General features: G+C 46.8%; 1 protein-coding gene across 1 annotated transcript; it reads left to right on the top strand.

Moving 5' to 3' along the window:
• The first annotated feature begins 8,244 nt into the window (after positions 1-8,244).
• LOC147112834 (interferon gamma receptor 1-like) lies at positions 8,245-120,286 on the top strand. Its single transcript, XM_085997509.1, has 7 exons — positions 8,245-8,616; positions 91,274-91,403; positions 91,504-91,685; positions 101,319-101,482; positions 108,838-109,000; positions 110,386-110,492; positions 119,674-120,286. Exons 1-7 carry the CDS (start codon positions 8,520-8,522, stop codon positions 119,902-119,904), a joined length of 1,074 nt encoding a protein of 357 aa, XP_085853635.1. The 5' UTR covers positions 8,245-8,519; the 3' UTR covers positions 119,905-120,286.
• Positions 120,287-144,179: the final 23,893 nt, after the last annotated feature.

Genomic DNA, 144,179 nt, shown 5'->3' on the forward strand with positions numbered 1-144,179 from the left:
GATTGTCCTATGATTTTCTAAATGTCCTGCTGTTACCTCCTTAATAATGGATTCCAGCATTTTCCCAATGACAGATGTTAGACTAACTGGCCTATAGTTTCCTGCTTTCTGTCTCCCTCCTTTCTTGAATAGTGGCATTACATTTGCGGTTTTCCAATCCGCTGGGACCTCTCCAGAATCCAGGGAATTTTGGTAGATTAGAACCAATGCATCCACTATCTCTGCAGCCACTTCTTTTAAGGCCCTAGGATACAGGCCATCAGGTCCAGAGGACTTGTCGGCCTTTAGCCCCATTAGTTTGCTTAGTACTTTTTCATTAGTGATAGAGGTTGTTTTAAGTTCTTCCCTCCCTACAGCCCCTTGATTATCTATTATTATTGGGATATTTTTAGTGTCTTCTACCATGAAGACCGGTCCAAAATAATTGCTTAGAGTCTTTGCCAATACTCTATTTCCCATTATTAATTCCCTAGTCTCATCCTCTAAGGGACCAATGTTTACTTTAGCTACTCTATGCCTTTTTATATACCTGTAAAAGCTCTTACTGTCTGTTTTTATATTATTTGCTAGTTTACTTTCATACTCTATCTTCTCGCTCTTTATAATTCTTTTAGTCATCCTTTGCTGGTTTCTAAAAAATTCCCAATCCTCTGGTCTACCACTAATCTTCGCAACATTGTATGCCTTTTCTTTCAATTTGATACCATCCTTAACTTCCTTAGTTAGCCACGGATGGTGCATCCTTCTCATAGAGCCTTTCTTTCTCACTGGATTATACCTTTGCTGAGATTTATGAAATATTTCCTTAAATGTCTGCCACTGCTGATCTACCGTCTTATCCTTTAATCTATTTTCCCAGTCCACTTTAGCCAACTCTGTCCTCATACCCTTGTAATTGCCTTTATTTAAGTTTAGGACACTAGTTTCAGACCCAAGTTTCTCACCCTCAAACTGAATTTGAAATTCTACCATGCTATGATCACTCTTTCCTAGGGGATCCTTTACTATGAGATCATTAATTCTTCTTCTTCTTAGGCAGTCCCTCAGAACCGAAGATGACTTGCTTCCACATTAAAAATGAGTTCTCAGGTGACTGATGAGTTCAATGCAGGACCTACAGTCTCTGTCACAGGTGGGGCAGACGGTGGTTGAAGGGGCAGGTGGGTGGAGTGCTTGGGTTGACGTGCGCTCCTTCCGCTGTTTGCGCTTGGCTTCCGCTTGCTCTCGGCGAAGAGACTCGAGGTATTCGGCGCCTTCCCAGGTGCTTCTCCTCCACTTTGTACGGTCTTGGGCCAGGGATTCCCAGGTGTTGGTGGGAATGTTGCACTTTTTCAAGGAGGCTTAGAGGGTGTCCTTGAAGCGTTTCCTCTGCCCACCTGGGGCTCTCTTGCCGTGTCGGAGCTCCGAGTAGAGCGCTTGTTTTGGGAGTCTCGTATCGGGCATGCGGACGATGTGACCCGTCCATCGGAGCTGATCGAGCATGGTCAAAGCTTCGATGCTGGGGATGTTGGCCTGAGTGAGAACTCTGACGTTGGTGCGCCTATCCTGCCAATGGATTTGCAGGATCTTGCGGGATCATTAATTAATCCTGTCTCATTACACATTACCAGATCTAAAATAGCCTGTTCCCTGGTTGGTTCCACAATGTATTGTTCTAAGAAACCATGCCGAATACACTCTATGAACTCGTCCTCAAGGCTACCCTTGCCAATTTCATTTGTCCAATCTATATGATGATTAAAATCACCCACGATTATTGCAGTACCTTTCTTACAAGCCCCCATTATTTCTTGATTTAAACGCTTTCCTACAGTATAGCTACTGTTAGGGGGCCTATATACTACTCCCACCAGTGACTTCTTATCCTTACTATTTCTTATGACCACCCAAACTGATTCTACATCTTGAGCTTCTGAGCCAATATCATTCCTCACCACTGCAGTGATCTCATCCTTTATTAACAGAGCTACCCCACCTCCTTTTCCTTTCTGCGTATCCTTCCAAAATGTCAAATACCCCTGAATATTCAGTTCACAGGCTTGGTCACCTTGCAACCACGTCTCTGTAAGGATGTCAGGAAATCTGTACAAGCAGAGATGCATACTGATTTTGGAAAAATGAATCACAATTCTGTACGGGCTTGTACAAACCTCTTGGGAAACTCGGACGACTCTATCGCTTCACACACTTCCTGTCACACTGGTGTTAACTGTGAATCTAAGCTCAACTGCTTCTTACTTTGATGTTCAGAGTTGAAGTATCCTCTTTAAAATGGCACGATTCCAATGTCACTAGTTCAGAATCAATTAACTGGAGGTGGTTCTGTATTTGAATAGGTTTGCTGACTAGTAACTTGCTGATTTGTTCATTTAAAATGTGATACAATTTACAAGACATTCCAAATGATAATATAAATCCAACTTTAAAATTAATGATTTTTACTTGATACAGAAATTTCTCTTAGCTTCCTATGGGTGCATAGGTTAAAGGAACAATTAACACAGCTCAAGTCTAATTAGTCCACATATAAATATATAAACCTTCCCTATAGACATTCACTAATAGAAGGCTCTTGTTTCCGTGCCATCCAATTCAAAGTCCTCAAGCTGCCCGTGCCACATAACTGTTGGCTAACATAATTATGAAAGAATCACGCAAACATCTTACAAGCATTGGTTTTGTACAATTCGATGCCCCAAGGAAAATCCAATACACATTAAAAGCTGCTAAACAATCTGATAACCTTTCACAGTGACAGTTTCATTAATTTGTAATAGATAGTTCACCACAACAAAATGATTTATACAAATAATGTAAATATGAAAAACAGTAGTCACAGAGTGGGAGGCGAAGGCTTGTTTCTGTGATTCCCCTCTTGATGAGTCACAGGTTCCAGAATGCTGTTGTGAGGAGGCAGCAAGTGGAGGCTAGGTGATCTGTCAGAGAAAAAGTCACCCAAGGTCATTCTCAGAAAGCAGCCTTGATGGAGGCCTAGCAGTCGACTTCCTTCCTGGCCTCTTATTTGGTGTGTAATGCAGAAAGATGCAGATGGGAATAGGAGAAAAATTAAACTCACTTTGATACAGTTTTATGGTACAGCTACAGAATACATGTTGGATTCAATGGTGTCATTCTACAATGCTCACCTTAAATACAAATAAAGTGTTAATGCTTTTGACAAGGTACCACACAGGAGACTATTGGAGAAGATTCAGGGATATGGAGAAGATCTATTATTAGGGATGGAGAAGGTCTATTACAGGAAACTTTCGTTTAACTATCTACCGGCAAAATTCAGGAGCCGTTTCCTATAAGTTTTTTTACTTCTCGTTGCTTTTTTTTCCAGTCAGGCTCTGCAAGGTCTAGCTGAAGCTGTTGCTTAGCTACAGAGACGCTTTTAAGCTGCGGCCGACTGTTTTGAAGCTGTTGCTAAGCAACAGGGTTTGTTGATTCACACGGAGCTCAAAAGCTCCGTATGTTTTAACATTAGCGCTGGTTTCTACGGCAGTTTTGATGGTACGGCACCAGCTCGGTCCCGTCAGTGCCGGATACCAGAAAGTTTCCTGTATTAGGGACGTGGTAATGAGGCACTTAGAAAATCATAATATGATTGGGCAGAATCAACACAGATTTTTGAAAAGGAAATCATGTTTGACAAATCTGTTAGAGTTTTTTGAGGTTGCAACTAGAAGGGTAGATAAGGGGGAACCAGTGAATGTAGTGTATTTGGATTTTCAAAAAGCATTCGATAAGGTGTCACACAAGAGGTTATCACACAAAATTAGGGCTCATGAGATTGAGGGTAATATATTAGCATGGATTGAGGATTGGTTAACAGACAGAAAACAGAGAGTAGGAATAAACGGGTCATTTTCAGGTTGGCAGGCTGTAACTAGTGGGGTACCGCAAGGATCAGTGCTGGAGCCTCAGCTATTTCTAATCTATATCAATGACTTAGATGAGGGGACCAAGTGTAATGTATCCAAGTTTGCTGGTGATACAAAGATAGGTGGAAAAGTAAGTTGTGAAGAGGATGCAAAGAGACTGCAAAGGGAGATAGACAGGTTAAGTGATGTGCAAGAACATGGCAGATGGAGTATAATGTGAGAAATGTGAAGTTATCCACTTTGGTAGGAAGAATAGAAAAGCAGAATATTTTTTAAATGGTGAGAGATTGGGAAATGTTGGTGTTCAGAGGGACCTGGTTGTCCTTGTACACGAAGCACAGAAAATTAACATGCAGGTACAGCAAGCAATTAGGAAAGCAAATGGTATGTTAGCCTTTATTACAAAAGGATTGGAGCGTAAGAGTAAAGAAGTCTTACTGCAATTATATAGGGCTTTGGTGAGACCACACCTGGGGTACTGTGTACACTTGATGCTATACACCCTGGCTGCCACATGATGCGCCAGGTTGGCACCACCCCACACCAGCACCAAAAAGCATCCCTACAATCCCCAAGCCATTCCTTTCACACTCACCACCATTGCGGAGGTTAGCGTTACATATCACCATTCACTGCAATTTACTAAGCCACTTCTAAAGGTGCATGCAAATCTGTCCAAGAACGAAAAGTGTTGAAAATAAAGGTTTTAATGTTTGTCAGCACATTAACAGAAACTTTACATGAACATTGGATAAAACACCCAAGTGGCTACCCTTGTTTGTTGTTAGTTGGTATGAGTGCACTAGGATGAGGGTGCGTGTGAGGGGTGGATAGTGAGATGGGGATGTGATAATGTAGATAGAAAGGGATGGGTGGAGGTGCAAGGAAAGTTGCTGTAAGGATGTGCAAGAGTAGGGTAGGGAAGGCAGAGTGATGGGGATGTGATGAGAGGCACAGGAGGATGAAGGTAAGTGTGGCTTTGTACTCATGTTTTGTGAACTAATGAGATCATTGAAAGGTTTGTGCCACTGCAGCCAGGTCCTCCTGACGACATCCCTGCTTGTGACCTCCCGTGCAATGTGCAACCAGGTTGTTTTGGTCTCCTGGGGAGGTCTCTTCCTCCCATGGGAAGAGGACCTCCCTGCGTGCTCTGACTTCCTCCATAAGTAGAGGGGTCAATAACCAGGGGCCATAGTTTCAAGCTAAGGGGCAGGAGGTTTAGAGGGGATTTGAGGAAAAACTTTTTCACCCAGAGGGTGGTTGGAATCTGGAACTCACTGCCTGAAAGGGTGGTAGAGGCAAGAACCCTTACAACATTCAAGAAGCATTCAGATGAGCACTTGAAACGCCATAGCATACAAGGCTATGGACCAAGTGCTGGAAAATGGGATTAGAATAGACAGGACTTGATGGCCGGTGCAGACACGATGGGCCGAAGGGCCTCTTTCTGTGCTGTATAACTCTATGACTATGACTCTATAAGCATATAGAGGGTGTCATGGGAGAACCTGGGTGCAGCCCTCTGCCTCTGTGTAGTCATTGTCAGTGTTTGCAGCACCTCAATGCTGTAGAAGACTGACAGCACAAATGTCAAAAAACAAAGTTGACCATGGTCCCTTTAAGGAAATCGGCTGATGACACGTCATAAATGACGTCACTAGACCCACTTCCTCTAATTGGGCCGGGAAACACGCTGGGCGGGCTTAACAAGCCCTATTAACGTAAATTCATTTCCAGAGCGGGACGGAGCCACCAGCGGGGCTGTGACCTGCCATCGACATCGCCTGCACCGGACCTGCCGAGGTGAGGAAAATCCAGCCCATAGAGATTCAGGGCTCCTGATGCCTTGACCACTGTTAACAATGTTGTCCCGATAATGCAAGTTGTCTGCAGGTCAAGTTCCAGCGCAAGCCCATCACTGCCTCCTTTGTGAAGGTATGCCTGCAAAAGTAGTTTTTCCAAGGACATTGCCAGTAAGTGTGTCAGGAACTGTAGACACAGCTGCGTGGCTAAGGGCAGGTGCAGATAGTCTGCCTCTAGTGCAAGCAAACCTACCTTGCATGCTTCCTTTTATCCTCTTCTTCCTTCTCCAAAAAACACAAGAAGAAATGAATCCTATAGGAATTGCCATATCTAGATTTTTAGTTGTAGAAATCAAAAACCTTGCTGCAAAAGGTCTAACCAAACAATTTAAAAGAAGAGAAATGCAGCAACAAAAAAAATTGCTATCGCGGTTCTCAAAATTCCAAAATTGAAGTCCAAAATTAAATATGCTGCCATGAAAAAATCCAGTAGGTCTTCCTTAAGAACTGACATTAAAAGCCCACAATATGTCTGACTTTCTTTGCCCAACTTATACGGGCAAGTTGAACACAACACATTCCCATCGGAACATTGGGGAATCAGACTATTGCTCATTAAAATGCACTTTCCATTGATTTTAGTATTTAAATGAAGATCTTACCAGCTGGAAGATTGTGTAATGTGTGAAATGGATGGGAATCTTGTGAAAGGTTCTTCTCAACCAATTTCCCAAACCTGCTAGCCAGAAAATATGTCCTCAAGTGCAGCATGCTCTATGCACATTCATAGCTAATACATGTTACTTTAAGGCTATTACCCATGGAATGATGGATCCCTGAAACTCAGTAATAAGCTCAATAAGGAGGGGGGGGGGGGGTGGTGTTATATATTCCTCGGGGGATTGTTTTGCTTCCATGAGATTTTTAATGATAATTCAGTTTCTGTGTTGGTGCATGGCATTTATGCAAAAATTGTAATATAACTGTGGTTTTAAGTGGCTGATTTGAGGGTGCTTTGAGGTTTGACAGATAGTATGAGAATATCTCCAGGAGGTGTCTCTTTGGTTTCACACCCACTGTAGTTTAACGGTAAGAAGCATGAAACCAACTTTCTAAGTTTTAAAAACAAGGCTGGACCACCTTTAAGTTAGAACAGCTGATTTTCCTTTTCATACTGCCCAATTATCAGATTGAACTGGGGAGGGTGGGAACAGAAAACAGGGTGGGGACTTTAGTTAAACTGGATCCCTGCTCATTTCTGCATCCTGAGAATTTTCTGGCATCACTTCCGCTGAATGCCAGAATCAGCCACCCAAATGGTGGCAAACATATTTAAATGAGGCAGTGATGATGTGGCAAAGTCATACATTAATCACAGCTGTATAAAATGGATGTCCAACATTATTAGGCACTAAGGAAAAGCCAAAAATCCCTAGTGTGTATGTATGGCTGCTGTTTCTTTCCATTGTGCTTCCCCTTGTGCACGTGTGTGATGTGTGCCCTCTTAAACCTAAACTCATATTACTCCTTGATGCTCCATAAATAGCAGGAGTCCATGAGCTGGCTGGCTATTGTTTTCCTCCAGAAGCCTCATGGTACTGAGATGAAATGGTGCCAATCAGATTGGTGAAGCCATTAGGGATGGCTGTCTGCAACCAGTCACCAAGCCCACTGAAGCCTGAAGAGACAGGCCACTTCACTCTGGCACCCAAAGCCTCTATGGCAGCCATCTGGCCATCCATACCAGAAGCTAAGACTGTCCTTAGCCACTTCTATCATGGAGGCCTGCACTGCAGATCAGACTGGAGCTCCAGACACTCCAAGAGGGACTGCAGGGCTGTTAGTGAGCTGCCTTCCGTGCAAGGGTTAATCTGTCGTGTTTCTGAATTTGCATTTTGCTTGTGCGGTAGGTGAAAGCATTTATTGTCACATGTTTATTTAAAGAACCTTATTGCCCTTGAATTAGAATATAGTACAAGTCATTGATAACTTGATCAGCACCCCATCCACCACTTTAAACATTCACTCCCTCCACCACTGGCGCACCGTGGCTGCAGCAACTCGCTAAGGCTTCTTCGACAGCACCTCCCAAACCCGCGACCTCTACCATCTAGAAGGACAAGGGCAGCAGGCGCATCAGAACACCACCACCTCCAAGTTCCCCTCCAAGCCACACACCAGCCTGACTTGGAAATATATTGGCGTTCCTTCATCATCACAGGATCAAAATCCCTAGCTAACAGCACTGTGGGAGTACCTTCACCACACGGACTGCAGCGGGTCAAGAAGTTGGCTCACCACCACCTTCTCGAGGGTAATTAGGGATGGGCAACCTTGCCAGCGATGCCCACATCCCATGAATGAATAAACAGACAAACTGGTGCATGGGCTTTCTCTCCATTATAAGGAGGCTGAGTTGCATCATGAATGCGGCCCTGGGAGTTGGGCTTGAGGTTTATTGATGACTCTGCCTCAGGGGTCTTTTAAGCCCACACATCCCACTCCACAGCTCGGCGGGCGACATGGAACCAGCCCAGTCCTGTACTCCTAAAAGTTGGACACCCCTGGGGAGGGGAACGTCCACTTTTAGTTAATCGTAACATGAAACCTGATTTCCCAATCAAACAACTGTGCAGTGGGTTTGTTTCGCTTCTCTTTAGTCTGTTGCGGAGAGAAACCCCCGGACACATCAGCAATAAAACCCGAGCCAAGCTGAACCGGGAAATCACTGTGTGGAAACTGTGAGGTAGTGAAAACGAAACTTGCCCTTACATGGGCGCCTATATTGCACCGAGAACGTATAACGTCTCTTTGAAGTCGACTGGACGCGATGTTTCGGAGTGGACTTCTGAGCTTTACCTTGTGCCTGTGTTGTGTGCCCCGGGACAGTCTGGCGGTCTCGACTCTTCCTCGGAAGAGCAACTCAAGTAAGCGATTGAGCGAGAACGACCTGAGTGCAAGATAGTGAGATGCGTGTCTTGACTTGTTTGGGTTCAGGATTTTTACCCTGTTCAGTATGTGAGGGGTTGGGTGGTCCTGTGCTTTGATTGACTTAACTTCTGGGATAATAATCAGCTAACATTTAAAAAGGAAACAGACGGCCTCTTTTACATGTTGGGTCAGAATGTGAACATCCGTTTTATTTTCAAAGTCAGTGTGACTTGTCCTGGGACGGTCGGTGACTCTGACCGGTGACTATTTAACCATCAAGACGATTTTTTTTTCGCTCCATGCTGCCTGGCCTGCTGAGTGTTTCCAGCATTTTCTGTTATAACACGAGTTCATATTTCAGTAACAGCCCAGACGTCATATAGTCTCGGTGCACTGCACTGCACTGCACTCTGCCAACGTGAGATTTACTGTGACTGGCGTCCAGTTAAATGATGTGCAATTTATTCATGCATAAACCAATCAGAAAGAGGGTTTCGTGTAAATTGACTGCATGTCAGAGTTTCATTGAAATGAATGGAAAGGGGATTTTTTTTTACATTGCAGTTTGATCTCAATTTGACTGCTCGGAGGGTAAGATACTTCAATAATCGTCCAGTTAAATGATGTGTAATTTATTCATGCATAAACCAATCAGAGAGAGGGTTTTGTGTAAATTGACTGCATGTCAGAGTTTCATTGAAATGAATGGAACGGGGATTTTTTTTAGAAGTCGGTTTGAACATAAGAACATCAGAACATAAGAAATAGGAGCAGGAGTAGGCCAATTGGCCCTTCGAGCCTGCTCCGCCATTCAATAAGATCATGGTTGATCTTCTACCTCAATTCCACTTTCCTGCACTATCCCCATATCCCTTGATTCTGTTAATATTCAAATATCTATCGATCTCTGTCTTGAATATACTCAACGACTGAGCCTCCACAGCCCTCTGGGGTAGAGAATTCCAAAGATTCACCACCCTCTGAGTGAAGAAATTTCTCCTCATCTCGGTCCTAAATGGCCGACCCCTTATTCTGACACTGTGACCCCTGGTTCTAGGCTCCCCAGCCAGGGGAAACATCCTCCCTGCATCTACCCTATCAAACCCTGTAAGAATTTTGTATGTTTCAATGAGATCACCTCTCCTATCCTCTCGAGAATGTAGGCCTAGTCTGCTCAATCTCCCCTCATAGGACAATCCCCCCATCCCAGGAACCAGTCTGGTGAACCTTTGTTGCACTCCCTCTATGGCAAGTATATTCTTTCTTAGGTAAGCAGACCAAAACTGTACACAATACTCCAGGTGTGGTGTCACCAGGCCCCTATATAATTGCAGTAAGACGTCTTTACTCTTATACTCAAATCCTCTTGTAATAAAGGCCAATATACCATTTGCTTTCCTAAATGCTTGCTGTACCTGCATATTAACTTTCAGTGATTTGTGTACAAGGACATCCAGGTCTCTTACCATTTAAAAAATACTCTGCTTTTCTATTTTTCCTACCAAAGTGGGTAACTTCACATTTCTCCACATTATATTCACATTTCTCCACATTATATTCCATTTGCCATCTTCTTGCCCATTCACTTAACCTGTCTATATCCGCTTGGAGACTCCTTGCATCCTCATCACAACTTACATTCTCACCCAGCTTTGTGTCATCAGCAAACTTGGATATATTACATTAGGTCCCCTCATCCAAAATCATTGATGTAGATTGTGAATAGCTGAGACCCAAGCACTGATCCTTGCGGTATCCCACTAGTTACTGCCTGCCAACCGGAAAATAACCCGTTTATTCCTACTCTCTGTTTTCTGTCCGTTAAACAATCCTCAATCCATGCTAGTGTATTACCTCCAATGCCATGAGCCCTAATTTTGTTTAATAACCTCTTGTGTGGCACCTTATCGAATGCCTTCTGAAAATCCAAATACACCACATCCACTGGTTCCCCCTTATCTATTCTGCTCGTTACAACCTCAAAAACTCTTAACAGATTCGTCAGACATGATTTCCCTTTCATAAATCCGTGTTGACTCTGCCCAATCCTATTTTTATTTTCTAACTTCCCTGTTACCACGTTCTTAATAAAATAGATTCTAGCATTTTCCCTACTACAGATGTCAGGCTACCTGGTCTGTAGATCCTCATTTTCTCTCTCCCTCCTTTCTTAAATAGTGAGGTTACATTTGCTACCTTCCAATCCGCGGAAACCGTACTCGAATCTATGGAATTTTGGAAAATGACAACCAATGCATCCACTATCTCTATAGCCACCTCTTTCAAAACCCTAGGATATAGGCCCTCAGGTCCAGGGGATTTATTGGCTTTCAGTCCCATTAATTTCTCCAGTACTATTTTTTTACTAATACTAATTTCTTTCAGTTCCTCATTCTCGCTAGAGCCTTGGTTCTCCACTATTTCCGAAAAGTTTTTTTGTGTCTTCTTCCATGAAGAGAGAAACAAAGTACAGGAAACTCTTTGGTATCCGGCACCGATGGGACCGGGATGGTGCCGGTTGATTAAAAATTCCGGATAACAAAGAAGGGACATGGAGTGACGATGGCCCAAGGTACAAGAGCCCCGTAACACAGCCAGAAGTGCTGGAGCCCCGTAACACAGCCAGAAGTGCTGGAGCCCCGTTCCACAGACACAAGTGCTGGAGTCCTGTTCCACAGACACAGGTACAGGGGACCAGGTTACACAACCAGAGGTGCAGGAGCCATGATTACATGGCAAAAGGTACGAGAACCACGGTTACACAGCCACAAATATACAGTATACGGAAGCCTCAAAACCTACTCCAGAATTTTGCCGGTTATTAGAGAATTCTGGATAATTAGGTGCCGTTTAAGTGAGAGTTTCCTGTATTTGTTTAATTTCTCTACCATGTCCTTATTCCCCATTATAATTTCTCTGGTCTCAGCCTGTAAGGGATCCACATTTACTTTCGCTAATCTTTTCCTTTTTACATACCTAAAAAAGTTTTTACAGTCTGTTTTTATGTCTCTCGCTAGTTTACTCTCATATTCTATTTTCCCTTTCTTTATCAATTTCTTGGTCCTCCTTTGCTGAATTCTAAAATACTCCCAATCCTCAGGCTTACTACTCTTTTTGGCAACATTATCAGCCTCTTCCTTTGACCGAGTACGATAGAAACATAGAAGATAGGAGCAGGAGTAGGCCATTCGGCCCTTCGAGCCTGCTCCGCCATTCAATGAGATCATGGCTGATCATCCAAATTCAGTACCCTGTCCCTGCCTTCTCCCCATATCCCTTGATCCCTTTAGCCTTCAGAAATATATCCAACTCTTTCTTGAATATATTTAATGAACTGACCTCCACTGCCCTCTGTGGCAGAGAATGCCACAGGTTCACCACTCTCTGGGTGAAGAAATTCCTCCTCATTTCAGTCCTAAATGGCTTACCCCTTATCCTTAGACTATGACCCCTGGTTCTGGACTCCCCGGCCATCAGAAACATCCTTCCTGCATCTAGTCTGTCCAGGCCTGACAGAATTTTATAGGTTTCGATGAGATCCCCTCTCAATCTTCTAAACTCCAGTGAATTTAAGCCCAATCGACACAATCTCTCCTCATATGTCATTCCTGCCATCCCAGGTATCAGCCTGGTGAATCTTCGCTGCACTCCTTCCATGGCAAGAACGTCCTTCCTCAGGTAAGGCGACCAAAACTGCACACAATACTCAAGGTGCGGTCTCACCAAGGCCCTGTACAACTGTAGCAAGACATCCTTGTTCCTGTACTCGAACCCTCTTGCTACGAAGGCCAACATACCATTTGCCTTCTTAACCGCCTGCTGCACCTGCATGCTTACCTTCAGCGACTGGTGCACAAGAACACCCAGGTCTCTTTGCACCTCCCCTTCTCCCAATCTATTGCCATTCAAATAATAATCTGGCATCCTGTTTTTGCCACCAAAGTGGATAACCTCACATTTATCCACATTATAGTGCATTTGCCATGTTTCTGCCCAATCACCCAACCTGTCCAAATCGTACTGGAGTTTCACGACATCCTCCTCACAGCATACCCTCCCACCCAGCATTGTGTCGTCTGCAAATTTGGAGATATTACATCCAATTCCCTCGTCCAGATCATTAATATATATTGTGAACAGCTGGGGTCCTAGGACCGATCCTTGCGGTACCCCACTAGCCACTGCCTGCCACTCGGAAAATGACCCGTTTATTCCAACTCTTTGCTTTCTGTCCGCCAACCAGTTCTCTATCCAAGTCAATACCTTGCCCCCAATCCCATGTGCCTTAATTTTGCACACTAATCTCTTATGTGGGACCTTATCGAAAGCCTTCTGAAAGTCCAAATACACCACATCCACTGGTTCTCCCTTATCTATTTTACCAGTTACATCCTCAAAAAATTCCAGTAGATTAGTCAAGCATGATTTACCTTTCGTAAATCCATGTTGACTTTGTCCGATCCTGTCACTGCTTTCCAAGTGCTCTGCTATTACATCTTTTATAATGGACTCTAGCATTTTCCCCACTACCGATGTCAGGCTTACCGGTCTATAATTCCCTGCTTTTTCTCTACCACCTTTTTTGAATAGTGGGGTAACATTAGCTACCCTCCAATCCATGGGTACTGTTCCAGAGTCTGTCGAGTTCTGGAAGATGACCAGCAATGCATCTACTATTTCTAGGGCCACTTCCTTAAGTACCCTGGGATGTAGATTATCAGGCCCTGGGGATTTATCGGCCTTCAGTCCCATCAATTTTCCTAACACCATTTCCCTACAAATACTGATTTCTTTCAGTTCCACCCTTTCATCGGACCCTATGTTCCCCGGCATCTCTGGGAGGTTATTTGTGTCCTCCTTTGTGAAGACAGAACCAAAATATGTATTTAGTTGGTCTGCCATTTCTTTGTTCCCCATTATAAATTCCCCTGATTCTGACTGCAAGGGACCTATGCTTGACTTCACCAATCTTTTTCTCTTCACATATCTATAAAAGCTTTTACAGTCAGTTTTTATGTTCCCTGCAAGCTTACTCTCATATTCTATTTTCCCTTTCTTAATTAATCCCTTTGTCCTCCTTTGTTGAATCCTAAACTGCTCCCAATCCTCAGGATTATTGCTTTTTCTGGCCGATTTTATATGTCCTCTCTTTGGATCTTATGCTATCCCTAATTTCCCTTGTTAGCCACGGTTGAGTCACCTTTTTTGTTTTATTTTTATGCCAAACTGGGATGAACAAATTCTGTAGTTCATCCATGCGGTCTTTGAATGTTTGCCATTGCCTATCCACCGTCAACCCTTTGAGTGCCATTCCCCAATCAATCCTACCCAACTTGCTCCTCAGACCATCGTAGTTTCCTTTATTTAAATTGAGGACCCTAGTCTCTGATTCAACTACTTCATTCTCCATCTTAATGAAGAATTCGATCATATTATGATCGCTCCGACCCAAGGGGCGTCGTACAACAAGATTGCTAATTAATCCTTTCTCGTTACATGATACCCAGTCTAAGATGGCCTGATCTCTGCTTGGTTCCTCGACATATTGGTCCAGGAAACCATCCCGTAAACACTCCAGGAATTCCTCCTCCACAGTATTGTTACTAATTTGGTTGGCCCAATCTATATGTAGATTAAAGTCACCCATGATGACTGCTGTGCCCTTGTTGCACGCTTCTTTAATTTCCCTTTTAATGCCATCCCCAACCTCTGCCTTACTGTTTGGAGGTCTATATACCACTCCCACTAACGTTTTTTTCCCCTTAGTATTCCTCAATTCTACCCATATAGATTCCACATCATCAGAGCTAATATCCTTCATTACAATTGTGTTAATCCCTTCTTTAACCAGTAATGCTACCCCACCTCCCTTTCCTTTTTGCCTATCTTTCCTGAATATCGAATACCTCTGAATGTTGAGTTCCCAGTCTTGGCCATCCTTGAGCCACGTTTCCGTAATCCCAAACAAATCATATTCGTTTACCTCTATTTGCACAGCCAATTCATCCACCTTATTACAAATGCTCCTTGCATTAAGACACAAAGCCTTCAGGCTTGTTTTTTTAACGCTCTTAGACCTATTAGAATTATTATTTACTGTGGCCATGTTTGATTTAAACCGTTGATTTCTCTGACTGCCACTTTTGTTTTTCTCCTTCCTATCTTTTGCTTTTATCCTTGTTTCCCTTTCCTCTGTCTCCCTGCTCAGGTTCCCAACCCCCTGCCATTTTAGTTTAAACCCTCCCCCACAGCACTTCTTTAACTTCTCTTGTTAGCTGCAGTTGGACCGCTTTTCCTGTGGGGTTTTTGTGCCTTAAAGGAATGTATACTTGTTGTAAATTATGTATTAATTCTTTAAATGCTAGCCATTGCTTGTTATACCATTACTTGTAGCCATTATACCTTTTAATGTAGTTTCCCAATCTACTGTAGCCAATTCGCCCCTCATACCTATGTAGTTTGCTTTGTTTAGATTTAAGACTCTAGTTTACCTGGTGACTGGGCTTGCTGGAATTTTTCCACAGATTCCTACAGTTACTGGTACCTGTTAGAGAGCATATTGCAGCTGCTCGTACTGGTACAGGAGCAGATATTACATTTACTGCCACTGGAATAGGGCACTTCTTACAATGGCAGCATTTGTGATACCTGCCCCAATACTGGACTTATTACAAGTACTAGCATAGGGCATGTATTACTGGTGCTTTATTGGCATTGGAGCAGGTTCTACATATACTGCCACAGTAGTGAGGTGCATAATACAGGTACTGATGTGGGGCAGGTATTCTATGTTCGAAGATTGGACATTCTCCCTGTGTCTGCGTGGGTTTCCTCCGGGTGCTCCGGTTTCCTCCCACAGTCCAAAGATGTGCAGGTTAGGTTGATTTGGCTATGATAAATTGACCCTTAGTGTTAGGGGATTAAATACGTGGGGTTACGGGGATAGGGTGGGATGTGTGTCGGTGCAGGCTCGATGGGCCGAAATGGCCTCTATCTGCACTGTGGGGTTTCTGTGATTCTGTGATTCTGTGAAGAGCAAGGACAGGTATTGCATTTGTACCAGGAACATTAGAGGCATTTACAGGTACAGGTTAAATGTAAGTTGACAGTAGCCCTGATGTTTCAGATGCCTGCACTATTGCAAGTTTTGCAGCAGGTACTATTGGTAGCTATTCTGATTTAAGTGCCAGCCTTGGCTCAGCAGTAGCACTCTCAACTTTGAGTGTAGAAGATTGTGGGTTCATAGCCCCACTCCAGAGACTTAAGCATATAATCCAGGCTGACACTTCAGTACAGTACTGAGGGAGTACTGCATTGTCGGAGGTCCCGCCTTTTGGACGAGGTGTTAAACTGAGGCCCCTTCTGCCCTCTCAGGTGGACGTAAAATGTCCCATAGCACTATTCAAAGAAGAGCAGGGGCGTTCTCCCGATGTCCTGGCTTCTTGCCATTTAGAAAATACTTTGATCTTTCTTAGGTCCAAACCTCACACTTCCCCACATTAGACTCCATCTGCCATAGTTTTGCCCACTCACTTCATTTATCAATGTCCCTTTGCAACTTTCTTCTCCCATTTACACTGCTTACTGTGCTACCTAATTTAGTGTCATCAGCAAACTTGGATATGTCACTCTCTATTCCTTCATCCAAGTCATTTATAAATATAGTGAAAAGCTGTGGCCCCAGTACAGATCCCTGGGGGACACCACGAGTCACATCCTGCCAATTTAAGTACATCCCTACTCTCGGTCTTCTACCTCCTAACCAATTCCCTACCCATGTCAATAGGTTACCTCCAATTCCATGCACTCTCATTTTTGTTAACCGTCTCCTGGGTTGAGGCAGGAATGTAGAAAAAACAATGTTGTAAAAGGGGAATAAGGTAAATGTTGTGATCGATTGGATGTGGGATTTGAAGCTGAACTTAAGGTTGAGCTCAGTGTCAGTATGATGCAGCCATTCATCTTATGATGGCAGTAGTTATAAACAGATAATATTTATAATATTTTTGAAAAGTTTGCATTTTTTTCTCTAAAGCTCCCATCGTGTACTGTGCACGCTTTGTTTCTGAACTTGTCAGAACTGATTAGGGGAATAAATAAAATAGGCAATAGTTATTTACAGAAAAGAATGAGGTGAAGGATATCTGTGATTTGTTTCACAAAATGGATGAGGGGTGCTTGTTCCATGATTCATTCTGAAACCAAAAATAAAGTTTAGTGTTATTGCGAGCAACAGCTTGAAACAATGGGAGTGTAGAAGGATGTGCCCGGTGCAGCACCCAGGATACTTTAGAATGAGGCACCAAGTTTGTGTTCTTTGAACATATCTCTTGATCAAACTTGATTATCATTCAAATTCTGACTGTCTCTATTGTATTTTCACTCACTGTGATTGGAGATAAAATAATGGCAGAGAGTTACAACACTGTAGCTCAACTGAGGCTGAGATGAAAAATTCAACAAGATTATAGTTTCAACTTTTTAATGGTCTGAGCCAAGCTCTCCAGAAGATACTAGTGCCCACTACATAGAAATGGTGGTGGAATAGGTTAGTAAGCTGTTCTTTAACCTCTGGGAAATGCATCCGCTTGGGATAACACTTGCTCAAAAAATTCTAGTTGGTATAGTCACACAACACAACTGCCCTGAATTTGGCTTCTATTGGAAATCTCACTCTGAGCCCACATGGATGGTTGATATGGGGCTGGAAATGTCACACTGTTGCAATTAGCAGGGTGATGTTTTAGGTTTGGGACAATGATGAGAGAACTTTAACCTGTAGCCGGCTGTGCTATATCTGACTTGACAGTGCTTGTTGCTGACACTAGGCACCTGAATTGGAAAGTGATTTGTTCCCCAAAATCTTGATAAGCACAAAAAAATAATGCACATTTTTTTTAATGCTTGTCAAGGAATTAGAAGTACTTAACTTCCACTAGTGGAGGGAGAGCTCCTATTTAAATGAACCAATTCCGGTTACAGCATTTTACTCAGTTCTGCTGTCTTCAGGTTTTGTATTGCACATGGATGTTTAAAATGGAAGTTTGTACCAGTTGTAGAATTGTTCACTGTTTTCATGTGTGTTCCAAAGATCCAGCACATTCCTAAGTGAGGATCACAGAATGCATGACTCCCTGATGTAATTGCAACAAACTAATTGAGACTACATTATAGGAAAACATGTATTATATGAAAAATGTAAGATAGCTTGGAATACAAACAAATCTTGATCCATTTATAGTTTCTAGAAGTCTGTTAAGCACTTGGGACATCCTGAGGATGTAATAAGATTCTGTGTAAATGCAAGTTCTTTCTTACCAATGCTGGCCACTGTCCTCGTTTTAGTGAAATGATTGCTATGCAAATTAGGTACAAGTGGAGACAGTCAGTCCTGGTTGGCCTCACAGCAGCAGGAATTCAGAAACTTGCAGTACACCCAGTCACTCTGCTCATTTGCATGAGCAGTTTCTGATGGATGTCAATGTGAAAGCAGCAGCACAACTCGGGGTGAGCTTCTGATCTGATTCCTAAGACCACTGACACTTGGAGTTGTTAAACCAACTCTGTCACTAGTAGATAGTCTTTCAGAACTTGATCATCACACAGGCTTCACTATTTTCCTTCTGGGAGGATGCACAAATGCTTTTTAAAAATTCATTCACGGGATGTGGGAGTCATTGGCGAGGCCAGCATTTATTACCCATCCCTAATTGCCCTTGAGAAGGTGGTGGTGAGCGGCCATCTTAAACCGCTGCAGTCCGTGTGGTGATAGTACTCCCACAGTGCTGTTAGGGAGGGAGTTCCAGGATTTTGGCCCAGTGACAATGATGGAACGGCGATATATTTCCAAGTCATGATGGTGTGTGACTTGGAGGGGAACTTGGAGGTGGTGGTGTTCCCAATACTGGAGCCATAGGGATGATTATTAACAGTAGATGAATCAATAAAAGGTGTTGCAATTACATGTCTGCTATTTAATTCTGCACATTCAACATTAACCCTTTACATCCTATAACATTACATGTCAATCTCTAATGAGATCTTTTGTCGAGAAGAGAAAATCGACTTGACTTGCGGTCTCCTGCTTGTTCCCTGAGGGTTTTCCATGTGTCTACTCGTATATACACTGAGAAGGAAATGCAAGCAGAAAATGCTGGAAATACTCAGCAGATCAGGCAGCATCCGTGGAGAGAGAAACAGAGTTAACATTTCAGGTAGACGACCTTCTGTCAAGGGTCATCGACCTGAAACGGTAACTCTGTTTCTCTCTACAGATGCTGCCTGGCCTGCTGAGTATTTCCAGCATTTTCTGTTTTTATTTTAATTTCAGATTTCCAGTATCTGCAATATTTTGCTTTTGGAAAAGGAAATGCAGTTTTCTCATGATTTGAGCTTGGACTGCACAGAATGGCGCAGTGACCAATATGTCCTGCAGATGGCAGCATTACACTACACAAGAACATTTAATCTTCTCCTTTCAAAATTGTCTCTCTGCTATTTTATTAGAGGCACTAATCAGTCTGGTTTAATAAACAAATTAATCTCTGTTGAGATAACAAAGAGCAAGTGATGCATGATATATTAAGTGTTTATACAACATCGCTAACAATAATTTCTAGTCAGTGGTGGAATCGCATCAAAGTATATAAATTATTAAATGATATAGCTAAACTGAGCCCAGAATATTAGTTCAAAGTATGCCAAAAAATTAGTACCAGAGGACTGGTAATTAGTGAAAAATATATTTCGAACAGATATTAGGAAAACTACTCGGAGTGTGAAATGTTCAGAATAATCTACCAGGCAAGATAATAGAAGCAAAAATATTGGGGTCATTTAAAATAGTTAGATGCCATGATGGGAGAGTTAATGTACTGGAGGAATGAACTTTAATAGGCCAATTATTTTCTTCCCATCCCTGCCTATTTTTAAGACTTAAAAATCTGTTAAAATAAATAAAGGCCATTTAAAAAATCCAGGCCTAGACACTGGATAAGGCCCGAAAATGGGCGCGGGCAACGCAAAGCACCTGTTCGAAGTGGTGCAGGCAGCGTGAAAAATTTGTGCTGCCTGCCCATTATAATGATTGCAGCGCTGATCTCAGCGCTAAATGCGCTGCTGATTGGCTTAGCGCTGAACAGGGCAATATCGGGTGCAGTTTACTGGCCAATAAAGTTTGGCCCAGGCTCTCTGCACTACTTAAAGGGGCGGTGCTTTGTTGCAGAAGCACCTCATTGTCATTGTGGGGAAAGGCATGGCCCAATAGCCAAGAGAAAGGACGAGGAGATTTCCGACGTGACACTGGAGGCTTTGGTCCTGATGGTTCAAAGATGCCGTCAGTTCCTCTACCCACAGGAGGCCTTCAAGGCAGAGCAGCAGAAGGCTTTGAGAGAAAATTGCTGACGCTGTCAGTGCAACGAGTGCTGTCCTCAGGACCTGGATCCAGTGCCGCAAAAAGTTTAATGACCTCACACGAGTGGTCAAGGTGAGTGAATGCATCATCAAAGGCCATATTCCACCATCTGCACCACAAGCCTCACACACTGCTCAATGCACCACACCTCCATCACTCACCTACCAACAATCTCCAGCAATCACCACTCATACCTCACAATCATAGCTTCACCTCACCCTTACAACTGCTGCATGACTCACACCCACATCTCACATCTTGCGCACACTGCCAGTTATTGAACCATGGCAGGCACATCACCCAAGCACATTGCATCACACTCACTGACAAACTTCCCCTTTCTCTTCCAGGCAAAATAACTGCTGGGAGCAGCGGCAGATCGGTGGTGGGGAAGCCCGTCTGCAGAACCTGATGGAGCTGGAGGAAGCTGGGCTGGAGATCGTTGGAGGGGCTGTCAGTCTGAAAGCATTGCTGATGATGACGGTATGCTCATACCTAATCCTTCTCACATCCCACTTCCCCCTCATCCAGAAAGCTCTTCTTACTTACAAGCTGCTGATGGTGTATGCATGGATACAGATGTTTAGTGTAAGGCCCATGCTCTCACACACTTCGGTGTAGGTGTTGACAATGGTTTGGAGTTCAGCCTCAGAGTGAACGCAGACGCAAGCATCGTCTGCATACTGTAATTCGAAGACAGAGGATGGGATGACATTGGATCTGGACTGGAGGTGACGGACGTTGAACAGTTTCCCATTTGTTCTGTAGATTAGCTCCACTCCAGCGGGGAGCTTACTGAGGGTGAGATGGAGCATTGCAGCCAGGAAAATCGAGAAGAGCGTTGGTGCGATGACACAGCCTTGCTTGACCCCGGTCCATACGTGAATTGGGTCTGTGGTGGATCAGTTGGTCAGGATCACGGCTTGCATGACGTCGTGAAGCAGGCGGAGGATGGTGACAAACTTTTGAGGGCAGCCGAATTTGAGGAGGACACTCCATAATCCCTCACGGTTGAACAAAATCCACGACGAGGCCTTGGACAATGTGGACCACTTTCCATACCTCGGGAGCTTACTGTTAACAAGGGCAGACGTCGGTGATGAAGTCCAACACCGCCTTCAGTGTGCCAGTGTAGCCTTCGATCGCCTGAGGAAGAGAGTGTTTGAAGACCAGGACCTCAAACCCAGCACCACTGGTCTACAGAGCAGTAGTGATACCTGCCCTCCTGTATGCTTCAAAGACATGGACCATGTACAGTGGGCACCTCAAAGCACTGGAAAGGTACCACCAACACTGCCTCCGCAAGATCCTGCAAATCCATTGGCAGGATAGGCGCACCAACGTCAGTGTTCTCGCTCAGGCCAACATCCCCAGCATCGAAGCTTTGACCACGCAAGATCAGGTCCGATGGACAGGCCACATCGTCCACATGCCCGATACGAGACTCCCAAAACAAGTGCTCTACTTGGAGCTCCGACACGGCAAGAGAGTCCCAGGTGGGCAGAGGAAACGCTTTAAGGATACCCTCAAAGCCTCCTTGAAAAAGTGCAACATCCCCAACAACACCTGAGAATCCCTGGCCCAAGACCGCACAAAGTGGAGGAGAAGCATCCGGGAAGGCGCCGAACACCTCAAGTCGCTTCGCCAGGAGCAAGCGGAAGCCAAGCGCAAGGAACGCAAGCAGCGCAAGGAACGCACGTCAACCCAAGCACCTCACCCACCTGCCCCTTCAACCACCGTCTGCCCCATCTGTGACAGAGACTGTAGGTCCCACATGGGACTCATCAGTCACCTGAGAACTCATTTTTAGTGTGGGAGCAAGTCATCCTCGGTTCCGAGGGACTGCCTAAGAATGCATGGATATCTTGCAAGTTCGCGCACAAGTTCTGCTGCATAGGAGAAATGATGACCTCGATGAAGCAGCCTTCAGAAGAAGGATGATAGGCATGCACACAGAAATGATAGGTGCAATGGGAAGCCTGCCAGAGAGCCTCTTGTCAGTGTCAAGGAGCATGGAGGAACCCGGCTCCAACATTGCACGGGGCTTTGCGCAGATCTTGGAGCCCATGATTTCCATGATGGGTAACTCCGCAAGAGACCTTCTGGACCCAGCCATGATGCTGCGTGTGATGGGCGATTACGCATCTTCCACAGGTGGAAGCGACCCAATGTTTCAGTGTTGCAGTGGAATCTCAGACTGCTGCCATCATGGCTGGGTTTACAAGTGTGGAAAGGGGCTTGCAGGGTCTCACAGCAATCTGTTCCCCAATGGCTAGGAATGCTGAGGCACCGCCACGGGGGAGTGGCAATGGCTCTGTGGAGCAAGAACTTGCTGGCCTCACTCAGGATTTGTACTCCCACCAACGCCACTCCACCATTGACCTTGCTGCTGCCTGTCATCCAGCCAGCCCAGACTGCTGCCGCCCATGCCCAGGTAGTGCAGTCTACAGCCGGGCCTTCTTGGCCCAGGGCTGCTCGAGGTCGTCCAGCAAGGCCATCTGCAGTCTCCCCCACTGAGTCAGCAGCCTTCCACCAGCCATGCTGAAGCCACTGGGGGAGCACTTCGCAGGAGCACTAGAGTAGGAAAAGCAACACGAAAGACTGACACTAGGGCGAAAAACTCAGTTGCTTTGCGCCTTGTTAGTGCCCTAAGAGGGCACTAACAGGGCACAAAGCAACTAGTGCCCGGGCGCGGCGCTGCCAATGACTCCCATGAAATTCAGCGGGAGGTTAGCGGCGCGCTAACTGTTAGTCAGCAATGATGTCATCGCCGTGTGCAGCACCCCGCTCGCGATCTTTGGTAGCGCCCCCTGACTTAACTGCGGCCGGGGCGGCGCTATTTAAAGGCGAGGTGCCGGGCAGCCCTTTTTGTTGCTGGCCGCCTGCCAGCACCTGCCTCCGCTCCCGTCCCCGGCCTCCTGACCAGCCCCCCCGCGGAGTGCCATCTGCGCTCCATGAGCCTGGCTCTTCTGCCGGCACTCCGATCCCCGGTGGCCCAGGTGGGCCCCGGGTCATGCTGCGCAAGGCCCCTCCCCTTTAAGAAGGGGAGGAAGGCCACGTAGTGCCGCGATATTCCCTCGCAGCGCCCCAAAAGGGAGGAGGGGCGCTTCCAGTAGTGCCCCGCTTCCCTCTTGGGGTGCTCCCACTCAATTTCGGCCGTGGGGGTGCTAATTTTTTGGGGGGCGGCGAAGTTAGCGCCCCAAAGGGGGTGCGACTCAATTTCTCCCCCTAAGGGAATGCACAAGGGTGATTGGTTGACGTTGTTGTTTTGATTTGGATTTGATAAATTTATAAATTATGTTTGGAATGTTTGTTTTGTGGTGGCTCTTATTCCAGCTTTGTGCCCAGGAGGATGCTGTGACGTTCCGTGTCAGAGGGATGGTAAGATGGGGAAGTGGTGAGCAACGGGGATCTGGGGTTTCATTCATTGAAACCGGAGTCTGATGAGGCGCTCACGTTCAGCCCGTTCGAAATGGGGACCTGCTGCCTGCCTTCTCCCTTACTCCTCCTCCAGAGGTGGTCCTGAAAGTCGTGGTGGCAAGGGCTGCGCCCTCATGATGACCAAGTTGTGGAGCATGCAGCAGAGCACCACAAAATGGGACACCTGCTCCGGCAAGTACCGGAGGGCTCCTCCCAAGCGGTCAAGGCAGCGGAACCGTTGCTTTAACACCCTGATGGTCTGCTCGATGAGGTTCCTCATGGCAGCATGGCTGTCGTTATATGATTGTTGGCCACGAGTGGTGGGGTTGCAGAGGGAGTCATCAGCCAGGTGCAGAGCGGATAGCCCTTGTCTCTGAGCAGCCAACCTTGTGTTTGACGTGGTGGCTGAAAGATTTCTAGCACACCGGACTGGCGCAGGATGAAGGCATCATGACTGCTGCCAGGATACCGTGCATTCACTATCATAATGTGCTGGGTGTGGTCGCACACCAACTGCACATTAAGAGATTGGTAGCCTTTGCAGTTACCAAAGATCTCAGGACTGGTATGCGGCACGTGCAAAGCCACGATGGTGCCCTGCAGCATGGGGAAGCCTGCTGTTCTGGTAAAGCCACACTCCGCCATTGCCCTTGCTGCTGCCTGTCATCCAGCCAGCCCAGACTGCTGCCGCCCATGCCGAGGCAGTGCCGTCTACAGCCGGTCCTTCTTAGCTTCTCTCTATTCAGAAAGAAAACAATTAAGTCCCTTCTCCTGGAGTGGAGAGCCTCTGTGACCTCTCAGATGCAGCAATGGATGGCAAACTGGGAGATATTTGCTATGTCACCTGCTCCAGACTAGAAGGATCCGGCGGCAAAAAGATAGAGGGCCACGGTGTGGGCCACTTGCAGCGCTGTCATCGCCCTGCTCTGAGGCTGCAGGTCTGGTTGCAGGAGTTGGCAGAGTTCTGTGACCACCTCCTTGGTGAAGAGGAGCCTCCTAATACACTGCTCCTCGCTTAAGTGCAGGTCAGAGAAGTGCTCTCGGAAGACCATGGTGGGTAAGGCCTCCTGCTGAGAGCCCTCCTGCCCCTCCTGAGAGGGGGGTATCTCCTGCAGCGACGTGCTTCCATGCACTGGCGCCTTCTGCCCTGTGCACCATCAGGTGGGTGAGCAGGAGGATTGGGGCTCCTGCTGCTGAGCTGCCTGGTTCTGCTGCTGCCGTGGCTGCTCCTCATCCAAATCTGAGGTCCATGGTGAAAGGAAATAAATGGTTCACATACTGCTGGCAGATACCTCCGTTGGGGAAGCGCTCAGTCCAAGCGGGGAGAGGGTCTTCCAAGGAGGTCCCACAGTTGAGAGATAGAAGCTGCAGCACCTCTGACTTCGGTAGGCCTGCTGAAAGTGCTGAAAGACCTGTGGAACAAAAGTTCTGCCACCTGCAACTGCTCCCTGATGAAAGCTCCGTTTTAATGGTGGAGCTGCAGCTGTGAGGAGGCCACCCACTTGTCAACCCGCCAGGATTAGCTGGCGTGGTTTAGGAGGGTCGTGCAACAAGCACAAAATGTGGCAAAATAACAAAGGCCTGTCAAAATAGGATTATAGAGGCCCTTAACGACTATTTAATGGTCTTAATTACCTCTCCCGACTTATGAAGGCGAGACCGAATCGCACCCATCAAACACGCCTCTGGCAAAATTGCGCGGAGGCGGATTCCGAACCCGCTCTTACTTTTTGTGATTTTGCCAACTGTCCCGCCTCCAAACCCACCTCCTTGGGGCTGGGAAAAACCCCCATGGACTTTGGATCTTCACTTTCATTTTTTAGTTTAAAAAAAAGCTAAGATCCAAAATCAAAGTGATTTGGAACTTGAGTTCGATGAAGATCTCATTCTTGCATGGGGTGGGAAGCAGGGGGTCCCAACCATGACCTATCTGGCTTTGCATTTCCAAATGTGCTAATGTTTTAATTATTTTTTGAAATATTCACAGAATTGGTTTTATTTGGCATTTTAAAACAGTTTGCGTTTTCTCAGATTCAGTTTTATTTTAATCTGGACAAAATGTGAGATTAATTAGTATTTTTTATGATGCCGTTGTGGTAAATATTGCACTAACATTGTTTTACTAGCATGGATGATGTATGTAATCTTTTTAACCATAAATGTTCTAACTAATAAAATGTCAGCAGATTTTTTAAATTTTAATTTGTATAAGTGAGTTGCAATGACTGTTGAAGCCAGCAGGAAACCAATTGTTACTTCACATTTGTAAGAAGTCTGCCAACCATATTTCTTAATTCACACTTTCTTTGTGGTGGCAGTGGTGCTAGCCTGAGCAGCATCAGGCTGATCGACCACTCACAAGTGTAAACCCACTTCCGTCAGTAAGGTATGTTAACAAACAGCTAGCAGGAAGGTTGACACTCACTCACAGGTACCGAAAGTCTGTGGTTGAAGCTGCTTTGCTGAACGTTTACTCTCGATTGTGGTTAAAAGAAGCAAACCGTGTATCTGCATAATCTCCGAAGAACACAATAGAAGAAGTGAAATCGAAATCGTGTTTTTTTTTCTCACAATGACATTGGCTGCGAAGTCGGATAAGCGGCGGAAACCGCTGCGAAATGGGCGTTGCGAGGGGAGCGTGTGCCGGTAGACGCCGGCCTGGGTCTCACTCATGCGCTTACGGGCGCTGATTGAGTGTCTCAGTGAAGCTGGCTGGTTGAGGCCTCAGCAAAATCTGCCGGCCCCGTCACCGATCGCTCCATGGTGGGGTGAGGTCACTCATAGCTGCTCTCGCTCAATTTAAATGTAAGAGAAAATATACTGCCTTTTATTTAGTTAGGCCGCTGTAGTCCCGGAAAAATAAAGCGGTGCTTAATGCTCGGGCCAGTTTATGCTGAATTTGGGAGCGTGGTCCTAAAATGGCCGTTGGGGATCTGATTTGCATATTCAAGGGCCCCAAACGCCTGATTCTGATCAGCGTCCTGGAGACGATAGCAAAATACTGCAGATGCTGGAAATCCGAAATAACAACAGAAAATGCTGGAAAAACTCAGCAGGCCAGGCAACATCGGTGGAGAGAAATTAGAGTCAATGTTTTGGTTCAAAACCCTTTATCAAGACTAAAGAGGCACAGGGAATGAAATAGATTAAGAGGCCGGGCTGCGAGAGAACAAAAGAGAAGAGACATTAAGAGGCATTCAAAACGAGACGAGATGGTGATAGGACTAGTGGAGACAAAAGACAGCTCTAGATTAGGTGTGAAATGCGCTGGCAGAATGGGAGACAGCTGCCATGTGGGAGAGAAAAAAAAGGAAGGGGGGGGGAAACCAAAACAAAGGTGTGGATGAAAAATATAAGTAAAAATGAAATAGGGGCCAAGGTTATGATCTGAAATTGTTGAACTCGATATTGAGTCCTGGAGACTTGGAAGTTTGTCAACTTTCACTTTTGCAGCCGTCGCACTTCGTGGGGAGGCCGGGCCCAAGCGATCGCGCCCGCAAATTGGTCACCAATGCTAATTGTCATCCAAAAACGGGCCCAACGGGCAGCTATTTCTCCCCCATTGTCTTCATAAAATGTGTTTGTAACCAAACCAGGAAAGGTTGTGGAGAAACACAAGAGGTGATGGCGCAAATTGCATCAAATGTACCATAGCATCATTCAAGCAAGATTTCTTCACAGTGACAACTTTCAAACTACCTTTGTCATTATTATCATGAGTGTAGGTTATATAAGGTGGTATTAACTTATTTCAGCCAAAAAAACTTTTTGTTGTAAAAAAGATTCCATGAAATGGCAGGCTTAGGATTCTTTTTTCAGTAGGAAAAGTCACGCCTGTGTGTTCACTGTACATAACAGCTGTACAAAGCCCTGTGTACAGTTCTGGGCACTGCACCTTAGAAAGGATATATTGGGCTTGGAAGGAGTGCAGCACAGATTCACATGAACTTGACCAGGGCTCCAAGGGTTAAATTATGAGGTGAGATTTCATAAACTAGGTGCGTATTCCCTGGAATGTAGAAGGGTTTTTAGGATTTTGAAAGGAATTGATAGGGTAGATAGAGAGAGACATTTTCCGCTGGTAGGGGAGTCTAGGACAAGGGGACATAACTTTAAAACCAGAGCCAGGCCTGTTGTGTATGTAACCGTTTACCTTTAAGGGAACTATAGAATGTAACCGTTCGCCTTTAAGAGCACTACTTTAGGGTGGCACTATCTATTGGCTCATGTATACTGTAATACCGATAGTGACCACACCAGTATATAAGGGTTGTGATACGTTAACTAGGGCAGAAATCGCCCAGACCTCTGAATAGTAAAGACCTGTTTTGTTTGTACTTCTAAAGTCTCTGAAGTTATTTACTGCACAACCTACAGACTTTACAGTGGCGACGAGTCCGATCGTACCCTGCGGCAAGACTAACCAGTAGCAGAGAGCTTCAAAAAGAAAACACGAGGCCCCATCTACTAAAAGTATAGTACTTACTGGAAGCTGGAAGATTAACAGCAAAGCTGCGGCAGCAACAGGCACAGATTACCCTGCTACCACATCTTGAGCGAGCCAATCAGCCTAAAACAAGGCGGCCGAAGAGACTGTGAGTAGTTAAAACAAATAAATTTAAAAAAAAACGGGGTAGAAGTATTTGGAGGAGAAGGGCAAAGCATTCGGGTCCAACGGCGTCGGGTGACAGCCGGACCGCGGGCAATGTGAGAAGCCATGCAGCAACCGCTGCCACGAAGCGCTGAGCCTGCGAGTAGGCGCGGGAGTGTCAGAGCCGAGAGCCGCGCGAGCGGGGGAGCCAGAGCCGAGCGGGAGGCGTTGCAAGCCAGCGATCGCATCTCCAGATAAGGGCCGGCAGCCGCTTCGCGATCCAGCGATCGCATTATAGATAAGGGCCGCACTCGGGCTGGCAGACGGCGTCGGGGGACCGGGTGAAGACCGCCAAGCGCGGGAAAACCGCCATTGAAGTGGGCGGGGAGAGCGAGAAGCGCGGGAAAGCCGCCATTTTTGGGGGAAAACCGCTGAAGAAGAAGGAAGAAGCGGGAAACCGCCATCTTGGAAATTATTAAGAATTTCAGAAAAGTAATAAGATTTTTCAGAAAGGCTGGTGTGTTCTCAAGAAGAGAGAAGAAAATTAATAATAAGTAAAGTAATACTTGTACTGTTCTCAAAAAGAGAAGAAGATGCCTAAGCGAGGAAATATTAATGACTTTAATGCAGAAATAGAAGACTGGGCCACGTATGTGGAACGCATAGAAATATATTGCGTAGCCAACGAAATTGAGGATGACAACAAGGCAATAACTTTGTTAAATTTGATGGGAGCAAAAACATACGGGCTTTTGAAACATCTAATAGCACCAGTTAAACCAGTGGACCAGACCTTTGAAGAGATCGTAACAGTGTTGAAGGATCACTTGAACCCCACACCGTTGATGCTGGCTGAACGATTTAAATTTTACGCCAGAACCCAGAGGCAAGATGAAAGCAATGCGGAATACTTAGTCGAACTGCGTAAGCTAGCGAAATACTGCCAGTTTGGAGGGAATTTGACAGAGGCGCTGCGGGACAAGTTCGTATGCGGCTTGGCCAAAGAAGGAACGCAGAAGCGACTCCTGGAGGAAAACGACCTCACACTGGACAGGGCTGTCCTCATAGCTTCATCGCATGAAGCCGCAGTGAAAGGAACGGCGGAAATGCAGCTAAAGGCGGCGGCACTCGGGGTGGACCAAATGACTGCAAGCATTTCCAAATGCTACCGTTGTGGAAAGACAACGCACGACCAGAATCAGTGCTGGTTTAAGAATCAAGAGTGCAGGAAATGTGGCAAACTGGGTCACATCGCGAAGGTATGCAGGTCCAGAAAGAAGACCAACAAACAAAGGAAGCCACCACCACAAGAAAAGTACAACAAGGTGCATCAGGTGGCTGAAAAGAGTTCAGACGAACAAAATTCAGACTCAGACCCAAACAGCCAGGAGTTGGATAGTCTGAGAATCCACAATGTGGGTAAAGTAACTGATCTACAGACGATCTGGGTCACACTAAAAATAGCTGGAGTCCAAGTACGAATGGAGCTGGACACGGGATCAGCTGTATCAGTCATCAACCAAAAGGACTACCACCGACTATTCTCTCACATACCCTTAAGAAATACCAAGTTCGTATTACAGACATACACGGGGCATCGCGTATACCCCATGGGGAAAATAAGAGTCAAGGTGAGAGATAGGGGTAAAGTACACCCAAGAATGAATTTGTACGTACTACCTGAGGGAGGACCACCACTTCTAGGACGGGAGTGGATCAAGAAAATAGACATGGAATGGCACTACCGACAAGCAATGACGAGTGAGGACTCGGTGCAGACAAGCAGCTCAGACTCTGAGCCGGAAGACGATAAGTCCAGCTTATGTATGAAAAACAAGGTTAACATTAACTCACAGACTAAGGTTGGAAAATCGATGGCGTGCATAAAGACAGAGAATTCTGAGTCTGTTCAAGCTACAGACATATGCATTACGGAGGAACACCGGGCTCGAACTCAACGCTATTTCAAAGTACAACAACAATTAGAACAATTAAGTTACCGCCTCGTACAAGAGATGAAAACAATGAAAAAGTTCTATGACACCGAATGGGAGAGTCTGGAAAGACAACAGAACCTACTGGCTCAAGCAGAGAGCGACCATAGAGCCATCGTGACCAATTACCGATCACATCTCCCTGATGATGTTCAGGGGTTAGAATATTTGCATGATCTAGAGATACAGCAGAAGGGCAAATCACGCTGCACTGAGGATTTTGTTCTGCAATTAGAGACGGAGCTAGTGCAGGCAAAGTTAAGAGAAGTTGAATCACAGGGTGCTCTTAAGGAGATGCAGAAACAAATCTTGGACATGGAAAAGAGAAACGCTTCTTTACCTGATGAGAATAATGTGGCCATGTTGCAAGAGGAGCTTATAGGGGCGAAACTGAAAGAAGCTAAGCAAAGGATGTTGGAACTTGAAACACAGAACCAAATCAGCGGTAATCAGCTATGTCAAGCAGAGAAGGAGTGCAAGGGTCTACATGAGAAGGTGCAATATCTCTCAGCCCAAAATAAGGGACTACTCACTCAGTTAAATGAAAGTAAACGGGAAATGGCTGAGATGGACTGCAAGAATAAAGAAGAGTTGATGGCAGTGAGACTTCGAGAGGCAGATAGCATAGCAGCCTTGGCTGAACTCCAACAGGAAATTGCGAAAGAAACAAATGGAGAGGAATCTTCAGGAAGCCAGGATTTTATTCCAGTTCTTCTCTACGACTCCTTACAAGCAGAGTGCGAGAAGTTGAAAAAACAGTATGAACAGGCCCAGACTACAATTCTGGAGGGGGTTAACTCAGCAACCTCCGAAAAGCTAGTTTCGTTGGAAGTATATGAGCAACTAAAGGTTGAACATGAGCAAGAAGTCCAAAGGCTGCAGGAAATTCTTGAGGAGCTCAGGGCCAAGACAGACTCATCGGTAGAAGTTCCATACATAGATGAGGATGTAGAGGTGAAAGACATGGCAGAACTCATAAAAATATGGAAGGAAGCCCAAGACAAATATGAGGCGGCAATTACCGAGGTTGACCGACTTGAAGAACAGTTTCAACTGGGAATGGGCCCTGAACATGAGCTAGAGAGCATCGAGGCGCAACTTCTCCAAGCACTGGAAGCCAAAGTACAAGAGGAAGAGAAGATGAAAGCATTGGAGAAAATGATGGATGAAATGGAGGAGTACGCTGAATTACGTCCAGGGGAACAGGAGAATGGGGAAACAGCTACTTCAGTAGAAGGATTAAATAGCCTGATAACGAAATCCCTGAAGGAAGGGAAAGGATTGAACGCACAAATGAGGCCAGGAGGGAAGGAAGGGCAGACATCCGAGGAAGAGCAGGATGAATATGATTGCTTGAAGAAGGGTTTTGACCTGTTGAGTGACACCGAATGTTATGAGGATGTGGTCTGCCCAAATTGTGATGGGAACTCCCAAAGTGCTGAAATCCTGAGGAAGCACTTAAGGTCTAAGGAACATAGAGAGTTGCTGGCGCTACAGATGGCAGCCGGGAAAAGAGCTCGGAGAGTTTCAAAAAGGCAGAAAAGAAAAAGAAGAAGCAGAAAATAATAACTGTTTAAAATATTATTACTTCTACTACCTCAGTCCGAACACTACGAAAGGTGCTAAATTTGTAAAAAAAAATCCAGGGACATTATCAAGACAGCCAGTGGGTTGTATAAGTTCGCACTGCTGGTTCAACAGGACGAAAGTACAAGCTGTTAAAAAAAAAAAAAAAAAGGCTATGGAGGATGCTGTCTGGAACGAATTAATACCAGAGACTGAATTTATGAACTGTTCCCACAGAGACTGAACCTGTAAACTGATTCCACTGAGAGTATGTTTGTAAACTGTTATATGACGTTGACTCCATTGAGAGTATATCTGTAAATTGTTATATGACGTTGACTCCATCGAGAGTATATCTGCAAACTGTTTATATAAAGTTGAAGATTGTATGTTTAACGGGATTCTGTAAGTAATAAGCTAGGAAGGGAGGAGTGTTGTGTATGTAACCGTTTACCTTTAAGGGAACTATAGAATGTAACCGTTCGCCTTTAAGAGCACTACTTTAGGGTGGCACTATCTATTGGCTCATGTATACTGTAATACCGATAGTGACCACACCAGTATATAAGGGTTGTGATACGTTAACTAGGGCAGAAATCGCCCAGACCTCTGAATAGTAAAGACCTGTTTTGTTTGTACTTCTAAAGTCTCTGAAGTTATTTACTGCACAACCTACAGACTTTACAAGGCCATTCCAGAGCGAAGTTAGGAAACACTGCTACACGCAAAGGGTGGTAGAAGTGTGGAATTCTCTCCCACAAAAAGCAGTAGGTGCGAGCTCATTAATAATTTAAAATCTGAGATCGATAGATTTTTTTCCCCTAGCCAAGGATTTAAGAGAAGGGGGGGGATTTTAACCCCAAAAATGGGCGTGTTTGGCTCAGGTGGGAGGTTAAAGTGTTAAAAATCTGAATACTGACCCCAACCCGCCCATTTCCAGGTTTAATGGAGGTTTGACTGGAGCAGGCAGCCAACCTGCTCCCAGGAGGTGGGCTGGCACTTTAAGTATGATAATGAGGCTGGAAGCCTCGGATTTAACCTGCAGGTTTGACTGTGGCCGGCTGGGGTTCCTGGGCCTCAGGAATCCCGGCAGCTGCAGCGAGGCGAGGACAGCCTTGGGGAGCACTCTTTGTCAGCCAGGAGGAGCATGAGTGCTTCCTCCTGGCCCCCCCAAGCACCCTCACCATCAGCCCCCACTCATACAAACCCCACATGATTGGAACCTCCCGGGGTCAGGGATCTGACTTCCCTCCCCTCCGGGATCGGACATCCCTACCCCCAGGGTTGGGGATCAGACCTCCCCTCCTCAGGGAACCTGTCAGTGACGTCACATGCATGCTGTGGAGTTAAATCTCCACAGCCTGTGGGGAAACCCAGACTTCCGGGGCACTACCGGCCCCCACACTCCCAGCACATCACATTAAAATTACCCTATGGAGCCAAAACGGAGTTAGGATACAGATCAGCCATGATCTCATTGAGTGGTGGAACAGGCTCAAGGGGCTGAATGGCCTACTCCTGTTCCTATAGGAATGGCAAGGTTTCAGCAGAGCGCTGACAGAAGTGAATAGTGCAGTGGAGATTACACCCCACAGTTTGGCTGCAGTGGTCATTGCTGCTTGTGACACATGCAGCAGGATCTGCAGCAGGAACCTGACACCAGGGTGGCCGAAGGAACCCAGGAGACAAAGGAGATACTCCACTCCCAGAGCAAGTTACCCCAGGCAGCGATCTACCACAGTAGATGCAGCTACCCGGACATCACGGGAGATCAGCGACTTGGACTTGGGTTGTGACTCAACATTAATTTGTCAGATTATAGGCGTTTTTAGATTTCAATTGTATTTCATGTGTACTTGCCCAACAGTCAGTTAGTTTCAGAGGAGTCAGGAACATGTAACAAATGAGTTGTAAGTGTTGCCTCACTTTAGCTCCTTGGCCTTACTTTGTATTCCTCCCACACCAGTCTACATGGTACTTCTCATAAACACACTTTTATATTGGTATACATTAGTGGCTTCAGGGGGTAGCTTTAGTCTGAATTTGAGAATAACCGCTAGTTTTATAGATTTCTTGTAATGTGTCTTGAGATCCCATTCTCTTAATGACAAGTGAATGTTTCACTGATTCCACAGATCTATGCATCTGGCAAAATGGTGGCTGTTGCTACAGGCTCACAAGCACAGAACTGTTCACAATTCAGCATTTAATCACCGTCTCACTGATAAATGTCCTTGACGTGAAAATAAAGCTAACTTTTACACCAGTAGTCCAGTTGATAATGGCTTCTTAAGAGATGGTAGGTGTGGAAATCACCCTGATGCACTAAGCATTCTTTTGTGAAGCTGAGGTTAAGTAGGTTAAGTCATGTTGTCGAGACAGACTGGAAGAAGCTGTGCTTCGTGTTGTACTTCACCAGAGAATGCTAGATGTTGTTGGCATTTCATACTCAGAAAGTATTCCATTCCATAGAAGGGAAATACCCCACCTCAAAAAGCACATAAAAAAAAAGTTAGTTTCAGTTTTATTTATAGAAGTGGGATAGACCTCCTCCCCACCCCTCCCCTAAACCGATAGCATGGGGCTTATAGCATTATTTTCATGCCTAGGACATTTATCAAGCTCCATGGGATTCTTTGCCATAAGCAACTTCAACATAAATATTCCCTGACTAATTATATTCAAGGCCACTGCTTTTTAATGACTGAGTAGGGTACATTTTCTGATCAATTTTTCCCAACCTTGAATGTAAATCGATGTGAACATAATTGGAAACTTGGATGGAGACCAGTTACACAGTGCACTCTCTGCCCACTTTTGGCCATATCCGACTTTTCATTTGCACAGAAAGCACCTTCCAGTTTGTGGGCAGATATTTGTAAATGAGGCCAGAAATTTGTCATGATGCTGCACATGTGATTTTCACTATTTCAGACTGATTGGCACTGTTTGTGATACTCGCCCATACAAACTGGATGTACAGGGCTGCTGGGCACTGAGCTGCAAATAGAAGGAAGTTTAAAGTGACCAGTATCAAGATTTTCAAATTATAAAATCACTTCTCAATTTTTTGATGCTTTATTTTTCCGTTGCCACTTAGATTTTAAGGAGTCTGCTTTTGCCTTTTTTCCACACAACATAACATCTCATTTGAAAAGGAATGCATTTCAGAACTGTCCAGAATGGACATTCCAAGGCCACTCCTTACAATGCTAGTGATCAAAACACCGAATAGGATGAGTGGCATAGACATCTTGCTTGACTCCACTTTTGAGAGACAGGTTCACTGAGTCTTCCATCTACCCTTATATGGATCTTGGAGCTGCAGTGCACATCCCGAACAAAATCCAAGATTTAGTCATGTACTACCATAGCTTCCAGTTTCTCCATGAGGCTTGCATGAGACACCAGGTCAAACGCCTTATAAAATCAATGTAGGCTGTGTAATTGGGGTTTCCTTGAACCTTACAAAACTCTATGATCTCATGAAAAGTCACAACCTGCTCTAAACATTGCTTGTGAGAGAAAAATTTAATCTGTTCTTTGCGGATTGATCTTGCGGCCTCCAAGACATCTGATACACGTGCCATGGTGAGCCACTGATATTCCTCGCATGTGCAGGGGTCAATTTTGAGCGAATCTGGGATGACTCTCAGCCATAAGAACATAAGAAATATCAGCATGAGTAGGCCATTCGGCCCCCCGAGCCTGCTCCACCATTCAATAAGGTCATGGCTCATCTCCACTTTCCTGCACTATCCCCATATAAGAACATAAGAAATAGGAGCAGGAGTAGGCCAATCGGCCCCTCGAGCCTGCTCCGCCATTCAATAAGATCATGGCTGATCTGATCCTAACCGCCAATCCACTATCACAGAACCATCTCCTGAATCTAACAGAATTAGACACACGAAATAGGAGCAGGATCAGGCTACACGGCCCCTGGGCCCGCTCCGCTACCCACAGGGCCATGACCGATCCGAACCTAGACTCATGTCCAAATTCCTGCCCGCTCCCCGTAACCCTTAATTCCCTTCTAGGAAACTGTCTATTTCTGTTTTAAATTTATGTAATGATGTAGCTTCTACAGCTTTTTGGGGCAGCATATTCCATGGACCTACCACCCTCTGAGTGAAGTAGTTCCTCCTCATCTCAGTTTTGAAAGAGCAGCCCCTTATTCTAAGACTATGCCCCCTAGTTCTAGTTTCACCCATCATCGGGAACATCTTCCCTGCATCCACCCGATCCAACCCCTTCACAATCTTATATGTTTCAATAAGATCGCCTCTCATTCTTCTGAACTCCAATGAGTAGAGTCCCAATCTACTCAACCTCTCCTCATATGTCCATCCCCTCATCCCCGGGATTAACCGAGTGAACCTTCTTTGTACTGACTCGAGAGCAAGTATGTCCTTTCTCAAGTATGGACACCAAAACTGTACGCAGTATTCCAGGTGCGGTCTCACCAATACCTTGTACAACTGAAGCAATACCTCCCTATTTTTATATTCTATCCCCCTAGCAATGAAAGCCAACATTCCATTGGCCTTCTTAATCACTTGCTGCACCTGCATACTAACCTTTTGAGTTTCGTGCACCAGGACCCCCAGATCCCTTTGTACTTCAGTACTTTCCAGTTTCTTGCGTTAAGATAATAACTTGCTCTACGATTTTTCCTGCCAAAGTGCATAACCTCACACTTTCCAGTATTGTGTTCCATCTGCCAAATCTCTGCCCACTTACTTAGCCTGTCTATGTCCCCTTGAAGGTTTTTTATGTCCTCCTCACTCACTACTTTCCCCCCCATCTTAGTATCATCTGCAAACTTTGATATGTTACACTCAGTCCCCTCCTCCAAATCGTTAATATAGATTATAAAGAGTTGGGGACCCAGCACTGACCCCTGTGGAACACCACTAGTTACTGATTGCCAGTCTGAGAATGAACCATTTATCCCAACTCTCTGCCTTCTGTTAGATAGCCAATCCTCTATCCATGCCAGAATATTACCCCCAATCCCGTGATTTTTTATCTTGAGCAATAATCTTTTGTGTGGCACCTTGTCAAATGCCTTTTGGAAGTCTAAATACACTACGTCCACTGGTTCCCCTTTATCCACCCTATACGTTACTTCCTCAAAGAACTCCAGCAAATTTGTCAAACATGACTTCCCCTTCATAAAACCATGCTGACTTTGTTCTATTAAATTATGATTATCCAAATGTCCTGTTACTGTCTCCTTAATAATGGACTCCAAAATTTTACCTACTACAGATGTTAGGCTAACCGGTCTATAGTTTCCAGCCTTCTGTCTCCTGCCCTTTTTAAATAAGGGTGTTACATTAGCAGTTTTCCAGTCTGCCGGGACCATTGCCGAGTCCAGGGAGTTTTGGAAAATTATTACCAATGCATCCACAATCCCTACCGCCACTTCCCTCAAGACCCTAGGATGTAAGCCATCAGGCCCAGGTGATTTATCCGCCTTGAGACCCATTATTTTACCGAGTACCACTTCCTTAGTGATTTTGATCGTGTTTAGCTCCTCCCCCCCCTTTCGCCCCCTGTTTGTCCAGTGTTGGGATATTCTTAGTGTCTTCTACTGTATATCCCTTGATACCCTTAATATCCAAAAATCTATCGATCTCTGTCTTGAATATACTCAACGACTGAGCCTCCACAGCCCTCTGGGGTAGAGAATTCTAAAGATTCACCACCTTCTGAGTGAAGAAATTTCTCCTCATCTCAGTCCTAAATGGCCGACCCCTTATTCTGAGACTGTGACTGCTGGTTCTAGACTCCCCAGCCAGGGGAAACATCCTCTCTGCATCTACCCTGTCAAGCCCTGTAAGAATTTTGTATGTTTCAATGAGATCACCTCTCATTCTTCTAAACTCTAGAGAATATAGGCCTAGTCTACTCAATCTCTCCTCATAGGACAAACCCCCCCATCCTAGGAATCAGTCTGGTGAACCTTCATTACACTCCCTCTATGGCAAGTATATCCTTCCTTAGGTAAGGAGACCAAAACTGTACACAATATTCCAGGTGTGGTCTCACCAGGGCCCTATATAATTACAGTAAAACATCTTGGGGGAAAAATTGAGTCGCACCCCCAAAAAATTAGCGCCCCCGCGGCCGAAATTGAATGGTAGCACCCTAAGAGGGAAGCGGGTGCTACTGGAATCACCCTGCCTCCCTCTTGGGGTGCTGCAAGGGAATATCACCATGCTACGTGCTGCGATACTGCAGGCCTTCCTCCCCTTAAAGGGGAGGGGCCTTGTGCAGCGCAACCTGGGGCCCACCTGGGCCAAGAGAAGTGCTGGGTTCATGGAGCGCAGCCGGCACTCTGCGGGGAGGGGGTGCTGCAGAGGAGGCTGGCAGGCGGCCAGCTACAAAAACGGCCGCCTGGCACCTCGCCTTTAATTTGCGACGCCCCAGCCGCAGGTAGGCCCCCCTGACCCCGTCGGCAGTAAGTCAGGGAGCGCTACTGAAGATCACGAGTGGGGCGCTGTGCACAGCGATGATGTCATTGCCGGCGGCGCAGCGCCGCTAACGGTTACTGCCGCCGCTAACCTCCCGCTGAATTTCACGGAAGGCGTTGGTGCTAACGGGAGGCGCAAAGCAACCGAATTTTCCCCCCCCCCTTTTATTCTTATACTCAAATCCTCTTGTAATAAAGGCCAACATACCATTTGCTTTCTTAATTGCTTACTGTACTGCGTGTTAACTTTCAGTGATTCGTGTACAAGGACACCCAGGTCCCTCTGAACACCAACATTTCCCAATCTCTCATCATTTAAAAAATACTCTGCTTTTCTATGTTTCCTACCAAAGTGGATAACTTCACATTTCTCCACGTTATATTCAATTTGCCATGTTCTTGCTCACTCAGTTAGCCTGTCTATATCCTCTTGAAGCCTTTTTGCATCCCCCTCACAACTTACATTCCCACCTAGCTTTGTATGATCAGCAAACTTGAATATATTACATTTGGTCCCCTCATCCAAATCATTGACATAGATTGTGAATAGCTGAGGCCCAAGCACTGATCCTTGCGGTACCCCACTAGTTACAGCCTGCCAACCGGAAAATAACCCGTTTATTCCTACTCTCTGTTTTCTGTCCGTTAACCAATCCTCAATCCATGCTAGTAGATTACCCCCAATGCCATGAGCCCTAATTTTGTTTAATAACCTCTTGTGTGGCACCTTATCGAATGCCTTCTGAAAATCCAAACACAACACATCCACTGGTTCCCCCTTATCTATTCTGCTAGTTACAACCTCAAAAAACTCTTAACAGATTCGTCAAACACAATTTCCCTTTCATAAATCCGTGTTGACTCTGCCCAATCCTATTATTATTTTTTAAGTGCCCTGTTACCACATCCTTAATAATAGTTTCTAGCATTCCCCCTACTACTGATGTCAGACTAACTGGTCTGTAGTTCCCTGTATTCTCTCTCCCTCTTTTCTTAAATAGTGGGGTTACATTTTGCCACCTTCCAATCTGCAGGAACCATTCTAGAATCAATGGAATTTTGGAAGGTGACAACCAATGCATCCACTATCTCTATAGCCAGCTCTTTTCAAAACCCTAGGATGTAGGCTATCAGGGCATGGGGATTTATCTGGTTTCAGTCTCATTAATTTCTCCAGTACTATTTCATTACTAATACAAATGTCTTCCAGTTCCTCATTCTCGCTAGACCCTTGGTTCCCCACTATTTTGGGGAGGTTTTGTGTCTTCTTCCATGAAGATAGACACAAAGGGCTCGAATTTCCAAGCCCCGTGGAGGCGGGTTTGGAGGCGGGAGTGGGGGGAAAATTGCAGAATCGGGGGTCATGAACCCTTCCCGCCCCCAACCCGCCTCCATGCCCGTTTCCCAGGAGGCGGGTACCGGACCTGTGCTGGGAGCCGCTTCCCCGAGGCGGGAAGGTGAATAGTGCCAATGAACTGCCTGTTAACAGGCAGTTTTTGGCCTAATCCCTATTTTTAGCCCTGAAGTATGGGCTGCCCGACGGCTCCAAACCACGCCAAGTTAGCGAGGCGAACCGTCGGGCTGAAGGGCTTGGAGGGGTCGAGATGTCCGGTTCAGGTGAGTGATGGGTGCATGAGTGTAGAGGTAAGTGTGTTTGGTGTGCGTGAAGTGTTAAATAAGTTTTACTTACCTTTACTTACTAATGTAGTCTTCCTTCCTTCAGGTCTCGGGAGTCCCTCATCTCACTGGCACAGAAAGCAGAATGGCCGCGAGCTGTCAAAAGTTGCAGCATCCTGCTTTCTGTTCTGGAGAGATTTCTAACTGAGTCTGTGGAGAAGGACTTAAGTTAGAAGTCAGATTGTCAGTGTTTGCCAGCTTCTCAGAGCTGTCAAATGCTGATATTTCATCTGTCAAAAGCTCTTGACAGATGAAATGTCAATCCCTGACATCACCTGTACCCGGGTGTCCCTTAATTGGCCTGCTGAGCCTGCTGGGCGGGCTCAGCAAGGTTAATCAAGGGAAAATCACGTGGGTTGGCTACAAATCGATGGAGGCGGGGCTACAACCCAAAAAGTATGAGTCCCGCCTCCATCATGTCCCCATTAACAAAATCCAGCCCAAAGTATTTGTTTAATTTCTCTGCCATTTCCTTATTGCCCATTATAATTTCTCCTGTCTCAGCCTGTAAGGGACCCACATTTGCTTTCACTAATCTTTTCCTTTTTACATATCTATAGAAGCGTTTACAGTCTGTTTTTATGCCTTTTGCTAGTTTACTCTCAAATTCAATCTTCCCTTTCTTTATTAATTTCTTGGTCCTCCTTTGTTGAATTTTAAAATCCTCTCAATCCTCAGGCTTACTGCTCTTTTTGGCAACATTATAAGCCTCTTCCTTTGATCTAATACTATCTTTAACTTCTCTTGATAGCCATGGGTGGACCACTTTTCTTGTGGGGTTTTTGTGCCTTAAAGGAATGTACATTTGTTTTAAATTATGTATTCATTCTTTGAAAGCTAGCCATTGCTTACCTACCATCATACCTTTTAATGTAGTTTCCCAATCTACTTTAGCCAACTCGCCCCGCATACCTATGTAGTTTGCTTTGTTTAGATTTAAGACCCTTGTTTCGGATTTAACTAAATCACTTTCAAACTGAGTATAAAATTCTATCATATTATGGTCACTCTTCCCTAAAGGCCCCTTTACTACAAGGTTATTAATTAACCCTTTCTCATTGCACAATACAAGATCTAAAATAGCCTGTTCTCTAGCTGGTTCTTCAACATACTGATCTAGAAAACTATCTTGCATACATTCCATGAATTCGTCCTACACACTATTACTGCAAATTTGGTTTGCGCAGTCTATAGGTAGATTAAAGTCCCCCATGATTACTGTATTACCCTTGTTACATGTGTCTCTAATTTCCTGATTTATACTCTGCCCTACATTCCAACTACTGTTTGGGGGCCTATAAACAACTCCCACCAATGTTTTCTGTCCCTTGCTGTTTCTTAGCTCCACCCAAACTGATTCTACTTCTTGATTTTCGGAGCTCAGATCCTTTCTCGCTACTGTCTTTATCCCATCTTTTATTATCAGGGCTACCCCTCCTCCTTTTCCATTTTGCCTATCTCTTCTAAAAGTTAAGTATCCTGGAATATTTAGTTCCCAACCTTGGTCACTTTGCAAACACGTCTCCGCAATGGCTATAAGATCAAACCTATTAATTTCTACCTCTGCTATTAATTAATCTGTTTTGTTGTGAATGCTTTGTGCATTCAGATATAGTGCCTTTAGCTTTGATTATTTCTATTTTTCCTTGATGTCACCTTAGTCACTGATGCCCTAATACCTTTGTCACTCTCTCTGGCCCTTCCTGACCCACTCTACTTATTGTTACCGAAAACTCTACTCTGCTCTAGAGCCTTGACATTTCTCTTGCTGCTTTTAAATGTACTCTTTCCTGAATCCTCCCACGCCACCCCCCAACCCCCCATCATTACTTTAAAGCCCTATCTACTGCTCTAGTTATTTGATTCGCCAGGACACTGGTTCCAGACGGGTTTAAGTGGAGCCTGTCCCAACGGAACAGCTCCCTCTTTCCCCTGCACCGGACAGGCAACACAACCTTCGGAACGCCCAGTCGCGGTTGAAACGAACAGTATCTATCCCCCTGACTATGCTGTCCAATGCCACAACTACATTCCCTTTCACTGCCCCCACTTGAATGGCCTCCTGCACCATGGTGCCATTGTCAGCTTGCTCATCCATCCTGCAGGCTTTTCCCTTGGAAAACAGTGACAGGATCGGACAAAGTCAACATGGGTTTACAAAAGGTAAATCGTGCTTGACTAATCTACTGGAATTTTTTGAGGATGTAACTGGTAGAATAGATAAGGGAGAACCAGTGGATGTGGTGTATTTGGACTTTCAGAAGACTTTCGATAAGGTCCCGCATAAGAGATTAGCGTGTAAAGTTAAGGCACATGGGATTGGGGGCAAGGTACTGACTTGGATAGAGAACTGGTTGGCAGACAGGAAGCAAAGAGTTGGAATAAATGGGTCTGACGTAATAAAACTCACAACACACTTGGTTTGAGCATAAAGCAAGGCTTTAATCAACTTGTTTCAGAACATGGAGGTCTAGTTGTATTTCACTAGCTCCTTTTCTTACAAAATGTCCCTGGCAAGCTGGGACCCACGCCCGAGTATTTATACTCCTTGGATGGCGCCACCAGCTGGCCGTCCAGCGTTATTTCATAAGTAGTTTCTTGATGATGAGATTTATAACAGGGTCTTTTTCCGAGTGGCAGGCAGTGACTAGTGGGGTACCGCAGGGATCGGTCCTAGGGCCCCAGCTATTCACAATATATATTAATGATCTAGACGAGGGAACTAGATGTAATATCTCCAAGTTTGCAGACGACACAAAGCTGGGTGGGCGTGTGTGCTGTGAGGAGGATGCCGAGAAACTCCAGTATGATTTGGACAGGTTGGGTGATTGGGCAGAAGCATGGCAGATGCATTATAATGTGGATAAATGCAAGGTTATCCACTTTGGTGGCAAAAACAGGAAGGCAGATTATTATCTGAATGGCAATAGATTGGGAGAAGGAGAAGTGCAATGAGACCTGGGTGTCCTTGTGCACCAGTCGCTGAAGGTAAACATGCAGGTGCAGCAGGCGGTTAAGAAGGCAAATAGTATGTTGGCCTTCATAGCGAGAGGGTTTGAGTACAGGAACAAGGATGTCTTGCTGCAGTTGTACAGGGCCTTGGTGAGACCACATCTTGAGTATTGTGTGCAGTTTTGGTCGCCTTATCTGAGGAAGGATGTTCTTGCCATGGAGGGAGTGCAGCGAAGATTCACCAGACTGATACCTGGGATGGCAGGAATGACGTATGAGGAGAGATTGGGTCGATTGGGCTTATACTCGCTGGAGTTTAGAAGAATGAGAGGGGATCTAATTGAAACTTATAAAATTCTAACAGGACTAGCCAGACTAGATGCAGGAAGGATGTTCCCGATGGCCGGGGAGTCCAGAACCAGTGGTCACAGTCTAAGGATAAGGGGTAAGCCATTTAGGACAGAGATGAGGAGGAATTACTTCACCCAGAGAGTGGTGAACCTGTGGAATTCTCTACCGCAGAAGGCAGTGGAGGCCAATTCATGAAATATATTCAAGAAGGAGTTAGATATATTTCTTAAGGCTAAAGGGATCAAGGGATATGGGGAGAAGGCAGGGACAGGGTACTGAATTTGGATGATCAGCCATGATCTCATTGAATGGCGGAGCAGGCTCGAGGGGCCGAATGGCCTACTCCTGCTCCTATCTTCTATGTTTCTATGTTTCATCTACACAGGCAGCAAGTACCTCATACCTGTTGGATAAGGACAAATGCTGAGGCTCCTCCAGCACTTCACTTGGGGTCCCCTTACCTGCTTGAGTTGCAGTCACACCCTCCTGTCCCTGACCACTAACTAGACCTGTACCACTACCCAACCTAAGGGGTGAGACTGCCTCCTGGATCCAAGTGTCCAGGTAACTCTCCCCCTGCCTGATGCCCCGCAATGTCTGCACCTCAGACACCAGCTCAACAACTCTGAGCTGAAGTTCCTCAAGATGCAGGCACTTACTGCAAATGTGGTTGTCCGGGATCACAATGCTCTCCACAAACTCCCACATGCTGCAGTTGCGGCACACCACCTGCACTGCCATCCTTATATGACCTTGTTCTATTTAATTACATTTAAATACATTTGTATTAAAGTAACTTAGTTTACAGTGTAGTTTCTTGACTACTTAATTGATCTAGATTAAGTTATGGGTAATTAAATTAAATATCTACCTGTAACATAAAGCACTACAAGCATTGTAGGAAAATAGCAGCAACTCCTTCCCCCTCTTTTCCGAATTCCCACTCTTTCCAAATTCCTAAATGAAACACTCTGTTTAAGTGCACTCCATTTAATTCCGCTTTGTGCAGACCACTGTGTGCTCTACAGAACTGTTTACTTTTATACTCTAGGGGGGAAAAATTCAGTTGGTAGTGCCACCCGTTAGCGCCTTAAGAGGGCGCTAAGTGGGGCGCAAAGCAACTAGTGCCCGGGCGCGGCACTGCCCACGCCTCCCACAAAATTCAGTGAGAGGTTAGTGGTGGCGCTAACCGGTAGCACCCTGCGGCGCTGCGCCGCTGGCAATGACGTCATTGGTGTGCGCAGCGCCCCGCTCACGCCCCGGCCACGATCTTCGGGAGCGCCCCCTGATTTACCGCTGGACGCCATGTCTGACAGGGTCAGGGGGGCGTACCTGCGGCCGGGGAGGCGCAATTTAAAGGCGAGGTGCGGGGCAGCCATTTTTGCTGCTGGCCGCCTGCCAGCACCTGCCTGCGCTCCCGTCCCCGGCCTCCTGAACCCCCCCCCCACCACTTCTCTTGGGTGCCGGGCTCTTTTTACTGCACTCCTGATCCCCGGGGGCCCAGCTGGACCCCAGGTCACGCTGCAGAAGGCCCCTCCCCTTTAAGAAGGGGAGGAAGGCCTGCAATACTGCGGCGCAATGTGCACGTAGCGCCATGATATTCACTCACAGCGCCCCAAGAGGGAAGTGGGGCGCTTCCAGTAGCGTCCTGCTTCCCTCTTGGGGTGCAACCACTCAATTTCCGGCGCGGGGGCACTAATTTTTCCGGGGCGCTACTCAATTTTTAGCTCTAGGAGCCTCACCCAATTTACAAGTGTTGACTCAGCTCCCCCGCTCCCTGTGATTAGCGCCTATTCAAGACGTATAGCTGACTGACAGTTAACTGCCACTGGCAGGCACCTTCTGTTAACTACAGTTTTTTAAGTTCTAGGTTTCAATCAAAATGTTAAACTAAATTTCACTATTTACAGCTTCTACTTACCCAATACTTACCAGAAATTCCCACTCTTTCCAAATTCCCAAATGAAACACTCTGCTTAAGTTCCTCTCTGTGCAGACCGCTCTGCTGGAGGTAGTAAAAACGCAGCCTTCTCTGTTAATGCTTCCTTTACCTTACTGTATTTTTCACTGTTTTATACTCCCTTTACTTCTTCTTAGGCAGTCCCTCGGGAACCGAGGATGACTTGCTTCCACACTAAAAATGAGTTCTCAGGTGACTGATGAGTCCAATGCGGGACCTACAGTCTCTGTCACAGGTGAGGCAGACGGTGGTTGAAGGGGCGGGTGGGTGGGGTGCTTGGGTTGACATGCGCTCCTTGTGCTGCTTGCTCCCGGCGAAGAGACTCGAGGTGTTCGACACCTTCCCGGATGCTACTCCTCCACTTTGTGCAGTCTTGGGCCAGGGATTCCCAGGTGTCAGTGGGGTTGTTGCACTTTTTCAAGGAGGCTTTGAGGGTGTAATTGAAGCATTTCCTCTGCCCACCTGGGGCTCTCTTGCCGTGTCGGAGCTCCGAGCAGAGCTCTTGTTTTGGGAGTCTCGTATCGGGCATGCGGACAACATGACCCGTCCATCGGAGCTGATCGAGCGTGGTCAAAGCTTTGATGCTGGGGTGTTGGCCTGAGCGAGAACACTGACGTTGGTGCGCCTATCCTGCCAATGGATTTGCAGGATTTGTGGTACCTCTCCAGTGCTTTGAGGTGCCTGCTGTACATGGTCCATGTCTCTGAGGCATACAGCAGGGCGGGTATCACTGCTGCTCTGTAGACCATGAGCTTAGTCCCTTTACTTACTGTACCGCACACTGTTCAAAACACTTTTAACATTGTTGTACCTTCACTGTTCTGTTGTCCCATGACATTACCATAGCCTTCACTGTACTACACTCTCCTTACATTACTGTGGTCTTCACTGTAATATACGCTACTGCAACTTTACTTGTATTGTACATCCTTCACATTACCACATAGAGACAATATAATATTCAAAGTATCTGTTTCCTTTATTTCCCTTGGTTGTTCTGATAAACAAACAATAGGCACAATTTTAACTCCCGCGCCCGACACGAAAGGAACTGGAAGGAAGCCGCATTCACACCCATGTAGGGTAACCATGCGCCCGCTTTCCAGGGACAGTCCCCGGATGAGGTACTGTGTCCCCATGCAAATAATGTCCCCGGGAGAGTCCCCAGTTCACGAAACTCATCCCTGAGTACCCTAACTTTTAATTTCTCGTGTTGGAATGTGACATACAACACACACACGCTGTACCATTCACCCTAACTTGTTTACACGGTTCCTTCCCGGGCGTCCCCTGTCAATCACGCCCACCATGAGTGCCGATTGGTCGGGAGGCTGGCCCTGAGGCGGGCTTGGCGGTGTAAGGGGTGGTCTATTGGTTGGCGTCCACGCCAGTCGAGCACCGAGGGGTGGGCACATGCCACCAGTGACTTTGGCTGCGCTCCCAACCCAGCCTCGCTCGACAACCAAACCCACACTTTTGTTCTCCCTCTTCTTCCTTCGCTACGGGATGTACCAGTTTGAATCGCAGGTTGTCGTGAGCCGATTTGTTGGCGGGCTTCTGGTTTCATCATCTCCCCCTTCCCCCCACAATTCGAAATGGTCGCAATTTGGCAGCCGATTGGTCGGTCGGTGAAGGTTGCGCCCAATGATTCTGTTAACCTATGACGTGTTTATTTTTGGGAAAAAAAATGGTTGGCGACGCTTGAGTGCAGCGGAGACAAAAGGACAAGTGTCAGCAAGAGCCTGCAGCAGTGTAGAAAGTGGGTACGAAAAACTGACCTTCCTGAACAGTTTATTGTATTATTTATAAACGGTGTTTGAATGCGCTTTAATAGTGTGGCGTCACATCTGCGGTAATTATACGCATTATTTGTTGTGCATTTGTAGTGCATATGTACAACTGTTAAAATATAGGCTGCTAAAAATGTTTTGCCTCGCAACGCTGCGCAATCTACATTTTCCGCCCTGGCTATTTTACTGTGCTCCCACCCTGTGTGTCCCCAGATTCGGTTTAGAAAATATGGTCACCCTACGCCCACCCATTTTTGCAGGCGTGTTTGGGGCAGCATGCAAGTTCCTTGCTGCAGGGAGGCAAAGGCCTCATAAATATTCTAAAGTCAAAGTCCGATGACGCCATTCATCAGCAAACGCCTACATGTGGACAACACTGCAGGAGAACTACCTGTCAGTGTAGAACATTGATGATTGGCATGTATGCTTTAATTAAACAAAACCAAATTTGCAACACCATCCCCCACTAAATCCAGTTTTACATTCCATGCTTTGCACTGAATTAATCCCCTTATCTGTGTTAAATTTCTACTGTTGCATCCATACACAGGGGAATACTCTCAAAGTCTGCAAAATTGTCAACAGCTCTGACCAATTTTGATCTCATATGTAATCATTTGACAAATTTCTGATCCATGAAAACTTTTTGCTCCTGAAACTTTACTTCCTTTTTTTGCAGTTTAATATTTGCCTCTTACACATGTGGCAGATGGCACTGCACGCCTGAAGATGATAAGAAATGTAATGACGTTATTACCAGTCTGGAAAATTGGACTGCGGCCTACCACAGGCCCGTCAACCCAACTTGTGCATGGAGTTAATTTTAGGAAAAAGCCCACTGGGAAGGCAGTATAGTGCTGTGAGAAAATTTTATTGTCATTCAGTCCTGTGGTGGAGGGAGTGTTGGGCACTTGCCATTCTGCACTCAGTATCATCACGTATCATTTTTGAACACTGGCTCTGTAACGGAATGTGTGAACCAGCTGGTTTACTAAAAATAATAATTGACCAAAGATTAATTTTGGGAACTGCCAGAAGCTTACAATCGTCATTTTGTCTTCTCTGTGGTGTGGTGTTGTAGATATTTGTTGATTTTTAATTGCTGATGGCAGGATCTCAGGCAGCTGTTTGAACAAGTTGCCCATTACTTGATCAAGTTTATTTTACACTTGGCTTGGCTACCAGGATTCCTTAGATAGTCATCACTGGTAAGAGCTGAGCTGATTAGAAATCTGTTAGGCAATAACTGCATTGTGACAGATGCAGTTTAACGTAACAAAGGATGATGTAGTATATTTTGCCCTGATAACACATCAGCTGGAGCGTAATACATTACAACAGTGACTACACTTCAAAAAAAAAAGTACTTAATTGGCTGTGAAGCACTTTGGGACGTCCTGCGGTTGTGAAAGGCGCTACATAAATGCAAGTCTTTCTTCTTTCTAATACGCAAAGCTCAGGTGATTTGCCCATAACATTTCCCTGAAATTCACTCCCAAACATCATTAAAAAAAAAAAATCTATTTTGGAGGTTTTTTTTGACAGAAGCTTTATGGCTGATAGTGACAGGCAAGTGACTCCCAAAGCAGGGCAGAAGTGAGAATGACATTTTATTTCTCTTGTATAGGAGTAGACTATCATAGCTTGGGTGTAGTATAATACTTGTAAGGCCCAATTAAAAAATACATCAATTATAGAAAAATAGCAACAGGAATAGGCCATTTGATGTATCAAGCCTGCTCCACTGTTTTGTTAGCTATGGCAGCTCAGTCTTTTTAACCCCAATTTTCTGGCATTTCTTAATATCTTTTAATAACCCGAAGGGCCGATTTTATGAATATCTGCTTACAGCGGGCCTTGCCTACCAGAAACACATATCAGAAAATCGTGGGTGCCTTCTAAATGATTTTCTATCCATTAATGATAGTTGTCTGCTTGGTCAGTTTTTTTTGCTGTATGCATCTCCCTTTAAGGTGGTGTCTGTTTAATTGAAAAGCTCTTTATTTCCCGAGTATGTATGTTCTTTCAAACACATGATTTTACATTTATGGCCTTTTGGGGCACTGGGTTCCATGTTCCCTCAGCCCAATTGGGTGAAAAATGTCCTGAACTCACTTTTAACCAGTTGAGCTCAAATGCTGAGATGATATCCGCTTGTTCTGAGTTCCCGTACTATCTACCCTGTCAGTTCCCTTCATTCTTCCCTGACATCAGTAGTAGGGAAAATGCTAGAATCTATTATTAAGAACGTGGTAACAGGGCACTTAGAAAATAATAATAATAAGGATTGGGCCGAGTCAACATGAATTTATGAAAGGGAAATCATGTTTGACGAATCTGTTAAGAGTTTTTGAGGTTGTAACTAGCAGAATAGATAAGAGGGAACTAGTGGATGTGGTGTATTTGGATTTTCAGAAGGCATTCGATAAGGTGCCACACAAGAGGTTATTAAACAAAATTAGGGCTCATGGGATTGGGGGTAATATACTAGCATGAATTGAGGATTGGTTAATGGACAGAAAACAGAGAGTAGGAATAAGCGGGTCATTTTCCGGTTGGCAGGCTGTAACTAGTGGGGTACCACAAGGATCAGTGCTTGGGCTTCAGCTATTCACAATCTATATCAATGCTTTGATTGAGGGGACCAAATGTAATATATCCAAGTTTGTTGATAATACAAAGCTAGGTGGAAATGTAAGTTGTGAGGAGGATGCAAAGAAGCTTCAATGGGATATAGATGGGCTAAATGAGTGGGCAAGAACATGGCAAATGTGAATATATCTGGAGAAATGTGAAGTTATCCACTTTAGTAGGAAAATTAGAAAAGCAGAGTATTTTTTAAATGATGAGAGATTGGGAAATGTTGGTGTTCAGAGGGACCTGGGTGTCCTTGTACACGAATCACTGAAAGTTAACATGTAGGTACAGCAAGCAATTAAGAAAGCAAATGGTATGTTGGCCTTTATTACAAGAGGATTTGAGTATAAGAGTAAAGACATCTTACTGCAATTATATAGGGCCCTGGTGAGACCACACCTGGAGTATTGTGTATAATTTTGGTCTCCTTACCTAAGGAAGGAAATACTTACCATAGAGAGAGTGCAACAAAGGTTTCACCAGACTGATTCCTAGGGTGGGAGTATTGTCCTGTGAGGAGAAATTGAGTAGACTAGGCCTATATTTTCTGGAGTTTAGAAGAATAAGAGGTGATCTCATTGAAACATACAAAATTCTTACAGGGTAGATGCAGGGCGGATGTTTCCTCTGCCTGGGGAGTCTAGAATCAGGGGTCACAGTCTCAGAATAAGGGGTCGGCCATTTAGGACTGAGATGAGGAGAAATGTCTTCACTCAGAGGGTGGTGAATTTTTGGAATTCTCTACCCCAGAGGGTTGTGGAGGCTCAGTCGTTGAGTATATTCAAGACAGAGATCGATAGATTTTTGAATATTAAGCGAATCAAGGGATATGGAGACAGCGCAGGAAAGTAGAGTTGAGGTAGAAGATGAGCCATGAACTTATAGCATGGTCGAGCAGGCTCGAGGGGCCTACTCCTGCTCCTATTTCTTATGTTATGTTCTTATTATTTGAAATACCAGTCAGATCACCCCTTAACTTCCTCATCACAAGGGAATATACCCGATGTTTACCCAGTTTCTCACCCTAGCTCAGTTTTATTTATCCCAGATATCTTATGAGTTGTTGCTAGACTTTCTTCATGGCCAATATATTCGTCTTAAGGTAGGGTGCTTAACACTGATCCAGCTCCAAATGAGGTCTGAGCCATGCTCTGTATAATTGCATCAGTACTTACTCTTGTAATGAAGACCAGCATCCCAATTAACAGCTACGAGGTAGCTTTTAATGTTTTATGGACCTGGACCCCTAAATCCCTTTGTATTCCATCTGTTTTTTATGTCAAAAATACACATCATCCTTTGTTACATTAAACTGCATCTGTCATTAATCTGCCCACTCGCTTAATCCCTTTCTAATTTTTTGCTCCCTTCTTCACAATTCACGATGCCTCCTAGCTTAGAATCATCTGCAAACTTTAGTCTGCTCAGGTAACATACTTGGCTCAGTGACAGCACTCTTGCCTCTCAGTCAGAGGATGTGGCTTCAAGCCGCACCCCAGAGACTTGAGCATGTGATCTAAGTTGACACGTCAGTCCAGTACTGAAAGAGTGCTGCGCTATCTTTCAGATGAATTGTTAAACTGAGGCTCAGTTTGCCCTTGCAAATCCCATGGCATTATTCAAAGAAGAGCAGGGACGTTCTCCCTGGTGCCCTGATCAATATTTATCCCTCAATCAGCAGTTCAGGGGCAGGCCACAGCGCCACGTTTTCTGGTTGCCTTTGCCACGGAGCTCTTAGAAAACTTGCACACTGAGAATGCCCCCTTTTGCCTCATTTAATATGGGTATGAGGTGGGTGTCTGGAAATGCCTCCTGTTAAGCCCGTGAATGATTGAGACACGGACCAGCAGGAGTGAAAACAAACAAGTCTTTACTGGTGGAAGTCAATAGTGAAACTAACAAACAGAGGCTCTCTAGCGCCTTTTATACAGGGGTGGTCACTGCCGGTACTGCAGTCTGAGACCAGTTATTCTCTTAAAGGTACATACACAACAATTCCTCCCCTTTTAGATAAACAGTACATAACATTCATTTAACAACTAAATGATAACGAATTACAATCACAATTACTGTTGCTAGATACATTGGTTAAGTTTAAGCAATTATAAGTTCAGTCTTTGAGGAGGCTTCCTGATTCTGTCTGGATAACGCCTCTTTGGGGTACCAGGTTCTTCTGGCAATGTTGAGTCGGGATCAATGTCTTTGTTTGGTTCATCTGCTTCCAATATTACCGGTTCTGCGGTAGCTGCAATTGGAACGTCAATTTCATTACCAGGTGTATCAGATCGTGGTGTGGAGTTGACGTTTTCCAGTGACTCTAGAATCTGGTCAGCATGGCGTCTTACAATGCTCTCCCCAACGTCCACGGTATACATGAGAGGTCCTTGTCGTGTACAAATCGTTCCTGGCTGCCATTTCTCAGTGCGGTAGTCCCGGGCCAAAACTGGTTGACCTATCTTAAAACTCCTGGTCGGCCTTTCATTCATATTCTGAAACTGCCTGTTCTCCACATCTCTTCGGACGTTTGGCTTAACCAAATCCAAGCGGCATCGTAGTCTTCGATTGAAGAACATCATGGCTGGAGTTTGGTTGGTAACCGCATGTGTCGCATTCCGGTAGGCAAACGAGAAGTTGTCCACCTTGTGTTGTAGGGGTATATCTTCATTACACATTGCCTTGATAGCCTTCTTGAATGTTTGGACAAACCTCTCGGCCAATCCATTAGTGGCTGGATGATATGGGGCAGATGTGTAATGCTTAACGCCATTGTTCTTTAAGAACCTCCGGAACTCTTCAGACACAAACTGTGGTCCATTGTCAGAGCAAATCTGTTCAGGCAGCCCATTCCTGGCGAATATGGTTCGCAAAACCGTGATAGTTTTTTTCGTGGTGGTTGAGGACATTTTTATTACCTCTGGCCACTTTGAATGTGCATCCACCGCAATTAAAAACATCGAGTCCATGAAGGGACCAGCAAAATCAATGTGCACCCGTTGCCATGGAGATGAGGGCCACTCCCATGGATGCAGAGGAGCTTGTGGTGGGGCGTTTTGGACCTTCTGGCATCCTGCACAGCTCTTGGTCATCTCTTCGATTTCTCTATCGATTCCCGGCCACCACACAAACGCTCTGGCTAAGTTCTTCATTTTTACCCCACCCAGATGACCCTCATGAAGCTCATTGAGTACTCTATCCGTCAACTTAGGTGGAATTACTACTCTGGATCCACACATCAAGGTTCCTCTGCACACTGACAGCTGTTCTCTTCTCGGCGAGAATGCTGGCAGCAGTGGTTCGCCATGTGCTGGCCATCCCTTCACCGTTAAATCATAGACCCGTGATAGTGTCGGGTCATTCCGTGTTTCCTTTTCTATGTTTGCATTCGTCACAGGGAGACATTCGACTATGGTCGAGTGGAATAACTCCATTGGATCCACTGCAAGGTCTTCTTCTTCCACCGTCGGCAACGGTAGGCATGACAATCCATCAGCATTTCCATGCTGTTTAGTTCCTTTGTACTCGATGTCATATTGGTGTGCCCCTAGGAAAAGGGACCATCTCTGCAGCCGTTGTGCCGTCATTATCGGTACGCCCTTCTGAGGGTTGAAAATGGAGACAAGAGGTTGATGATCGGTTAGTAGAGTAAATTTTTGACCGTGCAGATAGTGATTGAACTTCTTCACCCCCCACACTAGGCTGAGGGCCTCTCTGTCAATCTGGGCGTAGTTACGCTCGGCAGAAGTTAACGAGCGTGACGCAAAAGCTATCGGCCTCTCTAAACCATCAAGGAATTTATGTGACAGTACCGCCCCAATGCCGTAGGGAGACGCATCACACGCCAGCCTGATTGGCAGTGCTGGGTTGTAGTGAGCCAATACTTCCCTTGAAGTGATTAAGTCCTTACTCTTCTGAAAAGCACGCTTACAATCATCGTTCCATTTCCATGCTACCCCCGTTCGTAGCAGGGCGTTCAGTGGGTGCAGAATTGTCGACAAATTCGGCAAAAACTTATGATAGTAATTCACCAACCCGAGGAATGACCTCAGTTGCGACACATTTTCAGGCGCTGGGGCCTTAACAACCACTTCAATTTTGTCAGGGGATTTATGTAACCCCTCTTCATCAATCACGTGGCCACAATGCGATATCTGTTTCTTAAAAAATTCGCACTTGGGGCGGTTGGCTCGCAGCCCATGTTCCCGTAGTCTAGTGAGCACCTGTTCTAGGTTGTTAAGGTGTTCACTGTCATCTTCACCTGTTACAAGGATGTCGTCCAAGTAACACTGAGTCCCCGGAATCCCTTGCAGGACTTGTTCCATCGCTCTTTGCCATATCGCCGGAGCCGATGCTACTCCGAATACCAATCGATGATACTGGTAAAGACCTTTGTGAGTGTTTATCGTGAGATACTTCCTAGAGGACTCTTCAACCTCCATCTGCAAATATGCTTGTGCTAGGTCAATTTTTGTAAAACGCTTCCCTCCAGACAGTGAGGCGAAGATGTCTTCTATCCTTGGAAGAGGATATTGTACTGTGTGAAGGACAGGGTTCACTGTCACCTTGAAATCCCCACAGATGCGAATCTTCCTTGGCTCTCCGGACTTATTGCTTAACGTTTTCTTCATGACAGGAACGATGGGTGTCGCCCACTCGCTCCATTCGACCTTAGACAACACGCCCGCCTTCTCCAGATTCTCCAGCTCTGCCTCGACGGCTGGGCGAATTGCATATGGTACCGGTCTTGATTTGAAAAACTTGGGAACTGCATTCTCTTCTATTTTTATCGAGGCGGTTACGCGTTTAAGCGTGCCCAGTTCTTGTTGAAATACCTCTTTGGCGTTAACTAAGATTGTTGACAATCGTCCAGGAGTGACGTCTTCATCTTTTTTACCGTCCACCGTCATTGCATGAATGGAATGCCAATCTAAGTTTATCTTCCTGATCCATTCCCGTCCCAATAACGGTGGTCCACCATTTGGCAGTATGTAGAGATACAATTTCCGTATTTTCTTGCCATTGTATTCGACAGGCACCCTTATTTTTCCTCTGGGGTATACTTTTTGCCCCGTATACGTCGTCAAGACGATGGATGTCTCTCTCAAGGGTATGTGTGAAAATAGCCACTCGTAGTCTCGTCGATTCATGACGGTTAGCGCTGATCCTGTATCCAATTCCATTTTAACTTGGGACCCTGCTATCATGAGGGTGACCCAAATGGTTCGGTGATCCTCTTTTGCGATTACATTGTGAAGTTTGAGACAGCTTAGTCTCCTGTTTCCGGATTCACTATCGCTCATCTGGTCTTCGGAACTACTGTCCGTCATCTTTTGTACTTTCTTGTACGGTTCCTTAGTAGCCTTTTTGTTGTCGCTGGTCTTCTTCCCAGACCTGCAAACTCATGCAATGTGTCCAATCTTCCCGCATTGTCTGCATATTTTGTCTTTGGACCAGCAGTCCTTCTGGTCATGGTTAGTTCTGCCGCAGCGATAACATTTTGCAAATCCCCGTGTCATTTCGTGGGTGCCGTATTCCTGTGGTTTTTGTTGAATTTCTGCAGCTCCCCTGGCTGCTGCTTCATACGATACTGCCATGCTGAAAGCCTTATCTAGCGTCAGCTCTTTTTCTGAGAGTAACTTCTTCTGTGTTCCTTCACTCAGGAGTCCACAGACAAATTTGTCCCGTAGGGTATCTGCCAGTCCTGCTCCGAACTGGCAGTGCTTTGATAGCTTGCGTAGTTCCATAAGATACTCAGCATTGCTCTCATCTTTGTGCTGAGTTCTCCTGTGGAATTTAAATCTTTCTGCTATCAACAGCGGTGCAGGATTTAAGTGTTCCTGTAGGACAGCAACAATTTCGTTAAAACTCTTCGCCTTCGGTTTGGCTGGAGTAATCAGGTCCCGCAATAGGCTGTACGTTCTAGCGCCCATTAAGTTTAGCAATATCGATGCCTTTTTCCCCTCCGCTATTTCGTTTGCCTCGAAATATACCTCGCCTCTTTCCACATACGTGGTCCAGTCCTCTAATGTATTATCAAAAGCAGTGATACAGCCAGTCTTCGGCATCTTGCAAATCTAAAATGGTGCCTCCCGCGCTTTGCCTTCTTCCCCCATTTAACAAAATGGCGCCTCCCGCGCTTTGCCTTCTTCCCCGCTGTTGTTAGCGCTGCTTTCCACGGTTTCTTGCGCGTTAAATATTGATTCTTTTTCTTTTATTATTTTCCCGTCGTGGAGCGGACCCTCTGGGACACTTCCCTCCCTCTTCTTAGGTCCGAACGCTGCCCGGCTTTGAAGCACCGGCCGCGCCCTGTGTGCTCCACCCTCTCTTTGCTTCCCGACTCGCTGCCCGGCCCCGTTGAAAAGCCACCCGATCGAGCTTCAGCCCGCCGCAGCCCAGGAAGGATCAGAGCACTACCTGCCACCAGCCCGACTAGCTGGGAAACCACAGACTGGTGAACCGAACCTGGCTCTTGACAGTCTCTCCTGCAAGTTTTCAAACCGATGATTGACGGTCAACGCCCGTTTCCCGAGTTTCTTTGGACTCTATTTTTTTTTTCTTTCTTCTGGCTCCGACCTTCAACAACGTCGTCTGAGGTGCTACCGAGTTGCAGGTAAGTTCGTTTCTTACTCGTCGCCAGTGTTAAGTCCGTGAATGATTGAGACACGGACCAGCAGGAGTGAAAACAAACAAGTCTTTACTGGTGGAAGTCAATAGTGAAACTAACAAACAGAGGCTCTCTAGCACCTTTTATACAGGGGTGGTCACTGCCGGTACTGCAGTCTGAGACCAGTTATTCTCTTAAAGGTACATACACAACACCTGCTGGTGCCTTATTAATATGGCTGTGATAGGCCTGTGCCTGTGCCTGGTGCAGGTGAAGCTCTGCTCCTCCAGGAAAACCAGTTCACCCCTTTTCCCTAATCTCTGTGCCCGGATAAATGGGCATTCCCTGAAGGCAAGAATCAAGAAAATCAGTCCTATTAAGCCAACAGGAAGAACATAAAACTGAATAGTAAGTTATTGGAGTATGAGTGAGCTGGTTGACTTTAGGTGGTCAAGTTTTTTTTAATTTGTTTTTATGGGATGTGGGCGTCGCTGGCAAGGCCAGCATTTATTGCCCATCTCTAATTGCCCTTGGGAAGGTGGTGGTGAGCCACCTTCTTGAACCGCTGCTGTCCGTGTGGTGAAGGTACTCCCACAGTGCTGTTAGGGAGGGAGTTCCAGGCATAGGGTGACTATCCTTACTCTACCACACCTCAATTTAACTAACCTTTAAGTAAGCCTTAAAACTAAAAAAAATCTAAATCAACCCTGCAAAATTTTTGTTGATACCCCCTTGCAAAAAATTGGTGTGATCTTGGACTTGAAATTACATTTATTCCTAAATTAAATATAGGAAGCTCCACAGTTTAAGAAGCAATTGTAATACAGTACAATTAAGATGAATTTGGTGAACTTTCAGTACAGTTAAGAAGTACTAACATAGTGACAATTTTGCAGAATCCAACTTCATAGCAGTTCATTCCTTAAAAGAGTTGGGTGCATATGTTTAACAAAACATTGGGCTGAATTTTCCAGGGTGGTAGCGGGCGCGATCAGTGGCGGGTCGGGTCATACTCTTAAGATAAGCGAGTCGGCCATTTAGGACTGAGATGAGGAGAAATTTCTTTACTCAGAGGGTTGTGAATCTTTGGAATTCCCTACCCCAGAGGGCTGTGGATCATAGAAACATAGAAGATAGGAGCAGGAGTAGGCCATTCGGCCCCTCAAGCCTGCTCCGCCATTCAATGCGATCATGGCTGATCATCCAATTTCAGTACCCGGTCCCTGCTTTCTCCCCATACCTCTTGATCCTTTTAGCCTTAAGAAATATATCCAACTCCTTCTTGAATATATTTAATGAATTGGCCTCTACTGCCTTCTGTGGTAGAGAATTCCACAGGTTCACCACTCTCTGGGTGAACAAATTTCTCCTAATTTCTGTCCTAAATGGCCTACCCCTTATCCTTAGACTGTGACCCCTGGTTCTGGACTCCCCGACCATCGGGAACATCCTTCCTGCATCTAGTCTGTCCAGTCCCGTCAGAATTTTATAAGTTTCAATGAGATCCCCTCTCATTCTTCTAAACTCCAGCGAGTACAAGCCCAATCGTCCCAATCTCTCCTCATACGTCATTCCTGCCATCCCAGGTATCAGCCTGGTGAATCTTCGCTGAACTCCTTCCATGGCAAGAACATCCTTCCTCAGATAACGCGACCAAAACTGCACACAATACTCAAGATGTGGTCTCACCAAGGCCCTGTACAACTGCAGCAAGACATCCTTGTTCCTGTACTCAAACCCTCTCACTATGAAGGCCAACATACCATTTGCCTTAACCGCCTGCTGCACCTGCATGCTTACCTTCAGCGACTGGTGCACAAGGACACCCAGGTCTCGTTGCACTTCCCCTTCTCCCAATCTATTGCCATTCAGATAATAATCTGCCTTCCTGTTTTTGCCACCAAAGTGGATAACCTCACATTTATCCACGTTATACTGCATCTGCCATGCTTCTGCCCAATCACCCAACCTGCCCAAATCATCCTGGAGTTTCTCGTCATCCTCCTCACAGCACACACGCCCACCCAGCTTTGTGTTGTCTGCAAATTTGGAGATATTACATCTAGTTCCCTTGTCTAGATCATTAATATATATTGTGAATAACTGGGGTCCAAGGAATGATCCCTGCGGTACCCCACTAGTCACTGCCTGCCACTCGGAAAAAGACCCGTTTATTCCAACTCTTTGCTTTCTGTCTGCCAACCAGTTCTCTATCCAAGTCAATACCTTGCCCCCTATCCCATGTGCCTTAACTTTACACGCTAACCTCTTATGCGGGACCTTATCAAAAGCCTTCTGAAAGTCCAAATACACCACATCCACTGGTTCTCCCTTATCTATTTTACCAGTTACATCCTCAAAAAATTCCAGTAGATTAGTCAAGCACGATTTACCTTTTGTAAATCCATGTTGACTTTATCCGATCCTGTCACTGTTTTCCAAGTGCTTTGCTATTACATCTTTTATAATGGACTAGCATTTTTCCCACTACCGATGTCAGGCTTACCGGTCTGTAATTCCCCGTTTTCTCTCTACCACCTTTTTTGAATAGTGGGGTAACATTAGCTACCCTCCAATCCATGGGAACTGTTCCAGATTCCATCAAATGTTGGAAGATGATCAGCAATGCATCTACTATTTCTTGGGCCACTTCCTTAAGTACCCTAGGATGTAGATTATCAGGCCCTGCGGATTTATCGGCCTTCAATCCCATCAATTTCACCACTTCCCTACAAATACTGATTTCTTTCAGTTCCTCCCTTTCATCAGACCCTATGTTCCCCGACATCTCTGGGAGGTTTTTTGTGTCCTCCTTTGTGAAGACAGAACCAAAATATATATTTAATTGGCCTGCCATTTCTTTCTTCCCCATTATAAATTCCCCTGATTCTGACTGCAAGGGACCTACGCTTGACTTCACCAATCTTTTTCTCTTCACATATCTATAAAAGCTTTTACAGTCAGTTTTTATGTTTCCTGCTAGCTTACTCTCGTATTCTATTTTCCCTTTCTTAATTAATCTCTTTGTCCTCCTTTGTTGAATCCTAAACTGCTCCCAATCCTCAGGTTTACTGCTTTTTCTGGCCAATTTATATGTCCTCTCCTTGGATCTTATGCTATCCCTAATTTCCCTTGTTAGCCACGGTTGAGTCACCTTTTTTGTTTTATTTTTATGCCAAACTGGGATGAACAAATTCTGTAGTTCATCCATGCGGTCTTTGAATGTTTGCCATTGCCTATCCACCGTCAACCCTTTGAGTGACATTCCCCAATCAATCCTACCCAACTCGCGCCTCAGACCATCGTAGTTTCCTTTATTTAAATTCAGGACCCTAGTCTCTGAATCAACGACTTCATTCTCCATCTTAATGAAGAATTTGATCATATTATGATCACTCTGACCCAAGGGGCCTCGTACAACAAGATTGCTAATTAATCCTGTCTCATTACATAATACCCAGTCTAAGATGGCCTGATCTCTGGTTGGTTCCTCGACATATTGGTCCAGGAAACCATCCCGTAAACACTCCAGGAATTCCTCCTCCACAGTATTGTTACTAATTTGGTTAGCCCAATCTATATGTAGATTAAAGTCACCCGCGATGACTCCTGTGCCCTTATTGCACGCTTCTCTAATTTCCCTTTTAATGCCATCCCCAACCTCCGCATTACTGTTTGGAGATCTATATACCACTCCCATTAACGTTTTCTGCCCCTTGGTTTTTCTCAGTTCTACCCATACAGATTCCACATCATCAGAGCTAATATCCTTCCTTACAATTGTGTTAATCCCTTCTTTAACCAGCAATGCTACCCCACCTCCCTTTCCTTTTTGCCTATCTTTCCTGAATATTGAATACCCCTGGATGTTGAGTTCCCAGCCTTGGCCACCCTGGAGCCATGTTTCCGTAATCCCAATCAAATCATATTCGTTTACCTCTATTTGAGCAGCTAATTCATCCACCTTATTACGAATGCTCCTCGCATTAAGACACAAAGCCTTCAGGCTTGTTTTTTTAACGCTCTTAGACCTATTAGAATTATTATTTACTGTGGCCATGTTTGATTTAAACCGTTGATTTCTCTGACTGCCACTTTTGTTTTTCTCCTTCCTATCTTTTGCTTTTATCCTTGTTTCCCTTTTCTCTGTCTCCCTGCTCAGGTTCCCAACCCCCTGCCATTTTAGTTTAAACCCTCCCCCAGAGCACTAGCAAACACTCCCCCTAGGACATCGGTCCCAGCTCTGCCCAGGTGCAAACCGTCCGGTTTGAACTGGTCCCACCTCCCCCAGAACCGGTTCCAATGTCCCAGGAATTTGAATCCCTCCCCCTCGCACCATTCCTCTAGCCACGTATTCATCTGAAATGTCCTTCTATTTCTACTCTGACTAGCACGTGGCACTGGTAGCAATCCTGAGATTACTACCTTTGAGGTCCTATTTTTTAATTTACCTCCTAACTCCATATATTCAGCTTTTAGGACTTCATCCCGTTTTTTACCTATATCGTTGGTACCTATATGCACCACAACAACTGGCTGTTCACCCTCCCCTTCCAAAATGTTCTGCAGCCGCTCTGAGACATCCTTGACCCTTGCACCAGGGAGGCAACACACCATCCTGGAGTCTCGTTTGCGGCTGCAGAAACGCCTATCTATTCCCCTTACAATAGAATCCCCTATTACTATAGCTCTGCCCCTCTTTTTCTTCCCGTCCTGTGCAGCAGAGCCACCCCTGGTGCCAGGAAGTTGGCTGCTACTGCCTTCCTCTGATAAGCCATCCCCCCCAACAGTACTCAAAGTGGTGTATCTGTTTGAGAGGGGGATGTCCACAGGGGACCCCTGCACTACCTGCCTGCGCCTAGTACTCTGTCTGTTGGTCACCCCTTCCCTTTCTGCCTGTCCAACCTTTGCCTGCGGTGTGACCAACTGCTTAAACGTGTTATCCACGACCTCCTCAGCATCGCAAATGGTCCAGTATGTATCCAATCGCAGCTCCAGCGCCGCAATGCGGTCTGCCAGTAGCTGCAGCTGGACACATTTCCTGCACACATAGTTGTCAGGGACACAGGAAGTGTCCCTGAGTTCCCACAAAGCGCAGGAGGAGCATGCCACGGGGCCGGGCTCTCCTGTCATGACTTACCCTTTAATTAATTGAAATTAAATTAAATCAAATCAATCCTACCAATTACACTACAGTTAATTGGTATATTTAAAGGCCCCGGTTTACCAACAGTCCCTGCTACACCACAGAGACTTTAGAATCTATAAACCACAGAGTTAAAGTTTAAAAAGAGAGAAATACTCAGCAACCAATCACTTACCTGCTTTCTGGTGACGTCACACTTCGATTATTTTTTACTTCTCTCCCTCCCTCTGAGTTCGGAGATTGGAAATTAGTATGCTCTGAGGCCTACCTGGTCTCTGGCGCGCTTTTAAACCCGCCGCTCTGCCGATTCCCCCGCAGGTCCGCCGCTCTCGCCGCTCTGAGGCCTACCTGGTCTCTGGCGCGCTTTTAAACCCGCCGCTCTGCCGATTCTCCCGCAGGTCTGCCGCTCTCGCCGCCCTCAGTTGATGAGTATATTCAAGGCTGAGATCGATAGATTTTTGGACTCTAGGGGAATCAAGGGATATGGGGATTGCGTGGAAAAGTGGAGTTGAGGCCGAAGATCAGCCATGAGCTTATTGAATGGCGGAGCAGGCTCAAGGGGCTGTATGGCCTACTCCTGCTCCTATTTCTTATGTTCTTATGGGTGGGAAAGTTTTTTTTTACAGAGGTTCGGCGGGGGCCCCAATTGAAATTATTATGAGGTACTTTGCAGGCACTTAAGAGCCTTTCTCCCCCTACTTTTTAAATTTCCCTGCAAGACCACGGGATTCCCACAGCTCGGGAACCACATCTGTCAACCGGAGGCATGAGTTCTGTGGCCATTGCTCCAGCTGATTACTTGACAGCATGGAAAACAAACCAAAATCAAAATATTTCAGATTTCCAGCATCCGCAGTATTTTGCTTTTGTCAAAATAAAAACATGTTGATGACATCAGCTAACAGATTGATGGAGATTCTGTTCTACTTGAAAAGCTACTGGTAAATGTTAATTCAGAAATTCCTGAAGGGATGTAAATGGTGAGGGAAATACATTTTCCCCTGGCCATTTTTCACTGGCTTGATTTGGTGTTCCACTTCCTTCCTGGAGTGCCAACACCCAATTTAGATAAAGCTGAGAATCATTAGCGCCTGGCGCTAATTTTTCCAGCTTTCAAAATTTAGCACCCCAAATGGGGCGATACCGAATTTCTCCCCCAAAGTCTTGGGTGAATTCAAACTCCTGCAGGGTGTATTGGATTGTGGAATCATCCTGTATATTTTTTTTATTTGGCAAATTATGACAATATTAGAGATCCTATCCAAACAGCTCTGGCATCTGAAAGAAAAAGTGCAAGTTAATATTTTGCCTGGGACCAGTCATCAGAACCAAGTAACCTCTGACACTTTAGCATATCTTTCTCTTTCAGACCGCTTTGCATTTCCAGTATTTCTGTTCTTATTTTGTATTTCTAGCATTTGTGGCTTTTTCTTAATCAGTCCTTGCCACAGGTGGACTGCCTGTGTTATTCCAGTGCAGTGATCTTTTATCAGAAGAGAGAGCGTGAAAGTCAGATATAAAAGCTATATTGGAGCATTTAAGGTTTCACAATAAAATTGAGCTACATTATTATCAAGATGACAGGCTATAACGTAAGGGGGAAATGACAGCACTGAATTTCACTTTAATGAGTCTACCACCACTTCAGCAGCTACTTAGTTGTCAGCCTTCACCTAGTCATAGTGCTCTTGCATCTGAGCCAGAAGGTTGTGGGTTCAAGTACCACTCCAGCGACCTGAGTACATTATCTAGGGTGACAGTCTGAGGGAGTGACACTGCTGTAGGTGCTGTCCTTTAGATAAGATGTCTGTAAAAAAAATCCCATGGCACTATTTCAATAAGAGTGAGGGCGTTATCTCTGGTGTCCAGGCCAATATTTATCCCTCGACGAAATTCACCAAAACAGCTTATTTGGTCATTTACATCAGCAATAGGAGCACGAGTAGGCCATTTGGCCTTCGAGCCTGCTCCACCATTCAATAAGATCATGGCTGATCTTCTACCTCATCTCCACTTTCCTGCACTATCCCCATATCCCTTGATTATCTGAATATTCAAAAATCTATCAATCTCTGTCTTGAATATACTCAATGACTGAGCCTCCACAGCCCTCGGGTAGAGAATTCCAAAGATTCACCACCCTCTCAGTGAAGACATTTCTCCTCATCTCAGTCCCCTTATTCTGAGACTGTGACCCCTGGTTCTAGACTCCCCAGCCAGGGGAAACATCCTCCCTGCATCTACCCTGTCAAGCCCTGTAAGAATTTTGTATGTTTCAATGAGATCACCTCTCATTCTTCTAAACTCTAGAGAATATAGGCCTAGTCTACTCAATCTCTCCTCATAGGACAATCCCCCCATCCCAGGAACCAGTCTGGTGAACCTTTGTTGCACTTCCTCTATGGCAAGTATATCCTTCCTTAGGTAAGGAGACCAAAACTGTACACAATACTCCAGGTGTGGTCTCACCAGGGCCCTATATATTTGCCTTTATTAGCCGAGGCAAAGAATATAAGAGCAGGGAGATTATGCTTGAACTGTATAAAACACTAGTTAGGCCACAGCTAGAATATTGAGTCTTCTTCTTAGGCAGTCCCTCGGAACCGAGGATGACTTGCCTCCACATTAAAAATGAGTTCTCAGGTGACTGATGAGTCCAATGCGGGACCTACAGTCTCTGTCACAGGTGGGGCAGATGGTGGTTGAAGGGGCGGGTGGGTGGGGTGCTTGGATTGACGTGCGCTATTTGCGCTACTTGCGCTTGGCTTCCACTTGCTCCCGGCGAAGAGACTCGAGGTGTTCGGCGCCTTCCCGGATGCTTCTCCTCCACTTTGTGCGGCCTTGGGCCAGGGATTCCCAGGTGTCGGTGGGGATGTTGCACTTTTTCAAGGAGGCTTTGAGGGTGTCCTTGAAGCGTTTTCTCTGCCCACCTGGGGCTCTCTTGCTGTGTCAGAGCTCCGAGTAGAGCGCTTGTTTTGGGAGCCTCGTGTTGGGCATGTGGACGATGTGACCAGTCCATCGGAGCTGATCGAGCGTGGTCAAAGCTTCGATGCTGGGGATGTTGGCCTGAGCGAGAACACTGACGTTGGTGCGCCTATCCTGCCAATGGATTTGCAGGATCTTGCGGAGGCCGCGTTGGTGGCACCTCTCCAGTGCTCTGAGGTGCCTGCTGTACATGGTCCATGTCTCTGAGGCATACAGGAGGGCGGGTATCACTACAACTCTGTAGACCATGAGCTTGGTGCCGGGTCTGAGGTCCTGGTCTTCAAACACTCTCTTCCTCAGGCGACCGAAGGCTGCACTGGCACACTGAAGGCGGTGTTGGACTTCATCATTGATGTCTGCCCTTGTTGACAGTAGGCTCCTGAGGTATGGAAAGTGGTCCACGTTGTCCAAGGCCTTGTCGTGGATTTTGATAATCAGGGGGCAGTACTGAGTGGCGGAGCAGGTTGGTATAGGACCTTTTTCTTACGGATGTTTAGTGTAAGGTTCATGCTTACGTACACTTCGGTGAAGGTGTTGACGATGGTTTGGAGTTCGACCTCCGAGTGTGCGCAGGCGCAAGCGTCGTCTGCATACTGTTATTCGACGACAGAGGATGGGACGACCTTGGATCTGGACTGGAGGCGACGGAGGTTGAACAGTTTCCCGTTTGTTCTGTAAATTAGCTCCACTCCAGTGGGGAGCTTACTGAGGGTGAGATGGAGCTTTGCAGCAAGAAGCTCGAGAAGAGCGTTGGTGCGATGACACAGCCTTGCTTGACCCCGGTCCGTACGTAAATTGGGTCTGTGGTGGAACCGTTGGTCAGGATCACGGCTTGCATGTTGTCGTGAAGCAGGCGGAGGATGGTGACAAACTTTTGAGGGCAGCCGAATTTGAGGAGGACACTCCATAATCCCTCACAGTTGACAGTGTCGAAGGCCTTTGTGAGGTCAAAGAAGGCCATGTACAGCGGTTGGTGCTGTTCCCTGCATTTCTCTTGTAATAGAATATAAGAGCAGGGAGATTATGCTTGAACTGTATAAAACACTAGTTAGGCTGCAGCTAGAATACTGAGTGCAGTTCTGGTTACATTACAAGAAGGATGTGATTGCACTAGAGAGAGTGCAGAGGAGATTTATGAGGATATTGCCTGGGCTGGGGAATTTTAGCTATGAGGAAAGATTGGAAAAGCTGGGGTTGTTTTCTTTGGAACAGAGGAGACTGAGGGGAGACCTAACTGAGGTGTATAAAATAACGAGGGGCCTAGATAGAGTGGATAGGATGGACATATTTCCATTAGCAGAGGGGTCAATAACCAGGGGGCATAGATTTAAAGTAACTGGTAGGAGTTTTAGAGGGGATTTTTGGAGAAATGTTTTCACCCAGAGGATGGTGGTGGTCTGGAACTCACTGCCTGAAAGGCTGGTAGTGGCAGAAACCATCATCACATTTAAAAAGTATTTGGATATGCACTTGAAGTGCCATAGCCTACAAGGATACGGACCAAGTGCTGGAAAGTGTGATTAGGCTGGACAGCTTTATGTCGGCGAGCACGGACAAGATGGGCCGAATGGCCTCCGCCTGTGCTGTAAATTTCTATGATTCTTGCCCACTCACTTAGCCTGTCTATATTCCGTTGAAGCCTCCTTACATCCTCCTCACAATTACATTCCCACCCAGCTTTGTATCATCAGCAAAGTTGGATATATTACATTTGGTCCCCTCATCCAAATCATTGATGTAAATTGTGAATAGCTGAGGCCCAAGCATTGATCCTTGTGGTACCCCACTAGTTACAGCCTGCCAACCCGAAAATGACCCGTTTATTCCTACTCTCTATTTTCTGTCCGTTAACCAATTCTCAATCCATGCTAGTATATTACCCCCAATCCCATGAGCCCTAATTTTGTTTAATAACCTCTTGTGTGGCACCTTATGAAATGCCTTCTGAAAATCCAAATACACCACATCCACTGGTTCCCCTTATCTATTCTGCTAGTTACAACTTCAAAAAACTCTTAACAGATTTGTCAAACATGATTTCCCTTTCATAAATCCATGTTGACTCTGCCCAATCCTATTATTATTTTCTAAGTGCCCTGCTAATACGTCCTTAATAATAGATTCTAACATTTTCCCTACTACTGATGTTAGGCTAGCTGGTCTGTAGATCCCCGTTTTCTCTCTCCCTCCTTTCTTAAATAGTGGGGTTACATTTGCTACCTTCCAATCCGTGGGAACATAAGAAATAGGTGCAGGAGCAGGCCAATTGGCCCGTCGAGCCTGCTCCGCCAATTAATGAGATCATGGCTGATCCAATTTTGGACTCAACTCCGCTTTCCTGCCCGCTCCCCATAACCCTTGACTCCCCTGTTGGCCAAAAATCTGACTATCTCAGCCTTGAATATATTCAATGACTCAGCTTCCATTCCAGAATCTGGAATTTTGGAAAATGACAACCAATGCATCCACTATCTCTATAGGCACCTCTTTCAAAACCCTAAGATGTAGGCCATCAGGTCCAGAGGATTTATCGGCTTTCAGTCCCATTCATTTCTCCAGTACTATTTTTTTACTAATACTAATCTCTTTCAGTTCCTCATTCTCGCTAGAGCCTTGGCTCTCCACTATTTCCGGGAAGTTCTTTGCATCTTCTTCCGTGAAGGCAGACACAAAGGGCTGGATTTTCATTGAGGAGGCGTGTAGGAGGCGGGACTACAACTTTCGTGGTTGTAATCCCGCCTCCATCGAGTTGTAGCCAACCCACGCGATTTTGACTTGATTGACCTTATTGAGCCCGCCCCGCAGGCTCAGCAGGCCAATTAAGGGCCACCTGGCAACAGGTGACGTCACAGATTGACATTTCATCTGTCAAAAGCTTTTGACAGATGAAATTTCAGCATTTGACAGCTGTTTGAAGCTGTCAAATACTTGACAATCTGTACTCCAAGTTAATTCCTTCCTCTCAGGCTGATTTAGAGATCTCTCCAGGACAGAAAGCTGAATGCTGCAACTTTTGACAGCTCGCGACCATTCTGCTTTCTGTGCCGGTGAGATGAGGAACTCCCGAGACCTGAAGGAAGGAAGGCTGTAAAGGTAAGTTAATGTAAGTAAAACTTCTTTAAACACTTTACACACACCAAACACACTTACCTCTTCACTCATGCACCCATCACTCACCTGAACACCGGACATCTCGAACCCTCCAAGTCCTTCAGCTTGACGGCCCGCCTCACTAACTTGGCGTGGTTTGGAGCCATCGGGAATCCCACACTTCAGCAATAAAAATAGGGATTAAGCTAAAAACTGCCTGTTAACTACCTGTTAACAGGCAGTTAATTGGCACTAATCCCTTTCCCGCCTCGGGGAGGCGGGTCCCAGCACAGGTCGGGTATCTACCTCCTTTGAAACTGGCATGGAGGCAGGTTGGGGGCGGGATGGGTCGTGCCCCCCCGATTTCGAGATTTTAACCCCCCCTCATGCCTCCAATCCCGCCTCCACGGCCCAATGAAAATCCTGCCCAAAGTATTTGTTTAATTTCTCTGCCATTTCCTTATGCCCCATTATAACTTCTCCTGTAACAGCCTATAAGGGACCTACATTTACTTTCTCTAATCTTTTCCTTTTTATATACCTATGGAAGCTTTTACAGTCTGTTTTTATGTGTCTTGCTAGTTTACTCTCATATTCTATTTTCCCTTTCTTTATCAATTTCTTGATCCTCCTTTGCTGAATTCTAAAATCCTCCCAATCCTCAGGCTTACTACTCTTTTTGGCAGCATTATAAGCCTCTTCCTTTGATCTAATACTATCCTTATCTTCTCTTGTTAGCCACGGTTGGACCACTTTTCCTGTGGGGTTTTTGTGCCTTAAAGGAATGTATATTTGTTGTAAATTATGTATTAATTATTTAAATGTTAGCCATTGCTTGTCTACCGTCATACCTTTTAATGTAGTTTCCCAATCTACCGTAGCCAACTCGCCCCTCCTACCTACGTAGTTTGCTTTGTTTAGATTTAAGACCCCTGTTTCAGATTTAACTAAATCACTTTCAAACTGAGTATAAAATTCTATCATATTATGGTCACTTTTCCCTAAAGGTCCCTTTACTACAAGGTTATTAATTAACCCCTTCTCATTGCACAATACTAGATCTAAAATAGCCTGTTCCCTAGTTGGTTCCTCAACATACTGATCTAGAAAACTATCTTGCATACTGTCATAAATCTCATCATCGAGAAACTACCTATGAAATAACACTGGACGGCCAGCTGGTGGCGCCGTCCAAGGAGTATAAATACTCGGGCATTGGCTCCAGCTTTCCAGGGACATTTTGTAAAGACAAGGGAGCTAGTGGATACAATTAGACCTCCATGTTCTGAAACAAGTTGAGTAAAGCCTTGCTTTATGCTCAAACCAAGTGCATAGTGAGTTTTATTACGTCACATACATTCCATGAATTCATCCTCCACACTATTACTGCAAATTTGGTTTGCCGAGTCTATATGCAGATTAAAGACCCCCATGATCACTGTATTACCCTTGTTACATGCGCCTCTAATTTCCTGATTTATACTCTGCCCTACATTACAACTACTGTTTGGGGGCCTATAAACAACTCCCACTCATTGCTGTTTGTGGGACCTTGCTGTGCACAAATTGGCTGCTGCGTTTCCTGTATTACAAGAGTGACTACACTTCCAAAGTACTTAATTAGATGTGAAGCACTTTGGGACATCCTTAGGTCATGAAAGGCACAAGTCTTTCTCGCAACACAATGGAGCTCCCATGATAACTATGTACAGGTACAATCATTTAATTGAGTGTCTATTGTTACATTTTCATCACATTGCTTACATCTGTTCCGCAGTGAATATTCTTTGTGAAACAACAAAATCTTACTCTAGGCCATGGTCTGATCTTGGCAATTATGAGCTGCTCTGAGCTGAGTGCTGAGACACCTGCAGAGCTGTATAATGTACTCTTCATAGAATCATAGAAAGTTACAGCACGGAAGGAGGCCATTTCGGCCCATTGTGTCCGCGCCAGCCAACAAAGAGCTATCCAGCCTAATCTCACTTCCCAGCTCTTGGTCCATAGCCCTGCAGGTTAGAGCATCCCAAGTGCACATCCAAGTACTTTTTAAATGTGGTTAGGGTTCCTGCCTCTACCACTCTTTCAGGCAGTGAATTCCAGACCCCCACAACCCTCTGGGTGAAGACATTTCCCCTCAAATCCCCTCTAAACCTTCCCCCAATTACTTTAAATCTGTGCCCCCTGGTTTTTGACCCCTCTGCTAAGGGAAATAGGTCCTTTCTATCCACTTTATCTATGCCCCTCATAATTTTATACACCTCAATAAGGTCTTCCCTCGGCCTCCTCTGTTCCAAGGAAAACAGACCCAGCCTATCCAGTCTTTCCTCATAGCTAAGATTCTCTACTCCCGGCAACATCTTTGTAAATCTCCTCTGTACCCTCTCTAGTGCAATCACATCTTTCCTGTAATGTGGTGACCAGAACTGCACGCAGTACTCTAGCTGAGGCCTAACTAGTGTTTTATACAGTTGAAGCATAACCCCCTGCTCGTGTATTCTATGCCACGGCTAATAAAGGCAAGCATTCAGTATGCCTTCTTAACCACCTTATCTACTTGGCCTGCTACCTTCAGGGATCTGTGGACATGCACTCCAAGGTCCCTTTGTTCCTCTACAATAGTCAGTGTCCTACCATTTAATGTGTATTCCCTTTCCTTGTTAGCCCTCCCCAAATGCATTACCTCACACTTCTCCAGATTGAATTCCATTTGCCACTGTTCTGCTCACCTGACCAATTTATTGATGTCTTCCTGCAGTCTACAGCTTCCTTCTTCAGTATCAACCACACAGCCGATTTTAGTATCATCTGCAAACTTCTTAGTCATACCCTCTATATTCAAGTCTAGATCATTGATATATACCACAAAAAGCAAGGGACCTAGTACTGAGCCCTGCGGAACCCCACTGGAAACAGCCTTCCAGTCACAAAAACACCCATCAACCATTACCCTCTACTTCCTGTCTCCAAGCCAGTTTTGAATCCAACTTGACACTTTGCCCTGGATCCCATGGGCTTTTAACTTTGTGACCAGCCTGCAATGTGGGACATTGTGTGGAAATGCAACAACTCCTTTCAGATCTACTCTGTTGTATTACTTTATAAACTTCTCCGTAATAATTCTTAATTCTTCGACCGTTGACATGTTCAGGGAAACTCGTAAGTTGACATTTTCTATTTGTTTTCAGCTCATTGTCTTGAAAAACAACACGAACAAAACATTGATAGAGCAATTCAAACATTAGCAATAACTTTATAAACTGTAATACTTACCCTACACAACCAAACTTAATAATGTAACTGTGGCTAAATCAAAACAACAAACTCCGTCATGGCAAAGGTTAATTCTCACCTTTGTTGCTGATGTAACACCCAACTGGCATGAGTTCTTTGGGGCTGAATGAGAATGTAATAGGTTGAATTCCCAGAGAACCCCAGGAACTCCCCCTAGACATCCAACCCAAAGCAGTCTTTGGATGTGGGGAAGGCAGGGAGCGGAGGGTGGAAGGCTTGAACCCGACTGGAATTTAGGCTAGATTTTATAAGAGACAGATTTGAAATCCACCCCAAATTCTAGCCCTCCAACATGAGATACAGTTAAGTTCCGCCCCATAGTAACCCATATGCAGTTATCCTAACATACTTACTGATGCAGTGTTGCTAACATTTGGTTAGTAATGCAAATGCAGAGTTGCGGTTACACTTCCTGCTTGGACCTCTGGGGAGTGATATAGCAGAACTAACTGAGTTTCCTTCGTTGAGATACTACTTAATTGCAAAAGCCTGCAGAGATAATAAAGCGGAAGTTAGTGATAAAAGTTGAATTAAGCTTTTATTATTTCGTTCAGCCATGTTATAAGGTGATCACCCACCATTTTCCTTCACATCAATGTTCTATCTTTTACTTTTCGAAAAGAAAACTCAAACAGCCTCCTATCATACCAATCTGTTTCTACCAATTGAAAAGGCCTGTTAGCTTTTCAGCCAGCAGTAGACACAACATAGTATGGGTGGCTGATAAGTAACCACTTGAGCATGTGGTGTGTGAATTTCTGCTGCATTACCGCTTCCCCTGACCCACAGTCATCTCTAGAACGAATGCTCCAAAATTTGATTGAAGGTGCATCTTCCTGCCAGTTTTCAGCTTAAGAGCATTGTAAGAAAGACTTGCATTTATATAGCGCCTTTCACGACCACCGGACGGCCCAAAGCGTTTTACAGCCAATGAAGTAGTTTTGAAGTGTAGTCACTGTTGTAATGTAGGAAACGTGGTAGCCATTTTGCGCTCAGCAAGCTCCCACAAACAGCAATGTGATAACGACCAGATAATCTGTTTTTAGTGATGTTGATTGACGGATAAATATTGGCCAGGATACCGGGGAAAACTCCCCTTCTCCTCTTCAAAATAGTGTCATGGGATCTTTTACATCCACCTGAGAGAGCAGACGGGGCCTCGGTTTAACGTCTCATCTGAAAAATGGCACCTCTGACAGTGCAGCACTCCCTCAGTACTGCACTGGAGTGTCAGGTTAGATTTTTGTGCTCAAATCTTTGGAGTGGGACTTGAACCCACAACCTTGCAGCAATAGAGAATAGTACCTTGGGACAGGGAGGGAAGCAAAGCATATGTCAGAACCACCCTGTAAGATGCTCTTCCCTTGCCAATCAGCAGCAACTATGTGGGTTTTATTTAAAAGGACAACGCAATGGAGCTCCTTTTGTCTTTACCGCTCTCCTCCACTCCCCATAGTTTTGCTCTTCTTCCAGTCTAAACTAGTTTGTCATAAAATAAACTATTTACTGCTGGTCCATTTCCAGTTTAATTCTCAAACCAAATATGACCGCATCTTGTAAACCCCTTGATGCGCTATCAATTACTCATAAAAGACTGAGAGTTAAGAGAGTAACTAAAGGCTGTGGTTTACCACATTCACCCCTTGTTTAAAATTGAGTCCGGCGGGGTGAAGTGTATTAAAAGTTAGTGTATTGGAGTCTCTCCGGAGGTCTTGTCTGCCGCTGTGATCGGCGTGGCGACGGCAGGGGTAGTGGAGCTTCCGGCGTCGAGTCCTGCGTGGGCTGTGGCACAGGCGTGTCGTCCTCGTAGATGTCGAGCGGGTCGCGGGGCCCAGGCCTGCCGTCTGCTGGGGCTGGATATCGGATCGTGGGGGGGGGTGGTAGTGAGTAGTGGGTTACTGCGGCCCCCGAGGGTGCAAGGTCTCTTATGGAGACTGTGTCCTCCCGCCCGTCCGGGTATGCAATGTAAGCATACTGGGGGTTGGCGTGGAGGAGGTCGACCCTCTCGACCAGGGGGTCCGTTTTATGGGTCCTCACGTGCCTTCTCAGTAGGACCGGCCCTGGGGACGTCAGCCATGGCGGTAGCGATGTCCCCGATGTGGACTTCCTTGGGAAGACAAACATTTTCTCATGAGGGGTGGCGTTAGTGGCAGTGCAGAGCAGTGACCGAATAGAGTGGAGCGCATCGGGGAGCACATCCTGCCAGCGGGAGGTTGGAAGGCCCCTAGACTTTAAGGCTAGCAGGGCGGCCTTCCAAACTGTCGCATTTTCTCTTTCCACCTGTCCGTTCTCCTGGGGGTTGTAACTGGTGGTCCTGCTTGTGGCAATACCCCTAGTTAGCAGGTACTGACGGAGTTCGTCGCTCATAAACGATGAGCCCCGGTCGCTATGGATATAGCTGGGGAAACCGAACAGGGTGAAGAGGTCGTTCAGACATTTAATGACCGTGGCACTGGTCATGTCCGGGCAGGGGATGGCGAACGGGAAACGGGAGTACTCATCAATAATATTGAGGAAGTACACATTGCGGTCGGAGGAGGGGAGAGGCCCTTTAAAATCAACGCTCAGGCGCTTGAAGGGGCGAGTGGCTTTTATCAGGTGGGCCCTGTCTGGTCTATAAAAGTGCGGTTTGCACTCAGCGCAGACTTGGCAGTTCCTGGTCATGGTCCTGACCTCCTCAATAGAGTTAGGCAGGTTGCGGGCCTTGATGAAGTGGAAGAACCTGGTGACCCCCGGGTGGCAGAGGTCATTGTGGAGGGCCCGCAGTCTATCGATCTGCGCGCTGGCGCAGGTGCCACGCGATAGCGCATCCGGGGGTTCATTGAGCTTCCCGGGCCGGTACAAGATCTCGTAATTGTAGGTGGAAAGTTCGATTCTCCACCTCAAGATCTTGTCATTTTTGATTTTGCCCCTCTGCTTGTTGTTAAACATGAAAGCAACTGAACGTTGGTCAGTGAGCAGGGTAAATCGTTTTCCGGCCAGGTAGTGCCTCCAATGACGCACAGCCTCTACAATCGCCTGGGCCTCCTTCTCAACAGCGGAGTGTCTGGTCTCCGGGCCTTGGAGGGTTCGTGAAAAGAAGGCCACGGGTCTCCCCGCCTGATTGAGGGTAGCGGCCAGGGCAAAGTCGGACGCGTCGCTTTCCACCTGGAAGGGGATGGATTCGTCCACTGCGTGCATGGTGGCTTTGGCAATGTCTTCCTTGATACGGTGGAAGGCTAAGCGGGCCTCTGCCGTCAAGGGAAAAGAGGTGGACTTGATCAGCGGATGGGCCTTGTCCGCATAGTAGGGGACCCACTGGGCATAATAGGAGAAAAACCCTAGGCACCTCTTCAGGGCCTTGAGGCAGTGGGGCAGTGGGAGTTCCATAAGGGGACGCATCCGGTCGGGGTCGGGGCCGATGACTCCGTGTTCCACAACACAGCCAAGGATGGCGAGGCGGTTTGTGCGGAATATGCACTTCTCCTTGTTATATGTCAGGTTCAGGAGTTGGGCGGTGCGGAGGAATTTTTCGAGGTTTGCGTCATGGTCCTGCAAGTCACGGCCGCAGATGGTCACATTGTCCAGATATGGGAAAGTGGCCTGCAACGCATTTTGATCTACCATCCGGTCCATCTCCCTTTGGAAGACGGAGACCCCGTTGGTGACGCCAAAGGGAACCCTAAGGAAGTGGTAGAGGCGGCCGTTTGCCTCAAAGGCAGTATACTGGCGGTCCTCAGGGCGGATAGGGAGCTGGTGGTACGCTGATTTCAGGTCAATGGTCGAGAAGACGTGGTACTGCGCGATCTGGTTGACCATATCAGCTATGCGGGGGAGTGGGTAGGCGTCCAGCAGGGTGTAGCGATTTATTGTCTGGCTGTAGTCGATGACCAGGCGCTGCTTCTCGCCGGTCTTAACGACCACAACCTGGGCTCGCCAGGGGCTGGTGCTGCCCTCAATAATCCCTTCCTTCAGGAGCCGCTCCACTTCGGTTTTAATGAAAACCCTGTCCCCGGCACTGTATCGCCTGCTCTTTGTGGCGATGGGCTTACAGTCGGGGGTGAGGTTAGCAAACAGTGGGGGGGGGGTGACTCTGAGTGTGGAGAGGTTGCACCTGGTGCGCGGCGGGCAATTTGGGAGCTGCTGGCTGCGGACTGTGAGTGGGGGTAGGGGTCCACCGTACGCCATCGTAACACTTTTAAGGTGGCACTGAAAATCTAACCCCAGCAGGACGGCAGCGCAGAGGTCGGGCAGGATCAGAAGTTTAAAATGATCGTACACGGTCCCGTCTACTACGAGTGTCACTACGCAGTAGCCGCCGATGTCCGCCGACTGGGACTCGGAGGCCATAGAAATCCGCTGGTGCGCAGGCAGGACTGGGAGAGAGCAACGCCGCACCGTGTCGGGGTGGATGAAGCTCTCCGTGCTCCCAGAGTCAAAAAGGCAGATTGTATCGTGGCCATTTACCTTAATGTCCATTGTGGAACTGGCCAGCTGGTGCGGTCTCGCTTGGTCCAGTGTAACGGATGCCAGCGTAGGGGTCGGTGTCTCGCTGCGGGTATCAGATGAGGCGGTGTTGGGGGCCTGCTGCGTTCCGGCTGTCGTCCAAGATGGCGGCGTCCATGATCCCCATGTGGCTGGAGGCGTCCAAAATGGCTGCTGTACCGGTGGTTCGCACATGGCCGGGGAGGCCCAAGATGGTGGCCCGCATGGCCCACACGCGGCGCTGCTGGGGTTCGGGGTGGCTTTGGCCCTGCAGACGTTAGCGTAGTGTCCCTTCTTCCCGCAGCCCGAGCAGATCGCGTTTTTCGCCGGGCAGCACGCTCTGGGGTGTTTTGCCTGGCCACAGAAGTAGCATTTCTGGCCTTGGGGCACTGCTGTCTGGCCTTGGGACACTGCTGCGGTAGTTGGGCCGTTGCTGGGGTGTGGCTGGGGTGGCACGGCGCTATGAGGCGGTCCTACCGTGTCCCAGGCTGTCATTCCCCGCGGCGTCCACGGTGCAGAGGAGTAGGCATCCATGCCCCGGTAGGCTGCATCCAATGATAGTGCGAGTTCAGAGGCCTTGTTGAGGTCGAGGTCGCTCTGCTCCAACAGTCGCTGTCGGGTGTAATTGGATCTGTGGCCCGCTACAAAAGCGTCCCGGATAAGTTCCTCTGTGTACACGGCGGCCTTTACATCCTTACAACCACAGGCCCGGCCAAGCACAGACAGTGCCTGAAGGTATTCCACGGTCGATTCCCCAGGTTGTTGTTTACGACTCCCCAGAAGGTGCCTGGCGTACACTTCGTTCACTGGGCGCGTGTACTGGTCCTTGAGGAGCTTGATAGCGTCCGCGTACGAGGTCGCGTCTTGGATGACCGAGTACACTCGGTTGTTCACTTTGGAGGTCAGGACATCCAGTTTGTCCTCGTCCGATTTGATTGCTGCGGAGGCCGTCAGGAATTTTTCGAAACACTTAAGCCAGTGAGTAAACTTGGTGGATGAGTCCGCCTCCCGATGATCTAAGTCCAGGCATGCTGGTGTGAGGATCTTCTCCATTATAAAAATTTTGTTAATAAAATTGATGCGCTATCAATTACTCATAAAAGACTGAGAGTTAAGAGAGTAACTAAAGGCTGTGGTTTACCACAGCCCTACATTGTTGGCCCTTCACAAATTTTATACAATACAGTATTTACCTAGAATAAGGGCTACTTGAATACATCAAGATGTTGCACTGTTTTCTGTTCATTAAACTCTTCATTCGCAAATTGACATAAAAAAAAGGGATTTATGTGACTGCTCTGGAGAATTTATGCTTTTTTATTGTCGCACAGACCAGTGCAGTATTATTGCTAGGCACTTGGTACAAAATTTCAATCTTCACCACATATTCAAAAGTTAGTATAAAATGGATTGTAATGTGAATGTGCACTTACTCTTTATAAGTATATTTACGACGTTATCCTTTAAAGAACTGAAAGCTGTGTACGTTCAGTACTTCGTCTATCGGCCCATAAACTGGAATATGTTTTGCACTGACAACTATCGCACGGTGTAACTAAGTGTCCTCAGTAGAAGAGGTTGTTGCCATCCTGGTTTAATCTCGCTTCCTTAACCCATGACGTAGAGTTCTCTGTTTCAGTTCCATGGAGGTACTGACCTTTTTTGTACTAAACACTGGCCATTTTCCACAGCAGGATGTGGGAAACACAAAATGTTTTAAATTTGCTCTGGGGATGTGGCCGATGCTGCAAAGCCACGTTTATTGTCCCTTCCTACCTGCCCTGAGAAAGTGGGGGGCCTTCTCCTTGAGCTACTGCAGTCCTTGTGCTCCCACAATGCTGTTAGGTAGGGAATTCCAGGACATTGACTCAGTGACAATGACAGAGTAGTGATATGTGTCCAAGCCAGGATGGTATGTGACTTGGAGGGGAGCTTGGAGATGATGGTGTTTGCATAATATTAGTGCTCTTGTCTTTCTCAGTGGTACAGGTTAGGGAGCTGGGAGGTGGCGTCGAAGTAAACTTAGAGAGCTGCTTCAGTGTAACCTGTAAATAGTACATACTGCAGCCAGAATGGTGCTGGAGAGGGTGGATATTGAGTCCAGTGCCAGCAACATAGTGTTGAAATGATTGGCCCAGTTAAGCTGTGGTCAGTAATGTTGATGGTGGGAGATTCGGCAATGGTGATGCTGTTGTAGGTCAGCAAAGTTGGTTGTGATTTTTCTTTTGGAGGTGGTCATTACCAGGCGTAAATGTTACCTGCCACTACTCAGCTCCAGCCTGGATGCTGTCCAGGGCCTGTTGTGCGTTGGCATAGCTTGGTTCTAGAAGAGGTTTGAAAAAGGCATCATCAGCAAACAGCCCCAGTCCTAGTTCTCTTTTGTGTGCTACAGAGTAAAAATTGTATGCAGCAACATTGATTGCAATATCCAATCATGATTCATTCAGTGGCAGCAATCATTAATGGAGCAGTCCAGCTTCAAGAAAACACATCCTTTTGTTTATTCGTTCATGGGATGTGGGCGTCGCTGGCAAGGCCAGCATTTATTGCCCATCCCTAATTGCTCTCGAGAAGGTGGTGGTGAGCCGCCTTCTTGAGCCGCTGCAGTCTGTGTGGTGAAGGTACTCCCACAGTGCTGTTAGGGGGGGAGTTACAGGATTTTGACCCAGCGACGATGAAGGATCGGCGATATACTTCCAAGTCAGGATGGTGTGTAACTTGGAGGGGAACTTTGAGGTGGTGGTGTTCCCATGCGCCTGCTGCCCTTGCCCTTGTAAGTGGTAGAGGTCGTGGGTTTGGGAGGTGCTGCCGAAGAAGCCTTGGCGAGTTGCTGCAGTGCATCTTGTCAATGGTACACACTGCAGCCCCGGTATGCCGGCGGTGGAGGAAGTGAATGTTTAAGGTGGTGGATGGGGTGCCAATCAAGCGGGCTGTATTGTCTTGGATGGTGTCGAGCTTCTTGAGTGTTGTTAGAGCTGCACTCATCCAGGCAAGTGGAGAGTATTCCATCACACTCCTGACTTGTGCCTTGTAGATGGTGGCAAGGCTTTGGGGAGTCAGGAGGTGAAACACTTGCCGCAGAATACCCAGCCTCTGACCTGCTCTTGTAGCCACAGTATTTATGTGGCTGGTCCAGTTAAATTTCTGGTCAATGGTGACCCCCCCAGGATATTGATGGTTGATGGTGGGGGACTCAGCAGTGGTAGTGCGGTTGAATGTCAAGGGGCAGTGGTCAGACGCTTGCTTTTTGAGAGATAGTCGTTGCTTGGGACTTGTGTGGTGCGAATATTACCTGCCACTTATCAGCCTAAGCCTGAATGTCGTCCAGGTCTTGCTGCATGCGGGCATGCACTGTGCAGTCATCAGCGAACATCCCCACTTCTGACTTTATGATGGAGGGAAGGGCATTGATGAAGCAGCTGAAGATGGTTGGAACCAGGACACTGAGGAACTCCTGCAGCGATGTCCTGGGGCTGTGATGATTGACCTCCAACCACCTTCCTTTGTGCTAGGTATGACCAGCCAGTGGAGAGTTTTCCCCCCGATTCCCATTGACTTCAATTTTACTAGGGTTCCTTGATGCCACACTCGGTCAAATGCTACCTTGATGTCAAGGGCAGTCACTCTCACCTCGCCTCTGGAATTCAGCTCTTTTGTCCATGTTTGGACCAAGGCTGTAATGAGGTCTGCAGCCAAGTGGTCCTGAAGGAACTCAAACTGGGCTTCAGTGAGAAGGCTATTGGTGAGTAAGTGCTGCTTGATAGTACTTTCAATGACACCTTCCATCACTTTGCTGATGATTGAGAGTAGTCTGATGGGGTGGTAATTGGCCAGATTGGATTTGTCCTGCTTTTTGTGGACAGGACATACCTGGGCAGTTTTCACATTGTCGAATAGATGCCAGTGTTATAGCTGTACTGGAACAGCTTGGCTAGAGGCGCGGCTAGTTCTAGAGCATAAGTCTTCAGCACGACAGCCGGGATGTTGTCGGGGCCCATAGCCTTTGAATTGAATTGGCTGAAGACTGGCTTCTGTGGTGGTGGGCCGATATGGATCATCCACTCTGCACTTCTGGCTGAAGATGGTTGAAAACGCTTCAGCATTGTCTTTTGCATTCACATGCTGGGCTCCACCATCATTGAGGTTGGCGATATTCATGGAGCCTCCTCCTCCTGTTCGTTGTTTAATGGTCCACTACCATTCATGACTGGATGTGGCAAGGCTGCAGAGCTTTGATCTGATCCGTTGATTGTGGGATCGCTTAGCTCTGTCTATAGCATGCTGCTTCCACTGTTTAGCATGCATGTAGTCCTGTGTTGCAGCTTCCCCAGGTTGGCACCTCATTTTTAGGTATGCCTGGTACTTCTCCTGGCATGCTCTTCTACACTCCTTATTGAACCAGGGTTGGTCTGCTGGCTTGATGGTAATGGTAGAGTGAGGGACAGGCTGGGCCATGAGGTTACAGATTGTGGTGGAATACAATTCTGCTACTGCTGATGGCCCACAGCACCTCATGGAGTTGCAAGATCTGTTCTGTTCTGGATCTATCCCATTTAGCACGGTGGTAGTGCCACACAACACGATGGAGGGTGTCCTCAGTGTGAAGTCGGGATTTTGTCTCCACAATAACTTTGCATAGTCACTGCCACCAATTGTGTCTTGGACAGATGCATCTGCGACAGGTAGATTGGTGAGGACAAGGTCAAGTAGGTTTTTCCCTCGTGTTGGTTCTCTCACCACCTGTCGCAGGCCCAGACTGGCAGCTATGTCCTTCAGGACTCAGCTAGCTTGGTCAGTAGTGGTGCTACTGAGTCACTCATTGAAGTCCCCTACCCAGAGTACATTCTGTGCCCTTGCTACTCTCAGTGCTTTTTCCAAGTGTTGTTCAACATGGAGGAGTACTGATTCATCAGCTGAGGGAGGGCAGTAGGTGGTAGGTGGTAATCAGCAGGAGATTTCCTTGCCCATGCTTGACCTGAAGCCATGAGATTTCATGGGTTCCGGAGTCAATGTTGAGGACTCCCAGGACCACTCCTTCCCGACTGTATACCACTGTGCCGCCACCCCTGGTGCGTCTGTCCTGCCGGTGGGACAGGACATACCCAGGGATGGTGATGGAGGAGTTTGGGACATTGGCTGAAAGGTATGATTCTGTGAGTATGACTATGTCAGGCTGTTGCTTGACTAATCCTGTGGGACAGCTCTCCCAATTTTGGCACAAGTCCCCAGATGTGGGTGAGGAGGACTTTGCAGGGTCGACTGGGCTGAGTGTGCCGTTGTCGTGTCCGTAGCCGGTGCCGAGGTTGATGCCAGGTGGTTTGTCCGGTTTTATTCTTATTGGGCCTGAATTTGCAATCGGAGGCATAAAGCATAAAACAAGAGCTATGCTGCCACAAGAAATCTGATCGAGCAGACCATTGGTGTCCTGAAGCAACAATTCCGCTGCCTTGACTGCTCTGGAGGAGCCCTGCAGTACTCGGCTGAGTGGGTCTCAACCTTGCCACCATGACAGGACAGCCCTTGCCACCACCTACCAGGCGAGAAGCTGAGGAGCAGGAGCATGAGGAAGGGGAGGCAGAGGAGGAGGCGGTGGAAGAGGAAGAGGAGGAAGAGGAAGGGAGGCCCCTTCCTGCCCGGGCTCTACATGAATAATTAATGCGTGTTACCTGTAACCTCAACCCCAATTCCCCATTCACGAACAGTTCCACACTCCTTACCTTCCCTCTGTCACTGACCATCACATTGTCCTCTTTCCCACAATACAAAAATAAAAGCCAACACAAAATACACATTCCAATCCAAATTTATAAATTAAAGCATGCTATAGTGCATACAAAATAAACTAATCATCCTTATGCATTCCCATAGTGGCTCTTCCATGTGCCTTTGCCTCTCCCAATGCTCCTACGAGGTGCTTCCACAATGGCTATAGCATGGCTGGTGGAAGGCTGCTGACTTTCAGTGGAGATGACTGTAGATGATCTTGGAGGGCGACCTCAAGCAGCTCTGGGCCTAGAGGACCCGGCTTCAGACTGCACCATCTCGCCCTGGGCTGCAGCAGTCTGGCCTGGCTGGCTGACAGGCAACAACAAGGGCACTGGTGGAGTACCAGGGGTGGGAGCATGAATGCTGTCATCCGGAGAGGGGACAGCAGGTTCGTACTCCATGGAGCCACTGCCACTCTCCTAGGGTGGTGCCTCAAATCCTAGTAATCTGTTGCCGAGCAGATTGCTGGAGTACTGTGACACCCTGGCAGCCCCTTTGAATGGTGGTTTCCAGAGCCATGATGGCAGCAGTCTGAGATTGCATGAAACCAGCCTGAACTTCCACTGCAGCACTCGGATGTTGGCAGTCTGCTGCTTGTGCTGTAATGGAAGCTGAAACATCGGCCATCAGATGCTGCGCATTGGTTGATTCCACAGATGTGTTGATGGAGGCGGCCACTCATTCCATGTTGGAAAGGATGGGCTCCAAGTTCTGTGCAAAGCCTTGTGCCAAGTTGATCACGGACTCCTCCATGCTCCTTGACATTGAACGCAGGCTTTCTGGTAGGCTTCCCAGTGCACCAGGCATTTGGGTGTGTACACCCATCAGCTTTCTTCTGTAATAACAACAGAAAATGCTGGAAAAACTCAGCAAGTCAGGCAACATCCGTGGAGAGAAATTTGAGTTGACGTTTCGGGTTTGACCCTTCTTCAAAACTGGAGAGAAAAGGAACTAGATCGAAGGCAGGGCTGCGATCGGACAAAAGAATAAAAGAACCAAAAGAAGTAAAAGAGATTAGAAGCTAGACGAGATGGTAATAGGCTGTGATTAGGTGTAAAGTGTACTGGCAGGGCAAAAGATAGCTGCCAGGTGTGAGAGAGAAACAAAAGGAAAGGGGGGGGGGAAAGGAAAGGAGTGGAAAAATATAAGTGAAAATGAAATAGGGGCCGAGGTTATGATCTGAAATTGTTGAACTCGATATTGAGACCGGAAGGCTGCAGACTGCCTAATCGGAAGATGAGGTGCTGTTCCTCGAGTTTACGTTGAGCTTCCGTGGAACAGTACAAGAGGCCAAGGACGGTGAGGTCCGAGTGGGAATGGAGCGGTGAATTGAAATGACAGGCGACCGAAAGCTCGGGGTCACCCTTACGGACTGAACGGAGGTGTTCCGCAAAGCGGTCACCCAATCTGCGTTTGGTCTCCCCAATGTAGAGGAGACCGCATCGTGAGCAGCGAATACAGTATACTAGATTGCGGATTGGGGAGACCAAACGCAGATTGGGTGACCGCTTTGCGGAACACCTCCGTTCAGTCCGTAAGGGTGACCCCGAGCTTCCGGTCGCCTGTCATTTCAATTCACCGCTCCATTCCCACTCGGACATCACCGTCCTTGGCCTCTTGTACTGTTCCACGGAAGCTCAACGTAAACTCGAGGAACAGCACCTCATCTTCCGATTAGGCAGTCTGCAGCCTTCCGGACTCAATATCGAGTTCAACAATTTCAGATCATAACCTCGGCCCCTATTTCATTTTCACTTATATTTTTCCACTCCTTTCCTTTCCCCCCCCCCCTTTCCTTTTGTTTCTCTCTCACACCTGGCAGCTATCTTTTGCCCTGCCAGTACACTTTACACCTAATCACAGCCTATTACCATCTCGTCTAGCTTCTAATCTCTTTTACTTCTTTTGGTTCTTTTATTCTTTTGTCCGATCGCAGCCCTGCCTTCGATCTAGTTCCTTTTCTCTCCAGTTTTGAAGAAGGGTCAAACACGAAACGTCAACTCAAATTTCTCTCCACGGATGTTGCCTGACTTGCTGAGTTTTTCCAGCATTTTCTGTTGTTATTTCGGATTTCCAACATCTGCAGTATTTTGCTATCGTAGCTTTCTTCTGTAGCCTGGCCCATCAAAGCCCTCATCTAAGTCCTCTGCAGCAGAACTAGTGTGTGACCTCACCCTCCGGTGAGCTGACACCTGCACTATCCTTTCCCCCTGCCCTGGCTGCAGCGCACTCGTGCCCGGTGTCTCACCACATGCACATCCCGCCTGTATCTTATCTTTTAATTTATGCGCAGTGTCAGTATCTAAGCTGGTGGTTGCGACTGTGAAATCGAGTAATGGTGTGTCTTCATCTTCATTGTCTTCTTGCTGTTTCGCCACTGCTTGGGCAGGTTGCAATTCTTGGGTATCTGAAATGAAAAAGGGACAAGTGTAGGGCTGTGGTGAGGGGAGATGAGAAAGTAAGAAGTGCGTGCTTACACCATCAGCAGCTTGTAAGTCAGAGAAGATTGTGAGATAAGGGAGAAGTGGGATGAGAGAAGGATTAGGTATGCGGATACCCTCACCTTCAATGGCTTCAGTCCTGCTGGTGGCCAAGGGCTCAGCAATGTCCCTTCCCATAATGGCCAGCACTGTCTCCTCAATGGGGGTTAGAACATGCAGGTGTATCTCTCCCCCTCTGGTTAGTTCCCGCTGCCTCCTATTGTGTGCCACCTTCTCCGGCAAGAGAGAGAGGGAAGTGTGTCAGTGAGTGTGGCACAATATATTTGGGTGATGTGGCTGTCATGGTTGAATAGCTGCTAGTGTGTGCAAGCTGTGAGATGTGGGTTTGAGGCTTGCAACAGTGCTAAGTGTATGAGGGTGAGGTGACGCATATGAATGTTAGGTATGAGTCATGATTGATAGAGATTGTTGGTAGGTGAGTGATGGGGGTCTGGTGAATTGAGCAGTGGCTGAGGCTAGTGGTGCAGTTGGTAAGATATTTGAAGATGCATTCACTGACCTCGACCACTCGTGTGAGATCATTAAACTTCTTCCTGTGCGGCATCCATGTGCTGTACTCCTGACATTGACCTCCACGGCTATCTGCTCCCACTGCCTTCTGAGCAAGTGCCTGGATGGCCTCCTGCCCTCCTGAGGATACAGTACATATCTCCTCTGCTCCACCTCTTCAGCCAAGACCTCCAGTGCAGCAAACCTTGTTGCCCGCTTTCTCCCATGGTCAGTCATTCTTCACTCTTTCCCAGGTCAGATTCACTTGTAGAACGACTCCCAGAACCTGTTCCAGCCACAATGTACCTCCCCTTTAAGAGCTGCAGGCTAGCTTTAAGTAGTGCTAGGCATTTACGATGTTGGGCCCCCTGCTGATGCATGTAGCCAGTGAACAGTGTGGGAGTGCTGGCTGCATGCAGAAATCATGATAACGAGCAGGCAGCACGCCAACTGCGTGCTGCCTGCATTACACTGAGCGGGCACGGGTTAATCGTGCATCACGATCCCTGTGCCCGTTTTCGGGAGCTACTCAATTTAACCCCCCTCTCTCTTTATACTTCGTTTCTTATCACTGCTATGTGACAGCTCTACCGTGACGCTCCTTTGTTTCTCAGCTTTCCTGTGAACTTTATTACACTTGTCTGAACAGATGCCGTCTCTTTGCTGTGGATGTCCTTGTAATTAGTACTAGTAAATATCAATTACCTTTGACTCAGCAAAAAGGCTGTTCGACAGGATGGAGGAATTCGAGACGGGGTCATGTGATGAATCCTCCAGGGCTATGTCCAACCAGAGTTGGTGACCCTAATTTAGACAGGGGTCATCTTTCTAAAACTGTACTCCAAGTGTGGTGCATGTGAAAGTTTTTCGCATATACTCCCCATATATAGGCGAGAGTATTCAAATTAAATACAAGTTAAAGAAATACACCCACTTTTCATTTGCGTCACTACTATACTGGATACAAGGCTGTTGCCTGACCCAGGTGTTCTATGTTGCAAAGGTGAATGGGAGTGGGTTCTATAGGTTTTTTTAGTTGTAGGGTCAGTGCAATCGCTCTCAAAGCAATGGATTATATAGATCCAAAAGGCTGGTGCAAACATGCAGCAAAAGCTCACCTCCATTTTCACATGATTCCTCAGCAGAGACAGGGAGCTCACTACCAATGTTCAAATGAGCCCGAGGCAGGAAGCTTGGTTGGGGTTAGGAAGGCATCTTTGTGTAAGTCCTGCCTCTCCCCCAGAGATGGCCCCAACAACAAAAAGACAGAAATTCTATGCCAGCCTGTCAGCATGCACAATTGTGTATTGATGAAGAGCCACAATGAATCATTCCATGCTAATTCTCTGCACAGTAACCAGTCAGTTGTTTTGGAGAGGGGATTTCCAACCATAAGATTTGTTTTGAACAGTGCTTGGCACCATTTCACTTTTAGCCCTTTGAGAAATGCATAAACCTGACGTCAACACACAAAACGAAAAGGAGACCACAATGTTTTTTAAAATTTTGCTTCCAAACCTGATACTGGGAACTTTCTTGCATGTACATTTACTTTAAGAGTACTCTAATTTGATGTGCAATATGCAGTAGAATAAAATGATTAAAATGAAGGTTTCTCCAAAATGTATAGGGCTTTCATTGTAAATGTAACTATTTGAACTCAGATGAGAGCCAGGTTGTTTTATTTTTGTTATGTGTTTTTAAAGCACTAATGGGACTCCAGTGCCATTGCTCATGGTGAGCTACCTTGTTTTATAATGACAGGAGTGTCACACCATGTGAAATGCAGCTGCCAGGAACTTACTTAAGGATTTGCCCGATCAGCCGCCATAACTTCGCCAGCAGATTGGCGGAAATTCCAGATAGACGCATAAACATTTCTGCCATTGTTCCTCTGAAGTCACAGCTGCTGATTGGAGGAACCCCTGAGGAAATTCCTGGCAAGCATTTTAAACAATATAAGTTGTTCTCTTATAGCACTGTTTATGGACAAAAAAAATTGTGGGTGTGAATTTCCTCAGCGTTTTCAGTGCATTAGCGGTGTATAAATAGGGTGGGAATTTTTTTTTAGCAAGGAAATTTGGGTAGAAGTCATTTCCACCCCATGTGTGCCTTTACAATACTACCCCCTAGTTTCCTCGCACTTTTTGAACCTTTCCACGATCCACCCGCTGTGTCCCCGCTGACCTGATTTGCATATGCCAGAGTGAGAACCAGTGGCGTAGCAGCTGTGAGTTTTCTGGATTTGTATTGCTAAAGTACTACAGGTAACTTAGGCTAAGATTTATGAGGTGCAGCAGCTGCCAGGATCAGCTGATACAGGCGGAACTGAGGAGTTCCTGACAGAAGATTCTGGAGAATTTGAATACAGACTTATGAAGCTGGGAAACGCTTTTTAAATGGTTTTTTTTTGCCATAGTCTGGACTAATGTGTGAAGTAATATGCCATAGTCAGAAAAATACACCATTCTATGAAATATTCTGACTTTATTAAAACATGACAAACTGGGTTTGAAAATCTGGAATCCTCAAAAAAAAAGCTGTAAACAGCATACAGGCATTTGAGATAAGATAAGTTGTTGACATTGAGACAATAGCCTTATTGAAGCAGAAAGTTAGAGGTTCCAGGAAGTCCGCAGCTTGGAAGGAACACAATGGTATATACCCTGTTTAAGCGTTTTAAACCAACACCTTGGAAAGAGGCACATAAAATTAAATAAACATATGCCTTCATAAAAATGACATCAAATAGAAGCACCTGCTGGTCACATCGTTTTTATGATAAGTTTTGAACACCTAAAGGTAGAGACACGATTCTTAATGCTACAAGCTGAACTGACTGTAAGAATAGCAGGAGTCAACAGAAAAATGACGAGCGATAATTAGCTTACATCAGCAGAAAACTTCAAAGGATATACCACTGAGAAAGAGTATAAAAATTGGACTTTCAAATGGGAAGACAGATTCACTGTAAAGGGGCAAAGCAATGCTCTGTAAGCCTACAACTCTTTGAGTCTCGGGGATCAAAAAGGTACTTGTATTTGATTTTGGTGGCTAACCTGGAATAAGATTAAGAAATGTAAAAATGTAACGAAGTTAAGATTTGAGAATAAGGATCTCTGATAATAAGAATTATAAGTTTTCTGTATTTGGAACTGTTAATGTTGCGATTGAATCACCAGCTGTAAATTACATGTCGGTTCTTTAATAAATCTATATTTTTTTTAGAATTGTCTCACATAGTACTTCTGTATCAAACTCGCGAACTCAATCGCTGTACACTCTTTGGTGAGGAGTTGCAGAATTCTGGGAGAGTTTTCCTCATAACCTCATAACATCCGGAAGGTTACAGTCTAGCTAAACTTATTAAAAGTGCTATCTGGAGGACGGTAACATCTTCAGGTTGTTCCTTTCCTTTAGGGAGAGATAGTCTGGACCTTTAGACCCAATTAAGCGTCTTTAGGATTCAGCTACCTCTAACTTTAGTTGAGGATGAACGTCTGGAGAATATGCCTGATCTGGAGTAGCCCTACAGGGGCTAGGACTAGTAATAATCCCTTTCAAATGATCCAGAGGCGTGAGTTCAAATCCCACCACGGCAGCTAGGGAATTTAAATTCAGTTAATTAAATACATCTGGAATAAAAAGCTAGTGTCAGTAATGGTGACCATGTAACTGGCTTATTGTTGTAAAAACCCATCTGGTTCACCAATGTCCTTTAGGGAAGGAAATCTGCTGTCCTTACCTGGTCTGGCCTATATGTGACTCCAGACCCACAGCAATGTGGTTGACTCTTAACTGCCCTCTGAAATAGCCGAGCAAGTCATTCAGTTATACCAAGAAGCATGGACTGCAGCGGTTCAAGAAGACGGCTCACCACCACCTTCTCAAGGGCAATTAGGTATGGGCAATAAATGCTGGCCTTGCCAGTGATGCCCACATCCTGTGAACAAATAAGAAAAAACACACCTGGATTTGCTTCTCACAGGGTCAGACCACCTGAAGGTTTTTGGACCTCTTACAGTCAGGGGTTCTCAGGAATAGGTATGGCATTTCCTATGGACATGCTCTTGTTATGTCATTATTATAGAGGAGGAGGACCAGAGGATGCAGCAAAGGAGACTCAGGCAGCATTTATTGCAAGAAGCACACAGCATGATATCACTAAAGTTTTCTATGCAAAAAAGTCTACCTTTGACACCATAGGTTTACATCCATCTCCCCCACTTCCAAATAAAGGTTCATTCCCCCAAACTACTATCCATTCTAACACATGTCAACACAGCAGCCCTCTTGGCTCCTACCTGACCATGACAAACATCATCACCTGAGTGAAAATGTCAACATCATATAACTGAACTCTTTTCCTGTATGAATCTAACCTCCATTAATAACAAAGTGAGTGCACATTATATTTTATTACAGTGAATTCCAAAGTGCACACAATCAACCTGCTCTTTCTTAACACCGTTCTTCCCCTGGGTGCCACATATGCCTTTTTTTTAACCTATTCTCATGCTCCTTCCAGGTGCCACGTGTTTAAGGGGTTTAAGGGTTGTGCATTTAAGAAATTCCAGGTCTCCACCCCAAAGACATCACTGTGGGAATTCCTACAGGGGGCAAGGTGGGTAGAAGTTCCATCTGCCACATCGATGCATAACGTCAGGTTGGAGATGGAGCAGGCAGGGTGTCATTATCCATCAGAATTCCCACTACTCCGACCACTTTTGAGCCGAGTAACCTGGACACCGACTAGACACTGAAGTGATGGAAATGGGCCCCACAGGGGTGTCCAGGCTTGCACTTTGGTCTGGAACATCCCAGAGGATCATAGGCAGCACCAATGAAACTAGTTTGTTTATAAAGGGGCCAATTTCCACTCTCTTTGCAATTTCAGCCAGCTATGTTGTCTTGACCTCCAGCAGTTGTCAAACACCATATTTTGTGCCCTCTTTCTAGCGAGAAACTGGTTATGAGACTTCATGGAAGGGTCCAGGCCTGGGACTGAGTGGTGGACTGCAGTCCCAGCAGAGTCCAGGCTCATGAATGAAAGGTGGAGAGAAGTGTGAAAGTGGGGTGGCCTGAATCACCCACGTGGAAATGGACAACGAGTGGGAAAGTAGAGGCCTGAGTTGCACATGTACATCACTGAGGAGCACTAATGGGTTACTCCTGCACAAAGGCTCCAAAATATTCAGGGCAAAGTCTGTGCACATGCACGGAGGCCCAACAAGTATTGAAAAGGGAGTCCCATATGACAAAACTATGCTTCAGGAATACAGCCAACTTTAGCCCCAGGCTCCCGAGAGAGATAAAACCAAAAGGTCAGAACTGAAAGATCAACGACCTGAAACATTACTCCTACCCTTTCTCTCTCCACAGATGCTTCCTGACCTGCTGAGTGTTTCCAGCCTTTTCTGTTTATATTTCAGATTTCCATCATCTGCAGTATTTTGCTTTTGCTTTAGATGCTGTAGGGTCTGGATGGATGGAAGAATGAAGAATGGGTTTCTTTATCTGCAATTATCTTGTAATCTTGCAGGACATTGCTGTGCACAAAATGGCTATCAAGTTTACCCATGTAATAACAGTAACTACAATGAAATTTATTCTAGATGAAGCACTTTGGGATGTTTCTGAAAGATGTTGTTGGGGTAAAAGAGAAGTCTTCCCTCCTCTCAAGCCCCTGAGCCCTATAGCAACCACAAATTCACCAGACGGACACCTTGGATAAGTTTCACGATCTTTATTCAAGCATATGCAAGGGGAAAATCTCAGTCTCATCCCAGAGAAAGGATTCTTCCACCGAGTATCAAATACGTACAGCAATTATACCCTAACTTGAGGCGTGCACCCCTTGTGCACACCCCTTCTATGATCATTGATTCGTCTACAGAATTATCTGTTCCTGCTCTGGCCAGGAGGTGCTTACATCATGCTTTGAGAATCTGTATGTCCTGCCTTATCTTAAGCAAGGACATAAGACCAGCTTATTAGCTTTACAGTTCCTGTTTTGTCTAGGTCCTACACTCCTAAGCAAGGATAGGAGACAAACTTATCAGCCTAGTTTCCACTAATTTTAATTCTAAGAAGTTATAGGCCTAGAAATTCGGTGGGCTGCATCACCAGTTAGCACCCAAAGAGGGCACTTAGTGGTTTTAGCGCCACTGGCCACGCCTCCCACGAAATTTAGCAGGGCGCTAATGACGGCGTTAGCCTGTAGCGCTGCGCCGCCACCGATGACATCATCGGTGTGCGCAGCGCCCCACTACCGCCCCGAACGCGATATTTGGTCGCACCCCCCGCTGTAGCGTCGGTCGCAAATTGCGACCGGTTCAGGGGGGCCTACCTGCGGCGGTAGTGGTGCTAATTAAAGGGGAGGTGCAGGGCGGCCATTTTTTTCGCTGGCCGCCTGCCAGCACCTCCTCGCGCCACCATCCCCGGCCTCCTGAGCCGCCCCCCCCCCCCCGGGCAGTGCCGGCTGTGACCCAAGAGCCCGGCACTTCTCCTCAGTGCCGGGCTCTTATGCCGGCACTCGTGATCTCTGATCGCGCTGGTGCAGGCCCCTCCCCTTTAAGAAGGGGAGAAAGGCCTGCAGTACCGCAGCGCAGCGTGTGGCGCTGCGGCACGTTGCGCTGCGATATTCAGTTGCAGCGCCCCAAGAGGGATGCGGGGCGCCTCAAGCAGCGCCCCGCTTCCGTTTGGGGCGCTCAAACTGAATATTGGGCTGGCACAAGCGGCTCCTTCCGGGGTGGGACTTCCGGCGCCCAGTTTGGGGCGCCACCGAATTTTTAGCCCATAGTTTCTTCTAACTTTTAATTCTAAGAAGTCTTTTTTGTCCCCTTACAGATGTCATAAAGCACGATATAAATGCAAGTTCTTGCTGAATTATACACAAGTTTAAGATTTCACCACAGTCAACAGAGGAAATCCCTTCCCCTCCCGGTTTTCAGCCGAGTTAGCCAATTCAACCGTGATCCCCTAAGCCTTCGACTTTGTGTCTCCACCCACAGATTGTAATCTGTGACTTGTGACTCTCGTGGCCCTTGACCATCCACCATGTCCCCTGATTGCGCAGAAGGGTAAAACCAGTCAGCTCACAAAATGTTTTTGTTTGGGGTCTACAGCGATTCAACTGCTCTTGAAACATTGGTGTGTGTAGTCTGTCTGAGAAGCACTGTGACTAGGAAATTATTTTGACAGGAAGTCCCAAATTTGGTTTTACTTTGTCATATATTTTTCCTTTTCCCATGGCGAGTGAATATGGAAAACCTACCCTATAAATAAAAATGTTAGTTGCGATACTACACTAACAGGAGATCTAATGGTTTTGGGTGGGGTGGGGAGTGTATATGTTGTGATGCATGAGGTGAACACATTGGTAACGGGTTTATAGTACTTAAGGAAGGGTAATGATGTTTCTTGTGAATGCATGAATCTGGATTCTTTCATTGTTCTTACATATGAACGTTATTTATTTTGCAGGTTATCATGAACTTCCTCCTCCAGTGAACCTCTCTTTAACATCCTACAACTTTAAGACCACATTAACATGGGCCTATGGAGATGAGACACCTGAAACAACAAACTTTACTGTCCAGTTCAGGGATTACCAGTGTGTATTTATTTTAATTTTTAATTTATTATAATTGTTTCAAACAGTTTGTAATTTGATAAACTGAACAGGAATCCCTTTGCTTTTTCTTTATATACAGAACTGCACAATGGCAGATGTTCCTACCCTGCTCAAACATTGCGTCGCATCACTGTGATGTCACAAAAGCCTTTAACGTGAACCTCACTGCATTAAATTCCTATTATGCTAAAGTCAAAGCGGTTACACAATTTCAAGAGTCACGATTTACTTTCTCTAAAAGATTCTGTTTTAAAGAGAATGGTAAGTTGATTTTGTCATTTAATAGGTTATTTCTATGAGATGCAACAAGATGAAGCAGCTTTTGAATGATAAACGAACAATGACAGACAGCAAAAGACCCCCTGGTCTATCCAGCCTGTCCCCCACAATGTGTTCACCTCATGCATCACAACATATACACTCCCCACCCCACCCAAAACCATTAGATCTCCTGTTAGTGTCGTATCGCAACTAACATTTTTATTTATAGGGTAGGTTTTCCAAGTTCACTTGCCATGGGCGGGGATTCAGAAAATCTTCCTTTATGCCTCCCTGTCTTTCATTGATTTACCAAATGATAAATTTTCCAGTTGTCACGGCCAGTGGAGCCGAGTGGAATGGGCAATCGGAGGGATGGGGAATTGGGCATAGATTGTCCTTGTAAGATCTCTTCCCATTCTGCACCATGCCTGATATTCCGGCTGATCTAAAGTTATTTAAATATTATAACACCTGTTAATACATCCTCCAGTGATAGGAGTAAGTGAGATGGTTGGATTTCTCAGTGAGGTAACTGGATGGTGCAGATGTGTGCCCTAAGAGATGGCAGTCTCATCCATTTCTGCTGCAGCCATGCCCCTGCTGCTGGGCACTGCCATAGCATGTCCGGCGGACTACAAGGAACAGATCGCTAGAGAGCAACCAGGGCAGAAAATGGTTCCCTCCCTCTACTCCCAACAATGTTCAAGACAGACACAATAGCCTCCTAGAAATTGGAGCCCATGGCCGCAAATAGCAGGGTAGCATTCACAAGAGAATCTTCTTTGGTGCAAAGGACCTCTTTCACTGGGGATCTCCAATGCAATTGCTCCAGGAGTTGTCACCTTGTCCCTGGTGGATTACACATAACAACAGTCAATCCACTTCAAAAGAAATAATGTCTTGTATATGAAACACTTTGAGACGTTCCAGAAAGGTGCTAAATAAATGCAAATCTTTCTTTCTTCAAAATAAACTGAAACAAGGCTTGGAATTGTAACTCCCCTCACCCAGCGAGAATGGTGTATGAGAGGGGTTAAAATTTGAATATTCTATCTCCCGGCTGTAACCCGCCACATGCTCAGCCGGCGTCATTTTTACAACGGCAAATCAGGCCATCGGCGAGGCTCCCGCTAAAGGCAGGCTGAGGCCTATTTAACATACAGAAGTCATGGCCCAGTGACATCATCAGCGCCACGATGTAATATTAGCTTCCAGCCAGGGGGAGTCCCGCAGTGTCTGCAGCCCGGCGGAGGCACGGTGGGAGGAGCCGACTGGCCAGCAGAGGTTAGCGGAGTAGAAAGAAGTAAGTTTCAGATATTTGCTTCTGCTTGAATTGCTGGTGGGCCAGGGAGGAACAACAGTGCTCCCCCCAGGCCCTACAAGGAATCCTCGAGCCTCCACAGCCCCGGCCTCGCCTGGCTGCGTCCAGATCTGACTGCCGGGTCCGTTCCCACGGGTCCTCAACTGCGTCCTTCTGACGCCAAAATCTCGCTCCTGTCCGCCGGTCAGGTAGTGGCCAGGTGTCAGGCAGGACTCCGGGAACTTTTATTTAAATGTGGCCCTGTCATTAAGATCGGCAGGGCCTCCAAGTCCCCGGTCTCGCCGGGTGCACTGCCCACTGCTGGGCTTGCTTGCACCGTACCCCACTCCCCTTTTACAATCAGGGCCAAGGTTTCATTGCACCATTGAATGGCATGAGAAGATCAAGTTGAAATGGCTTAATCATTGTACTGGGAGAAAAATCAGGTTGCACCTTTGAAGGATGTAGTGGAGTTTCAGTGAGTGAATCCAGATGAAATCAAAGCAGCATAGTTCACCACAGAATATATTTTTAAGGATGGTTGGGGGTTCATTATGGGTTATAACACAATTTAGGGAAAGATTTTTATCTAGTCGTTATTTGTAGTGAAATTGAAAGGTTTTTTTAATAAATATATTTGGGAGAAATTCGGCATGTTAGCGCCCCCAGTTAGCGCCTGGCGGGACAAATCCCGCGCTAATTCGCCGGCCCCGTAGCACCGATGATAACAGGTAGCACCTTGGCACGTTTCGCCATGCAGATCGTGACATCAGCGAGTGTGCAGCGCTCGCTGGATGCCCGATCTGCAAACTTCAGTAGCACCTCGTGCCGACAGCGCCAGGGAGCGGAGGCTTGAACCATCCGGCTGGCGGGGTGCTACTTAAAGGGATGCACCCCAGCTGTCACGGAACCTCCGTTCCAAAGGTCAGTTCTGAGTGTCAGAGAATGCAGGATGTATCTGCAGCCAAATAAAGGCTGTTTAGTCTCCAGAGTGTTGCGGGCCGTCAAAGGGCCGTTCTGCACTCCCCGAATCATTGGAGGCTGGTGTGCAGACTCCAGTGACCCTTCCCTTTAGTGGCTGGAAGGCGCCTTTGCCAATGCTCACTCTCGATTACACGACACTTCATATTCCTTATCGCTTGGAGCCTAACGCCACTCACCTACGCCATTGGCGCCTGATTTGGTGCTCCCCTGCATTCTTTGAATGCTGAGACTGAATTTAGTGGGCAGTGTGATTGATTAGTGCCTGGCGCTAAACTTCCAACTTCTCAAAAGTTAGCGCCCCTTCCTGGGCGCTACTGAATTTCTAGCCCTTTATGTTCTTGATCCAAATAGCAGCGAGGAGATCTTCACCCTGTTTGCTTTCTGTTAACTTTATGGGGGAGAAATTCGGTTGGTTGCGCCAGTGATTAGCGCCTAAAGAGGCTGAGAAGTGGGGCGTTAGCCAATTTTCGCCCGTGCGCAGTGAACCCAGCGCCTCTTGCTATATTGAGTGGGTAAATCTTAGCGCCCGCTCGCGGGCGCAGGCAGATCATTTCAGTGTGCAACGCCTTTTTGGTGCCCCGGACCGGAAATTGAATGGCGCCCGCCTCCGTTCCGCCTGGCGCTAATAGTGACAGCTTGCTGGAACGTTCCCAAGTCCTTCTCGGGCTAGGGGGGCGCTATTTAAAGGGGACTGCACTAGTATAAAAGCGGCAGCCATTTTGGGTGGGCATCTTGCTGGTTGTTGGAGAGAGTTGCTGACCTTCAGTGGGAGAGCGTACTTTTCATTGAGCCAGCGTTGCCTTTGGACCTTCAGCCCTGTCCACAACAGTTTGCTGGTGAGATATTACTGCGTCTTACTTCTTTCACATTATAATGGGAGCTGCTTTGGAGGGGAACGTCCTGCTGGCTGAACATATGGGAAGGGCACAAAGGCGGAGGGAGAGAGGGCCAGGAATGGCCAGAAGGAGGAGGGGCAATGGACGTCGTCAAATGCGACCATACGCTGCCAGGGTTTTCAGGCAGCAGGTGTCATACATTGCCATGTCGGAGGAGCAGTGTATGCGAAGGCTCCGATTCGGAAAGGATGTGGTGACTGAGCTGTGCCACCTGCTTGCTGAGGATCTGCAGCCGCGGTTACGGTGCAGGACCTCTCTGTCGGTGGCCGTCAAAGTCACTGTTGCCCTAAACTTTTTCGCCAGCGGCTCATTTCAGGCAGCAACTGGGGACATTGCAAATATTTCTCAATTTGCAGTGCATTGCTGCATCCGGCAAGTTACAGCTGCCCTATATAGGAGGCGGGAATTAATCACCTTCCCTTTGACCCTGGAGAAACAGGGGGAGCGTGCACAGGGCTTCGCGGCTATAGTGGACCTCCCCATGGTGCAGGGTGCCATTGATTGCACACACATGGCTTTGCGGGCGCCATTACAGAATCCCGAAGAGTTCCGCAACCGCAAGGGGTTCCACTCCCTCAATGTGCAGCTGGTCTGTGACCACCGGCAGATGATCATCACGGTCAACACCCAATTCCCTGGCAGCAGCCACGAAGCATTCATCCTGCGGCAGACCTCAGTGGCTGACCTTTTCGAGGACCGGCTCACCCACGAGGCTGGCTTCTTGGCGACAAGGGCTATCCTCTCTGCCCATGGCTCATTACCCCGCTCCGTTTGCCCAACACCCCGACAGAAGAGCATTACAACACCAGCCATCAGGCGACCAGGAACATTGTGGAGCACACAATCGGTGTGCTCAAGCAGCGGTTCCGTTGTCTCGACCATTCAGGGGGCGCCCTGCAGTACTCGCCAGAGCAAGTGTCGCGCATCATCGTGGTCTGCTGCATGCTCCACAACCTGGCCATCCGACGCACCCAGCCAATGCCAGCCGACCTTGAAGGTCCAGCAGAGCAGGCGGACGAGGAGGAGGAGGAGGAGGAAGACGGGAGGGGTCCAGAAACTGGAAGGGCCGTCCGTCAGAGGCTCATAAGGACTCGGTTCTAGGCCCCTCTGACAGAATGCTGGGTGTAATTGGAACAGTGCCCTCCGGTTTGCCCAAAGCCTATGAAGGCCACCATGCTTGTAAATAGTCTAGAGTTCCAGTGTAAATAAAACATTTTCTTTATTTTCCAAAAAGTACTTCCTTCCAGCATGACAAAGCAATGGCAACAGAAAGCATAACTAACGAACTAACACATAACTGTCTGGCAAACCCGCGACACTACCCAAAACATGACAAACATTCACAGCAGGTGTAGACGGCCTAGAATTCTACAAATGAGACGTCTCAACAGCTCCCTCTACTCTTTACCCCTTGATGGAGATCTACTTCTCTTACGAGATCGGCCCCTTCCCTCCCTGCAACTCCTCCGTAATTGGACCCCAGTGGCTGCGTCAAGGCTGGGGGACGCCTGCTGAGTGTCCGAAAGCACAGAAGCCCCTGAGGGACGGCCTGGACGACCTCTGGGCTTGGAGGGCCCGGATGCTGACTGCTCCAACTGTGTATGGTTGGAAGCAGTCTGTCCTGCAGGTGGTGGCAGCTGCAGTGGAGACGTGCCAGCGGTGGCATCAGGAATGCTTACATCCTGAGAGCGGACACCTGCTCCGTGGTCGGCCGACACACTGGCACTCTGATGGGGCAGCACCGCAGCATGCGCCACAATCGGCTGGTCCACAAATTGATGGCCTGCTGTGGTGCTGCAAGGGCCCCGGGTAATCCTGCCTGATCCAGCTAGGGTGGCAGCAGTCAATGTTCACGTGGCCTCAATCTGCGTGTGCAGGAGGCCAGCAAGTGACTGCGTGGCAGCACTGAGCACTTGCATGGCAGGTGCCAGTGCTTCGGAGAAGCCCTGGACAGTCCTTTCCACTGCTTCGGAGAAGCCCTGGACAGTCCTTTCCACTGCTTCGGACAGGGCCGGGACAGCCCTTTCCACTGCTTCAGACAAGGCCGGGACAGCCCTTTCCACTGCTTCGGACAAGGCCGGGACAGCCCTTTCCACTGCTTCGGACAAGGCCGGGACAGCCCTTTCCACTGCTTCGGACAAGGCCGGGACAGCCCTTGCCACTGCTTCGGACAAGGCCGGGACAGCCCTTTCCACTGCTTCGGACAAGGCCGGGACAGCCCTTTCCACTGCTTCGGACAAGGCCGGGACAGCCCTTTCCACTGCTTCGGACAAGGCCGGGACAGCCCTTTCCACTGCTTCAGTCAAGCCCTGGACAGACCTTTCCAGGGCTGGCCCGAAGCCCTGGACAGTCCTTTCCATTGCTGCCCCGAAGCCCTGGACAGTCCTTTCCATTGCTGCCCCGAAGCCCTGGACAGTCCTTTCCATTGCTGCCCCAAAGTCCTGCACACTCTTTGCCAGTGTGTCGATGGAGTCAGGCATCCTCCCCACTGCAGCCATCAGCTCAGTGTGCCTGAGCCGAGCCTGTGCGCTCATTTCTGAAAGGCTACGCACCTCCTCTGCACTCTGTGCAGCAGTCATCGTGGCCTGCCTCGCCCTCCGGGGAGACGGCTCCCGAGCTTCCCTACCCTCCTCGCGTTGCTGCAGCCCGCTGGTTCCTGCAACTGGTTCCTCATCAGAGACCGCCCCCCCCTCCCCTCCAGGGAACTACTATCCCCAGTCTCCAGATGGGCTGGCTCCCCTGAGGCTGGCACAGATGTTCCGGCTTCCTCCTGCTCGTCGTCTCCGGAGGCAGTGGCACTGGCAGCTTGAGGGCCCGGCTCCCGAGCTGGTGATGCAGCATCTGAAAGCAGGGAGGTTGAAGAGTGGCTTTAGCGAAAGGACAGGGTGGCAGCAAGGGATGCAAGATTGCTGCAATGCTATGACATGGGTCCAGAGTGAAAAAGCATGCTGGTGGGGAGCAAGTGGAAGGAGACAGCTCAAAAAGGTGAGGACCTTACCATCGCTGTGCACAATGGGGTCGGCAGCTCCAGTGGTGACAGGACCAATCATACGGCCTCCAACAATCTGGTGGACTCTCTCTTCGAGATCCGTGAGAGTCTGGAGTTGAGGACGTCCTCCTCTGGTGCAAAGCTGCTCCTTGCGGTTCCTCGCCAGCTTGGCCTGCAGGAGAAAGGACGGGAAGTGATGAAACATGATACCCTGAGTTGTCATCTCATGCCCCCCATAGTGGAAGAGCCCTTACATGATGCCCTGAGTTATCATCTCATGCCCCCATGTTGGAATAGCCCTTACATCATGCCCTGAGTTGTCATCTCACGCCCCCCATGGTGGAAGAGCCCTTACATCATGCCCTGAGTTGTCATCTCATGCCCCCCATGGAGGAATAGCCCTTACATCATGCCCTGAGTTGTCATCTCATGCCCCCCATGGTGGAATAGCCCTTACATCATGCCCTGAGTTTAATGTGCATGTGTGTTCCCGGAAAGGGCCATGGGTGCTTGCTGACAGATGGCCAATGGGGCATCGCGCACCCTCTGGCCATAAAGTCAGGTGCAGATGGAGGGATGAAGAAGTTTGCCGAAACACCACTCACCCTCACGACCCGAGTGAGGTCGTTGAATTTCTTCCTGCACTGCACAGGGCTCCTGGTCACCATGCTGTTGGAGTTGACCTTTTGAGAAACTTCCCTCCAAGCTCTTCGGTATTCCTTCTGATTAGGCCTCCTGCCATTGTCGGGGTACAGCACATCTCGCCAGCGCTCCACTGCGCCTACCAATGCCCCATTGGTAAAGTGCTCTGCTCTCTGCCTCACCCTCTCCATCTTCTCAAAGTTTGTAACGCCACAGAATGGCCAGCTCCGATTTTGAGGCCTACAAGGCGCAGAGTGTGGCTGCTGATCCTTACTGACCCACCCCTTTAAGAGCTGGCCGGCGCCTGAAAGTCTCGTGGTCATCGGTAATTGACAGCACCTGCGCTGCGCCCGCCCACCCCGATATTGAGTAGCGCCGTCAGGTTAGCGCCTTAGGAGTTCCGTGTAACGCCTGATTTTGCGCCTCAATCACCTTTAGGGGCGCTGCAACCCAATATTGCATGAGGTGGCGATAAGTTGCGTCTGGCTATAAAATTTGCGCAGCGCCAATTCTAACGCCTCAAGTGGGGCTATACCCAATTTCTAGGCCTATACATAATTTCTACTTTACTCTTTCAATATTTGGTCACAGAGTGTTTTGATACACCCCAATAACCTTTCAAACAATAATATACTGTGGTAGTTTGGGATAAGGTACAGTAGGATATATTAGTACCTTTAACACAGTAGGAATGGCCATCTGTCTGTACCAATATAGCAACTAAGACCACATTACAATACGATTAGGCGGAGTCAACATGGTTTTATGAATTGGAAATTGTGTTTGCCAAATCTATTAGAGTTTTTTGAGGGTGTAACTGGCAGGGTAGATAAGGGGGAACTGGTGGATGTGGTATATTTGGATTTTCAGAAGGCATTCGATAAGATGCCACACAAGAGATTGTTACACAAGATTATGGCTCAGGGGATTGAGGGTAATATATTAGCATGGATTGAGGATTGGTTAACGGACAGAAAAAAAGAGAGTGGGAACAAACAGGTCATTTTTGGGATGGCAGGGTGTAACTAGCAAAGTACCGCAAGGATCAGTGTGCTTGGGCTTCAGCTATTTACAGTCTATATCAATGACTTAGATGAGGGGACTGAGTGTAAGATGTGCAAGTTTGCAGACTATACAAAGCTAGACGGGAAAGTGAGCTATGAGGAGGGCTCAAAGAGGCTGCAAAGGGATATAGACCGGTTAAGTGATGGGCAAGAACTTAGCAGATGAAGTATAATGTGGGGAAGTGTGAAATAATCCACTTTGTTAGGAAGAATAGAAAAGCAGAATATTTTTTAAAAGGTGAGAGACTAGTAAATGTTGGTATTCAGAGGGATTTAGGGGTCCTTGTACACGAATCACAGAAAGTTAACATGCAGGTACAGCAAGCAATTAGGAAGGCAAATGGTATGTTAGCCCTTATTGCAAGGGGGTTGGAGTACAAGAGTAAGGAAGTCTTGCTGCAATTAAATAGGGCATTGGTGAGACCACACCTGGAGTACTATGTACAGTTTTGGTCTCCTTACCTAAGGAAGGATATACTTGCCTTAGAGTGGGTGCAACGATGGCTCACTAGATTGATTCCTGTGATGAGAGGGCTGTCTTATGAGGAGAGATTAAGTAGAATGGGCCTATATTCTCTGGAGTTTAGAAGAATGAGAGGTGATCTCATTGAAACGTATAAAATTCTTAGAGGGCTTGACAGGGTAGGTGCTGAGTGGCTGTTCCCCTGGTTGGAGAGTCTAGAACTAAGGGTAATAGTCTCAGGATAAGGGGCAGCCATTTAGGACTGAGATGAGGAGAAATATCTTCACTCAGAGGGTGGTGAATCTTTGGAATTCTCTACCCCAGAGGGCTGTGGATGCTCAGTCGTTGAGTCTATGCAAGACTGAGATCAATAGATTTTTGGGCACTAAGAAAAAGTGGAGTTGATGTAGAATTTCAGCCATGATCTTATTCAATGGCATGAAGGCTCGATGAGCCATATGGCCTACTCCTACTCCTACTCCTCCTATTTCTTAATTTGAGGAACTGTTTATAAGAACTTTTCATTGCTGAGTAACTTTTAAAACTAAGTAAAGTTGTTCAGTCACAGAACGCAAAGGATTTTTAAATATTCTTCGTAATCTCCACACATTGAGCTGCTGAGGAGGGGTATGAAGATTGCCACACATTTTATTTTAATGGTAGCATTAACCTATTTAAAATAATTGGATTATTGCCTCAGTTTAAGATAATTGGCAAGAAAGCCAAGGGGGAAATGAGGAAAATGTTTTTTATGCAGTGAGTTGTTATGATCTGGAATGCATTGCGTGAAAGGGTGGTGGAAGCAGATTTAATAGTAACTTTCAAAAGGGAATTGGATAAATACATGAAAAGGAAAAAAATGCAGGGCTGAGTGGGAGAGTGGGACTAATTGGATAGCTCTTTCAAAGAGATGGGCTGTATGGCCTCCTTCTGTGCTGTATGATCTGAGGCAGACACATTTGAGTAATTCAGTATAATTCCATGAACTTTGTTTCTCAGCTGCAAATATCTAAGTTAAAGAAAAATCTACCTGACACACTGGGGATCACAGGGTCCTGTTCATGATATTCTGTTCATATGACATTCTTCTGTCCACTAATTTAACTGAGGCAACAATCACATTATTTTAGAAAGGTTAATGCCACCATTAAAATAAGAGGCAGATAAATGTCATACAGACACATTAAACATTCATCTGCTACTTATTGTGAACAGTAATTTCTAGCCTATACGCATATAGACTTGAGCACGATTCTGAATGTTATTTAATTATATTGTTTCCATGCTTTACACAGCCACAATAGGTGCTCCCACTGTAGAAGTTATGGTCCATGGACAACAAGTAATTCTGAGATGTATTTACCCTGTTGTTGCAAAACTGACTACAGAGACTGGCCTGAAAGTAAACCGTGACTTTAGATGTAATATTTGCCATTGGCAGAAAGGAAACAATGAATTGGTATGCACTATTAAATAATAAAATGTCATTAGCAAATGTTGATATGCACAGTTCAAGTGAATGTAACTTCACTGCTTATGTCAGACATGCTGTTATTTGTCACTGTTTAATTCTGCTTTTTAATGTGTTCCAAAGAATAAGAAAACTTTACAACACAGACCGGGGCCTGTGAAAGAGCTATCCACTGAGTCTCATTCCCCTACCCCTTCCCCGACACTTTAAAAATGTTATTCAAATATTTATCCACATCCTTTTTTAAATCTATTATGGATTCTGCTTCCACTACTCTTGAGTATCCCATGTCCTTAAACCTTCTGCATTAAAAAAATTCTCCTAACCTCTCCCTTAGTTCTTTTGGTGATGAACTTAAATTTATGCCCTCTAGTTATTGACTCACCAACCAGTGGGAATAATTTTCCCTATTTATCAAAACCCTTCAGAATTTGGAACATCTCAATCAAATCTCTTAATTTTCTTTAGGAATTATGTCAAAGCTATGGGAAGTGTGCAGAAGATATTCACTACAATGACAGCAGGGATGAGTGGTTTTAGTTATGAGAAGAGATGAATGAGTAAGGTGCCAATTTCTCTAAAGCCTCTCATCCATGCTGCCATCTTAGTGAATCTCTCCTGTGCCTTTTCCATAGCCTTAATATCATTCCTAAAGTAGCACACCCAAAACTGGATATAGTAATCTAACTATGGCCTAGCAAATTATCTGTGTTACCTGTGACGTCCCCATAGGATCTGTCCTTGTCCCCCTCTCCCTGGCCACTGTCTGAGGCTGAGCCAGACTATTTGCAACCTTGGCATCCTCTATGACCCGGGCTGAGCTTCTGACCCCATATCTGCTCCATCACCAAGACCGCCTACTTCCACCTCCGTAACATCGTCTGTCTCCACCCCTGCCTCAGCTCATCTGCTGCTGAAACCCCCATCCAGGCCTTTGCTACCTCTAAACTCAACTATTCCAATGGTCTCCTAGCTGGCCTCCCACCTTGCACCCTCCGTAAACTTGAGCTCATCCAAAACTCTGCTGCCCACATTCTAACACGCACCAAGTCCCGTTCACCCATCACCCTGTGCTCGCTGACCTACACTGGTTCCCAGTCCAGCAATGCCTCAATTTTAAAATTATCGCCCTGTTTTCAAATCCCTACATGGCCTCACCCCTCCCTATCTTTGTAACTTCCTCCAGCCCTACAACCCTCCGAGATATCTGCACTCCTCCAATTCCGGCCTCTTGCCCAGCATCGATTTTCATTGCTCCACCATTGCCAGCTGTGCCTTCAGCTGCCTAGGCCCTAAGCTCTGCAATTCCCTCCCTAAATCTTTTTGCCTCTCTACCCCTCTCTCCTCCTTTAAGATGCTCCTTAAAACCTACCTTTTTAACCAAGCTTTTGGTCATCTGCCCTAATATCTCCTTATGTGGCTTGATGTCAAATTTTGTTTGATAACACTCCTGTGAAGAGCCCTGGGACATTTTAGTATGTTAAATATTACTATATAAATGAGAGTTGTTGTTGTTGCTCTTGTTGTTTAGCATTAATTCAGCTCTGTTGTTCCTGCATTTTTCTTCTAATTTGTCTACATATGTCTTCGTCTATCTCCTTTCCACTGTTCAGTTGTCTACAATATATACTTCCAATAAAGTAATAGTTCCCTTTTCATTCTTTAACTCTAAGATTTTGTTAATAGGAATGTTCAACTTCCAGATCTGCCCTACCCTAAGTCATGTCTTTTTGAAATCCTATTATATCATCACTGCTCCCAAAGCAATTGTGCCTCTAGCTCATGAGGTTTATTCACCACCTGCCTCCGTTTATTTGACAATCTTACTCACTTTAATCCATTCTCCTTCTGATCTGTTCTTTATCATTTTACTTTTTTTTCTTTTATCTTTCCTACATTCTTTATCCCTTTTTCTTTCCTTTCTGCTTTCTCATCTTGTTTTTCTCTCCCCCACAGCACTAGTTACTCTCCCAGTGAGGACATTGGTCCCAGCCTTGTTCAGGTGAAACTCAGGGCCAGAAATTCCAGGCCAGAAGCGTGAGTACGGTCGGCTTACTCACGCTTCTGGCCGTTGGAAATGCCGGCGTTCAGCATGAACAGCGCATGCGGGGAACGCCGGCATTTCCAGACCTCGAGCGCGTGCGACTGCACAGGCAGCGCTTGCGCAGTGAACTTCGTGGATTTCATTCATGAAATCCGTGAGGTTAAGTCCTTAGAAGTTACACTGAAAAAAAGCAAGTGTAAAGTGGTTCATTGGCTGCGGAGGAAGATATATTTTATCGTGGAGCTTTTGAAATGCAATATTTTTGTTTGGGAAAGGGAGGGAAGTTATTTTAAGAAATTTTAAGTAAGTTTTAAAGTTAAAATTTTTTTTTTTTTAAAGGGTTTTCAGAACGGTAGGTAGAAGGAGCAATTGTGGCTGTGTGAATGGAATGTGAGAATGAGTTATGTATGTATGTCCACATATATTCCTTTACATATGTATGTATGTTTTATATTCCTTTACTATGAATGTATGTTTTTAATTATGATTTTCCAATAAGTTACTTTCTCTGAAAGTCATAATTAAATAATACATTCATACACATAAGTAAAGGAATATATACATAACACACAAAGGAATATATACAGACATACATACTTTCAGAAGCTCCACGATAAGAAATATCTTCCTCCGCAGCCTCTGTAGCAACTGTACCCATGCTTTTTTCATGTGTAAGTTGTAATGACTGGACCTCACTGAAAGCATTAATGAAAGCGGCGAATTATACTGCGCACGCGCTGCATGTGCAGTCGCACGCGTTCTGCCTCTGAACCCCTTCGTTCAGAGGACAGGAAATGCCGGTTTTCCCCACATGCACTGTGCATGCTGAAAACCGGCATTTCATCCGGCCAGATGCGTAAGTACCCCGATCGTACTAGCGCATTTGGAAGGGAATTATTGGGCCAACATTTTACATGTCAATAAAATAAAAAATTTAACACTTGCACGACTTGCCCCCTCGCATCTGCGACTGAGGGTCCAAGGAGGTGCATTGCGCAAGAGGTCATCATCGGACGTATCCTCACACTGTTCCCTTTGGGGAACTCTATGAAGTGGTGGAAGGATTTATGGCCGTGATTAACGCTCATTCCGTGACCGTAACCATCTTTGAACCAGCCATTAGGGTGGTTAGTCCTATGGCGGGAGGGTTTTACGGGCTCCCACAACCCATCTGAGGGGGGGCGGTGCCACCAACACCCACGGACGCAAGTATCCCGCTGGATGTCCACCCAGAATTTAAAGTTGGAGCTCCGACTCCACTTGCCGGGACTGTCTGGAGTGGGGTTCAAAACCCTACTCCTTCTGGCCCAGCGGCGGGGATGCTTACTGCTACGCAAAAGGCCCACTCCGCACAAAAGGTGACACCCATACGTTTCCTGCGCCTTTTCCCTCCCCGTGACTGGAGCCCTATGCTGCCATTTCACGTTGCTAATCGGATTGGGCGTTTGTCATAGCGGTAGGATCCCCGCCGCTGGGCCAGATCAGGGTAGGGTTTCGAACCCCGCTCCAGACAGTCCCGGCAAGTGGAGTCGGAGCTCCGGCTCTAAATTCTGGGTTGACATCCAGTGGGATATTTGCGTCCGTGGGTGTGGGTGTGGGTGGCCCCCCTCCTTGTATAGCTTGTGGGAGCCCGTAAAACCCTCCCGCCATAGGACTAATCGCCCTAATGGCTGGTTCAAAGATGGTTACGGTCACAGAATGAGCGTTAATCATGGCCATAAATCCTTCCACCACTTCATACAGTTCCCCAAAGGGAACAGTGTGAAGACACGTATGACGACGACATTGCTAAATAAATAAATGGAATTAAAAAAATTCTTTTAGGGCTTTTAAAAGTCTTTAAATTGCTTTAATTCTCTTTAAAACTACTTCAGATTACTCAAAATAATGTAAACATTTCAAAAAGTTTATAAAAGTTACCAAAATCTTCAAAAAACTTCCAAAAACCTATTTAAACTGCTGCTTTGCATGTAAAAAAGCAAAGCAGCTTGACAGAAACATTGGGGGCGTGTCCAGTGAAACTGAGACCTCAAGGGGCGTGTCTCACTTACACTGCACGCTCCTGGGTCCGCGCTGGCTGCACTCCTGGGCGGCGTGACGTCATACGCTGCCCGGGAATGTGCTTTCTATTTCTCCAAGGTCAGGCGTCCCAGAAGCTGATCGGCAGGAGCGCGGGGTAAGTGCAAATACGGGGCTTGCACGCGCTGCAAGCCCCGTTCTGGAATTTCTGGCCCCTTGTTTTTCTCTCCCCCACAGCACTAGTTACTCTCCCAGTGAGGACATTGGTCCCAGCCTTGTTCAGGTGAAACTCATTCATCCTGTAGAAATGGTGAAATATCTCTCTAGCCACATATTTAACTCCCTTATCATAATCTTATACTGACTGGTGCATGGCACTGGGAGTAATACTGGCCCCGATTTTCGGCTTGTGTGGGCAATGGTTGGATTTCCCCGAATGTGGGGTTTCTGACACACATAAAAAAGTGTCAGCCAGCCCCACGCAATTTTCCCTCAATTGGCCAATTAATTCCCAGCATGTGGGAAGCCTTGCTAATTGTCTAAATCGAGTCAGAAATCCCCACAGTATGATGTCATCATTCGTGGTGCTTTCAAGGTCCATGGCAAGCACTACATCCTCTGAAGGCTTCCAAATGAACCATACAGGATGGCATAAGGAGCCTGCAGCAGCTGTGGCCAGTGCCATACCCCGAGCTGCCTTCAAATTCGACGAGGCTTCACTGCAGGCATTATTGGATGGGGTTAGGGCCCACAGGGAGGTCCTCTTCCCTAGGTCAGGGAGGAAGAGGCCTCCCACTGAGACCAATGCTGCATGGATGCAGGTGTCAGCAGATGCCAACTCGCTGGGAGTCACCAGAGGAACCTTGGCATTACATCTCTAACTCCTTCCTTTACTCCCCCACAGTACCATCCAGAGCCCCCGTCCTCACTGTGGAGGAGGAAGAGGCTGTGCAGCCAGACTCCTCAGAGGAAGCTCCAACCTCTGAGGGTGCAGCATCAGCAGAAGTAAGCGCACCCAGCAGCAGCGCAGACACTCACACCTCGGGGGGACCTTTGGGACATAGAGTAGTGTTGTCACCTGGTGTTTCACAGCTGACAAGTGAGCCTCAGCAGATTCTGGAGACAGGGACAGCAGTGGAGAATCCTCGTTGGAGGGCGCAGGGCTCTGCCAGGTCAGCTCAGCTGCGCTGCATCTCGACCCTCTGCCTCTGGGTCCATCCGCAAGAGAATAGGTGATGGATCTCCATGCACAGATGCAGGAGTCTCTGGCAGGTTTTGTCTCCAGGGTCGCTGTGAGTGTGGAGCGAATGGAGGAGTCCATAGCGACCATGAGCAGAGCCTTTGTGGAGTCATTGGTGCATGAACGCAGCACCATGGAAAGGTTGGCAACCTCCATGGAGGAGATAACTCGCCAGCATACGGAAAACATGGTGAGTGCTCATAAGAGAATGACATCTCTTGAGGAGCGTTGGCCATCTGTTGAACAGAGAAACCAGATCTTCATGGAAGTCCTTCTGAGTAGGACTGCCAGTGCAGAAACGGGTCCCACTGGCCCCCTAAAGCGCAGCAAGGTGCTCTCAAGCCACTTCCAAGCGCTGGCCCCTTCTGGCTTGTGCAGCTTCAGGTGAGTGAGCAGCAGCCTGGTGCTCCTGGTAATCATCCTGCTGTTCCTGGTTCTGCTGCTGCCACCTCTGCTGTTGGAGATCCTCTAATGCCAGGAAGGGAAGGTGCCAAAGGTCTCCCATGCTTCTAGCAGATGCCTCGGTTGAGGAGGTCCTGAGTTAGGCTGGTGAGAGGGGCTTCCCAGGAGCTCACACTGAAGAAGTGTGTGAGGCTCCAACTTTCTGCAGCTGCTCCTAAGGCTTCAAATAGTTCCCCCAAGCCTTGATCAACAAGGTCCTGCAGCCTGCAAATGCTGCCTCTTTAAATATCTTCAGCCCTCAGCGACCTGCTGCTGCAAACAAGCAAGCCAGCTGTTTTCACGCCAGCTCTCATCGGTGGGGTTCTCCGCAGGCGGGTTTCAGGTGGGGAAAGCCCCAAAGTCGCAACGGCACGGGAAAATCCACTTCAACAAGCAGATAATTGCTTGCTAGTGCTCCGACGAGCAGTCCCGCCAGCGGCGGGCGGGACTGAAGCGGGGCGCGTGAAAACGGCAGTCCGAAAGTCGGACGGGGCGGGGAATCAGGCGGGGGGGTCCCGACCCGCCTTTTCCGCGATTTTCGGACCACGGCCGCATGAAAAGCCGCCCGACAGCTGCCCGAAAATCGGGGCCACTGAGTTTACTACCCGTGATGTCCTGCTCTTTAACCTATCTCCTAATTGTTGAAACGTCTTTTGCAGGGCCTCAATTTTATTTTTTCGTGTGCCTGGGGTTCCAGCATGAAACAAAGAAAGAGCTTGCATTTATGTAGCATCTTCACATCTTCAGGACTTCCCTAAGCCCTACACAGTCAATGAATTATTTTTAAGTCCAGTCACTGTTATTGCATATCCTGCAGTGGGTCTTAAATCCACATCCTCTGACTCAGACAAGAATGTTACCACTGAGCCAAGTTGATAAATAAAATCTGCCTGTTGTCCTTCCCAATCCAAAACATTTAGCATCACTTCCATGTTATCCCTTAACCTGACACCTGGGAGGGAACACATCATTCTGACCTTTGTGCCAGCTGTGGCTCAGTTGGTAGCACACTCACCTCTGAGTCATGAACGTTGTGGGTTCAAGTCCCACTCCATGGGATTTGAGCACATAAAGCTAGGCTGACACTCCAGTGCAGTGCTGAGGGAGTGCTGCACTGTTGGAGGTGCCCTCTTTCGGATGAGACGTTAAACCGAGGCCCCGTCTGATCTCTCAGGTGGACGTAAAAGATCCCATGGCACTATTTCGAAGAAGAGTAGGGGAGTTATCCCTGGTGTCCTGGCTAATATTTATCCCTCAATAAACATAACAAAAACAGATTATCTGGTCATTATCACATTGCTGTTTATGGGGCCTTGCTGTGTGCAAATTGGCTGCCACATTTCCCACATTGCAACAGTGACTATACTTCATTGGCTGTAAAGCGCTTTGAGATGTCCGGTGGTCGTGAAAGGCGCTATATAAATGCAAGTCTTTCTTTCTTTTGTTCTGGCTACAAAAGGACTACTCTATTCTCCTAACTATGAAATCTTTTATTACTAACAGACTAACTGGAACAAACTAATACCAGACATATTATAAATGATATATATATTAAAGTGAATTACTTTGTAATCTTACTCTTATTGTACAATTCTCTAGCCAAAGAAAAATTGTCGAATTAGAAAATCAAGATGGAAATTAAATATAACACAGCCAAGAGTTACCTTATGTGTATCTGCTCAAGTGAATTCAAAGCAATGGAAAATGAAAGAAGAATGGTCAACACAAAAGTGCTTCAAAGTTCAGTCCTTAAATATACAAGGTAATGTGGCCATACAGTAAGAATTATGTTCAGAATTGCATTGTAAATTGCAGCTATTCAAATGTCAGTGCAACTGGCCCAAGACATCAGCTAAAGCCCAGACCTGTGTTAATCTGCAGACCCAATGTTAACTGACATTCATAACACCCCCAATTGCCATCAAAGATCTCATTACACAGGGCCAAAATAATCATTCTTATTAAGCTTTCACCTTATTGAGCTTTTGCATCTCACATGTGTTCTCTTGACATGGATTATGACCTGGAAATAGTACTGATGACATACAATATATGACATGTCAAGCATATCTAATTATATGAAATAAATAAAATGAAATGCATTTAGAAACCAATACAAGCCATGATGTTAGCACAAGTGATCCCTCTATTCCATTATCCTTCTATCTCTGAACTTGTTTGATACATCTTCTTGATGTCACAAACTGAAATACTCATTATTCTATCACCCTGCTAACTTTAATTCGGCTTCAGTTGTCATGGGGGTATTTTATTTTAGTATTATTTAGCTGTAGTTCATTTTTAATTACAGTACACATCGACAGCAGAGAAATGATGGCAAGATCAGAGTGCAATGCTAGATGACATTATAATATGGTACCAAAACTCCATGGTCCTAGGGCAGCAAAGCAAACAATTTCTCGGCCGGAAGGGGTGACGTTATGCCAAGCCTCTGTCCCTTTTGACTGCAGAAAGAAATGGGGTGGGCATATTATAATGTCATACTAATGAGAAAAATACATCATACAACATAGTTCCTGCCTTAGCAACTCTAGGTGCAAGGGATGCCTGTGTACATCCCTGGTGTCCAGTGTTGCTAAGGATCTCCAAGGGGGGTGGGGGTAGTGTAATTTAAGCTTTATAAGACTAAGTTTCCTGAAATTGGATTTTCTTGGGTCACTTCTCCACACCTGAGGTGATTACCTGATTGATACAGTAAAGGCGTAGGCACCAGCTAACATTTGCTAACATCACAGTTTGTATTGGTTTTTCAATGCATTTCATTATATTTTATTTTATTTATTTCACATGATTAGATATGCCTGATATACATACACTTTTTGTTTTTATATTTTATTTAAATTTAATATTTTATATATACAAATGCCCCGACCCTGAGATTTGGAATAGGACCAGGGTGCATTCATGAACTTCTGGGCCATGATTTATAAGAGAAGATATATTGCATTCAGTCCTGTGATGTAGGTTCAAGTAACATCATTATTCTAAGGAGAAGGTAGTATGCAGTATTTTGCGTCACATCTTATATAGAACAATAGTGCTATTCCAATTTTATTTTCAGGAGATTTCTTACACCTGTATTAATGAGTAATAATGTTTTGTTTTTGTTTCTTTTTTGCCTTCTAGAGACTCTAATTGTACTTCTAGCTGTGGTTGCATTTTTCTTGGGGCTTGTAACTGTCAGCGTTCTCTGGAAACTTTTAAAAAAGAAATTAGTCTTGCCAAAATCCTTGGTAAGTAATTCTGTAATTTAAAAATAAAATTTACGGGGGGGCTGTTGGTGCATGTGTTGTTTATATTGACCTTTCATCTTTGGGATCTGAACTGGAACCCAAATCTCACTGAATGAAAGTTTCCTCTTTCTGCTGGCTCGAAAAAATCTAAGTAAAACGAGCTTGAGCAGTCCCAATCCAAATCCTAGTTGGTGTCAGTACAAAACGGAAAACTACTGATCATTTGACTAATAGTCGTAAGGAAAGTGCCACACAGGTGCAGTTGGGAGGGATACTGCCTTGAATCTGCGGTTACAGTATATTACTGGGTAAATATCTCATGTCTGATTTCTGTTACATCTCTTCTGGGTGCTTGACTCAAACACTAGGGGGGGGGCAATGTTTCGGGGGGTCAGCGGGCGCGTTTGGTGGTGGGTCGGCTGGGAATTTTTTTTTTGACAGCAGGTAGGGATCCCGCACCCCGCCATCGACCCCGGCCGCACTAGACCTGCCGAGGTAGGCAAAATCGCGGCCTTGGTGTCCACAGTAGAAAACTGTTCAATTCTCCAGTAACATTCCTCATCTTAATTAGCACAATATTAGAAAAATACTAATTTTTACTACATCTACGTAGTATATTGTACAATAGCTCAGAAAGGATTTTAATATCCTGAGAACTTATCCCAAACTTTCATGAAGAGGATCTCTTCTGCAGGTGGGAAATGTTTCAAAAGTATTGGCCCAGAAATTCGGGTCTCCACGGGTGAGTACGCACGGGGTACTCACCCATAGGCCCAGTGGAAGTGCCGGTTTCCTGCATGCACTGTGTATGCGCAGGAAACCGGCACTTCCGTTCCCCTGAACGAAGGGGTCCAGAGTTCGAACGCGTGCGCCGGAGAGGCTGCGCGTGCGCATCGAACTTCCGTTTCATTTTTGCAGGTTTTCCCGGGAGGGTAAGTCTCCAGAAGTTACATATTTAAAAAGCAGTCGCAAGGCCTGCTTTTTACAAGGTAAGTGGTGAATTAATTAAAATTAAAACATTTTTTCCACAGGTTTATTATTTTTAAATACTTTAAAGCAAGGTAAGTTTATTTTTAGCCCCATTAGAAAATATAATTATTTTTTTCAAAAATTTAAATTATTGTTTAAAATAGTTATTTCATGTAATTTATAGTTTATTAAAAAAATGTGATTTAAAAAAAAAAAATTATTTGAAGATTTAGTGATGTTTTGGGGCCGGTAGTATTTATAAATTTTGACAGCTCTTCCTGTCAATCTTATGAATGGAGCATTCCCTGCTCCGATTGGCTCCCCTTGGCCCACGTGATCCCAGGGGCCGCATCGAACTAACTGCGCCCCTGTGATATGCAAGCACTGCGCGCCGGCAGCTGGAGCAGGCCCAGGATCGGAATTCCACGGGGGCCCACAGCTCAACGGCCGGCGCGCTAGGTAAGTGCAGGTCGGGGGCTTGCACCCGCGGGAAGCCTTCGACCCGAATTTCTGGGCCATTAATTTCACAAAGAAGATGGAAGTAAAAAACAAAGGCCCAAGTCCATGTTGCACCAGCAGAATTGCACAAAAATTACAATACGGAAACCGGCCATTCAGTCCAACCAGTCCATGTTGGTTTATATCCTCCATGTGAGCAGTAGACCTAATCCCATGTGTTTTTTTTATTCGTTAATGGGATGTGGACGTCGCTGGCAAGGCCAGCATTTATTGCCCATCCTTAATTGCCCTTGAGAAGGTGGTGGTGAGCCGCCTTCTTGAACCGCTGCAGTCCCTGTGGTGAAGGTACTCCCACAGTGCTGTTAGGGAGGGAGTTCCAGGATTTTGACCCAGCGACGATGAAGGAACAGCGATATATTTCCAATGGCAGCTGTCTCTCATTCTGCCAGCGCATTTCACACCTAATCTAGAGCCGCCTCTTGTCTCTCCACTAGTCCTATCACCATCTTGTCTCGTTTTCAATACCTCTTAATGTCTCTTCACTTCTCTTTTGTTCTCTCATCCCCATTTCCCAGCCCCCAAACTGGCCTTTTAATCTGTTTCATTTCCTGTGCTTTTTCAGTCCTGACGAAGGGTTTCGACCTGAAACGTTGACTCTATTTCTCTCTCCATGGATGTTGCCTGGCCTGCTGAGTTTTTCCAGCATTTTCTGTTGTTATTATATATTTCCATGGTGTGGAGATGCCGGAGTTGGACTGGGGTGGACAAATGTGAGAAGTCACACAACACCAGGTTATAGTCCAACAGCTTTATTTGAAATCACAAGCTTTCGGAGCGCTGCTCCTTCTTCAGGTGAAGTGGAGAAATGCATAAAGACACAGCTTATATAGTCAGAGAATCATGTCAGATGTTTACAGGTAACCTTTCCAACTGCCATTTATCACACCTCGGCAGAGAGATAATCACAGCAGTCAAAGGTGTGAATGGTGTCCAAACAGGTCAGTCAGGGAAACATTACATCAAAGAACAATGAGGTGGGGTCACAAGGGGTCAAATATTGCAGATGCTGGGGTCTGTATGAAAAACAAAAAAACAGACAAAAAACATTTTTTTTGGCTGGAAATCACAGCAGGTCCGGCCGCATCTGTGTAGAGAGAACAAGCCAATGTCGACTCGAGTCTGGATGACCCTGCATCAGGTGGGGTTACATGTAGCGTGACATGAACCCAAGATCTCGGTTGAGGCCGTCCTCATGGGTGTGGAACTTGGCTATCAGTTTCTGCTCGACGATTTTGCGTTGTGTGTCTCGAAGGCCACCTTGGAGAATGCTTACCCGAAGATCGGAGGCTGAATGTCCTGATGCAGGGTCATCCAGACTCGAGTCGACATTGGCTTGTTCTCTCTACACAGATGCGGCCGAACCTGCTGTGATTTCCAGCCAAAAAAAATGTTTTTTGTCTTTTTTTGTTTTTCATACAGACCCCAGCATCTGCAATATTTGACCCCTTGTGACCCCACCTCATTGTTCTTTGATGTAATGTTTCCCTGACTGACCTGTTTGGACACCATTCACACCTTTGACTGCTGTGATTATCTCTCTGCCGAGGTGTGATAAATGGCAGTTGGAAAGGTTACCTGTAAACATCTGACATGATTCTCTGACTATATAAGCTGTGTCTTTATGCATTTCTCCACTTCACCTGAAGAAGGAGCAGCGCTCCGAAAGCTTGTGATTTCAAATAAAGCTGTTGGACTATAACCTGGTGTTGTGTGACTTCTCACATATATATTTCCAAGTCAGGATGATGTGTGACTTGGAAGGTAACTTGCAGGTGGTGGTATTCCCATGCGCCTGCTGCCCTTGTCCTTCTAGGTGGTAGAGGTCGTAGGTTTGGGAAGTGCTGCTGAAGAAGCCTTGGCGAGTCGCTGCAGTGCATCTTGTAGATGGTACACACTGCAGCCATGGTACACCAGTGGTAGAGGGAGTGAATGTTTAATGTGGAGAATGAGGTGCCAATCAAGCGGGCTGCTTTGTCCTGGATGGTGTCAAGCTCCTTGAGTGTTGTTGAAGCTGCACTCATCCAGGCAAGTGGAGTGTATTCCATCACACTCCTTACTTGTGCCTTGTAGATGGTGGAAAGGCTTTGGGGAGTCAGGAGGTGAGACACTTGGCACAGAATACCTAGCCTCTGACCTGCTCTTGTTGCCACATTATTTTTCTGGCTGGTCCAGTTAAGTTTCTGGTCAATGCTGACCCCCAGGATGTTGATGGTGGGGGATTCGGCAATGGTAATGCCGTTGAATGTCAAGGGGTGGTGGATAGACTCTCGTTTGTTGGAGATAATCATTGCCTGGCACTTGTGTGGCACGAATGCTGCCTGCCACTTATCAGCCCAAGCCTGAATGTCATCCAGGTCTTGTTGCATGCAGGCATGGACTGCTTTATTATCTGAGGAGTTGCAAATGGCACTGAACACTGTGCAGTCATCAGCGAACATCCCCATTTCTGACCTTATGTTGGAGGGAAGGTCATTGATGAAGCAGCTGAAGATGGTTGAGCCTAAGACACTGCCCTGAGGAACTTCTGCAGCGATGTCCTGGGGCTGTGATGATTTACCTCCAACCACCACATCTATCTCCATTCGTGCTAGGTGTGACTTCAGCCAGTGGAGAGTTTTCCTCCCAATTCCCATTGACTTCAATTTTACTAGGGTTCCTTGATGCCACACTCGGTCAAATGCTGTCTTGATGTCAAGGGCAGTCACTCTCACCTCACCTCTGGAATTCCGCTCTTTTGTCCATGTTTGGACCAAGGCTGTAATGAGGTCTAGCATCGAGTGGTCCTGGCGGAACCGAAACTGGGCATCAATGAGCAGGTTATTGGTGAGTAAGTGCCGCTTGATAGCACTGTCGACGACACCGTCCATCACTTTGCTGATGATTGAGAGTAGACTGATGGGACGTAATTGGCTGGATTGGATTTGTCCTGCTTTTTGTGGACACAACATACCGGGGCAGTTTTCCACATTGTCGGATAAATGCCAGTGTTGTAGCTGTACTGGAACAGTTTGGCTAGAGGCGTGGCTAGTTCTGGAGCACAAGTCTTCAGCACGACAGCCAGGATGTTGTCGGAACCCATAGCCTTTGCTGTATCCAGTGCGCTAAGCCATTTCTTGATATCACGTGGAGTGAATCGAATTGGCTGAAGTCTGGCTTCTGTGATGGTGGGGACCTCAGGAGAAGGCCGATATGGATCATCTGCTCGGCACTTCTTACTGAAGATGGTTGCAAACGCTTCAGCCTTGTCTTTTGCACTCATGTGCTGGGCTCCACCATCATTGAGGATGGGGATTTTCATGGAGCCTCCTCCTCCTGTTAGTTGTTTAATGGTCCACCACCATTCACGACTGGATGTGGCAGGACAGCAGAGCTTTGATCTGATCCGTTGATTGTGGGATCGCGTAGCCCTGTCTATAGCATGCTGCTTCCACTTTTTAGCATGCATGTAGTCCTGTGTTGCAGCTTCCCCAGGCTGGCACCTCATTTTTAAGTACACCTGGTGCAGCTCCTGGCATGCTCTTCTACACTCCTTATTGAACCAGGGTTGGTCCCCTAGCTTGATGGTAATGGTAGAGTGAGGGATATGCTGGGCCACGAGGCTACAGATTGTGGTGGAATACAATTCTGCTGCTGATGGCCCACAGCGCCTCATGGATGCCCAGGTTTGAGCTGCTAGATTTGTTCTGAATCTATCCCATTTAGCACGGTGGTAGTGCCACACAACATGATGGAGGGTGTCCTCTGTGTGAAGACGGGGCTTCATCTCCACAATGACTGTGCAGTGGTCACTGCTATCAATGTTGTCATGGACAGATGCATCTGCGACAAGTAGATTGGTGAAGACGAGGTCAAGTAGGTTTTTCCCTCGTGTTGGTTCTCTCACCACCTGTCGCAGGCCCAGACTGGCAGCTATGTCCTTCAGGACTTGGCCAGCTCGGTCAGTAGTGGTCCTACCGAGCTTCTCTTGGTGATGGACATTGAAGTCCCCCACCCAAAGTACAGTGTGTTCTTCCTCCTTCTCTCACCTGGCTCTCTATGGTACCCTCAGGGATAGGCTGCTCAGATGCTTGCTCATTATCTGAAAGCATAAAGGCACAAGAGACGGGTTAAGGTGAGGGGAGGGGTGCAGGTCCCAGAGAGCTGTGGAGGCTGGGTCATTGAATATATTTACGGTGGAGATAGACAGATTTTTGAATGATAAGGGAGTCAAGGGTTAGGGGGAGCGGGCAGGGAGTTGAGGCCAAGATCAAATCAGCCATGATCTTATTGAATGGCGGAGCAGGCTCGAGGTGCCAAATGACCTTCTCCTGCTCCTACATCTTATGTTCTTATGGAAGGGAGAAATGCATGCATACAGCATGATTAGCTGGGAAGTGCAAAACGCTTGTGGGGTGAGGGGGAAGTGGGATGTGAGAAGGAGTAGGGATGAACATACTGTTGTTTTCCCCAAGGAGGTCAATGTCGCTAGTGGCCACGGCGCCTACCACCTGGCGCCCAATAATCTGCAGCACTCTATTTTCCAGTGCAGACAGTGGTTGGGTGTCGGCTTTTCCCCTGCCTGTGCGCTCCTGCTCGCTGCTGTTGTGAGCCACCTTGGCCTGCAAGAGAAAGGAAAATGTGTGAGTGAGTATGGAACAATGTGTTTGGGTGATGTGCCTGCCATAGTTGAATAGCTGTCATTGTGTGCAAGGTGTGAGATGTGGGTGTGAGTGTTGGTAGAGATTGTTGGTTGGTGGGTGACTGCTGAGGGTGTGGTGCTTTGGGCAGTGTGTGAAGGCCGTGGTTCATATGGTGGTACTTAGCATTTGTAGAAGCATTCACTCACCCTGACCACCCGAGTGAGGTCGTAAAATTTCTTCCTGCACTGTGTGTGGGTCCTGGGGACCACAGTGCTGTCCGAGATGTGCTGTGCAACTCCCTCCACATGGTGCGGAAGACTTGCGACGAGGGTTACCTGCCACTTACCGGGTAGAGCACCGCCCTCCGTCCCTCCACAGCGAACACCAACGCCTCCAATGCTTGGTCGCAGAATCTGTGTGCTCTCTCCCTGGGGCGTGGATCTGCCATGAGTATAGTTGCTTCAGTCCTCCGGCTCCTTCTCCTTGGCCTTCTGCTGCTTGCTGAGGCAGCTGCACAGCCAGCAATGCTGAGAATGAACCTCCCCTTTAAGAAGTAGAAAAATTCTGTGGCAATGATGGCTTGCAATTAGACTGCACCTGATATTGGTCGACCCTGAGTGTACTCTTTTTGAACAACCCATAACAAAAAAAATGCTGTAACTAATAAAACATTAAATGAAACTTAACAAATTAAATTGAAATTTGGTTGGCCGGGGTGATGATGCACTCCAGTCCCTGTGGTGCCCACCAGTTGCGGAAGGCCTTAAGCGTGCCGGTGGACACCGCATGCTCCATCTCCAGGGCTCAACCCTGAGTGTACTCTTTCTGACGGGGTGATTAAACAAATGGACTGTAACTAAAATAACTTTAAATAAAACTTAACAAATTAAATTAAAATTTCATTGGCTGGGGTGATGATGCACTCCAGTCCCCACGGTGTCCACCGGTCGCGGAAGGCCTCGAGCGTGCCTGCGGACACCGCGTGCTCCATCGCCAGGGCTCGACCCTGAGTGTAACGCCACTGAGCTTGGGCTTAAAGACTTGAATTAGGACTCCAGTCATATCTTTGAGCAGTGAGCACGAATTCTGCGTGCAGTCTAAAGCATTAGCGCCTGGCGCTAATTCTCCAACTTGTCTAATTATACTGCCCATTCCTGGGCTATAATGAACTTCTAGCCCAAAATCTTTTATCTACATCCCCTCATTCTAGACCCTTCAAGCACTCAGAACAGTCTGGTTCTATCTACCTTGCCCTATCCATTCATAATTTTAAACACCTCTAAAGAATCACCTCTTAATCTGCTCTGTTCTAACAAAAACAGCCCCAATTTTTCAAGTCAGTCTTTGTGTTTGTATTTCCTCATACCAGGCACCATCCTAGTAAATCTGCACCATACCCGCTCTAATGCTTCAATATCCTCCGCCCTCTCTATTGCCTCAACATCATTCCCATAGTGTGGAGCGCAAAACTACACGCAGCACTCCGACTGTGACCTTACGAAGGTTTTATATAGTTTTACCTTCACATCATGATTTTTAAATTCTACACCCCTTGCAATAAAACCCAGCACTCCATGAGCTTTTTACTTTATCCACTTGAGGTACATTGTCCTGTGAACTTGAACCTCCAAATCGTCCCGCTCTTCCACGTCACCCAGATTTCCCCCATTCAAAGTATAATTATTGGGTTTTTTTAATCCACATGTACCACCTCACATTTATTGACATTGAGTTTCATCTGCCACTTTTTTGCCCATGTGACCAGCTTATTAATATCCCTTGCAGATTTCTTTGGTCCTCTGAATTATTTACTATGCCTCCTATTTTAGTATCATGTGAAAATTTGGACATCACTCCCTGTAGCCTTACTTACAAATCATTGATGTGCACAGTGAACAGAAATGATCCCAGAACGGAACCCTGTGGGACACCATTACCCACCACTCTGAGAAAGTTCCCTTTACTCCAACTCTGTTTCTTCCCTTCTAACCAGTTTTTAATCTAATTTGCTACCAATCCCCAAATGTCATACCCCTTAATCTTATCCGATTGACCTGTAAATTCACATTCACTGCATTTCCCCATCCATCATATCTGACACCTGCTCAAAGAACTCATCAGGATTTTTCCAGCACAATCATCCTTCTAAAATCTGTGTTGGCTGTTTGTAGTTATTTTCTTTTCATCTAGATATTTCATTTCATCTTCAATTAAACACTCCAAAATTTTCCATACCGCAGATGTTAAACTAACTGGCGTGTAATTACTCAGGTTAGTTCTGTCTCCCTTTTTGAAAATGTGTATTGCTTTGGCTACTTTGCAGTCCTCCAATCTTAAAGAACAATGAAATAGTAGGGGTCTTTCTAAAATCTGCCCTATTCCAATCTGGTGCCCTTGTTTTGTACCTACTTTTTCCCCCTTTCAGTTTAAATCTTAAACCATATCATACTATGGTCACTATTCCCAAGATGCTCACCCACATTTAACTCATTAACCTGATCTAAGAAGAATGGCCATTGATGTTGGCCCTGCCCAAATCGCAGGGATGGGGCAATTTATATAGTCGAGCGGTTGGCCTGTACCTGTACAGGCGCAAGAGAGGTGCCCGCTCTGACTGCCGGATGGAATATTGGAGCAGTACTCTGCTCGATAGGCCCTTGATAGGTCAAAGTTTTAAGTGCCTTAATTTTTGCATTTTTGGGGACTTTACAGGGCTGACAGTGGGACTCACGCCTGCTCTCAGCTGGCATGGCTTATATTGAACTGAGAATATAATGGGTGGAATTTCAGGATAGCCCAGGGCAGAAACCCAACAGATCTGGGTTCCACCCCAAATTGCAAATTGTGAGACCCCTCCCATGGGTGATTTACCTGACTTCCACCTCCCAAAACATTGGAATTCCCAGAGCAAAGTGATTAAAGTGTATGTCTGCAGTCATTAAACAACTCTATTGAGGGTGTTAATCGGCAGTGTTACCAGTTATTTATTTAATCAATCTTTATAGATTTGTATATTGGCATTGAGTTTGTCAGTGCTCTGATTTTGAATTAAAATTGCAACTTCTATTTCCTAGATGCTTATTGTAAAGGCCATCAACCCATATGTAGACATGAAGATTGAGGAGGATGCTGTATCTGTTGTGATTAAATATGAGGAAGTGATTCCTGTTGAATGTGATTTTTTTGAGGAAGCAGCAAAGCCCATTACAAATCCAAAGATTACTGAACCACTTACCGTTGGTCTGAAATATGCTGGGAAGGACTGGGCATATAATAGACCTCAAACTCTGTTAAATGTTCACTAACTCTTTAATTCCTAAGGATACCACGTGCTGTCATTGCAGCTCCTTGTCCCAAGAAACTGGTAGATGTTATGCATCATTATTGCAACTGTATAGGGTTGATATGGGCTGAAAATAAAATCACAAAATGACACTGTGTGCATTGTGTAATGAATAAGTTAAAGAACCTCACAAAGGGTTTCTTGATTAGGGACAGAACTACATGAAGTTCAACATTTGAATACAACATTTGAATAATATTACATTTCAGAATCTGGTTGGTAGCGAGAACCATCCTAGCATTAAGGAAAGATTCATAGGTTCTCAGCCCAGTGTGTTTGCTGTACATGTAGATTTTGGGCCTGAAATAAATTGAGAAAGAAATAAAGAACAAACATTTATATTGTGCCTTTTGTGCCTCAAATCATTTTACGGGCAGTGAATTATTTTTGAAGCGTGGTCACTGTGTTACGTAGACAAACACCAATCTACACACAGCAAGGTCTCACAAACAGCAATGAAATCAATGGCCAGTTCATTTATTTTGGTGATGTTGACTGAAGGATAAATATTAGCCAGGAAATGGGGAGAACTCCCATACACTTCAAAATACCACCATGGGATCTTTTACATCCACCCGAACAGACAGATGGGGGTTGATTTTCATTTTCGGCTTTCATTGTGCAGGTGGTGGGCGGAGTGATTGCACTATCTACCCGATGAAGCTCACCGAATGCCCGATCCATTTCCGTGGTCGGGTCTCATGGAATAATATCGCTCAGCTCTACCATTGAACTAGCACTAATCGGTAGCTCACCAATCAGGGAGGTGGCATGTCTGAAGTCTTCCACAGAGCCAAGCCGTAAGTGAGTCGTTAAAGAGCTGGGAAAGCAATTCCAATGGGGCGGCGGGGGGGGGGGGCGTCCACAGAGGGACCGGCAGCAGATTAAAAGATTTTTGAGGGCCCAGGATGAGTATCTTTTAAGGTCCTTTCGTTTGGCCGCTCAACATTTATTTTGACTGGGGAACAGCACGCCCTCCATCCAGTAGTACCCTAAAATTGTATTGAGGTCCTAAATTTGCCCTAGGACCCCAATTGTAATATTTTAATGAGACTCCTGCCTGTTTCGGGCAGGAGCGCTGGCTGCCTACCCCAAAAATTGAGTCAGGCAGGCCTCGCATGGCAAATGAGCAGTAGGTGTTTTAAAAAAAAAATGTCTTCTGCCTGATCACACTGAATAATGGGGCAGATGAAAATCACACCCCATGGTGTGTTTAACAACTCATTTGAAAAATGGCACTTCTAACAATGCAGTAATGCCTCATTATAGTACTGAAATGTCATCCCAGATTGTGTTCTGAAACAGGGCATGAACCAATGACCCTTTGACCCAAAAGGCAAGTGCGCTACCCGTGAGCCAAGCTGACATTATATGGACAGAAAATCATGTGAACCCAATCTTCCTCTAGCAACTCCCGCTAAGCAAGTATTTAATGCTCCTATGCAAAAGATGAAATTCAGCCTTGTAATTTTATTTCTGATGAATTGATAGACTTAGGATAATTAGAATAAGATAGGAATAACAGGTTCTCAATGAAAGCTTCCACCAATTTTGTTTCATTCTCCTCTATAATAGGTTTTTTTAACTGGGGCCCAGGAGGGGTTCCGAGCCTGCGAGGTCATCAAATTTCTGACTGCTTGGGGCTAGGCTTACTATGAGCCGCAAGCACAGTGTCTATATTCTATATTTGATCTCTATTTTTCTGTACCTGTTGACTTACTTTCACGTTATCTTTTTATTGTATACTCGTAAAACAATTCTGCAATCATCACTTTGTTTCCCTTTGGATAGCTAATATTGGCCTAGAAATTGGGTTGGTAGCGCCGGCGCTGAGCGCCTAAAGAGACCTAGAATTGGGGCGATACCCTATGTTGGGGCGTTCGCTATGAAGATAGCGACAACTCAGATATTGACTATACATTTTGCGCCTGCGCTAAGTGCACGTGCCCGCGAGCGCAAGCAGATCATGACGTCATTTCAGTGTGCAACGTCTTTTAGGAGCGCCTGAGCGCATATTGGGTGGCGCCCGGAGCCTTAGCGCCCAGCGCTATTAGTGACAGTTCGAGGGAGGGCTAACAGGCCCTTCTCGGAGTAGGGGGGCGCTATTTAAAGGGGACAGCTTTAGTGCAGAATCTTCTGCCACTTGGCCTGCTCATTGCGATCGTTGCTAGAGAGAGTTGGCGAGCTAATGTGGAGCGGAGTTCTGGGAATTTAGCTTTACAGTACTTGGGACCTTCAAACCTGTCCGAAGCACTTGCAGCACTACACCTAAAAGCCTTTTGACCAACTGGCATCGGAATGAGAGCTTGTTTGGAGGGCGACGGCCTCATCGCCCAACACTGTGAAGGGGCAGAGAGACGGCGGCAGAGAGGGCCGGGATTGGCCAGAAGGAGGAGGGGCAATGGAGGTCGGCCAATCCGACGGGAAGCTGCAAGGGTCTTTAGGCAGCAGGTGACAAGCCTTGACATGTCGGAGGAGCAGTGTTTGGGAAGGCTCCGATTCTGGAGGGACATTGTTACTGATCTGTGCCACCTGCTTGGTCAGGATCTGCAGCCGCGTGAACGCTGCAGAACCTCTCTGTCCGTGATGGCTAAACTGACTGATGGCCTCCATTTTTATGCCAACGGATCCTTTCAGTCAGCCATTGGGGACATTGCGACTGTCGCTCAGGTTGCAGTCCACTGTTGCATCCGGCAAGTTACAGATGCCCTTTATAGGCGAAGGCGTCAATTCATTACCTTCCCTCGGACCCTGCACAAGCAGGCGGAGGGCGCACAGGGTGTCGCTTCTATGGTGCAGGGGGCGAGTGACAGCACACACGTGGCTTTGAGGGCGCCATGCCATCATCCTTAGGACTTCCGCAACCGCAAGGGGTTCCACTCCCTCAACATGCAGCTGGTCTGTGACCACCGCCAAATCATCATGGCAGTCACCACACATTTCCCAGGGTGCAGCCACGATGCCTTTATCCTGCGGTTGACCTCAGTTTGTTACCTTTTTGAGGGGCTGCCTCGAAGACGAGGCTGGCTTACTGGGGACAAGGGCTATCCTCTCTGGCCATGGCTGATGACAACACTCCGTGTGGCCGACACCCCAGCAGAAGAGCTGATCAGCAGCGGCCATCAGGCGACCAGGCACAGTAAACAGCACACTATTGGTGTTGTCAAAAAGCGTTTCCGCTGTCTGGACCATTCGGGGGGATCCCTGCAGTACTCGCCGCAGCAAGTGGGACACATCGTCGTCGTCTGCTGCATGCTCCACAACTTGGCGAATCGACGCACCCAGCCAATTCCAGCTGTCCCTCAACGACCAGCAGCGCAGGCGGAGGAGGAGGAGTATGAGGAGGAGGAGGAGGAAGAGCAGGCGGAGGAGGAGGAAGAGCAGGCGGAGGAGGAGGAGGCGGAGGAGCAGGCGGAGGAGGAGGAAGATGGAAGGGCTGCTGAAAGTGGAAGGGCCATACATCAGAGGCTCATCTGGACTCGTGTCGAGACCGCTGTGGCGGAATGATGAGAGTCTTAACTCATGCGCACTTTGGATGTTTGAGGGCCTCTGAATGCCAGCATCACTGAAGCTAACCACATGCACCATGCCACATTGTAACTTCTGTTTATTGGCACAAAAGTCTTTCATTACAGCTAAACAACGTAATGTCAACAGAAACCATAACTTTCAAAATAACTGTGAACTGTTCGGCCAAGTCGCAAAACTCAACAAACCTTCTGCAAATATAACAACAGGTGAGGGTGTCTTTGAATTTGGACAAACGTCTCAGCACCTCCCTCTACAACTGGCCCCTTGAGGGAGAATGACTTCTCTTTCGCGCCCGGCCCCTTCCCTCCCTGCTGCTCCTACGTAATTGGACCCCAGTGGCGGCCTCAAGGCTGGGGGATGCCTGCTGACTGTCTGGAAGCGCAGAAGCCCCTGAGGGACGGCCTGGCCGACCTCTGGGCTTGGAGGATGCGGACGCAGGATGCTTGATGTGACCATGGCTGGAAGCAGTGTGGCCTGCAGGTGGTGGCAGCTGCAATGCAGGCGTCCCAGCGCTGGCATGTGCAATGGTCTCCTGCCGAGAGAGGACACCTGCACCATGGTCGAACGACACACTGGCTATCTGAGGGGAGCGGCTCGGCTCATCCGCCACAATCGCATGCTCCACTGATTCCTGGCCTTGTATGGGACTGGAAGGGCCCGGGGTGATCCTAACTGATGCAGAGAGGGTGGCTACAGTGAGAGATCGCGTTGCGTCAATCTGGCTGTGGAGGAGCCCAGCAAGTGACTGCGTGGCAACAGTGAGGACCTGTGTGCCAGGTGCCAGTGCTTCGGAGAAGGCCTGGACAGTTCTTCCCATTGCTTCGGACAAGGCAGGTGCCGACCGCTCCACTGCCTCGGACAAGCCCTGCACAGACCTTTCCAGGGATTGTCCGAAGCCCTGAACAGTCCTTTCCATAGCCGACTCAAAGCCGTGGACAGTCCTCTCCATTGTTGGGCCAAAGCCCTGGATAGTCCTGTCCATTGTTGCCCCGAAGCCCTGGATAGACCTGTCCATTGTTGCCCCGAACACCTGGAGAGTCCTGTCCATTGTTGCCCCAAAGCCTTGGATAGTCCTGTCCATTGTTGCCCCGAAGCCCTGGATAGACCTGTCCATTGTTGCCCCGAACACCTGGAGAGTCCTGTCCATTGTTGCCCCAAAGCCCTGGAGAGTCCTCTCCATTGTTGCCCCGAAGTCCAACATACTCTTAGCCAATGAATCTATTGACTCAGGCATCTTCTCGACTGCAGCCATCAGCTCCGTGTGTCTGACCCGGGCCTGTTTGCTCATCTCAGCCAGGCGACGCACCTCATCTGCACTCTATGCAACAGTCATCATGACCTGCCTTGCCCTCCGGGGAGACGGTGGCCGAACTTGCCTATCCCCCGTGCGTTGCTGCATGCCGCTTGGTCCGGCAACTGGTTCATCCTCAGAGCCCCCCCCTCCCTCCCCTCCAGGGGACTACTATCCCCAGTCTGTAGATGTGTCAGCTCCCCGGATTCTGCAACGGCTGGTCTGGATTCTTCCTGGTCCTCGCCTCCGGTGGCACTGGCACTGGCAGCTTCAGCGCGTTGAGCCCGAGTTGGTGCTGCTTCATCTGAAAGTGGGAGGTGGAAGAGTGGCTTTAGCAAAAGGACAGCTTTGCTGAAAGGCATGCCAGATTGCAGCAAGGCTCTGACATGGCTGCACACTGAGGATGCATGCTGGCGGGGGGACCAAGTGGAAGGCAACAGGTGAAAAAGGTGAGAGTCTTACCCTCGCTGTCGGTAATGGGGTCGGCAGATGCAGTGGTCACTGGACCAGACAGACGTCCTCCAAGTATCTGGTGCACTCTCTCCTCCAGATCCGTGAGAGTGACCACTTGTGGAGGTCCGCCACCGGTTCGACGCTGCTCCTTTCGGATCATCGCCAGCTTGGACTGCAGGGGAAAGAAGGGGAAGTTCTGTAACATGATGCCTTGAGAGATCATCGCATGCCCCCCATGGTGCAGGAGCCCTTACATGAGGCCTTGAGACATCATCGCATGCCCCCCATGGTGCAAGAGCCCTTACATGAGGCCTTGAGACATCTGTCCATGTGTGTGCCCAGAAAGGGCCATGGGTGCATGCTGACAGATGGCCATTGGGGCATCATTGCAGCAGGGTGCCCGAAGTCAGCTGCAGATGGAGGGAATCAGAAGTTTGCTAAACCATCACTCACCCTAACGATCCGTGTGAGGTCGTTGAATTTCTTCCTGCACTGAACAGGGGTCCTGGTCGCCATGCTGCTGGAGTTGACCCTCACAGCAACCTCCCTCCAAGATCGTCGGTAAGCCTTCTGATTCGGCCTCTTGCCATTATCCGGATACAGGACCTCTCGACAGCGTTCAACTGCAGCCACCAAGTGGTCCAGAGCCTCAGTGCTGAAGCGCTCTGCTCTCTGTCTAACCTTCTCCATGCTGAACAAGTTTGTAATGCCAGACAAGGGCGAGCGCCGAATCTGAGGCCTACAGGGCGTTGGGTGTTGAAGCTCAGGCTGACTGACCCACCCCTTTAAGAGCCGGCCGGCGCCTGGCGGTCTCGTGGTTTCCTGTAATTGAGATCACCTGCGCTGCGCCCGTCCGCGTCGATATTGAGTAGCGCCTGAACTTTTGCGCCTTAAGAGCACCGTGCACCGGCTGAATTAGCGCCTCAATCCCCTTTGGGGGGCGATGCAACCCAATATCTCGCCAGGCAGCGATAACTTTCGTTTGGCTATAACTTAGCGCTCCGTCAGTTCTAACGCCTCAAGCGGGGCTATACCCAATTTCTAGGCCATTGTCTTTTGGAAGTTAGAACAACGAGTTGCCACATTGGTCAGGCAGCAGCTCATCAAGAAGGTCACTGATGCTCTCCTCAGGTGAGCTGCGTACTTTATATCCTTCCCAACAGAACCACAGAAACAAACAGAGAGAGAAATCTATTCAGTCCTAAGACTGGTAGGATTCCCACAGGTGTAAGGAGCAACTGACAGAACGCATGTGGCACTCAAAGCCCCATATGACAACCCCCTCCATTTCATGAATAGTAAAGGCTTTCATTCAATTGATGTACAGCTAGTGTGTAATGCCAATCACCTTGTCTTGTATGTGAATGCCCTCTATCTAGGAAGCTGTCATACTTTCATCATGCAACAATCTACCATACCAGCCCTGAATCCAGATGGTTGATTGGTGATCACGGCTATCCCCTACAGCCAAGGCTTTTGACTCCAGTAAGACAGGGGAGGACAACAGACATGTGGGACTTGTCAAAGAGCAGACTATATGCATTCTAGTCTGTTGTAAGTGCCTGCATAAATCTAGTGGAGCCCTGGAATACGGCCCAGCAAGTCTCCAGAATATTTGTCGCTTGCTGTGTTTTATATTACATTGCAATAAAGAAAGGCTTGCTGCTTCCGAAAGCCATAGGGGATGATCATGATGAAGACGAGGTTCGGGTGGAGGGAAGGGCCTCCATCTCCACCACATGGGAATGCTGCACAAGAGGAGAAGGGTGTGGAACAGGACAGTCAGAAGAGAAAGGAGGATAAAGCATAAACAAAAGTTGATACACCAAATAAATTCATTTCACATCTCCTTGTTCTCCCTCTATATCCTCACAATGCTCTGCATTGTCAAAATAAATCTGCCTATTTCCTTAATAAGACAGAAGTTTACAGTTCCCATGCCATCATCTAACTGCCACAATTTACAACCATAAGCATAAATGAACTGAGAACTCAATGTGGTGAAGCCATGCTTACTTTGCAGAACAATATTCACCCAAAGGCACCAATCTATTCACCCTATCCACAATTACTTAACAATATATTCAGCCTTACTTACACCGAAACTACTGTACCACTCAGTACCTATCAATAATCTGTTTCTTTTATTGTTGTGTTGTTGACATGCTTGTAGTAAGGAACGTATGAACCGACTGTAATTGTTTGTTCCTTATATGTCCTAGTATATAATGTACACTTTTGTGGCGGAGCCACTGAATGACTCTGGGCAACTGTATATAATTCCCTTTAACGATGTTCTAACACCAGCCTAAGCCTGTACCATTGTGTTAGACATTACTGTGTTTTGTATATAGTGTTTGTATGTACGGGGTGTGGCCCCTTTAAGAGCGCGGGAAAACGCGGGCAAACGCGATGACATCACGTCGCAAACCACGTGACTGTCCGGGCAGTCCTCGTGGAATCTCCATCTTGTTAAGACCTGTTTTCGTGGTTCTCCTGTATCGATCTCAACAAACTGTTTGAACTCGTTTAGTCTTACATTAAAGACTTGTTTGATTGATCTCCTGAGTCGACCTCAGTTATTGGTTAGGAATTCGTCAATTCCTACATTGGTGACCCCGTTTTTTGTGAACGTTTTTTGCAAAAAGAGCGCAGCATGGAGGCCAACGCCGTTTCGCTGAAGCTACTGCAGTTCTGGGAGCAACAAGCGACCTCGTGGTTCATTCAGGTCGAGGCACAGTTTGCCCTGAGGGACATCATTGCGGATCAGACCAAATATCTCTATGTGGTCTCCGCACTCGACGGCTCTACCGCCTCGCGGATCATCAGCCTCCTCGAGAACCCTCCAATGGAGCGCAAGTATGAAACCCTCAAGGCGCGGTTGCTGCAAGTTTTCGGGCTCACTAAATCGGAGCGCGCCCGTCGATTGCTCGCTATGCCCGGGCTCGGGGACTCCAAGCCTTCGGAGTTGATGAGCCAAATGCTCACACTCCTGGGCTCAGAACTGGAATGCTTCCTTTTCCGTGAACTATTCCTCAGCCAGCTGCCTGAGCAGGTGCAAGCTGCCCTGGCCAGATCCGAGGTGGAAGACTGCGCGGCACTCGCAGCAGAAGCGGACAAAATTTTCGCGGTAACACAGCAGTATTGCACTGCCACGAGGTGCCCATCCCCCACAGACGCCGCCCCAGCTCGTCAGCCTGCTGGGCTGTGTTTCTACCACGCACAGTTCGGCGCGAAGGCGCGACGTTGCCGCCCTCCCTGCAGCTTTCCCCCCCAAAAAAAACAACTGCGACGACTGAGAAACGGGTCTAACGGGCGCCCCGCGGCCGCCATGGCGATCGGCAACGCGGGCAAGTTGCTTTTCATCACCGATACGCTCTCTGGTCATCGTTTTCTGTGCGACACCAGAGCGCAGTGCAGCATTTTACCCGCGTTTGCCCTTGATGTGCAGGCAGGGAATCACGGCCTCGCCCTTGAAGCGGCCAATGGCGGAGCAATTCGGACCTTCGGCAGACGGCGAGTGGAGGTGTGCTTCGGGGGGCAACGTTTTCACTGGGAGTTTGTGACGGCCAAGGTTTCTCAACCCATTCTCGGCGCGGATTTCCTGTAAGCCAACAGCCTCCTGGTCAACGTGAAGAACCGGCGGTTGATCAACGCGGCAACTTTCAATTCTATCCCTTGTTACCGCAGTAACACTACGTCGCGCACCGTCGCCTGTGCTTTCCCAACTCCTGACGAGTTCGCTCGTCTGCTCGCCGAATTGCCTGACCTGACAAGACCCACGTTCTCCTCTACAGCCACGAAACATGGTGTGGAACACCACATCACCACCAACGGCCCCCCGGTCTACGCGCGGGCCCGGCGCCTGGAACCTGGCAAGCTGGCGGTCGCAAAGGCGGAGTTCGCGACCATGGAACGGTTAGAGATTATTCGCCGGTTGGATAGTCCCTGGTCTTCACCCCTCCATATCATCCCGAAGCCTGGCGGCGGCTGACAACCATGCGGCGACTATCGACGCCTAAATGATGTCACCACTCCTGATCGGTACCCGGTCCCCCACATCCAGGATTTCTCTGCCCATTTGGCAGGGAGCACCGTCTTCTCGAAAGTCGACCTCATATGGGGCTACCACCAGGTCCCAGTGCAACCACAGGACGTCCAGAAGACCGCAGTCATCACCCCATTCGGCCTCTTCGCGTTTCTGCGAATGCCGTTTGGGTTAAAGAACGCTGCCCAGGCTTTCCAACGCCTGATGGACTCCGTGCTGCGGGACCTCAAGTTCCTCTTCATCTACCTGGATGATATCCTAATTGCCAGTCCCACTAAAGAAGAACATATCTGTCACCTACGCACCCTTTTTCGACGCCTCAGCCAACACGGCCTGATTATCAACCCGGCCAAGTGTCAGTTTGGCCTGTGCCAAATTGATTTCCTGGGACATCGCATCACCGCAGAGGGAGCGGTTCCTTTACAAGCGAAGGTAGAGGCGGTGATATCCTTCCCACGCCCACAAAGCATTAAGGCCCTGCAGGAATTCCTAGGCATGGTAAACTTTTACCACCGTTTCGTGCCTACTCATGCAGCCCCTGTACGAGGCCCTCAAGGGCAAGACTGGCAAGAACCCGGTAGACTGGACGGATGACATGGCCCGAGCCTTTGACGACACCAAAAGCGCCTTAGCAATGCAACCATGCTGGCGCACCCGCTGCCAGGAGCCACCATCGCCCTCACCACCGACGCGTCAGACTACGCAATCGGCGCCGTGCAAGAGCAGTGGGTGAACGGGACGTGGCAGCCGTTGGCATTCTTCAGCCGTCAACTACGGCGGAACGAGAGTGCGTATAGCACGTTCGACCGGGAGTTGCTCGCCCTTTTTCTGGCCATCCACCATTTTCGCTTCCTCCTGGAAGGACGTCCTTTCACCGCCTTTGTGAACCATAAGCCACTAACTTTTGCCATGGCCAAGACCGCCGAACCGTGGTCATCCCGACAGCAACGTCAACTGACCTACATATCCGAATTCACCACGGATATACAGCACGTGGCCGGTAAGGACAACCTGGTGGCAGACTGCCTCTCCCACGCGACCATCAATACGGTTCATTTGGGCATCGATTACGCCCTTATGGCAGCGGACCAAGCCTCAGACCCAGAAGTCCAAGCCTGCAGAACAACCATCACTGGCTTCCGGTTGGCTGACGTCAAGTTCCATTCGGCAGGTACCATGCTGTTGTGTGACATCGCCATACGGGACCCTCGCCCGGTCGTCTGGCGCCGTAAAGTGTTCGACGCCATACATGGGTTGTCACACCCAGGAATGAAGGCCTCTCAGAAGCTGATGTCAGCGAAATTCGTATGGCATGGCATGCACAAGGATGTCCGCGACTGGGCCAACACCTGCGTGGTCGGCCAAAAGGCCAAAGTACAGCGCCATGTCAAAGCCCCGTTGGCCACCTTCACAGTTCCGGAGCGCCGTTTTGACTATGTCAATGTGGACCTGGTAGGACCACTCCCACCCTCCCATGGTTTTTCACACATCCTGACCATGGTTGACCGCACCACCAGATGGCCGGAGGTGGTTCCCCTGTCATCCACTACTTCGGCGGACGTGGCCAGGGCGTTAATTTCCACCTGGGTCGCCCGTTTCGGAGTGCCCGCAGATATTTCTTCCGACAGAGGACCGCAGTTTTCCTCCGAACTCTGGAATGCAGTGGCCCAAGGACTCGGTGTCAAATTACATCGCACCACAGCCTACCACCCACAGGCGAATGGCCTCTGTGAACGTTTCCACCGATCACTGAAAGCCGCCCTGAGGGCCAGCCTCTAGGACGCTGGGTGGGCAGACAAGCTACCATGGGTCCTGTTGGGCCTTCGCATGGCCCCCAAAGAAGACCTTTGCTCTTCATCAGCGGAGCTGGTGTACAGTCAGCCACTGCGAGTCCCGGGGGATCTCCTGCCAGCTTCGACGAAGCCATGGTCCACGTCTGACCAGCTTACTAGTCACCAGGAGGCGGCCAGATGCTTCACACCAGTGCCCACTTTGCACCACGGGCTGCAGCGTTCGTAAGTTCCCCCGGAGCTTCACAAGGCTGAGTACGTCTTCATTCGCCATGATGCTCATAGGGATCCACTCAAGGCCCCATATACTGGTCCCTTCCGCGTGTTGGAGGCAGGGGACAAAACCTTCACGGTAGATGTCGGTGGTAAACCGGACCGCATTTCAGTCGATCGCTTAAAGCCAGCACATCTGGACCTCGACCACCCCGTCGAGACAGCACAGCCGCCGAGACGAGGTCGGCCACCCATCGCCGTTACAGCAGACCAAGTGCAACCGCCCGCCAGACCGCCAGCCGCCCAACAGCCTCCGCCTCAGGAGTACAGGAGTCGTTCTGACAGGCTCCTCAGACCCCCTCACCGTTTGATTTTGTCCTTTAAAGCGAATTCTGGGGGGGCGCATGTGGCGGAGCCACTGAATGACTCTGGGCAACTGTATATAATTCCCTTTAACGATGTTCTAACACCAGCCTAAGCCTGTACCATTGTGTTAGACATTACTGTGTTTTGTATATAGTGTTTGTATGTACGGGGCGTGGCCCCTTTAAGAGCGCAGGAAAACGTGGGCAAACGCGATGACGTCACATCGCAAACCACGTGACTGTCCGGGCAGTCCTCGTGGAATCTCCATCTTGTTAAGACCTGTTTTTGTGGTTCTCCTGTATCGATCTCAACAAACTGTTTGAACTCATTTAGTCTTACATTAAAGACCTGTTTGATTGATCTCCTGAGTCGACCTCAGTTATTGGTTAGGAATTTGTCAATTCCTACACTTTCACCTTTTCTAAACTGCCCCAAAAATCTCTGATGAGGTGTATCTCGGTGTAAGTGCCAAGATTTGCCCATCAGGAAGCTCCACCACTGACCCTGCCAAAGTTCATGGAGTCAGGTGGAGGTCCCCTCATTTGTCTTGCTGAGGGGTGCATCGAGGGTGCCTGCCACAGTTGAGACGTCAGGAGTCTTTTTCCAGAGGTCCAGGCCGTGATTAAGGCCTGAACACCCAGGTAGGCCCCAATTGCATCAACGGGTTGACCGGTCTGACCAGGCCACTGAGGAAATTTCAGCACAAGTCAGGGAGCCATTGTTTCTGACATGTGAAATGGCATAATATTACAGCAGTATTTTCTAAGAAAAGGTCTTTTGCAGGGTATGGGTGCACCCATATGTAATAGCCTTCATGTTAATGTGCCAGCCTTTTCCTTGGAGTTGAGATAATGATATTGATTTTATTGTCACTATTTACCATAGTCTTGAAATAATATGTAATATATACATATTGTATTGAGTGGAAAGGGAGGGGAAACTAGAAAGCTGGCAGGTTACTTGTTCTTTCCGGAAACTCACTTAATCATGTCAGAACATGTTCAACTGTATCAGGCTGGCATTCTTTTCAAGATAAAAAGTGGAAAGGTGACGCATAGCTTTATATTTGCGGAATCAGGGACTCACTTTAATCCGCTATGTTAGCTAGTGCATATCAAATCACTTCTAAATACACATTTTAACAACCAGGGTTCCTCACAATAATGGTTTCTTTTTGTTGGCTCAACATTGCTTATAATGGGTAGGAATTCCAGCTGCACACTTATGGGGCAGAACTTTGGCAGGATCTTCTCCCCACCCCCCTTGCTTCAGGTGGCTAAATAACTGGTATTACTAAATTAGATCCTTAATTTAATCTGGTACTGTACAGAGCTACATAGACAACGAGTAGAGAATACATTTTATTTTCTCCCTTTAGCAATTCCAGTTCTGCACAGACCTAATGTTAATTTGACCAATTTAGAATGTGAATGGTGTATTGCCACATCACTTATTACCACATTTATTTCCCTATTTGCCGTGACAACTGGACATCTCGTAGGTTACTTGAGAGGGTAATATGAGTCGTTGTGGACTAGAAAAATGGTGCCTTTTTCAAGAATGTAAAAGGTGTGTTTAGTATGTCAGGCCTGCAATAGATGCAAAGCTGTATTAGCATATTTACAAGTTCAACACTTTACCATCCAGCACTGCACTGAAGTGTCAGCCTGGATTATGTGAATCCACAATTCAATTCAATTCAATTCAATTCAAATCGCTTTATTGGCATGACAAGTTACATCTTATGTTGCCAAAGCATCGGAAAACATTCATGTTTGTTCACAAAAATACAGATCTATCCATACAGTGTATAGACAGATATATCCCTGAGTGTATAAATATACATTCATATAATTTATATATACTCTTTTCTTATATTTAGTGGTTGTCCCTCTGTTTATGGCAAGCTGTAACATAGTGTGCCGCTAGTGTTACGCAATTTCTCTCTTCCCCTAGTAGGTATGGGAGTTTTTGGTCGTCATTCAAATTTCTGAATTCCGGACATATTTTTGTGAATTTTGGGTAGAAATTCTCCCTTATGCCCTGATATTTTCTACAAGCTGTGAGGAAGTGCATCTCTGTCTCCACCACTCCCTAACTGCAGTGAGAGCATATCCTGTCCTCTCTTGGTAGCCGGGTCTGTCTGCGTCTACCTTTTTCGATCGCCAGGTTATGTTCACTAAGTCTGTACATTGTCAAAGTTTTTCTCAGTTTGCTATCCTTTACCATGGTCAGGTAATCAGCCATGTTGTATTGTCTGTTTAGGGCCAAGTAGCAATTGAGTTTGCTTTGGGTTTTTGTTGTTTCTGCCCAATATGACAGATATTTTTCCTTTTGCTTAGCGACGATTATGTTGGGTCGAATTCTTTGTGTTACGCTGTCACAGATCCAAAAAAGAGCAATATATTAAGAATACACTCAGCTCCATTGAGGAATCCATTGATTCCAATTGTTTCTGGGACAACTGGAATACATTACACAAAAAACAACACGACGAATTGGCCATTCAAAATGGAGACACATGGGAAAACCACTTTGAAAAATTATACCAGAAAAACACACTAAGGCCAGAGCAACACCAAATATGCAAAAAACTGGAAAAGCTCGAAATGGCCATAAAAGATAACCAAAACCTGCTAGACTCCATAATAACAGAAAAAGAACTTTTTGAAAAACTCAAGGACCTGCGACCAGGAAAAGCTTGCGGGGCAGACGGCATACTAAGCGAGATGATTAAACACACAGACGATGAAATGAAACTGGCTATCCTAAAACTCTTCAACTTGGTTCTGAGTGTCGGTTACTTCCCTGATATCTGGAACAAAGGACTCATAATGCCCATATACAAAAGTGGGGACAAAGTCGACCCAAATAACTATCGAGGCATCTGTGTAAACAGTAACCTGGGGAAGGTATTCTGTAGCATCATAAACAAAAGACTTATAAACTTCCTTGAGGAGCACAATGTCTTGAGTAAAAGCCAAATTGGATTCCTGCCAAACTATAGAACATCAGATCATATCTTCACCCTACAGACCCTAATTGACAAACACGTTCATCAAAACAAAAGCAAAATCTACGCATGCTTTATAGATTTCCAGAAGGCTTTCGACTCTATCTGGCATGACGGTTTATTCCTGAAACTTATCGAAAGCGGGGTAGGGGAAAAAACATATGATGTAATTAAATCAATGTATACAAACAACAAATGTGCAGTTAAAATTGGAGACAAACAAACAAAATACTTCCCACAGGGGCGGGGGGTGACGCAGGGCTCGCCAATCTCACCGACACTCTTCAATATTTACATAAATGAATTGGCAAAACTACTTGAACAATCTACAGCACCCGGCCTCACCCTATATGAATCCAAGGTTAAATTCCTCCTCTATGCAGATGACCTGGTTCTGCTGTCACCAACTAAGGAGGGTCTACAGCAGAACCTGGATCTGCTGGAGTCGTACTGCCAGACTTGGGCCCTGACAATAAATCCCCAAAAAACCAAAGTCCTTGTGTTCCAGCAAAGATCCAGACATCAGGGACCCAAAATAAATTTCACACTAGGAACAACCAAAATTGAACAAACCACTAACTACACATACTTGGGCTTAAAAATCAGTTCTACGGGAAATTTCAAACTGGCTGTGAATGAACTGAAAGAGAAAGCAAGAAGGACTTTCTATGCCATTAAAAAATCAATCCAAATAGAAATCCCAATTAGCATTTGGCTCAAAATTTTCAAATCAGTAATTGAACCAATTGCACTCTATGGCAGTGAGGTGTGGGGACCGCTAACACAACAAGAATTTGCAAAATGGGACAAACACCCAATTGAGATCCTACATGCAGAATTCTGTAAAAGTATCCTCTGGACTCAAAGGAAAACCGTAAACAATGCATGCAGGGCAGAACTAGGCCAATATCCATTAATAATCACTATCCAAAAAAGAGCCACCAAATTTTGGAAACACCTAGAAATGAGCAACCCCCAATGCTATCATTACGAAGCCCTGAAATGCCAAGAGAGGACCATAAAGAAGAATACCCTCAGTCAACTAGTCCTGGGATTCAGTGAAGTAACTACTAACACTACTAACAATAACCAGCCCCAGGACAGTGACAGCGTAACACAAAGAATTCGACCCAACATAATCGTCGCTAAGCAAAAGGAAAAATATCTGTCATATTGGGCAGAAACAACAAAAACCCAAAGCAAACTCAATTGCTACTTGGCCCTAAACAGACAATACAACATGGCTGATTACCTGACCATGGTAAAGGATAGCAAACTGAGAAAAACTTTGACAATGTACAGACTTAGTGAACATAACCTGGCGATCGAAAAAGGTAGACGCAGACAGACCCGGCTACCAAGAGAGGACAGGATATGCTCTCACTGCAGTTAGGGAGTGGTGGAGACAGAGATGCACTTCCTCACAGCTTGTAGAAAATATCAGGGCATAAGGGAGAATTTCTACCCAAAATTCACAAAAATATGTCCGGAATTCAGAAATTTGAATGACGACCAAAAACTCCCATACCTACTAGGGGAAGAGAGAAATTGCGTAACACTAGCGGCACACTATGTTACAGCTTGCCATAAACAGAGGGACAACCACTAAATATAAGAAAAGAGTATATATAAATTATATGAATGTATATTTATACACTCAGGGATATATCTGTCTATACACTGTATGGATAGATCTGTATTTTTGTGAACAAACATGAATGTTTTCCGATGCTTTGGCAACATAAGATGTAACTTGTCATGCCAATAAAGCGATTTGAATTGAATTGAATTGAATTGAATTGTGGATTCACATAATCCAGGCTGACACTTCAGTGCAGTGCCGAATGGTAAAGTGTTGAACTTGTAAATATGCTAATACAGCTTTGCATCTATTGCAGGCCTGACATACTAAACACACCTTTTACATTCTTGAAAAAGGCACCATTTTTCTAGTCCACAACGACTCATATTACCCTCTCAAGTAACCTACGAGATGTCCAGTTGTCACGGCAAATAGGGAAATAAATGTGGTAATTCCTCGTTTTCTGGATGTCTGTGTTTTTGGTTTGATATTTTTCTAAGTTTTTTTCCTCATGTTATGGCAATCTGGGTCAAACCATTTTTCATAGTTTTTTGTTTTGGGTTTGTTCTTGCGAGCTTTCAAGTTTGACCTTGTTGCCAAATTATCAAAAATATTGTTTAGGTTATTCACTGCCCGGTTTACGCCTTCTTTATTGTGAGTGTATATGTTATCCAGAAAGGTGTCCAAGAGAGCTTGAGTTGATTCATTGCTAATTGCTTTCTGGTATTTTTCCGTGTCGTTTTTGGCCCATCTGTACGATTTTTTGGTGTTGTACAGTTTACTGGGTTGTGTTTCTGTGTTGTTTGTTTCTGTCTTTTTAAGATACAAAGTAATTTGACTGTGATCTGACAGTGTTGTTTGTGGTTTGACTGTGAATGCTCTGAAAGAGGATGGGTCCAAATCCATAATCATATAGTCTACGGTGCTGCAGCCAAGAGGTGAGCAATAGGTCGATCTTCCTAGGAGGTCTCCTATGAACCTACCATTGACAATGCACAGACCCAGGCTTCGACAGAGCTGCAGGAGCTGTTTTCCGTTGGTATTTGTCTGCTTGTCGCAGTTATGCCTGTATGGAAGGGAAGGGATATCGAAGTGGTTATTCCCAAATATGTAATTGTTTCCCTGATTATTGGTGAAGTCTGGTTCTTCGCCAGTTCTTGAATTGAGGTCACCACAGATCAACACGTTCCCCTGGGCCTGGTATTGGATAATTTCCCCCTCAATGTTGGAGAAGGTGTCCTCTTTAAAGTACGGGGATTCCATTGGGGGGATATAGAGTGTGCAAATGAAAACATCTTGGGTGTTAGAGATAATCTCCCTCTCAATTTTGAGCCACATGTGGTTTTCGCCCTTTTTTATAAATTTGATGTAATTCTTAAGCTCTGTTTTAAACCAAATCAGTATGCCTCTGGAGTCTCTGCCTTGGGTTACTCCTGGTAATTTATTGGAGGGGACCACCAGCTCTGTGTACCCTTGGGGACGGCCAGTGTGTCCTTTTCCTTTATACCAAGTTTCCTGTAAAATGATAATATCTAGATCTTTAGTTTCATCTATGAACTCTGGGGTCCTACTCTTCACGTCGAGCACCGGAGAGCGTAGACCTTGGATATTCCAGGTCGAAATATATAAGGATTTCATATTAAGTTTGATCTTTTACTATGATATGTTAAAGAATGATATGTGTTTGTCGTGTCTAAATGTGGGAAAAAAAGATCATCTCAGTTGTCTATAAATGCTAATACTACTTGGTTACAGTTCTTTCTATTAATTAGTCCTTGATTTTTTTTTCATTTTCTGATCCATAAGGCAGAAGTAGATGCTGCTGCACGTCTGCTTATTGTCTCTTAATGGATTGTCTCTGTCTGAGGTATTGCGTACGTCCTGTGCATCTCTCCCTCTGTCTGGCTGGGAGCGGTCCTGTTCCCCTGTGGGACAGGAGTGGTGCAGGTCTGATATTGTTGTTGTGCATGGGGATCCTCTCTGGTCCCGGTTGGTGTGGTGGTGGTCTCTGTAGTGGTCCTGGTATGTACCCCGCTGATCTCTGGTGGTCGGGGGGGGGGGTCCTCTTGGAGTCTGGGTATGGACCCGGTTAAAAGCGACGTCCTTCAGGGCTTTAGCAAAGATCTTCTGACTCAGAGGCACGTGTGATATCACTGAGTCAATGCTGACACCTAGTTAAAAGTGGCGAGCTACTTCTCTGCCCTGGAGCTGCCAAGATCCTGCAATTCAAGATTTTTACTTTCCTGAGAAGGAGGCAAGGACATCCACCCAAAGCTGGCGGGTTACTTCTTCTCGAACACGAGACCACCACAAGATGCCTCCGACACCCTATTCCGGCACCTACCTAGTGTCAGCGGGCAATGTCCGATCCACATGATTTTCAGCTGGTGGGGTTTAAATGAGGCCTGGCCATTAACATTGGCCAGGACTCATTATGCTGCGGGCGGATGTGAAAACATCTCATGAGTGCGGTATCCCTCTGACAGTTAAAATCCAGGCTGCGTGTGTGCGTTTGTGTGCGAGAGAGCGAACTTAAAATTCGAGAAATCAAAGGAGAGTGTATGCATTTATACCTCAGAGAAACATTGGCATAAATAAGGTGCCATATGTGTAGTACAACAGGGTTTACCAATTCCAAATTCAATGGAATGAAAATTGGGTGGGTTCTATAAAGGGCAGGCAATACAATTAGCCAGATTATCGCCTAGCCGGTGAAGACAAAAATCTACCCCAATACTTGTTAGTGATGCAGGAGATCCTCAGGGTGGTGTCCTAGGCCCAACCATCTTCAATGGCTTCATCAATGACCTTCCCGGATCCAACATAAGGTCAGAAATGGGGATGTTCGCTGATGACTGCACAGTGTTCAGTGCCATTCATAACTCCTCAGGTAATGAAGCAGTCCATGCCCACATGCAACAAGACCTGGACAACGTTCAGGCTTGGGCTGATAAGTGGCAGGTAATATTCGCGCCACAGAAGTGCCAGGCAATGACTATCTCCAACAAGCGAGAGTCTAACCACCGCCCCTTGACATTCAACGGCATTACTATCCCTGAATCCCCCACCATCAACATCCTGGGGGTCACCATTAACCAGAAACTTAACTGGACCAGCTACATAAATAGTGCGGCTACAAGAGCAGGTCAGAGGCTGGGTATTCTGCGGCGAATGTCTCACCTCCTGACTCCCCAAAGCCTTTCCACCATCTACAAGGCACAAGTAAGGAGTGTGATGGAATACTCCCCACTTATGGTCACCCACATCCCATAAACGAATAAAAAAAAATTAACTCCTGAAGTTGAGCTATCAGTCATGAGGTGCATACACATGCAGTCCCAAATGGCGCATGGTTCCACTTGTGTTGACAGACCTCCGGCACTTCACTCAAATGACCATTCACCATGTGCAATTTGTTCTCCTGTAACATCGTGTGAAGATCTTTCAGCTTTCCCTATAGCTAATCTTCTGGAAAGCTATGACAGATAACTATTTACTCTTAAGCAGATCAAGATCACCATTAGTTATCGGAGCTTAAGGGGACTGCCTGTTAAGCCGCAGCCAACAAGGCAAGTTTTTAAAATATACTTACCTGAATGTGGAGCCAGGAGGAGCACATATTAATAGAACATAGGCCGCTCCTCATCCCCCACCCCCACTTCCCGGCCACCACTACCTCCCAACCCGATCAGCTACCCTTCCCGGCCTGATCGTCCACCTTTCCCCACTAACCTGAGAGCCACCGCTAGCGTCCAGCCGGTCCAATTTTCCAAGATGTTTCGCCAGGCGAGCTGCCTCTTAATCTCCACTGCTCAACGGCTTCATGGAAAGGAGGCCCGAGTCCCAATATTGGGGGAGCCTCAGGCTTCACCACTCAGGCACAGGGATCGTACAGTGCACCCCCTGCACTCCCAGCAATGGGCGCACCCAAATTTCTGGGCCTAAGGATCTTATCAATCTGCAGAGTTAAAATATAATTTTATATTATACTAGCTGAAGTGCCCGGCGGTGCCGAGGCTTTTTCGAGGGCATGTTGTTGTTGGAAGGAGAGAGAGCGACTGGGGGGAAGGGAGGGGAGCAGGGGGGGGGAAGGGAGGGGGGAAAGGGCGGGGGGGGAAGGGAGGGGGTGGGGGGGGAGGGGGAGAAGGCGGGGGCGGGGGCCGCTCTCGGAGCCCCCGCCCCGCACTCTCGAGAGCCCTGCTCTCCAAGCCCCAGCCGCCCCGTGAGCCGAGCGCAGAACACTCACCAAGGCCGAGAGCACTGTCGAGATCCCCGCCCCCCCCGCCCGAGCCGAGCGCGGAACATTCACCAAGGCCGAGAGCACTGTCGAGAGCCCCGCCCCCCACCCGCCCGAGCCGAGCGCAGAACACTCACCAAGACCGAGAGCACTGTCGAGAGCCCCACCCCACCCCCCAGCCCGAGCCGAGCGCGGAACACTCACCAAGGCCGAGAGCACTGTCGAGAGCCCCGCCCCCCCGCCCAAGCCGAGCGCAGAACAGAGATGCCGCGTCTCACCTGCTCCTGCTGCGCGCGCACCCTGACCCTCGTGGCTGACGCCGTTGCCCTGGGTAACGTGATGCGGGGCGGGGGGGTGAGGAGCTTAGCAGAAGCCCAATCACCTAGCTCGGGCGTGGCTGGGCAAGAAAGGCGCAGGCTTTCAGGCCTAAGAAAAAAACGGGGAAAGGTAGGAAAAAGAATGTTCAGGTTAGAGAAAATATTTACAAATAAGTGATTTTTAAAAAAAAACAATTTAATAAATTCAATTTTATTTTGGTGGAAATGTATATTTGAAAAGAAAGACGCAGAAAGCAGGAAAAAGAATGGAAGCAAGATGGCGGCGACTCACCTCGGTTCAGAACGATAAGGCCCACCCACACACGCACCGATTGGTCGACCGTCAGGTCACCAAAGCGTAGGATTGGTCAATCGTCCCGTCACTCGACCGTAGGAGGGCCCGGCCGCACGCGGCAGCAAGCCGCTGTACGATTGGTCGACCTCGAGGTCACTCTGTCGCTAATGAGCGGATAATGAGATGCTAATGAGCGGAATGTTGAAGGTTTTTTGGATACCGCGGGCGCGATTTTAGCCCGGCCGAAACGTAAATACGCTTAAAACCATCTCGGAAGCATAAGCTTTCTTTGGAGGTAACGCGCGCGTAGGTACGCCCTGTAACTTTCGAGCGCATAGCCCGCCAGACGCACACGCGATGACAGACAGACAGACAGAAGGACAGAAGTACCGATTTATATATATAGATTTCTTACACAACTTTTGTAAATCACATTTACCCTGTCTAAAGATTTATAAAAATATATTTATAGAAACCCCCCATTATCTTGCATGAGGGCTGACTTTTGAATTAATAGACAGAAACTTGTGGGGAGTATGCTCATAATTTCCTAATTCACGCTTGCAACAGGTGAAGTTCCGTTCCAGAGTGAATATTTATCGAGTCAATCCTATAGTTTTCCTCCATGTTATCTATTTTATGATGTTGTAAAATAAAATCTGAAACAATTGCTGGTCGCAATTGAAACTTATGTAGTCTCCACCTCATGGATATCATAAATACTAATATGACGTGAAAGATACTTGGCTCAAGACCATAACAATGTATTTGTCAAAGGAAACTTGGGATGAAACAATGTCAAATTGACCTTCATGATGCAAAATAATACATAGATCACACAAACATGCAATCCACAGAGTTCAGATCTTTAGATAGAACTGAAGCTGAGTAACTGCAGGTGTAATGTATTGCTACGGGCATTTTTGGGTTACGCCCATTCCTTTGAAGTCCAATTACAGATTGACAGCACAACAGAAATCATACCTTTAATAGGTAAGCCATTATTCAACTATCCTATAATCTCACTTTTGGCTGAATGAATTTCTGGGCAGAGGTGTTGACACAAAGAGATTTATCCAGACAGACGTCTTCCAGTGCCACCCTCTGACTTGGTAGACACCTGGTAAATGCAATTTAATGCGGATAAGTATGAAGTGATGCACTTTGGCAGAACATGGAGAAGCAATATAATCTAAATGGTACTTTTTTTTTCGGGGTGGGGCAGTGCAAGAGCAGAGGGATCTGGGGGTGCATATTCACAAATCTTTGAAGGTGGCAGGGCAATTTGTTAAGGCGGTTAAGAAAGTTTATGGGATACTTGGCTTTGTAAATAGAGGCAATGAATACAAAAACAAGGAAATCATGCTAAACGTTTACAAATCACTGGTTAGGCCTCAGCTGGAGTATTGTGTACAATTCTGGGAAACACACTTTAGGAATGATGTCAAGACCTTTCAGGGGGCATAGAGGAGGTATCAGGATGATACCAGGAATGAGGGACTTCAGTTATGTGAAGAGTGGAGAAGCTGAGATTGTTTTCCTTAGAGCAGAGAGGGAGTGGTCCTGGGAGTCCTCAACATTGACTGCGGACCCCATGAAGTCTCATGGCATCAGGTCAAGCAAGGAGACCTGCTGATTACCACCTACCACCCTCTCAGCTGATGAATCAGTACTCCTCCATGTTGGACACCATTTGGAAGGAGCACTGAGGGTAACAAGGGCACAGAATGTACACTGGGTGGGGGACATTAATGTCCATCACCAAGAGAGGCTCGGTAGCACCACTACTGACCAAGCTGGCTGAGTCCTGAAGGACATAGCTGCCAGTCTGGGCCTGCGACAGGTGGTGAGAGAACCAAGAGGGAAAAACTTACTTGACCTCGTCCTCACCAATCTACCTGTCGCAGATGCATCTGTCTATGACAGTATTGGTAGAAGCGCCCACTGCAAAGTCCTTGTGCAGACAAAATCTTGTCTTCACGCCGAGGACACCCTCCACCATGTTGTGTGGCACTACCACTGTGGTAAATGGGATAGATTCAGAACAGATCTAGCAGCTCAAAACTGGGCATCCATGAGACACTGTGGGCCATCAGCAGCAGCAGAATTATATTCCACCACAATCTGTAAACTCATGGCCCAGCATATCCCTCACTCTACCATTACCATCAAGAGAGGGGACCAACCTTGGTTCAACGAGGAGTATAGAAGAGCAGGCCAGGAGCAGCACCAGGCATACTTAAAAAAATGAGGTGCCAACCTGGGGAAATAGCAACACAGGACAACATGCATGCTAAACAACAGAAGCAGCATGCTATAGACAGAGCTAAGCGACCCCACAACCAACGGATCTGATCAAAGCTCTGCAGTCCTGCCACATCCAGTCATGAATGGTGGTGGACAATTAAACAACTGACGGGAGAACGTGGCTCCAATGATGGCGGAGCCCAGCACGCAAGTGCAAAAGACAAGGTTGAAGCGTTTGCAACCAACTTCAGCCAGAAGTGCTGAGTGGATGATCCATATCAGCCTCCTCCTGAGGTCCCCACCATCACAGAAGCCAGTCTTCAGCCAATTCGATTCACTCCATGTGATATAAAGAAATGGCTGAGCGGACTGGATACAGCAAAGGCTATGGGCCCCGACAACATCCCAGTTGTGCTCCAGAACTAGCCGCACCTCTAGCCAAGCTTTTCCAGTACAGCTACAACACTGGCATCTACCCAATAATGTGGAAAACTGCCCAGGAATGTCCTGTCCATAAAAATCAGGACAAATCCAATCCAGCCAATTACTGCTTCATCAATCTACTGTCAATCATCAGAAAAGTGATGGAAGGTGTTGTCGACAGTGCTATCAAGTGGCACTTACTCACTAATAACCTGCTCACTGATGCTCAGTTTGGGTTCCGCCAGGACCACTTGGCTCCAGACCTCATTACAGCCTTGGTCCAAACATGGACAAAAGAGCTGAATTCCAGAGGTGAGGTGAGAGTGACTGTCCTTGACATCAGGGCAGCATTTGACCAAGTGTCGCATCAAGGAGCCCTAGTAAAATTGAAGTCAATGGGAATCAGGGGAAAGACTCTCCACTGGCTGGAG

The sequence above is a fragment of the Somniosus microcephalus genome, chromosome 9 (assembly GCF_052327205.1).
Source record: "Somniosus microcephalus isolate GS21.2 chromosome 9, FLI_Smic_1.0, whole genome shotgun sequence".
In the NCBI taxonomy this organism is placed as follows: domain Eukaryota; kingdom Metazoa; phylum Chordata; class Chondrichthyes; order Squaliformes; family Somniosidae; genus Somniosus; species Somniosus microcephalus.

What these genes read in the sequence shown, in the direction of transcription:
- LOC147112834 (XM_085997509.1), top strand. Translation starts at nt 8,520, where the DNA reads ATGTTTCGGAGTGGACTTCTGAGCTTTACCTTGTGCCTGTGTTGTGTG. An exon ending in GTCCAGTTCAGGGATTACCA is followed by an intron (nt 91,404 to 91,503) that starts GTGTGTATTTAT and finishes CTTTATATACAG; the next exon opens with AACTGCACAATGGCAGATGT. An exon ending in ATTCTGTTTTAAAGAGAATG is followed by an intron (nt 91,686 to 101,318) that starts GTAAGTTGATTT and finishes TGCTTTACACAG; the next exon opens with CCACAATAGGTGCTCCCACT.